At 42.5% G+C, this 114,816-nt stretch overlaps 10 protein-coding genes and 1 long non-coding RNA gene across 18 annotated transcripts in view; 6 read left to right on the top strand and 5 right to left on the bottom strand.

The window, feature by feature from the left end:
- The first annotated feature begins 2,351 nt into the window (after positions 1–2,351).
- Positions 2,352–26,531, top strand: LOC117964913 (sulfotransferase 2B1-like). 3 transcript variants are annotated; one of them, XM_059010792.1, is made up of 6 exons: positions 2,352–2,536; positions 23,700–23,908; positions 24,484–24,610; positions 24,889–24,983; positions 25,573–25,753; positions 26,225–26,531. In XM_059010792.1, exons 2-6 carry the CDS (start codon positions 23,711–23,713, stop codon positions 26,338–26,340), a joined length of 717 nt encoding a protein of 238 aa, XP_058866775.1. In that variant the 5' UTR covers positions 2,352–2,536; positions 23,700–23,710; the 3' UTR covers positions 26,341–26,531. The 3 variants fall into 3 exon arrangements, with proteins under 3 accessions (XP_058866775.1, XP_058866773.1, XP_058866774.1); XM_059010790.1 differs by lacking the exon at positions 2,352–2,536 and adding an exon at positions 20,931–22,662; XM_059010791.1 differs by lacking the exon at positions 2,352–2,536 and adding an exon at positions 23,049–23,202.
- On the bottom strand, positions 10,293–15,203 carry LOC131709068 (calcium-binding protein P-like). The gene is made up of 2 exons (XM_059010793.1): positions 14,730–15,203; positions 10,293–10,749 (listed from the first exon to the last, which is right to left on the bottom strand). Exons 1-2 carry the CDS (start codon positions 15,084–15,086, stop codon positions 10,600–10,602), a joined length of 507 nt encoding a protein of 168 aa, XP_058866776.1. The 5' UTR covers positions 15,087–15,203; the 3' UTR covers positions 10,293–10,599.
- Positions 26,532–28,765: 2,234 nt separating the features above from the next.
- Positions 28,766–32,584, bottom strand: LOC131709016 (cornifelin homolog A-like). The gene is made up of 4 exons (XM_059010613.1): positions 32,569–32,584; positions 31,679–31,813; positions 30,774–30,910; positions 28,766–29,573 (listed from the first exon to the last, which is right to left on the bottom strand). The coding sequence occupies exons 1-4, from the start codon at positions 32,582–32,584 to the stop codon at positions 29,478–29,480; spliced, it is 384 nt and encodes a 127-aa protein (XP_058866596.1). The 3' UTR covers positions 28,766–29,477.
- Positions 32,585–43,560: 10,976 nt separating this feature from the next.
- Positions 43,561–56,334, top strand: LOC117433898 (neural cell adhesion molecule 1-like). Of its 3 annotated transcripts, none has more exons than XM_059011012.1 (16): positions 43,561–43,754; positions 45,782–45,859; positions 46,582–46,797; positions 46,890–47,001; positions 47,610–47,773; positions 48,095–48,219; positions 49,072–49,216; positions 49,651–49,818; positions 50,123–50,242; positions 50,932–51,056; positions 51,903–52,047; positions 52,494–52,661; positions 52,966–53,085; positions 54,271–54,484; positions 54,905–55,012; positions 55,966–56,334. In XM_059011012.1, exons 1-16 carry the CDS (start codon positions 43,703–43,705, stop codon positions 55,979–55,981), a joined length of 2,076 nt encoding a protein of 691 aa, XP_058866995.1. In that variant the 5' UTR covers positions 43,561–43,702; the 3' UTR covers positions 55,982–56,334. The 3 variants fall into 3 exon arrangements, with proteins under 3 accessions (XP_058866995.1, XP_058866996.1, XP_058866997.1); XM_059011013.1 differs by having other exon boundaries at positions 54,905–55,016; XM_059011014.1 differs by lacking the exon at positions 54,905–55,012 and having other exon boundaries at positions 43,565–43,754.
- A 2,429-nt stretch (positions 56,335–58,763) lies between these two features.
- On the top strand, positions 58,764–71,180 carry LOC131709076 (HAUS augmin-like complex subunit 5). 3 transcript variants are annotated; one of them, XM_059010875.1, is made up of 21 exons: positions 59,166–59,286; positions 59,665–59,680; positions 59,943–60,041; positions 61,102–61,164; positions 61,885–61,917; positions 62,337–62,361; positions 62,774–62,906; positions 63,209–63,368; positions 63,718–63,793; positions 63,973–64,061; positions 64,587–64,641; positions 65,467–65,594; positions 65,761–65,839; positions 66,072–66,217; positions 66,864–67,026; positions 67,417–67,497; positions 67,932–68,077; positions 68,795–68,909; positions 69,253–69,391; positions 69,777–69,909; positions 70,320–71,180. In XM_059010875.1, the coding sequence occupies exons 3-21, from the start codon at positions 59,944–59,946 to the stop codon at positions 70,444–70,446; spliced, it is 1,989 nt and encodes a 662-aa protein (XP_058866858.1). In that variant the 5' UTR covers positions 59,166–59,286; positions 59,665–59,680; position 59,943; the 3' UTR covers positions 70,447–71,180. The 3 variants fall into 3 exon arrangements, with proteins under 3 accessions (XP_058866859.1, XP_058866857.1, XP_058866858.1); XM_059010876.1 differs by lacking the exons at positions 59,166–59,286; positions 59,665–59,680 and adding an exon at positions 58,764–58,885; XM_059010874.1 differs by lacking the exon at positions 59,665–59,680 and having other exon boundaries at positions 59,160–59,286.
- Positions 71,181–73,282: 2,102 nt separating this feature from the next.
- Positions 73,283–79,704, top strand: LOC131709159 (phospholipase A2 inhibitor and Ly6/PLAUR domain-containing protein-like). Its single transcript, XM_059011269.1, has 5 exons — positions 73,283–73,511; positions 74,631–74,750; positions 75,866–76,015; positions 76,658–76,771; positions 77,387–79,704. The coding sequence occupies exons 1-5, from the start codon at positions 73,463–73,465 to the stop codon at positions 77,587–77,589; spliced, it is 636 nt and encodes a 211-aa protein (XP_058867252.1). The 5' UTR covers positions 73,283–73,462; the 3' UTR covers positions 77,590–79,704.
- Positions 78,519–80,705, bottom strand: LOC131709160 (uncharacterized). Its single transcript, XR_009311411.1, has 5 exons — positions 80,441–80,705; positions 79,574–79,644; positions 79,406–79,450; positions 79,093–79,135; positions 78,519–78,600 (listed from the first exon to the last, which is right to left on the bottom strand). It is a non-coding gene; the product is annotated as an uncharacterized LOC131709160 (long non-coding RNA).
- Positions 80,706–82,340: 1,635 nt separating this feature from the next.
- Positions 82,341–89,655, top strand: LOC117433904 (carcinoembryonic antigen-related cell adhesion molecule 2-like). The gene is made up of 5 exons (XM_034909696.2): positions 82,341–82,525; positions 82,784–83,116; positions 84,416–84,697; positions 85,321–85,572; positions 86,298–89,655. The coding sequence occupies exons 1-5, from the start codon at positions 82,480–82,482 to the stop codon at positions 86,399–86,401; spliced, it is 1,017 nt and encodes a 338-aa protein (XP_034765587.2). The 5' UTR covers positions 82,341–82,479; the 3' UTR covers positions 86,402–89,655.
- Positions 89,656–90,772: 1,117 nt separating this feature from the next.
- Positions 90,773–96,227, bottom strand: LOC117964875 (carcinoembryonic antigen-related cell adhesion molecule 5-like). The gene is made up of 10 exons (XM_059010868.1): positions 95,505–96,227; positions 94,560–94,886; positions 92,992–93,273; positions 92,625–92,876; positions 92,201–92,306; positions 91,947–91,987; positions 91,720–91,802; positions 91,382–91,414; positions 91,238–91,281; positions 90,773–91,101 (listed from the first exon to the last, which is right to left on the bottom strand). Exons 1-10 carry the CDS (start codon positions 95,557–95,559, stop codon positions 91,095–91,097), a joined length of 1,230 nt encoding a protein of 409 aa, XP_058866851.1. The 5' UTR covers positions 95,560–96,227; the 3' UTR covers positions 90,773–91,094.
- Positions 96,228–97,235: 1,008 nt separating this feature from the next.
- On the bottom strand, positions 97,236–101,425 carry LOC131709074 (uncharacterized). Its single transcript, XM_059010869.1, has 9 exons — positions 101,043–101,425; positions 100,390–100,719; positions 99,604–99,933; positions 98,815–98,920; positions 98,561–98,601; positions 98,334–98,416; positions 97,916–97,948; positions 97,772–97,815; positions 97,236–97,635 (listed from the first exon to the last, which is right to left on the bottom strand). The coding sequence occupies exons 1-9, from the start codon at positions 101,095–101,097 to the stop codon at positions 97,629–97,631; spliced, it is 1,029 nt and encodes a 342-aa protein (XP_058866852.1). The 5' UTR covers positions 101,098–101,425; the 3' UTR covers positions 97,236–97,628.
- Positions 101,426–113,913: 12,488 nt separating this feature from the next.
- LOC131709103 (carcinoembryonic antigen-related cell adhesion molecule 5-like) overlaps positions 113,914–114,816 on the top strand; it is an 11,213-nt gene continuing 10,310 nt past the window's right edge. Inside the window, exon 1 of one of the 2 annotated variants that reach the window (XM_059011003.1) lies at positions 113,914–114,366. In XM_059011003.1, the coding sequence (XP_058866986.1) occupies positions 114,024–114,366 (343 nt within the window). In that variant the 5' untranslated portion in view covers positions 113,914–114,023. The remainder of the gene's footprint in view (positions 114,367–114,816) is intronic. The other variant, XM_059011002.1, reaches the window with a different exon arrangement.

The raw sequence follows: 114,816 nt of genomic DNA, 5'->3' as shown, positions 1-114,816 counted from the left end.
CCGTCCCCGACGTCAAGGCGTGCCGCCCAAACCCCCCCCCCCCCAAATTGCATGACTGCTTTGCTTGGAAAAGGATTTTCATGTAAGAAATACGCTTTTAAAAACTCAGAACGTGAGCGAATACATCATTCAGCCTCATTTCTGTTCCCTACCTGTTAAAAGGTAACGGTACCATTTTGTTTTGACGTTTGTCTTCAATTTCAACAGCGTCTTGAACTACACTGTGCCACTTTATAGATTATGGGATGCCATACCTCACTATTCTTTACAGTGCTTGCCTATGCTATACCAGACCTATCTGTACTTTACAATGCTTCCCTATGCTTTACCAGACCTCTCTGTGCTTTACAATGCTTCCCTATGCTTTACCAGACCTATCTGTGCTTTACAATGCTTCCCTATGCTTTACCACACCTCTCTGTGCTTTACAATGCTTCCCTGTGCTTTCCCAGACCTCTCTGTGCTTTACAATGCTTCCCTATGCTTTACCAGACCTCTCTGTGCTTTACAATGCTTCCCTATGCTTTACCAGACCTCTCTGTGCTTTACAATGCTTCCCTATGCTTTACCAGACCTCTCTATGCTTTACAATGCTTCCCTATGCTTTACCAGACCTCTCTGTGCTTTACAATGCTTTACCATGCTTTCACTGTGTTTGATTACACTTTGCTGTGGGGATCTTTTATAAGGGATGGGAATGCGTATCAGGTCATATGTCCTGGGATTAGTTTGCGAGGTTCTATGAACTGCCAGCGCTTGAATGAATGAAACAATGTCGTTGCAGGAAATGTCTGCACGAAGTAGATTTGAAAGTACAGGAACAGTGGTGGCTTATAGAATTCATTAAATGAAACTGTGCTTGGCTGCCTGTAGCTTTCGTTTCTCTGTTAAAGCCTTCCTCCCTACACATCCCAACAAGAAAAAACAACAGCGGCAGGTCAGAGTGTTCTCCTTCCGTGTGGGAGTCAGCTGGAAACCGCTCATTATCTGGGAGCTGCAGGAGAAACCTAACACACGGGCTGCATGTTTTTCCCCGACATCTAGAAAAAGATTGTGATGAAACTTGGTATTGATATTGGTAACGCCTTCCATTATGAGTCTCGGTTTACTGCGTAGTTACTTTGTAAATGCACGCGTGCTGACACGTGATTACAATGTTATTCTGCATCGTTACAATGTACTTCATGGATAAGGCTTTTTGCACGATATATTTAAGCGCACAGTTGCATCAGGCAGGGTTAAGTCGTGCACAAATCCAGTCGTGTAGCGGACCCTGGTATTGATGCGATACGGCCATCAGAAATGCCTTTGTATCCGCGAGCTTGTGTTGGCTTAATTTGAATAAAACAACACCTATTAAAATCGGCGTCACGGAGCTAAACCACAACATTTGATAATTTGAACAAATCCACAATAGAACTCTCTGTGAATCCTGGAACAAAGTTTATTTTTATTTTTTGCCCAGTACCACTAAACCAAAATGCGTGCGCTGCTGTGTTTACTGTGGATAAACAATTCTCTCTCACGCTAAGATGACGCAACTACGTCACAGAGTAGAAAGTGTTGTTTTTTTTGGCCCTTGGACTCACAATGCTTAAAAAAATAAAATAAAATCAAACGATGTAGTCCTCAACCTGAAGGTATCGGAACACCACTAAAATAAAGATGTTCTTAAACAAGAATCATTCTACGAAATCATGTTTCATTTGTATACTGAACTTCTAGTAACACATACAGCAGGTCATGCATTTACGTGTGTGTGTGTGTGTGTCAGTGTGTGTGTGTGTGTGTGTGTCAGTGTGTGTCAGTGTGTGTCTGTGTGTGTGTCAGGGTGTGTGTGTGTCAGGGTGTGTGTGTGCCATTGTGTGTGTCAGGGTGTGTCAGTGTGTGTCAGGGTGTGTGTGTGCCATTGTGTGTCTGTGTGTGTGTCAGGGTGTGTGTGTGTCAGTGTGTGTCAGGGTGTGTGTGTGCCATTGTGTGTCAGTGTGTGTCTGTGTGTGTGTCAGGGTGTGTGTGTCAGTGTGTGTCAGGGTGTGTGTGTGCCATTGTGTGTCAGGGTGTGTGTGTCAGTGTGTGTCAGGGTGTGTGTGTGCCATTGTGTGTGTGTGTGTGTGTCAGTGTGTGTGTGTCTGTCTGTCTCTGTCTCTGTGTGTGTCTGTGTCTGTCTCTGTCTCTGTGTGTGTCTATCTCTGTCTGTGTGTGTCTGTCTCTTTTTCTCTGTCTGTGTGTGTCTGTCTCTGTCTGTGTGTGTGTGTCTGTCTCTGTCTCTGTGTGTGTGTGTCTGTCTCTGTCTGTGTGTCTGTCTCTGTGTCTCTGTGTCTCTGTCTGTGTGTGTCTGTCTCTGTGTCTGTGTGTGTGTCTGTGTGTGTCTCACAGAGAATTCAGTCAGAGAGACCTGGGAGCGCGCTGTCGAGTCTAAGAAGAGGGACGTGCTTTTGAGATCGTACGCGGAGCGCTGTGTTCGGGACAGGCAGCGAACGAGTGAGGATATCCACAGGATCCGCGGGCACCGCCAGACACTGGAGCAGCTGACCAGGTGCAGGAGGGAGGGAGGGGCGGGCTGACACGGAGGGAGGGAGGGGCTGATACTGCACTGGGCTGATTCACCATTCAGAGTGAAACGAGTGAAGAAACAGCTGCTTGGGTTTGTGATGATCGCTGCTTTTCTTAAAGACTCTGCAGAGAGCAGCGACCCACACAAACTGCGTTACCACACCTCCCTGTGCTTTACAATGCTTCCATATGCTTCACCAGACCTCTCTGTGCTTTACAATGCTTCCCTATGCTTTACCAGACCTCTCTGTGCTTTACAATGCTTCCATATGCTTCACCAGACCTCTCTGTGCTTTACAATGCTTCCCTATGCTTCACCATACCTCCCTGTGCTTTACAATGCTTTCCTATGCTTTACCAGACCTCTCTGTGCTTTACAATGCTTCCCTATGCTTTACCATACCTCTCTGTGCTTTACAATGCTTCCCTATGCTTTACCAGACCTCTCTGTGCTTTATAATGCTTCCCTATGCTTCACCAGACCTCCCTGTGCTTTACAATGCTTCCCTGTGCTTCACCATGCTTTCACTGTGCTTGATTGCACGTTGCTGTGCTTGTACTATGGGTTATAAGGTTTGTGCCCAAACCCTAAACTGAACAAACCCTTCACAGGATATTTTAGCTCAAGAATGTTGCAATGCGTCATCCTGAGCAGCAGTATACTTCCTGTGCAAACTGTTCCACGTGGTTTTAATTTCACATCCCCTTCAGATAACCCGGGACATTTCCAGCGTCAGCAAACACAACACGACGTGCAATCATCCACCCTGTCCCATTCGTGGCTGGTGCCACGTGATCACTAGAAATTGGGTCGTTGGCTACGGATGGCTTTACAATTCTCGATCCCTGTGGGGAAAATCGCTCCCTGGCTCCCTCCATCCCAGTGTGTCCCGATTGGAGGAAACCAGGGCATTTGATTGGCTTTTCAAATAATCAATTTAAGGTGACGCAGAATGCTTGCAAAAGGCAGGAGGTTATAAAGGCGCTGTAGCCAGCCTCGCGGTTAGTTCAACATCAAAGACATGGAGAAAGTCTTCTAGTCGAAACTTGGATTGTGTTTCTTATAGCACTTCTTAATTGAGCTTGCTTGAGTGTGGATTGGGGGTAGTATTTTTCATAATAAAACCTCAGTAGAGTTTTCAGATGTTCTGAGGGGGGGGGGGGGGGGGGGGGGGGGGGGATAGTGTGTTTATTTGTCCTCTGAATAAAGTTTTTATTCAGAACGGCAGGAGGAAACCGGGGGAAAAACAGACCAAACGAAATTGGTTTTTGCAATGCCAACTGTTCCAGATGTCTCACGAGTGGACCCCCCCTCACTGTGACGTCATTGCAACGTGATCTGAACCCGAGATGACTGAGCTCCAAACCGTTCTGCTGTACAGAGTGTTCAAACTGTACTTTTGAGGTCTATGTAATAATACATGCATTCAGTATATGTAGGACTCGATCGCTTATTACCGTCTCCAGAATGTCACCTGTTACTTCTATAGAATTAATATATTACTGATTACTTTTATATTACTTTTTTAATAGGCCACGCATGCAGTTCATTTAAAAAGAAAGATAACAGGAACACAGAGCCACGCGTGGTACACCGCATGAGACTTTTCAGAAGCTGTTTAAGACGCCTGATTCAAGCACAAAGCGGTCGAACATTTTCACACATCATGAGTGTCTATTGTTTCTCTATCACTGATCACTGAGATCCTCACCCCCAGAGGGTTCCATGCAGGTGGGTATATAAAGGAGATCATTGACCCGTCTTGATGTGTTCACGCTGCTGTCTGCACAGCTGAGCTTGTGGTAGCGGAACATGAGCAAGCCTGTCAATCACTGTGAAATATAAAGCTGGGTTCAACACAAAGTCACTTTTTCGGGAACAGCGGCTTAAAACCTGGTTCCAGGAGACCTAGTTTGAGACAACTTTGCTGTATCAAACCCCAACTGCCAAAGTGGCAGCGTGTTCTCACCCTCACGTGAACGCTCTTCCTTTTCAACCCCAAGGCTATTCCTCGGAGCAGCTCCTGTCTCTTGAACAATTGATTAATAATCAAAAAAAAAAGTCTTAGAATTTAGCCTGAGGCTGACAGACACCTTTATAGTGTAACTGGACCCTGACTTTTGAAAACTGATATCTTCACAAATCAGTCATCTGATGTGCGTGGGTGTAAGTCAGACCTCAAAGAACAAAGCGCATTCTTGTCATCATGTCCAGTAAAGAGATATTCATTATCAAGCAGCCATGGGAGATACACATTCTTTCTTCATTCTTTCTGTGATCTATTTTGAAATGAGAAAAACATGTTTACATTGCAAAGCGAAAAAACTAAAACACACTGCAAGCGTTCAAGACACCTTGAGAAACAGAAACTCGAATACCTCTTTCAACAAAATAAGTACTAGGGGTTAATTAAAGACTGGAGGAAAGGCTTTGAGAATAAAACCCCTTTTTTACTTCAGAATCGTGTTCTATAGTCAAGGCACGGGATGACAACGCTGTACTTCATATAGATGTGCTGGGTTCAACAGATTAACAGTCATTGATTTATTTCACACGATTGAGACCCAGAAGCTATTAGGCAAACCTTTCATAAGAACATAAGAAAGTTTACAAACGAGAGGAGGCCATTCGGCCCATCTTGCTCGTTTGGTTGTTAGTAGCTTATTGATCCCAGGATCTCATCAAGCAGCTTCTTGAAGGATCCCAGGGTGTCAGCTTCAACAACATTACTGGGGAGTTGGTTCCAGACCCTCACGATTCTCTGTGTAAAAAGTGCCTCCTATTTTCTGTTCTGAATGCCCCTTTATCTAATCTCCATTTGTGACCCCTGGTCCTTGTTTCTTTTTTCAGGTTGAAAAAGTCCCTTGGGTCGACATTGTCAATACCTTTTAGGATTTTGAATGCTTGAATCAGATCACCGCGTAGTCTTCTTTGTTCAAGACTGAATAGATTCAATTCTTTTAGCCTGTCTGCATACGACATGCCTTTTAAACCCGGGATAATTTTTGTAACAAGGTGACCAGAACTGAACACAATATTCTAGATGAGGTCTTACTAATGCATTGTAAAGTTTTTACATTACTTCCCTTGATTCAGCTAATAGCGTTTAACTGGGCTGTGTTAAAGAGCCATTTTGGTACTGTTACGAAATCATCTTAAAATGTCTCATTTTCTGTTTCGGTCATTACATCCTGGTGAATTGGTTCACCTATAAAAGTTTCAGCGTCTGCAGTGGCTTTGATGAGTTCTACAACGTTTCCAAGCATGGATGATACACCAGACTGTAACCATTAACCAGCTCCCCCCTCCCTTCTCTCCCCCCCTCTGTCTCCCCCCTCTCTCTCCCCCTCCCCTTCTCCCCCCCCCTCTGTCTCCCCCCTCTCTCTCCCCCCTCCCCTTCTCTCCCCCCTCCCCTTCTCTCCCCCTCTCTCTCCCCCCTCCCCTTCTCTCCCCCCTCTATCTCCCCCCTCTCCTTCTCTCCCCCCTCTCCCTCCCCCCCCCGCTCTGCATTGAGATTTATAGCCAAACCGTGTCTTTTTATCACCAGAATAAAATATAACAAACGAACACAGGAAATTCGTTTTGCAATCTCAAAGTTTCCCAAGTCACGTGGGAACCCCCCTCCTCTCTGTCCTCTCACTGTGACGTCATTGCAACGAGATCTGAACCGAAATTACTCATCTCCAAACAGTGCGACTGTACACAGTGTTCAAAACTGTGCTTTTCAGATCTATGTAATAATGTCATCCTGTTACATATTACTTCTTACACAATGAATATATCACTTATTACGTTTAGATTGTTTTTTCTTTATCAATATAACAGACAGCTGTAGAGATAACACGTTTCAATCAATCAGATGTTATAAAACTTCCCCAGATCATACAAAATCTCTCTCTCTCTCTCAATCTCTCTCTCTCTCTCTCTCTCTCTCTCTCTCTCTCTGAACATTGCTTCTGTAGTTTTGATTTGTTGTGCGTGTGAAGTCAAACTACGGAAACTGAAAGTCTGACGGTCTAATTTAATTGATTGGACTTTAACAGGTCACACAACATGCAATTCATTTCTATTATTATTATTATTATTATTATTATTATTATTATTTGTTTATTTAGCAGACGCCTTTATCCAAGGCGACTTACAGAGACTAGGGTGCGTGAACTATGCATCAGCTGCAGAGTCACTTACAACTACCTCTCACCCGAAAGACGGAGCACAAGGAGGTTAAGTGACTTGCTCAGGGTCACACAATGAGTCAGTAGCTGAGGTGGGATTTGAACCGGGAACCTCCTGGTTACAAGCCCTTTTCTTTAACCACGGGACCACACAGCTTCCTATTTTAAACACTAAGAGAAAAGGAACACGGAGCCACACGTGGTAAACCGCAGGAGACTTTTCTAGCAGTTGTTAAAGAGTCCTGATTGAAGTACAAAGCGGTCTAACGAGCTCCAAACCGTTCTGCTGTACACGGTGTTCAAAACTGCACTTTTGAGATCTATGTAATAATACATGCATTCAGTATATGTAGGACTCGATCGCTTATTACCGGCTCTAGAATGTCACCTGCTACTTCTATAGAATTAATATATTACTGATTACTTTTATATTACTTTTTAAATAGGCCACGCATGCAGTTCATTTAAAAAGAAAGATAACAGGAACACAGAGCCACGCGTGGTAAACCGCATGAGACTTTTCAGAAGCTGTTTAAGACGCCTGATTCAAGCACAAAGCGCCTACTGTTTCTAGATCACTGATTACTGACGGACAATGGAAATTCTCACATACCAGAGGTTTTCATACAACTGGGATATACATGAAAAATCTCGAGGTGTTGAAATACATTTGAACACGACTATGTGGTCCAGTGGTTAAAGAAAAGGGCTTGCAACCAGGAGGTTCCCGGTTCAAATCCCACCTCAGCCACTGACTGATTGTGTGACCCTGAGCAAGTCACTTAACCTCCTTGTGCTCCGTCTTCCGGGTGAGGCGTAGTTGTAAGTGACTCTGCAGCTGATGCATAGTTCACACACCCTAGTCTCTGTAAGTCGCCTTGGATAAAGGCGTCTGCTAAATAAACTAATAATAATAATATATTGAAATGTCTGTGGAGGGGGTTTGTGTATGACGCAACGTCACCTCACAAGGAAGTGAACCGGGCTGGGGTTACGTACTGCAGGTGCTGAAACTGTAAAGCGTATAATTATTAATGGGGTTTGACGTCTATATTTAGACTGCGATCCATTCACACAGTCCACTTCCCTTCGGTGTCAAGTGGTTCTTAACGCAACACATTCTCTAAACAGTAGATCAACAACAAAAAATGGCCTTATGTGAACATTTCTACTTTTCAATAAAGATATTCAGTTTTTGAGTTCAATAAAAACAAACACATTTGCTTTATGTGGAAACTGATCTTATTAAATAAAACATTCAATTCTTGAGTTAAAGGAAGTGTGATGTTGTTTATGTAATTGTTCTTCACAGAATGTTACATCTGACCCCCCCCCCCCCGTTACAACTAGATAGAGATATATATGTGGCAGCAGTGTGGAGTAGTGGTTAGGGCTCTGGACTCTTGACCAGAGGGTCGTGGGTTCAATCCCCAGGTGGGGGACACTGCTGCTGTACCCTTGAGCAAGGTACTTTACCTAGATTGCTCCAGTAAAAACCCAGCAGTATAAATGGGTAATTGTATGTAAAAAAAATAATGTGATATCTTGTAACAATTGTAAGTCGCCCTGGATAAGGACGTCTGCTAAGAAATAAATAATAATAATATAGAAAATACTGCAGTATTTACTGTAGTGTGTTCCAGTATGCGTCATAATATCATGCAGCAGTGTTATATTACACTAGTTATTTCAGTCTGTACTACAGTACTGTAATAATGATTTCCATAACATGACAGTAGATGTTCAAACTTCATGCTGATTTGAACTCGGCTCTCGCCAAGATAAGCACCAACTAAGACGTAGCTTTACAGTAAACTAATGTGATCCATCTGTGTCTCCATCCATTTGCGTTTCCTTCCACTTGATCTAGTGACTGTACTGTAGTATATACTGTACCATATAGAAAAGGTTAAGGGATTGACACACTAAGTACATTGTACCTGTGCAGGCTAACATTGCTGTGTAAGCAGGCATGCATTTACTACGTGACTACTCTCTAAACACACGGTCATTAGAGGCGCTTCATGAGAAGTGTTAACCGTCATTCTTATGAGAGTCCAGAAAGATGCCATTGAAAGTGTTTTGCAAACAAAATCTCAATTATGTTTTTATTTTTATTTTATTTATTTATTTGAAAATGAATCCACAGATTACAATTGTATCATTACGGGTATATACACATTTTCCATTCTGGCAAGAACAGATTTCTCTCAAAGCTGCAGGCACACGATATAGGGGTTAATATATTTAAAAACATGTAGTAAATGACGTAGAGCACAGAAGAAAGTTGGATCGTCAAGCTTGCCCTTTAAGGCACAGATATTAGGCTGGAATCTCAAAACTAAATTGTTATTAGCAATAATAATAATAATAATAATAATAATAATAATAATAATAATAATAATAATAAAAAATCAGGACGGCAAAAAACACACCCAGTTAACAAACACGAAATCAAAAAGTGAGACTTTGTTTTCAGTCGTGTGTGATTTGAAACAAAGACAGGGAGTAGAAGGAGTGACTTTGGACACCCCTGGTCTAAGCACCCCCATTTCTTAGAGATGGTTGGCAGGTTTGTTAGTATTGCATTTGTATCATTAAGGCATTAGACAAAGCATTAGGCTACGTTGTTTTCCTACATTTATTAAAAAATGATATTTTTCTCATAGTAATATTTGTATGAATAAGAGACATGCGTGGCTCCCAATAATGTTACTACAGCTACAAACTAATTCCAGTAAATCTTACCTATTAGCTCATATGCATCTGCGGTATTTAGATCCGCAAATTATATAGGCATTTTAAAACTGCATTTTGTATGAAATGACTTTTCATGGCTTTTCAAAGCTATTGGCTAATTTACAGATTGCTCCTTGCATGTATTTTCATGTGACGCTGAGTGACCACAGTAAATCTTGCGCGGTCATTTGGAAGTTCCCCCATGGTTTCCCCTGATTATGCATTTAGCATAGTTTTCCAAGCTTTTTTTTTAAAATAAGATTTACCATACCTCTCTATGCTTTACAATGCTTCCCTATTCTTTACCATACCTCTCTATGCTTTACAATGCTTCCCTATGCTTTACCAGACCTCTCTGTGATTTACAATGCTTCCCTATTCTTTACCAGACCTCTCTGTGCTTTACAATGCTTCCCTATGCTTTACCAGTCCTCTCTGTGCTTTACAATGCTTCCCTATGCTTTACCATACCTCTCAGTGCTTTACAATGCTTCCCTATGCTTTACCATACCTCTCTATGCTTTACAATGCTTCCCTATGCTTTACCAGACCTCTCTGTGCTTTACAATGCTTCCCTATGCTTTACCAGCCCTCTCTGTGCTTTACAATGCTTTATTGCACGTTGCTATGCTTTTATTTTGGCAAACTTCTATAGGTGTTTATAAGTTCCCAGCATTCCACTTCAGGAACGCGGAGACACTGGATGGAACATTGAGCCAAAGCATGGGGGCTTCTGGGAGTTTGAGTTCCTTAAAGAGAATTCCGAGCCACAAGTTTGGAATGCAGGGACAGCAACGCAGCAATGAAACAGAATATCCAAGGAGCAATCTGAATATTTGGTTTATTAAAAGAATAAAACATACCAAACAATAATAAAAAAGAAAAATCAAATACCGTAGCGTCCTTTACAATGGAAAATGCAAGCGATGCTTATTAGCTACTGTATTATTTACTGTATTTTATTAGCTGTGTGCAGTTTTAAATGTTCCTACATATGTGTAACACCAAAGCGGCATGGATGCAAGTTACATTATAACGATATTTATAATTACAAGAAGGATCATGACAGAAATGATCCATTCATTTGGCAAGTGCACGGATTTTTTCTGCAAAAGCGATTATCCCGCAGTTTCAGTGATGTGACGCGGCGAATGCCACGTAAGCGATCCACAGGATAAGGATAGCAATGCCGATGCCCAAGCCGGTGTGGTTCAGGTTCCGGGCCAGTCTGGAATTCTTCTTGGCCAGTTCTTCATTTCCCATGTTATTGGCATCTCGAGTCTAAAAAGAAAAGAAAAAAAAAAACACCTCCAATTCATTCATTTACACGGGAGCCGCATTTTTCCTCACTCGGACCCTTTGCACACTCAATACCCTGCTAACCCGGTCTCCTCTTTAAAAAATGTGCTGGATATCTGAAGACGACTTGCTCACTAAGTATCTTGGCATGCCTGAATAGATAACTGCCTCTTTTTTTAGAAACATGCTCTGGACTGTAATGAGCAATCCGTCTCGCGAGTTCAGTGCTTCCCCTCAATACGCTGAAGGAGGGGGCGGCGCATTTGTTTGCTGTGTGGCCAAAGGTTTTGCATCACCTACAATCTTAGGATTGAGAAGTAATGCAAATAAAAAAATAAACATAATGTAGATCTTTTTATTTCACATCAAGTCAATCAAAGAAACTGCAAAATGATATCGCAAAAGTCTACCGGAAGCCTACAGTATTTCATGTTAGATTTTGTAATGTCAAATTTTTCAATTGCTGTCAGTTTTTTCCATTAAGTAGTTGCGTGATGAGAAATGTAAAAAAAAAAACTTCAACCTATCGTATTAAATTATGCTTCAATCCTTCGCACAGCGCAATACATACATAATGAGGCTTGGCGGTCCAGCGGTTAAAGAAAGGGGCTTGATACCAGGAGGTTCAAATCCCGGACAGGTTAATATATTTACAGCGAGGGAGTAACGCGCAGAGGACATTTAAAAGGGCAGGGGCTCGTTGAGGGGAAAAAAGGCGCTTTTCAAGCATCGCGTGACTGAGAAAAAGGGGCACTTTTGGGGCATAAGGGCAGAAAGTCAGCCCACCAGCCCCCCTCCCCCGTGCATGTCAGTGCTATGGGAATAGACCGGAAGCAGCTGCAGCAGGGAGAGAGTTCATGGAGAGGTAGGTAGGGAGGGGGGAGGGGGGAGGGGGGCGGCTGTGGAATCTTGGCACAAACAACAGCTCTGAGCAGAAGCTCTGCAAAACTACACGAAGCACCCACTCAGTTTGAGAACCACTTCAATTAAGGCATTGTGGTGCATTACATTGGATTAGGCTGGCACGAAGTCACTTGGGATGCATCCAAACGGGCTGCAGTCTGAATTCAAATTTAAAAAAAGACAAACTACGCTTTGTGTCTCTCTAATAAGTACGTCGTTTCTCTCCACCCTCCCCAGATTTGAAAAAAATAAATAAACAGAATTTGAGGAACAAGAAGAACTCCGAATATCCTTATTAACCCTTTCGGTCCAGGCTTCAAGTCTTTTTTTTAAATGTCTCCGAATGCATTTCAGCTTGATATCAGAGGAGGGTATGAAACAAGAAGGAAAGGAGCATTTCTGAAAGTGATACAAGCCGTGGGAAAGAATAATCTTGATCCGGAAATCATTTTAAATATGCTGGGTTTTTTTACATTCATACTAGTTAGTTTTAGGGAAAATCTGTTGATGTGAATACTTTCCATGAACCGTATATCCTCAGATTAACTATTAAATAAACAAGGAGACAGAATATCGGTCTCATACAAGCAGTTTTGAACAGAAATCCATTCCTCAGACACGCACTGTATTTTCACTTGTTTTCAAACATTCTCCGTTTGCAAGCCCTGATTTCTGATAGTCTTGCATGGAGAGTGATAGATAATTCTCCCCCAACCTCCTTTGGGGGCGCCTGTCCTGTCACGAACCAATCAGCTGCTTTTCCCCTAGATTGACATGCTTGTCAGCCATTCAGATCCTGCAGATCCTTGAATGTGGCTCTCTGAAAACCAGGAGCATGTTTTGTGATAAACTGGTCTTAAACGCTGTGGATGCAGTGCTACTGCACTGCGCCTCGCGTGAGTCATTCAGAGACCGTGGCTGCAATCCAAAATGAGGTCTTCTGACATGTTTCCCTGCACCGCTCAACCCAGTGTGGCTGCCAGTCCGGGCTGCTACTGATTATTATGATCATTATCATTATAATTTGTTTATTTAGCAGACGCCTTTATCCAAGGCGACTTACAGAGACTAGGGTGTGTGAACTATGCATCAGCTGCAGAGTCACTTACAATAATGTCTCACCCGAAAGGCGGAGCACAAGGAGTAAAGTGACTTGCTCAGGGTCACACAATGAGTCAGTGGATGAGGTGGGATTTGAACCTCTCTGTGCTTTACAATGCTTCCCTATGCTTTACCAGACCTCTCTGTGCTTTACAATGCTTCCCTATGCTTTACCACACCTCTCTGTGCTTTACAATGCTTCCCTATGCTTTACCACACCTCTCTGTGCTTTACAATGCTTCCCTATGCTTTACCAGACCTCTCTGTGCTTTACAATGCTTGCCTATGCTTTACCAGACTTCTAGACAGTAGTGCTAATTAATTAGTTGGGACCTTCCACAAGCCATATTTCTCCAAACTCTAATATTGGAATCCACAACATTGTCTTTCTTGTATGAACGACACTGTTTCACATGGCAAAAGGATATACAGCATATGGACTGTCTCAAGAAGACAGCAGCGCTCAGCAAATCTACATGTGCACCGTAGAAGAGAAATCTCTCGCTGTCACGATTTTACAATTACACATAGTGGTTTATCACTGTATTAAAGCGATTTCTAGACTCTGAGGGGAAGGTGAAAAGATCTTGACAGGGTTAAGATTAATGCTCGACTCACAGAGTTACTGTAAGAATGTGTATTTAAAGGAAAACATTCTCATTTGTAAAGTGTGAATGAAAGTCTCCTACAGGATTATTTAGCGGTTCAGTAATGTTATGTGTGTGTGTGTGTGTGTGTATATATATATATTATGTACACACACACGTGTGTGTATATATACACACACACACACACATGGATGAAGGCTATATTTGCATCCTGAGCCATTCGAAAAAAACGTGATAATTCCTCTCGAGGAAACTATGCTTGAAGTTTGACCCATTCGACTCCTCGAGACCCTCGCTTTCAATTCAAACACAAGATGTCTCGTTTTCAATCACTCGACAACACCCACAGTACAGAAATGTTCATTAATGACCAACCAAATAAGAATACGTTTAAAAAATGACGTCAGGCTGGTACATTCGTATTTCACAGAAACTGGAGAGGAACGGGAAATTAAAACAAAAGGCATAAAGGCAATCATCCAAACAAAGCAGAAGCGACGGATAACGACACAGAACATCTGTACAACACTGACACTATGTTTAAAAAAAAACAAACAAAAAAACTATCGCTGAACATCATCTACTTTATTAGCATCGCAAGGGTATCCGTGTATTACACATCAATATTTATTTTATATAGTGCCTCTCATAATGGACGGCCATCACAAAGCGCTTGTCAAGATAGTGAGAAACAATGCATTTAAATACAGTGAAATACAGGGCAGAGATAGTACATGACATACAAACAGTAAAAAGACTTGGAATTGATGACGTCACAGAGCCCCTAAACGGAATTATTTACCTGTAACTAGCCCTAACTGAAGCCCCTCTACATTATACGCGTTGTGTTTCGTGTTTTTAATAAGATTTTTAATTGTAATTTTTTTTTTTTAATTCAGGATAGAATTGCGCCATCCTGAGCGTGCGACCCACCCAGTCTGCAAACAGCAAACAGCAACCAATGGACTTCGGTTCGTCTCTTACTCAAAATGGTTGACGACTATTACTAAACAGAAAATATTTTCTTTTATATTCTGTGGCGTTTTGGATAAGCACCTGTGTGAAAGGTTTGTGAACGTGGGCGGTACACGAATGAGTTTGTCTCTCTCTCTCTCTCTCACACACACACACACATTATATATATATATATAGTGTGTGTTAACGGGAAACAAAACTATTACGATGTTTATTCATCATTTTATAACTTTAAAAATGTGTTTTAATAACGCAGTATTTTACTTTTCATTGTAAAATACCAGTACAAATTCTACTGCCACTAAGTAAACAATATGCTATGTAACTTGGGCATCGTTTAGAATCAGATTTAGAAAAAAAAAAAAGTCTACTTACCGAAATTGAGTAAATAAGAGCGGCGATCCCCAATGGAAGACAACAGCACAGCATGGTGAAAATGGAGTACCCCAAATAGTCAGGCATGGGGTGAACCAGAGGGGCCCTTTGCACGTAAATTGCGGGCTGCATAGTGACCGCCGGCCCCTGCCCCATGGGGTACTGGCCCTGGGGGGACGGGTAGGGCTGTGCTGGAGGGTAGGGTCCCTGTCCGGGGGGATATGCGACGTACTGCTGAGGCCCGGGGTAGCTCGTCTGATACCCAGCCATCCCGGGATCTTGGTAAGCGGGAGGGGAATCGGCAAAGTCGCTTTTTTCGGGGTACTGCCCGGGGTAGCCTGGATTTTGCTTACTCATCTCTGAAAACGCGTTCCTCGGCGATAGCTCGCTGGAGTCTTGTCAGTGTGGGGTTGCGTGCGCTCCCTGTGTAAGTGCCTCTGTGTCTGTATGTCTGCTTTTCTCTCTCTCTCGTTCTCAATTTCACAATGCGTGCCAAGAGGGGCCAGGCTTGGGGTGGAGGCAGGACAGCCTGGCTGTAGAGGGTGGGCGTTGGTTTACAGCTTCAGTTTGCTCATTTGTTTATTGGCCGTTGCACTTTCAGTGCTGCAGGGCTGCGTTTGTTTTGACAGAGAAGAGAGCGCTGTACTGCAGTATACTCTATACCGATCTCACGATAGAGGACTGGAGTTTAACACCGCTGTCTAGGTGCTGTGACTGAGTTAGGGTCAAAGTTAACGTGTGCCTCTCCGCGAAAAACCATGGACATGTGTTTTCACATTAAGTACATTATTATTATTTATTTCTTAGACACCCTTATCCAGGGCGACTTCCAATTGTTAGAAGATATCACATTATTTTGCATTATAAAAATATCACATTATTTTTTTTACATACAATTACCCATTTATACAGTTGTTTTTTTTACTGGAGTAATCTAGGTAAAGTACCTTGCTCAAGGGTACAGCAGCAGTGTTCCCTACTGGGGATTGAACCCACGACCCTCCGGTCAAGAGTCCAGAGCCCTAACCACTACTCCACACTGCTGCCCCCTGTAACTATGCATACATACATTGTAATTACACGTATTTACTAAGTAACTAGTATGCAAATACACAGTAATTAGAGACACCGTGGAAAATTTTACCCATGAACAAACTGGACTGGAACCTGGAAAATATCTCCAATTCATTGTGCTCAGCTTTAATCTCAGAGACCTCTGGCTGGCTGCTGTCACATTGCATCTCACAGAGCTCCTGTTTAATGGGGAGGGAAGCCAGCCCAGAGAACTCCACTCTAATGGGGACAAGTTCAAGTTCAGGGAACTCCTCTTTAATCTGGACAGATTCCATCTTCACACTGTCCATGGCAGCACACGGGATTCTGTTTAGTAGCTGCTGGGGGGGGGGGATCTATATATTTACAGTACTAATAATTCCATTCAAGTGACCGACAGAATATTGACGGTTGAAAGCTAGCGAGTTGAAGATTATTTATTTATTTATTTATTTATTTATTTATTTATTTATTTATTTATTTATTTATTTATAAACTGCGTGCTCTCACTGGGAAAAGGCTTTCGAATGAATGCTGTTATCCTCTAACTCCACCAGCAGGCGGCAGCGTTGGCCCATTCTCGCATGTGTTTTCCAACGCAATCTTGGGACTTCACCAACATCATTAGACACCGAGTCAACTTGACTGTCTTTCACAAGCAGCTGTTCATTATGAGCAGGGTGAATTCGTCCCATGATAAAAAAAACAAAAAACAAAACAGCCCCCGTTTTGTGACTGAATGGATGGATGGACTGATGAATGCCTGCATGTTTAGACGCACGCTGAAAGGTCACAAGTACATTATACGAAGGTGCAGAGGTCGTGCAGAAGCCAATATTAAACCAGTAATAAAAACACCTTATTGAAATCATAAACATTCTTTTAAAATAATAATAATAATAATCGTGTGGTTTTTAAAACTATTTCTAAGCTTCAGAGGTTTTGAAAATCTGGTAGTCACCCACCCCAATTAGTCAACACCTTTCATTCTCGTTTCAATGCAGTTTGTGTTTGTGAGCGATCTGTCTGCACCCCAGCCCTGTCTCCCTCAGCACAGCTCTGCACTACAGAAACATACGGGCCTCTCTTCTTCCATTATTGCCGATGCGTGTCAGGAGCACACTGTGGTTCTGTCGCCGAGTTACTGGGCGACAGCTCGCCACTTGGTCGCTGTCTCTTTCACGGCCGGCTTTTAGCTATCACGTTTACAGTGGGTGCGTTAACCCTTTGCAGTCCTATGTCGGACCAGCTCCGACATTACAATTTTCCCTTTCCGGTCTGATGTCAAAAGATGTCAAGCACAGGTTTCTTCCTCGTCATTCCAGTGACGTCAAATTGTTCAATGCGCATGCTCTGATGATAAAAAAACAAGTTGGCAGACGTGGAGCACATACGAAACAATATAAGAAAGTTTTGAATACAGCCGTCAGAAAGACTGCTGTGGGGCTTCTAGGTATGAGTATATCTTCGGTCCTTCCAGTGTTAAAATCTTAATAAATGTAAATAAAGGTTTTCATGCATGGTATACATGTATAATATCAACAACTAACAACAGAATGATGATGTCGCTGCACTTGATTTGTTTGCGTTTAAGTTCAAAGTTTCTACCCATTCATTTCAGTTAAGTAACCAAGCGGCTCGGAGCGGGTTTCATTCTCGCTGTGCTGCGCTCTGAGCCGCTCAGGAGGAGCGGAACAGGACTTGCCGTTAAGCGCGTTCTTTCACGGAGCTGCTCACTTCCCTAACGCGCCCAGAATGAGACTACACCACGTTTCAAATCTTAACCATGCTCGCCAATCATTAGTTCCAAACATTACATTCATTCTACATGTGTGGCTGCAATACAGAGCTAATCAATGGATCGGCTTTTTCCCCCTCAGACGCTAGACCGGTGATCTCTTGTCTGCGTCGCCTCTGTGCGCGGTGTGTATGCGCTAGTAGACTCAGAGACTGCGTGCCTGCAGTTCGTTTCTGTTATCTTACTAATTTATAATAGAAACGCATTTTTCGGATGTTACTCCACTCAAGCGTAACCGTCAAGGACCGGCTGTCCTTTACAAAGTATTTGTTTTGATTCATATTTCACCCCAAAACCCGTTTGTAAAACGCATTTCTTTCCAGTCTAACCCGGTTCTAGCTGCAGTCTGCCACCCCGGATACGCATTTCGAAAATCTGTCTCCAGGTATGTAAGGGAATTTAAGTAATGCCAAAGCGTTTCAATGCCAAGTTCTTTTTTACAATGCTTCCCTATGCTTTACCACACCTCTCTGTGCTTTACAATGCTTCCCTATGCTTTACCAGACCTCTCTGTGCTTTACAATGCTTCCCTATGCTTTACCATAATAATAATAATAATCGTGTGGTTTTTAAAACTATTTCTAAGCTTCAGAGATTTTGAAAATCTGGTAGTCACCCACCAATTAGTCAACACCTTTCATTCTCGTTTCAGTGCAGTTTGTGTTTGTGAGCGATCTGTCTACACCCCAGCCCTGTCTCCCTCAGCACAGCTCTGCACTACAGAAACATACGGGCCTATCTTCCATTATTGCCGATGCGTGTCAGGAGCACACTGTGGTTCTGTCGCAGAGTTACCGGGCGACAGCTCGCCACTTGGTCGCTGTCTCTTTCACGGCTGGCTTTAAGCTATCACGTTTACAGTGGGTGCGTTAACCCTTTGAGGTCCTATGTCGGACCAGCTCCGACATTACAATTTTCCCTTTCCGGTCTGATGTCAAAAGATGTCAAGCACAGGTTTCTTCCTCGTCATTCCAGTGACGTCAAATTGTTCTGATGATCAAAAACAAGTTGGCAGACGTGGAGCACATACGAAACAATATAAGAAAGTTTTGAATACAGCCGTCAGAAAGACTGCTGTGGGGCTTCTAGGTATGAGTATATCTTCGGTCCTTCTAGTGTTAAAATCTTAATAAATGTAAATAAAGGTTTTCATGCATGGTATACATGTATAATATCAACAACTAACAACAGAATGATGATGTCGCTGCACTTGGGCAGCAGTGTGGAGTAGTGGTTAGGGCTCTGGACTCTTGACCGGAGGGTCGTGGGTTCAATCCCAGGTGGGGGACACTGCTGCTGTACCCTTGAGCAAGGTACTTTACCTAGATTGCTCCAGTAAAAACCCAACTGTATAAATGGGCAATTGTATGTAAAAATAATGTGATATCTTGTAACAATTGTAAGTCGCCCTGGATAAGGGCGTCAGCTAAGAAATAAATAATAATAATAATAACTTGATTTCTTTACGTTTAAGTTCAACCTTTCTACCCATTCATTTCAGTTAAGTAACCGAGCGGCTCGGAGCGGGTTTCATTCTCGCTGTGCTGCGCTCTGAGCAGGACTTGCCGTTAAGCGCGTTCTTTCACGGAGCTGCTCACTTCCCTAACGCGCTCAGAATGAGACTACACCACGTTTCAAATCTTAACCATGCTCGCCAATCATTAGTTCCAAACATTACATTCATTCTACATGTGTGGCTGCAATACAGAGCTAATCAATGGATCGGCTTTTTTCCCCCTCAGACGCTAGACCGGTGATCTCTTGTCTGCGTCGCCTCTGTGCACGGTGTGTATGCGCTAGTAGACTCAGAGACTGCGTGCCTGCAGTTCGTTTCTGTTATCTTACTAATTTATAATAGAAACGCATTTTTCGGATGTTACTCCACTCAAGCGTAACCGTCAAGGACCGGCTGTCCTTTACAAAGTATTTGTTTTGATTCATATTTCACCCCAAAACCCGTTTGTAAAACGCATTTCTTTCCAATCTAACCCGGTTCTAGCTGCAGTCTGCCACCCCGGATACGCATTTCGAAAATCTGTCTCCAGGTATGTAAGGGAATTTAAGTAATGCCAAAGCGTTTCAATGCCAAGTTCTTTTTTTACAATGCTTCCCTATGCTTTACCACACCTCTCTGTGCTTTACAATGCTTACCTATGCTTTACCAGACCTCTCTGTGCTTTACAATGCTTACCTATGCTTTACCATACCTCTCTGTGCTGTACAATACTTCCCTATGCTTTACCAGACCTCTCTGTGCTTTACAATGCTTCCCTATGCTTTACCAGACCTCTCTGTGCTTTACAATGCTTCCCTATGCTTGACCAGACCTCTCTGTGCTTTACAATGCTTCCCTATGCTTTACCAGACCTCTCTGTGCTTTACAATGCTTCCCTATGCTTTACCAGACCTCTCTGTGCTTTACAATGCTTCCCTATGCTTTACCAGACCTATCTGTGCTTTACAATGCTCCCCTATGCTTTACCAGACCTCTATGTGCTTTACAATGCTTCCCTATGCTTGACCAGACCTCTCTGTGCTTTACAATGCTTCCCTATGCTTGACCAGACCTCTCTGTGCTTTACAATGCTTCCCTATGCTTGACCAGACCTCTCTGTGCTTTACAATGCTTCTCTGTGCTTCACCATCTATTCAGGGATGGATGAATTGGGTTTTCCATTGCGGTTACTGAAAAGTGGTTGCACAGTCCGGCCTGGTTGGGATGGCAACGAACCTGCCTGCCTCTATTGAACAGACATGACGTGTAATCACGTGGCCAGGATGAAGGGTTGCAGTGTCAGCCCGTTGAATAGAGAGCTGCCAGTAGCTGGGTCACAAAGACCTTTGAATTTTTTTGTTTCCAATGTTTTTTTTTTTGTTTTTTTGTTACGACTTGTTAATTTATTACAAGTAGCCGATGTTGTACAGATCTGTTGAACTCGTCACAACACGCAAAGGGCTTTGCAAATGGTCATTTTTCGAGATTTTCGTTATGACTTTGGCAACGAAAAATATTCTTGAAGGGCTGGTTTTCTGAGCGTCACTCGCTTGGTTGGTGTTTTTGTGATCTCTCGTGTGTACCACAAATATCATTATTGGTCCCATACCGGACAGTTAAAATCAGCCCAACGTTTTTTAGGCTTGTGAGATTATGTTGCTGTCCAAGAAGCTTGAAATTGTGTCAATATTTTATTTATTTATTTATTTATTTATTTATTTATTTATATTTACCGGGAGTCACCGTAGAAGCCACAGGATCCCTTGGGTCCTAAACACTGCTGGGTACAGTCGGGGATCTCAGTAACCACACCATACATGACTTTTGCAGAAATTAAAGGTTTGTTGACATAAGGGGGGTTAACAGTAAGACTAGACTACAGAAAATCTGTCCTGGGAGCTGTCTGGGAGAATTGTCTGGAGCCAAGTCCTGCTGGATCCTTCTGATGAGATTCTGGGATCAATAAGCTACTAAAAACCAAACGAGCAAGATGGACCGAATGGCCTCCTCTCGTTTGTAAACTTTCTTATGTTTCTAGTGACCAAAAAACTGGAGAGTCCCGGAAAATAAGGGGCAGTGGACAGGTGTGCAAGGGTTACCATCTATTCATGTTGCTGAGGCTGAATCATTTGGATCCTTTGAAACCCGACTTGATAAGGTTTTTAGATCAACCAGCTACTGGAAACCGGACGAGCGCTGATGGGTTGAAAGCAGGGACGCGTGCCGCTTTGCATACAGGGGTTACAGTTACATAGCGTGCAAGGAAATGCTGTATTGCCATCGCCGTTAGCTTACACACATTGTGAAAGAAGCAACGGGGGCCCCCTTTCCCCCTGCATTTGGGACAGGAAAGCAGGGCAGTTTTGAGAAACTTATTCCGCCCGTTAGGATTGCAGCACAGGAAAGCAAGCGGCAATGCGCTCTTCAGACAAGTGCTGTGCATGAGAGTACGAAAATGCAACAACAGATTGCGCTCGCAGCCAAAAGACTGGAAGCATCGTAAAGCACAGAGAGTTCTGGCAAAGCATAGGGAAGCATTGTAAAGCACAGAGAGGTCTGGCAAAGCATAGGGAAGCATTGTAAAGCACATAGAGGTCTGGTAAAGCATAGGGAAGCATTGTAAAGCACAGAGAGGTCTGGTAAAGCATAGGGAAGCATTGTAAAGCACAGAGAGGTCTGGTAAAGCATAGGGAAGCATTGTAAAGCACAGAGAGGTCTGGTAAAGCATAGGGAACCATTGTAAAGCACAGAGAGTTCTGGTGAAGCATAGGGAAGCATTGTAAAGCACAGAGAGGTCTGGTAAAGCATAGGGAAGCATTGTAAAGCACAGAGAGGTCTGGTAAAGCATAGGGAAGCATCGTAAAGCACAGAGAGGTCTGGTAAAGCATAGGGAAGCATTGTAAAGCACAGAGAGGTCTGGTAAAGCATAGGGAAGCATTGAAAAGCACAGAGAGGTCTGGTAAAGCATAGGGAAGCATTGTAAAGCACAGAGAGGTCTTGTAAAGCATAGGGAAGCATTGAAAAGCACAGAGAGGTCTGGTAAAGCATAGGGAAGCATTGTAAAGCACAGAGAGGTCTGGTAAAGCATAGGGAAGCATTGTAAAGCACAGAGAGGTCTGGTAAAGCATAGGGAAGCATTGTAAAGCACAGAGAGGTCTCGTAAAGCATAGGGAAGCATTGTAAAGCACAGAGAAGTCTGGTAAAGCTTAGGGAAGCATTGTAAAGCACAGAGAGGTGTGGTAAAGCTTAGGGAAGAATTGTAAAGCACAGAGAGGTGTGGTAAAGCTCAGGCAGAATCTCATTGGCTGTATAGGGAATAGTGTGCGGAGATGCACAGATAACGCTGGAATGACTTGATTAAATAAAGTGCCGTTTCGCCGAGCAATTGGATCCATTTTTAAATACGGAGCAGGCTGCGCTAATTCAGCTTCCAGAGTAGCAATCCGACATGGACAACGAGGAGAAGAATTTGATCTACAAAGGGATCCCGCTCACGAAGGCGGTACACTCATCAGAAAGCCTGAAATACGCCGAGGACTTTCAGGTCAGGGACGATGATGTCTTCGTTGTAACCTACCCCAAATCGGGTGAGTTTAGCATTACTGTAAGGATTTATACCACTGTATTTAAAAAAAATATTATTATTATTATTATTATTATTATTATTATTGTTATTGTTATTGTTATTATTATTATTATTATTATTATTATTATTATTATTATTATTATTATTATTATTATTATTAAAGCACGGTATTCCTAATGCTTCAAAGTGCTTTACAATGCTTCCCTATGCTTTACCAGACCTCTCTGTGCTTTACAATGCTTCCCTATGCTTTACCAGACCTCTCTGTGCTTTACAATGCTTCCCTATGCTTTACCAGACCTCTCTGTGCTTTACAATGCTTCCCTATGCTTTACCAGACTTCTCTGTGCTTTACAATGCTTCCCAATGCGTTACCACACCTCTGTGTATTAAATTGATTTTATTTTAAAGCACATTCTTAGCTAATCATTTTTTTTCCATGTCTCCAAGTCCATGAAATAAAATATTTATCGGTCTCCCATGCAATTACTGGCAGCGATCACGTTACACGGACCCCAACCTGGCATTCACACTGACTTAGGTGGGTTTGTTCCACGTGAATCTCGGGTGACTCGCTGCTTTAAATAAAGGTGGATTACAAATGGAACTTCTTGAGTTTCAATGTAGTTCTATTGGAACAAAGGGGCAGGTGGATGAAAATAATACTTCGAACAAATCAAACTACAGCGTTCTGGAGAAAAGCATTGAACCGGCGCAGAACAGGATGCCAAGTACAATATGTATTGAGCTAGCTCTAAGAAAAGAAAATGACACGTTGCTAGATGTGGAATTTGTATAAACCTGGCGTTTCTAAGTTACGAGTCTTTGTATTTATTTGTATCTTGAATAACACGGACCAGATAATCCAACAACTGGTTTCAAATGAAACCTTTGTTTGAGGATAGGTAGGCGAGTTTCGATTTGATGACCTTCCTGTAAAAATTCAGATTTGTCCGAACGGGATTTTTCCCCACGCCTCGGTTATTGTGGGGTCGGTTTGCCGGCCGATCCCGTCTCGACCTCTCCTTCTGTTTTCAGGTACGACGTGGATGCAGGAGATCGTTCCCGTGATTCTGAGCGGCGGGGACCTGTCCCCGATACAGACCATCCCGAACTGGGACCGGATGCCCTGGCTCGAGGAGAAGCGAGCCCTGCACTTGCTAGATGCCCGTCCCTCCCCAAGAGGCATCGTCACCCACTTACCGTATCAGCTCATGCCCTCCTCTTTCAGCCAATCAAAGGCCAAGGTATGTCACCCGGGCTCCTGCTGTAAGATGGAAATCCTACAATAATAATAATAATAATAATAATAATAATAATAATAATAATAATAATAATAATAATAATAATAATAACTAATTCATAATTATTATTTAGCAGACCTTTTTATCCAAAGCGACTTAGACTAGGGAGCGAACTATGCACCATGAACAGCTGCTGAGTCGCTTCCAATAGGACCTTGTTTGTTTTACGTATAAGTATTTATTATTATTATTTTATTATTTATTTTTAGACTCCCTTATCCAGGACGACTTGCAATTGTTACAAGATATCACATTATTTTTTACATACAATTCCCCATTTTTACAGTTGGGTTTTTACTGGAGCAATCTAGGTAAAGTACCTTGCTCAAGGGTACAGCAGCAGTGTCGTCTGAGTTTCAGAAGACGAGGTTTCAGGCCACTGCGCGGCACACCAGGCAGGGAGACTTTGGGGGGGTTGATACAGGAACCTCGAACTGTTCCTAAGAAAGCGGCTTCGTGTTCCCTCTGCTTTACTGCTGTTGCTCACCCTGGTTTTGATGCTGTGGTCGTTCTTCCAGGTTATCTATGTCACTCGGAACCCTAAGGATGTCCTGGTGTCGTCTTTCCACTTCCACGGCATGGCTACCTTCCTGGAGGATCCCGGCACCTTTGAGGAATTCGTGGAAAAGTTCCTGGCTGGCAAACGTAAGCTCTGATGTAGGAGATGTGCTGACAGTCTTGCTAGGAAAGAATGCAGTAAACATTCACCCGCATTGAACAGGATATTGCGGGGCAGCATTACAGGGACCACAGTGACACCTAGTGGTCACACGCTGTAGTGTTCATTACGTTTAATTTTTTTTCCCACAGCGTTCGCTGAGAGGACGTGGTCGCGAAAGGCGCCACAATGCGATTGTTGTATTTTTGGCTGTTTTTTTTTTTAATGATCATTCAACAGTTTTCAATGTGTTTTGTGTTGCCAGTGCTTTTCGGGAAGTGGTTTGATCATGTGAAAGGCTGGAGGAGCTCGGAGCTGAAGGAGCGCATCCTCTATGTTACGTATGAGGAGATGCTGGAGGTACAGAAGCACATTTCTCTCTGCCTCCTTCAGTTTACTATTCTCAATGTTTTACCTGCTATTTACGCGCCAGAAGTAGCGTGTAAACTAAGTGAGAATAGAGCCAGCACAAATGCAAAGAGATCCAAGTTGACCATACTCTGTGAAATAACAATAAAATAATCGCAAACAACTGTTCTACCTCGAACTAATAATATACTCTGTGTGTGTGTGTGTCTCAGGACGTTTCGGACAAAAAGCCTTCAGCTATCTAACCCCCAGTTCAGTAAATTTGTGATTGTTCAATCATTCTGTGGCTAAAATTATTTCTTAATCATTTAAACCTTTAGTATACACAAAATGTGATTTAATAATAAATCTTATATTCAGAACGTTTCGGACTGCAAGCCCTCGTTCAGCTGGATGTCAAAAGCAGCGCTGTGAACACCCTGCTATTAAACACGTCTGAATCCATTCTGCCTTGCTCAGAGCTGAGTTTACTGTTTGAGACCCCATAATAAAACGTGCGGTTAATAGAGGGTGTCGTATCTTACAGGATCGGATATGACCGGTCCTGCCGTGTATTAATCGTGCCTTTTTGAATTTCTAGGATTTAAGGGGCGCCGTGGTAAAGTTGAGCCGTTTTCTGGGGAGGCCTCTGAGCGAGGAGGCTGTTGACAGGATTGTCGAGAAAGGGGGATTCGAAAGCATGAAAAACAACGCCATGTCCAACTACTCCCTGGTACCCGGGGAGGTCTTCAACAAGGACAAGTCCGAGTTTTTAAGAAAAGGTGGGTCTTGCGGTCACGATTTGTACTCGGGTCCTTTTTTTTTTTGAAGCGACATTAACAGGCAGGGGTTCAAGACTTTTTTTCAGTCATCCGGACTGAGGATTTTGGCTCTTTTACGATATTTGACTTTTGCGATATTTCTTTTACAAGGCAAAAGTGCTCCTGCTTTCCACCGTGTCTATTGTCCGACATTTCCCGGGACGTTTGAGACTCGGCTGCAGAATAGGGCCTAACTGTACTGTGCTGTTTAACTGTACATACTGTTGGCTTTGTAACAACCCCAAGAACCCAACAGCAGCTTTTGCGTTACTTCATTGATCCATCCGGTCTGGGGAACACGGCTCTGTCAGTCTCTAATCCTCTCCCATCCTAATGCAAGAGTCCGATTGCTTTTGAATTAAAGAACACAAACAGAAACGTTTATTTTATTTCCTTTTTACATTTCTTTCTTTTTCTTTCTTTTTAAATCAGGTGTTTCTGGGGACTGGAGAAACCACTTCAGTGCGGCCAACGAAGAGCGTTTTAACTCTGTTTACCGGGAAGAGATGAAGGATACTAACTTGAAATTCTCCTGGGATGAGAATTAAATTGAACCCTCTTGTTCAACTTAAAAAAAAGTCTATATATATATGTATATATATATTTGGACATTTCTGTTAAATCACATCGCAGAGACCTACCTGCAATTAACCAAACACCCTCTAGATGGCACTCCACCTCCATAGCATTAACTGGCTGTATCCTCTTACGTCCTAATAAATTTACCTTGCTAAATTTGCACAGTATTTATTTTTTTGCAGTTTTCCCACCATGCTTTCCAATGGTTATACTGTGAATTTGCCATCCATTTTTTTGTATTAAGCTTTACCAGACCTCTCTGTGCTTTACAATGCTTCCCTATGCTTTACCAGACCTCTGTGCTTTACAATGCTTCCCTATGCTTTACCAGACCTCTGTGCTTTACAATGCTTCCCTGTGCTTTACCAGCCCTCTCTGTGTTTTACAATGCTTGCCTATGCTTTACCACACCTCTCTGTGCTTTACAATGCTTCCCTATGCTTTACCAAACCTCTGTGCTTTACAATGCTTCCCTGTGCTTTACCAGCCCTCTCTGTGCTTTACAATGCTTCCCTATGCTTTACCAGACCTCTCTGTGCTTTACAATGCTTGCCTATGCTTTACCAGACCTCTCTGTGCTTTACAATGCTTCCCTATGCTTTACCACACCTCTCTGTGCTTTACAATGCTTCCCTATGCTTTACCAGCCCTCTCTGTGCTTTACAATGCTTCCCTATGCTTTGCCAGACCTCTCTGTGCTTTACAATGCTTCCCTATGCTTTACCAGACCTCTCTGTGTTTTACAATGCTTCCCTATGCTTTACCACACCTCTCTGTGCTTTACAATGCTTCCCTATGCTTTACCAGACCTCTCTGTGCTTTACAATGCTTCCCTGTGCTTTACCAGCCCTCTCTGTGCTTTACAATGCTTCCCTATGCTTTACCAGACCTCTCTGTGCTTTGCAATGCTTCCCTATGCTTTACCGTGTTTCTACTATGGTAAACCTGTGTAAGGATGCCTTCTAAACTTTGTCTAGTACATGTAACTTTTATTTACAACCACTTGAACAAGTGGTCTTACGCTCTTAACACCTTGTAAAAAAAGAAAAAAAAAAGATTTATTTCAATTGAATGGGATTAAGGCTTGAATAGACAGACAGCTATCGCAACGAGTCACGAAATCCAGTGACGCACTTGTGAACCAGCAGCGACAATGAGTTCGTAATTACAAATCACATGTCGGAAATAGTATCTGCCAAAATTTGAATATTGCACGTTTTAATCTGTGTGCAGATGTCACCCCCCGCCTCCCCCCCACAAAACACCACACCTACAGCTGTGGCCAAACGTTTTGCATCACCTAGAATTTTAGGATTGGGGGAAATATATATAAATATAAAGGTAGACCTTGTATTTCACATCCTGTAATCAAAGAAACTACAAAATGAAACCGAAAAAAAAGTGTACCGGAAGTCATAATAGTGGTACAGTAGTATTTCATGTTAGATTTCGAAATGTCACGTGTTTTTTTTTTAAATGTATGGGGGGGAAACGACAAAGCAAACGGTACGCAAGTTACGTTAACGTAACGTTATTCAGCAGGTTTCAATCGACTTCATGAAGCAGCATTAGTTCATTCTATAGGGTGAGGCTTCAAAACGTTTGGCCGCAGCTCTGTATATCTGTATATCCGGTAGCGCTTGCTTAGTACTGAGTCCCGTCCTGCTGGATCAAAGTCATGTTGTTAGAATGATCAAATATATTCCACATTCGGATGTGAATTTCACAAGGGGAAAAGGCTGTCCTTCTTAATAATAATAATAATAAAAAAAAAAAAATAAAAAAAAAAATAATAATAATAATAATAATAATAATAATAATAATAATAATAATAATAATAAAAACATATAACCTTCTACATGCAGTTTCTGTCCATGCAGAAGTACAGGACCAAGACAATATGAATTCAGTATTATTTAATTAATACTATTATTTGTTGAAGATTTAATACAACCATGAATAGCGGGGACAGACTTTGTCTGCATTAATCACACAAAAGCCAGGACTAGTATTTTATTTATTAAATTTTTCTGTGTTAAACTTTCAACAGTTTATTGAACTTTCATCACCCTACAACAAACACTTGCAGATGAAGTAAAAAAAAACAAAAAAAACACTTGAACAGAATTAACAGATTGCTCACCAGAACTAGAACATTGCATATTTTTATATGGTTAAAATACAAGTAATTTAGTTATATATATATATATATGCAAAGCAATTACAACCACTGTGAAAAAAAAAAAAAAAAACATACTTGGGTAGTTTTGAGTCTTAGTGTATTACAGTGTTCTGTAGGGGGCACAATATTCACTGAAACAAATTCAAAAGATTCAAATAGGGGAGATCCTGCTGTTTTGACAATTGTAAACCACGGGGGGGGGGGGGGGGGGGGGATACTAATTATTATTATTATTATTATTATTATTTGCATGTATTTTTTGTGCTACTTGCTGTCCTAACACTGGAAGGATGTTATGGCTAGAGAATTGATTGTGTAAAGGATATCCAGCTACTGAATAGCTGGGACAGTGAGCCAGGGTCCAGGGTTTTAAACTTGCATCCAAATGCATGCTGGTACTTGTAGTCCCTGCCTAGCTCACAGAAAGGAATGTAAAAGGCATGTGAATACATCGGCATGTATATGAACCCAGAACCATACGGTCTCTGTCATTCGCTGAGGAGCAGGGACAACCACTGTACAGCTCTGACTCAAAGTGCTGCACACCTTATAGAAGGAACTCACCTGGCTTCATCAAGTCGAATGAAACCTGCTGGAATAACGTCACGTTAACAGATTGAACTGCACACCGCCGCTAAAAATACTACTGTACTACTATTATGGCTTCCGGTTAGACTTTTAGCAATATCATTTTGTAGATCTAAATTATGTTCATATATATATATTTTTGGGGGGGTTTCAATCTTAAAATTGTAGGTGATGCTAAACTTTTAGCCATAGCTGTACGCTGCTTTACTGGACTACAGTTACACCGCACGATACTTTGTACAGGAGCTGCAGTTGGGAGATTAACTCAGCCGTTACCAGTGATTGCTGGCTTGCATCAGGAGACGGAGACGAAGACAGACAAAGTGGAACTCTTCCTCACGCCATTCCTCTGGACTTCATCTCCCTGGCAAGCTGGCACAAAGCACACGGAGTACAGCAAGTAAACGCCACCCAGTCATTGCACACTGTGCCCTGAAACACACACGAGAGAGAGAGAGAGAGAGAGAGAGAGAGAGAGAGAGAGAGAGAGAGAGAGAGAGAGAGAGAGAGAGAGAGAGAGAGAGAGAGAGAGAGAGAGAGAGAGAGAGAGAGAGAGAGAGAGAGAGAGAGAGAGAGAGAGAGAGAGAGAGAGAGAGAGAGAGAGAGAGAGAGATAGATTATAAAGTATAACACAGCCAGGAAACTTCTCATAGTACAATTACACTACTGGTATAGCGACCCTTATAAAAGTATACCACGGTATGTTTCTGCAGTTTCTTCAATTGAAGTGAATTTGTTGCCGTTGTGAGAAGCTCCATTTTAACAGATGAAGCGCTGGAATGGACTATAAAGGAATGGAGTTGAGATTTTAAACAGGGATTGTCCCCCGACCCTGCTCAGCAGAGTATTCAGATACGGGTAGAAATGTTTTGAGAAACGCGGACGAGAACCCTTTACTGGAACCCCCTCAGCAGCCAGAGAAACAGGAGAGAGGGAAATGAGAAACCTTCTTTCTCAGTGTGTCGAGTTTTATCAAGTCAAGTTTCAAGTGCGGACGGCCGTGTCTGACAGGTGCCTCTATATTCTGATCTTGTGTTGAAGAATGTCCTGACCAAGTTTCATTGTAATGACACAACCTAAGAGCTGACACTGTTTGTTTAGATTAGCTGCGATGTACAAACACTCAATTTCCACTGACAGCTACGGCCAGAAGTTTTGCAGCATCCCCCTATAGAATGAACTCATTTTACTTCACCAAGTCGAATGAAACCCGCTGGAATAATGACACGTTAACATATTGAACTGCATGGCGTTTGCTTTGTAGTTTTCCTTATCATTAAACGGATAAAAATGGAAAAATGTGGCATTTCGAAATCTAACATCAAATACTACTGGACTACTATTATGGCTTCTGACAGACTTTATTTGCGATCCCATTTTGTAGTTACATGATGTTAAATAAAACATATACATTTGTTAACATAGTTTTTATTTATTTTTTTTTTTTTTTTAAATGTCTCAAACCTAAAATTTTAGGGGATGCAAAACTTTTGGCCATAGCTGTAACTTATGCCAGATATATGAGAAAAATGTGAAGCGAGACATATGGACGCAATTTAAAATGTGCCAGTTTTTTGAAAAATGTAACATGAAAATGCTGCTGCAGGGGGGCAGGGCTGCTGTGTGTCTCACTGCTATGTGGTGCCTCTCTCTCATCCCAGTGCGTATTGCCATCAGGGTCCCGCTTAGACAGGGCAGCAGCAAGCACTCCCCAAACCCCTCAGCTACGTTGCATGCCAGGATACAGGGGCAGAAGGTGCCACACAGACCTGCAAACAGCAACACAAACAGGGGGGTCGGTGAGCCAGAACTGAGCTCCGCTACAATTTTCCATGGGCAGCTCACACAACAGTAGTAGTATTATTATTATTTAGACATTTAATAGATGCTTTTATCCAAAGCGACTTACAGACTTGGGGGTGAACTTTGCATCAAGATCTGCTGCTGCTGCTGCTGCAGAGTCCCTTACAATAGGACCGTGTATGTCTGATGTCTCTTCCTTCAATGCGCTTTACTTGCTCTTATCTGCCCCCTATTTTACTGCATCTAATCCTGTACTTTAGAGTACTGTAATCTGTCAAGTGTCATTTAATCTGTAGTATTTTGTATTTAATTATATCCTGATGTAACTATCACTGACACTGTTATCTGCTCCGTTATTGAATCGTATTTTGTCATACTTGTACTTGCTAGAACCAAAGTCATTGTATTTATCTTGCTCTTAATTGTATTATTACTTGTACTGTGATTTCTTGAAATGTATTTTTGTTTACGACTGTAAGTCGCCCTGGATAAGGGCGTCTGCTAATAAATAAATAAATAAATAAATAAATAAATAAATAAATAAATAATAATAATAAGTGACTTGCTCAGGGTCACACGCAGTGAGTCAGTGGCTGAGCTGGGACTGAACCAGGAAGTTTACTGTACTTGAATGCTGTAAATGCACAGAGGCATTAACACTAGGGAAGTGACTGGAGTAAATGTACAGGCATTAACACTAGCATTATACTAATTAGCAATCTTGACATACTTACAGATTTTGATGTCCTTCATGCAGTCGTACAGCCCTGACGACCACAAGACTTTATCTGAGGCAGCACTGACCGTGTTTACCGTGACCTGGGGCTGGGCTCGGACTACCGCCTCCTCGTTCACAGCCGCGGCTACAGCTTAAAAACACAGATAACACACCAATACAGTTTTTTGAATATTTTTTTGGAATATACTGCTTTTGTTTTTATATTAAAAAACAAACAAACCTTGTGACTGCCTGGCGCGCATGCGCTTCACCTTCCCTTTCAAATTCACAGCCTCGTTTAACTACACGTTCAAACCATGACATGTATTTGCTACCCTTAATAATTTCTCTTCATCTCGAATAGTTTTAATTTAGTATACTAGTAACCTATATTATCCGGGAACCGCATTAATATGGATCGCTTATTCTTTACATAATTAACGCCAGGAGGGCTGTCTATCTCCGTCAAGCCTGTTTTGATGGAACATTTCAAAAACAATGGAGGGACCAAACATTTGAAAAAGTATTATGGCATGTTTGGGGGAAACACATATTTCAAGCAGCACCCTATCATAAACGGGTCAGTATTTAAATTTAAATTAGTAAGCCTACAGTCATATTGGTTAATAATTAAATGTTTACTATAAATTCTTTTAAAAAATATTTAAATATTTATTACTTTTGACAGCAACAGTTTAGACTAGACCCCTAAGTAGATACTGTAAAGTTAAACACTACACCAAAGTAATATTTTCACCAAGATAAGCTGGGTCTAAATCGCTGACTCGCAGGTTTAATAACATATTTATATTTAATGTATTTATTATATATACCGGTAATTAATGCGTTCGTATTTTACACTTGTCAACCCGCGAATATTTGAATGCATTTTCGTTTATTTTTTACCTGCTTTTTTCGACATTGTGATTTTTCCCGCCTCTTGTAACGGTCTTCGCGCGTGAGTCAGAGCGAGCAGCGGCTGGAGCGAGTCCGCGCCTCAGACTGTGACGTCACAGGACAATGGTCAGACGCCGTCCGCTGTTTTTATTTATTGCGGTAACGGCCGGGGCTCGGTCACCACTAATCAGTCAGCCGTGACAGGAATCTGGCAGTTTTGTTATGTCTCGCTTTAAGGAGTCAAGTCAAAAATAAATCCGAGTTAATTAGGGGAGCGTTTGTGTGGCTCGGGGTCGTGTTGTTTAGGTTTAGCTAGGTCTGAGAAACCATTGTTTTTACGACAAATTGTATTCAAAACACGAGCGGGTCCATTTTGTGTCTCAGTAATCGTGTTTGGCTGAACGGCTTTTTAAAAACACGACCAGTAAAAAACAAAAAACAAAAAAAAACTAAAGTACAGATTTCCTATGCTGTGTCAATTATTTAAATCGTATGTCGTATATTATTATTATTATTATTATTATTATTATTATTATTATTATTATTATTATTATTATTATTCATTAGTCAGACGCTTTTATCCAGAGACTAGGGGGTGAACTCTGCTTCATCAATAACTGCTGCAGAGTCACTTCCAGTAGGAGCTCGTTTGTTTTATGTCTCATGAGCACAAGGAGGTGAAGTGACTTGCTCAGGGTCACACACAGTGGCTGAGGTGGGATTGGACTGGGAACCTCCTGGTATCAAATCTCTTTGTTTGACCACTGGACCACCATTAAAAAAAAAAAATAATTCAATGATGTGGTTTTTGTTTTGTTTGTTTTAATTGTTATTATTTGCATCGTTATTGTTGTTATTGTGTTATTATTGATATTTGTGTTATTGTTAACATACTTTTTGTCATCAATTGTATTTATTTTTGAACTATTGTAACAGAAGTAAATTAAAACATAACCACCGACCTACATCAATCCAGCCCATTCTGACAGGATCTTAAAAACGTGAATGGGAATCAATTGCTGCTGAAGCGTGTGACAGATTTTTAAAAAGCGAGTAACTAATATTTATCAAATAACTTGAAAGGGCACCGCTGGCGTCACGTGCACCCACTTGCTACGTGACCGGGCTGGAATTTTTCACTGGCTGTGAGTCTTTGTGTACCAGTGATAAAACTAATTGACTTCCTGCAAATTTCCTGCAATTAGTGTTCAATTGTGGAGCAAAATGCCCCCTCTCAGCCCCCCTCCCCTCCCTTCTATAGGGGGATGCTGCAAAACTTTTGCTGTAGCTGTACACACTTTTACCTTTTTTATGCCCCCCCGGCCTCACACAAGCTCTACTGTAAAACAAATACCGTATTTTTACGGTATAGTGACATGTCTTTTTATAGTACGCAAAAAAAAATGGTTTAATATTAGTGTAAAATACTTGATGTAAAAACAAATGATGTACCTTTTAATAATACGGAAATATACACTAAAATTAATCTACAAATACAGTTTTATTAAGCCAATATTAAGGTAAATTTACTGTAAAAATATGTGCTGTTTTTTTTACAGTGTATGAAAGCCCACCCACCTCCCCACTGACACGGTGTTGCTTCTAAACTGGGGGCCCTGGGGGGGGGGGGTCATTTATCAATTAAATTCAATTAGCAACGCCAGGCCCAAAATAGAGCTGGGGTGATTACCTCCAAAATGCTGTTGTTAACCTCCTCGCCTCTGGAATCTGTTTCTTTAGTGTAACATGCTTCAGGGCAGGAATCTCCAGCATGGAGACCCCCCCGATCCTGCAGCTCTGGTCCTGGAGAGCCCCGATCCTGCAGCTCTGGTCCTGGAGAGCCCCGATCCTGCAGCTCTGGTCCTGCAGAGCCCCGATCCTGGAGACCCCCAATCCTGGAGCCCCGATCCTGGAGACCCCTGATCCTGCAGCTCTGGTCCCGGAGAGCCCCGATCCTGGAGCTCTGGTCCCGGAGAGCCCCGATCCTGCAGCTCTGGTCCTGGAGAGCCCCGATCCTGGAGACCCCCGATCCTGCAGCTCTGGTCCCGGAGAGCCCCGATCCTGGAGACCCCTGATCCTGCAGCTCTGGTCCCGGAGAGCCCCGATCCTGGAGCTCTGGTCCTGGAGAGCCCCGATCCTGGAGACCCCTGATCCTGCAGCTCTGGTCCTGGAGAGCCCCGATCCTGGAGCTCTGGTCCTGCAGCTCTGGTCCCGGAGAGACCCGATCCTGCAGCTCTGGTCCTGGAGAGCCCCGATCCTGGAGACCCCTGATCCTGCAGCTCTGGTCCTGGAGAGCCCCGATCCTGGAGACCCCTGATCCTGCAGCTCTGGTTCTGGAGAGCCCCGATCCTGGAGCTCTGGTCCTGGAGAGCCCTGATCCTGGAGACCCCCGATCCTGCAGCTCTGGTTCTGGAGAGCCCCGATCCTGGAGCTCTGGTCCTGGAGAGCCCCGATCCTGGAGACCCCTGATCCTGCAGCTCTGGTCCTGGAGAGCCCCGATCCTGGAGACCCCTGATCCTGCAGCTCTGGTCCTGGAGAGCCCCGATCCTGGAGACCCCTGATCCTGCAGCTCTGGTCCTGGAGAGCCCCGATCCTGGAGCTCTGGTCCTGGAGAGCCCCGATCCTGGAGACCCCCGATCCTGCAGCTCTGGTCCTGGAGAGCCCCGATCCTGGAGACCCCTGATCCTGCAGCTCTGGTTCTGGAGAGCCCCGATCCTGGAGACCCCTGATCCTGCAGCTCTGGTTCTGGAGAGCCCCGATCCTGGAGACCCCTGATCCTGCAGCTCTGGTTCTGGAGAGCCCCGATCCTGGAGACCCCTGATCCTGCAGCTCTGGTCCTGGAGAGCCCCGATCCTGCAGGTTTTACAGGAGTCTCCACATCATCAATGGTAAGATCTGGAATGCCTCGGAATCTGGACCGATTAAGCCAATACTTGGTGCAATTAAGTAACTGAGAGCTCAGCTGATACGAAAACCAGAAGACCCAGTAGCTCTCCAGGACCAGGGTTGAGTAGCCCTGCTTTAGGGTAACCTGCCTGGAAAACTGGGAAATTTAGAAATAGTTTTTTACCAATTTTTTTTTTCACCCCTTTACATTTTGTGTTTGTTGTAATAAAGACTGAAAAATAACCAGGACATATATATATATATATATATATATATATATATATATATATATATATATATATATATATATATATATATAACCCCTTAAAATGAACAATCTGGATTGTAACACAGTACATGTTCCCTCTAGCCGGCGTTGATGAAACGGTTAAAGTGATAACGAATGCTAGTGGGACAGGGTGGGTTGAGGACACAGTGATCTGAGATTAGCAGTCCCAGGCTGTCTCGCTGGGTGTCCCAGCATGTCCTGTATTTATATTGCAGTTCCCTCTCCGGTACAGAGGGTCAGTCTGTAACCCGCTGTGTCTCTCTGTTCCTCTGGGAGCGGAGCGCCTCGGGTTCGCCTCGGGATCGCCTCGGGATCGCCTCACACACACACACACACACTGCTGTGCGATAAATAAAAGACAGCTTCGAAACAATTGAAGCAGCAGAGAATGGAATAAATAGGCTGTGTAACCTGAACGCTAATCAATACAATCCCATAAGAAAAAGGACCTAGTTTTATTTCGTCACTGAAAAATATGTATGCGACACCCGTTGCACACTTAACAGGTGTTGATCGCTTGAAATCACGCCACTCTAAATGGTGAGTGATTTAGTGACAGTATTTTGTGCGCTCCTCACAAATAAACACAGAAGCGACGATCCAACACGCATGCAAGTTTACCATGAGTTTAATATGCTTTACCACACCTCTCTGTGCTTTACAATGCTTCCCTATGCTTTACCAGACCTCTCTGTGCTTTACAATGCTTCCCTATGCTTTACCACACCTCTCTGTGCTTTACAATGCTTCCCTATGCTTTACCACACCTCTCTGTGCTTTACAATGCTTCCCTATGCTTTACCAGACCTCTCTGTGCTTTACAATGCTTCCCTATGCTTTACCAGACCTCTCTGTGCTTTACAATGCTTCCCTATGCTTTACCAGACCTCTCTGTGCTTTACAATGCTTCCCTATGCTTTACCAGACTTCTCTGTGCTTTACAATGCTTCCCTATGCTTTACCACACCTCTCTGTGCTTTACAATGCTTCCCTATGCTTTACCAGACCTCTCTGTGCTTTACAATGCTTCCCTATGCTTTACCAGACTTCTCTGTGCTTTACAATGCTTCCCTATGCTTTACCATCCCTCTCTGTGCTTTACAATGCTTCCCTATGCTTTACCAGACCTCTCTGTGCTTTACAATGCTTCCCTGTGCTTTACCAGACCTCTCTGTGCTTTACAATGCTTCCCTATGCTTTGCCAGACCTCTCTGTGCTTTACAATGCTTCCCTATGCTTTACCAGACCTTTCTGTGCTTTACAATGCTTCCCTATGCTTTACCAGACCTCTCTGTGCTTTACAATGCTTGCCTATGCTTGACCATGCTTTCACTGTGCTTTATTACACTTTTACTATGGTAAACGTTTATAGGATAGCTATTTATTTCAATGCTGAACCAATCTCTCAGTTTCAATTTCTGTATCAAATATCTGCCTGTCCGCAAAAATGAAGGGGAAAAAAATACACTATCAACAGTAGGCTTACGGTAAGGTCAGCTTACATGCAACCTCTGTGGTGTTTTTTTATAGCAGGATATTATTTCTTTTGAGATTTCCTGTCCAAATTCATCATAATGTTCTCCTGCCAAGGTTAAGCATCTTCAGATTCCAAGCGACGCACTGCAGACAACACAAAACTAGACTAGTCTCTCTGCCTCAAGCCTGCCCTGGACTGGAGGGAGCACCCTTTCTCTTAGGGGGGTGAAGGAGCAGTTCAAGCTCCATGCCCCAAGCCTTCTCTGGACTGGAGGGAGCACCTAATCCAATCCCTTTGCACCTCGACCACCCACCTCTGCCTTCCCTCGTCCCAAAGCGACTCTAATTGAGAGAGCTGCTCTCTGTGTGCAGATAGCCTTGTCCTGGGCTGATAGGGACCACGTTCCCCTTCACTCTGCACGTCCGTGCAGCCCTAATCTGCTTGATGATCTCCGGAGACCCATTTTCCTTCATTTGGGGAGCGTGCGCTGCAGAGGCAAACGCATTGGTTTCTTTTAATCTTTACAAGTCCTAAAGTGCTTCCTGGACTCCGTGATGCCCAGCAGTTGCCTTTGATCAGATTTTTTTTTTCGGAACTCATGAAACATGACGTCATGCTAAAGAGCTGGCATTTTGCACACGTGCGTACTCACAGTTCCATATTACCCTTTTTTTAGCTCCTGCTTTTCATACAGTGAGCATTTTCTCCACTGTGCTGGAATGAGAAAGGCAAACTTGCAGTATTATGAAGTCTCCTGCAAAGGATAGGGTACACATAGGGTTCCATATATTTGGAGAAGCACCTAACCATTTGTCATGGCACCCTGTACACTTGTTTCCTTTTAAACTAACACAGTTAATATTTGGAAATGCATCATTGTCCTGAATGACCCTGCTCTGAACGTCATGTAGACGGATGGCATTGTTTGCAGTGATCAGGTCCACAATTGCAGTCTCCTGCTGTTCTGTGAAGACTGCAGAGGTGCAGAGGTGTTCACTTTGAAAAGGTCACTTCCCTAGTCTCATTCCTGAAGATACGAATGACTGAAGCAACCGTTGATCTGATGAGATTGGGTTGCACCCGCTGCCCCGCGTCTCCCATGGTCAGTCCATGGTTGATTACGTGAGCAATGATGGTTGCTCGTATCTCATTTAATAGATTATGTCCTCCTCCTCCCCCTTCTTCTTTTTCTCCTCCTTGTCCTTGTCCTTGTCCTCGTCCTCGTCCTCGTCCTCGTTCTTGTCCTTGTCCTTGTCCTTGTCCTTGTCCTTGTCCTTGTCCTCGTCCTCGTTCTTGTCCTTGTCCTTGTCCTCGTCCTCGTCCTCGTCCTCGTCCTCGTCCTCGTCCTTGTCCTTGTCTCTCGTATCTGCTCCATTTCTCTCCCACAACGGAGAGTTCACCTGTGGCCCCTTTTATTCATGATTAAGGTCTGATATATGATTGAAAAATTGAGCAATATACATTTGCACATGTGAAGTATAAATGAATGCAATTGGAATGGACTGCTTTCAGTTACAGACATATGGATTCAATGAGAACTCAAGAAACTCTCACATGAATTTTGTGTTAAGCATTTTGCAAAAGCGTGTTTTAGTTTTGCAATCTTTGTGGAAACAAGTATAAAAACACTAATGGTTTTGCAAAGGAGGCGGTTGTTTCGGTTGGGCCGTTATTGGTTTTGGTGTCTTTGACCACAGTTTCATTCTCAATGATTTAGCAATCGAGAAAAACTATAAAAAAAGGAAAAATATAAAACAGAAAAACAGCCACGAGGTGCTTCATAATCAGAACGAACTCTACAAGGGAAAAAGCACTCGGAAGTAAACATTTCATCTGAAGTTTGCTTCGTATTCTGAGGAAACAAGTAGAGCAAAAACAGCTTTCATTTTTTGTCCCGGTCAGAAACAGTAAATCGTCCCTGGTTTGCGATGGTATCAACTTTTTTTTTAAAAAGTACAAAACTGCATCACTGTGCTCAGCAATATAACAGCAGAGTGATTGTTTAGGTTGTGTTAGCATCGTTCAAAAATAAAAACAATGATGAAACTAATAGCTGATCTATATTTAAATCAGGATGGGGGTGAAGGGTGGCAGAACAATAGTACAATAATACCGGTAAAAAATTCAAGTTACTTCCACTTCTGGTGTGATGCAAAACTTTTCACCATAGCTGTATATTAGGGCAGCAGTGTGGAGTAGCGGTTAGGGCTCTGGACTCTTGACCGGAGGGTCGTGGGTTCAATCCCAGGTGGGGGACACTGCTGCTGTACCCTTGAGCAAGGTACTTTACCTAGATTGCTCCAGTAAAAACCCCAACTGTATAAATGGGGAATTGTATGTAAAAAATAATGTGATATCTTGTAACAATTGTAACCCTGGATAAGGGCGTCTACTAATAAATAATAATATAAATAAGAACAATGTCAAAGCTAAATAACAAAGCCGGGCAGGGAGAAGTGTTTGTGACGTCACGTTTCAGATACTTTTTTTAGCATCAGCGACGGTCCTTGGAGAGAAGGGATAAGGTCCTTGTGACTCCAGACAATAGCCTGGCACCTCCAACATGCTGCGCAGCCAGAGTCTAAAAGAACAGCAAACAAATAAGCTGAAACCAAACAATAGAGAGCAGGGGAGCCAGGAGCACTGACCTCACCCCCCCAGCATCGCCTCACATCTTCACAACTATCAGATAAGCACCAGACACCCTGGAGAAAAGCCTCCCACAGGAAACAAGCAAGAGACATTCAACTTGTGTTTATGTCGAAGACACCAGAAATACAGCTCTAGCCAAAGGTTTTTGCATCCCCCTATAGAATTAACTCCTTTTGCTTCATAAAGTGGAATGAAACCCGCTGGAATAACGTTACGTTAACATATTGAATTCCACACCGGCGCTTTGTAGTTTTCACATATACTTCACAATTTTCTTTTTTTATTTAAATGTGACATTTCGAAATCAAACATGAAATACTACTGTACTACTATTATGGCTTCCAGTTTTGAGGTCACCTCATTTTTAATTTTTTACTCTCACAGATACAGTAGACCTCTTAAAACATAATTATTAGTTATTGTATTTATAGATATTTTTACAAATGGAAGCATCATAGGCTTTTTACGTTTTCTATTGGCCAAAAACGTTTCTTATATATAATGTTAGTTCCAGGGCACTTTTGTAGATTCTTGGCGATTCAAACAAATGTCAGGATTTCACACACATTCAATACAAACAAATCTCAATGAAATACCTAGAACTGTGTGGAATTGCAAGTTCCCTTTAAAATAAATGTCCTCTTTTAAAATAAATACCACACAGCTATTGCACATTTCAAATTAAGCAGTGGGCATGCAACCTGCTGCGGTTCCCGATGATCTGCTGACAGGAAGTCACATGACAGAGTGAATATGCTCCATAAAGCTTAATAAATAAATAAAAATGAAAAATAGTCATTTTGAACGGACCTTGAGGTACTGCGAGTTATTTTGCATAAATACAAAGAATAAAAATATGTTGATTAAACACTCTTTGATAAGTCCAACTATAAAATTACCTTGACAATTTTTTTGTCAGTTTTTCGTAATAGGCCTACACGATATGTTAATGTAACTTAGTTTTTCCAGCAGGTTTCATTCGACTTTATGAAGCAAAATTAGTTAATTTCTATAGGGTGTGCAAAACTTTTGCGCCATATAACTGTTCGTGACTGGGGGATCGTCTCCAAACTGGATGCCGCTGTCTGCTGGCGTCCAAGTTGAGGGTGGGTGGGGGGGTGGATATATTTAGACCCTGGGGGGGGGGATATTTAGACCCTGGGGAGGAAGGGAAGGTCCCACCAAGCCGAATACAGCACAATATGAGGGTCTACAGGAGGGCTGATAGTGACAGAAATAGCATTGGCTATTTTTATGTGTGCTTCCCTTCCACCACCGAACACGCACAAGACATCTCAGCCAGCAACTTACAAACACAGGCCATCACCCAAATACATCCCATAATAGAACAACCTGCTGTTTACAGGACGTGGCTTCCAGCACAGGCTTTTCCAGGAAGGTTTGAATGGAATTGAAAAAGGTGTACAAGCGAATTGCAGTGAATTAACCCATTAAGCATTGTCCTCTTCTGAGGACAGGCTACTTTCTAATTTTTTTGGAGACAAAAAAAAACAAAAAAAACACGTAAAAATTCTATTTGTTATTTAGTCCTCAACTTTTTTTTTGTGGGGAGAGTAATTTGAGCACATGTAACACTTAAAATTCTTAACAGGATTTGTATATATATATAAAAATTCCCTCCTCCCTTTTTTAGCTCAAGATTAAACAAATGGTCCTTGTCACTTATGATGAACCCCATAGATTTTGAAATATCACATTATTTTAATGTCAGTTTTTCATGCAGTATATGGGAAAACTACAAAGCGATGGTATGTAATTCAGTAAACCGTAACATGATTCCGCAGGTTTCACTCGACTTTCTGAAGCAACATTTGATGCAATTCTAAACAGTGATAGCATCATTTCTGGCCAAAGCCTTATGCAAACACTTCACACCTTTCTCTATATATCTGCAGAACCGTTTATCCAAATGCAAAGAAACTTGCTTTTAACAGGATTAAGTTATGAAGAACATCATAGTCAGGGCAGCAGTGTGGAGTAGTGGTTAGGGCTCTGGACTCTTGACCGGAGGGTTGTGGGTTCAATCCCTAGTGAAGAACACTGCTGTTGTACCCTTGAGCAAGGTACTTTACCTAGATTGCTCCAGTAAAAACCCAACTATATAAATGGGTAATTGTATGTAAAAATAATGTGATATCTGTATAATGTGAAATAATGTATAATGTGATATGTTGTAACAATTGTAAGTCGCCCTGGATAAGGGCGTCTGCGAAGAAATAAATAATAATAATAATATATAGGAGGGTGTCTGTCCGTCACACAATTAAGACAGTGTACTTAAATTATTGCGAGGACTAAACAATGCATTCCTGACGCCAATGGCAGTCTGTGTGTTTTTTTTATTTTTGGGATGTCGACTGTGGATCGTGACTAGCACGCACGTTCATCGGGGGCAGTCTGTCTCTCCCGCTAGCCGTCCAAGGAGGTGTTCTGGCTGGGTCGGATAGGATGGCTCCCGCGCTCTTCCTCTGCGCATCCTTCACCCGCGATAGCATCACTGCTTGCGCTCACTATCAAAGGATCCCGGCAGCCAGCACTGGGACGCTCCACACGAGCTTGATTTCCCGTCTGGACCGCTGCCACGGCTTAGAGGAATGGACAGGATAGCGGATCTGAAATACTGTGACATAAGCGCTAAAACACACTGTAGACGTTTGCTGTGACTGGAGACTCCTACTCGCAATGCTTCTAAGCAGTATTCAATAAATCAACCGATTCATGATTTCAGACACTGATATTGATGCGATCCAGCCCTCTGAAATGTCTTTATAATATATAGCACTAGACCCTGATATTGATGCGATCCAGCCCTCTGAAATGTCTTTATAATATATAGCGCTAGACCCTGATATTGATGTGATCCAGCCCTCTGAAATGTCTTTATAATATATAGCACTAGACCCTGATATTGATGCGATCCAGCCCTCTGAAATGTCTTTATAATATACAGCACTAGACCCTGATATTGATGCGATCCAGCCCTCTGAAATGTCTTTATAATATACAGCACTAGACCCTGATATTGATGCGATCCAGCCCTCTGAAATGTCTTTATAATATATAGCACTAGACCCTGATATTGATGAGATACAGCCCTCTGAAATGTCTTTATAATATACAGCACTAGACCCTGATATTGATGAGACGACAGCCCTCTGAAATGTCTTTATAATATACAGCACTAGACCCTGATATTGATGCGATCCAGCCCTCTGAAATGTCTTTATAATATATAGCACTAGACCCTGATATTGATGAGATCCAGCCACGTGATGCAAAAACATTATCAACATAATTGTAATGACTGCAAACATTATACAAATACATTGGACGCTTCTTATTTCAGGTTTATTTTTAAAATGTAATAGTTTGCATGCTTTGTTAATTTTCAGCTTGCATTTAGAGAAGTCAATGAACCGTTCACGCACATCCTCCAAAGCTGTCCACAGCTGTGCTTCTCGTGATGGTGGGCGGGGGACGCGGGACCGTGGGACGGGGGGATAGCATTGGCGCCTGAGAGGGTAGGGTCTGATGTCTTGTTCCTTTGTGTGTGTGTGTGCGCGCAATGGTCCCGAATTGAAAGCGCTTACCGGTGGTGGACGTGCTGAGATTTGGGGTGTGATAAGGAAGGGGTGCCGCGAGTATGACGTGCGTGTTTCAGAGTTCTCTGCTGGCTATAAAACGTGGTGGCACAGCCCGTCTAGGTGACAGGTCGGGTTATTTAACAGCAGAATAGCCGCTCAGTAAGCCAGTTTGAGCATCATTAGAATTTTACAGCTTTTGCAACTTTATTTTGGAGAAGGAGCTTCATATTCGTCATGACATCCGTGAGCATGTTTATTTGGGCAATGTGGCTGGTTGCTGCAGCTGGTGAGTCATATTATTATTATTATTATTATTATTATTATTATTATTATTATTATTATTATTATTATTATTATTATTATTTAAACGGGTTTTAAATTGTAAAACAAGATTTCGTTTCCTCAAAATCCACTGTCACTAAAGTTAACACAAAGTTACACGTTAGGCTAAATTCTCAAAGCTATTTACTTCATTTCGTCGTGAGCACATTTTTATTTTCAGCAAGGACAAACGGACCCAATAAAGAGACCAAACCTGAAATAAACAGGCAAGACTTTTAATTCAGGGGCTTGAATGAAGGATTACGTTGTTTACTGTTCGTTTTAGACGTTTAGTTAGTGTTTTCCATTCTGAGAGAGAGAGAGCGAAAAAAAATCTGATGACGATTTAATTAAGTACCTTTGAGAATCTACCTCGTTGTTTTTAAACGTTTTTGCTTCAGTGAAAAATGACTCTTTTATGCATTTAATTTTAATTGAAAAAAAATGAACCTACCGAGCATAGTTTGAATAAAATAAAATAAAAAGTTTTTAAATATGATCAGTATCAATTTAGAAAATCTAAGTTCACCTGGTGAAAAAAATACTAGAACTTGCTCGGAGTTTACTGCACTCTACAACTTTAGTGATAGAATTTGATCCAGGGATTTCTGCACTCTAGAACATTAGTGCTGGAATTTGATCTGGGGATTTCTGCACTCTAGAACTCTAGTTCTGGAATTTGATCTGGGGATTTCTGCACTCTAGAACTTTAGTTCAGGAATTTGATCTGGGGATTTCTGCACTCTAGAACTTTAGTTCAGGAATTTGATCTGGGGATTTCTGCACTCTAGAACTTTAGTGCTGGAATTTGATCTGGGGATTTCTGCACTCTAGAACTTTAGTGCTGGAATTTGATCTGGGGATTTCTGCACTCTAGAACTTTAGTTCTGGAATTTGATCTGGGGATTTCTGCACTCTAGAACTTTAGTGCTGGAATTTGATCTGAGGATTTCTGCACTCTAGAACTTTAGTTCTGGAATTTGATCTGGGGATTTCTGCACTCTAGAACTTTAGTTCTGGAATTTGATCTGGGGATTTCTGCACTCTAGAACTTTAGTTCTGGAATTTGATCTGGGGATTTCTGCACTCTAGATCTTTAGCACAGAGAGGTATGCTAAAGCATAGGGAAGCACTGTAAAGCACAGAGTGGTCTGGTAAAGCATAGTAAAGCACAGAGAGGTCTGGTGTGTTTATAATTCTACTCTTTTTCCTCCTGAATGTTTCTTATTGTTCTTTTAACTGGAACCAAAATAAACAGGCATTTTGATCTGCGTGTAATCAGGGAAGTCCAGACTGTTGCTCTTCCATGAAATGTTTATTGCAGCTCACATTAGCGTCCAGAACTGAAAGCAATACAGGAAGAAATTGAGCCTTCCCCAGGAAGCAGGTGCTAGAAAAGGATCGCTCACCAAGGCGTGCTCCAGACCCGCGTTCTGTCCCCCTGCCAGAATAAACAGCAAATTACACACCACTTTCATTTCTCGTTTATGCCGTACTGTAAATGCTATTGTCTTGGTAACTGTGGATTCCAAATGTGGGACTCTACATCGATCTCTAGTGCGTCGTGTCTTTCTTTGTGCTACATTTGAATTTATAATTAGTATTGGCAAAAGTTAAAAATAAGGTAATCAGTAGTATATTACTTCTATAAAAAAAGTAATCAGTAATCTCTAACAGATTACTAAAAGTAATCAGTAATCTCTAACAGATTACTTAAAGTAATCAGTAATCTCTAACAGATTACTTTTTGAATTACTTTAACATCCCTCGAAATATTTGTTCCAAATCCTCTCTTTGTTGCTTTTTGTAGCCCAAACCACAAACACTTTTTTTTTTTTATTGATTACGAACATCCAATCCTGAATTCTGAGGTTAAGAGAAATAAAATCATTTGAGGATCATTTCCTGAGCGCTGAATTCACCGGCTTCAAGATAAGATTCGGAGGTGAAACTGCAGATGGCAAGACTCTTTTTTGTATCCCTTGCTTGTAGATGCAAAGAAGGAGGTAGAGATTATTCCAGCATCGGGAGACACCCAGCTTCACAGCATCAAGCTGTTTCTGTGCAAAGGTCGGTAACAGATTTTTAATCCATTGTTTGGTTACACTTCCCATTGTGTCTCTAGTTACTGTGCATTTACAGAGTAGTTACTAAGTGAATTCAGGTGGACTTTACAATGTTATTATGCATAGTTACAATGTACTTACTGTGTAAATCTTTTTTTGCACACTAGAACCCTAGCTCTATTATTATTATTATTATTTATTTCTTAGCAGACACCCTTATCCAGGGCGACTTACAATCGTAAGCAAAAACATTTCAAGCGTTACAATACAAGTAATACAATAAGAGCAAGAAATACAATAACTTATGTTCAAGCAAAGTACAAGTGTGACATACCACAATTCAATAATACAGCAGGTAATAGTGATAGTTACATCAGGATATGATTAAATACAAAGTACTACAGGTTAAACACTTGGCAGATTACAGTATTCTGAAGTACAGGATTAAATGCAGTAAAATAGGGGGCTGATAAGAGCAAAATAAAGCACATTTACATGAAGGGTGATAGTGTCCCAGGATACAAACGGAGGAGTTCTACAGGTGCTGTTTGAAGAGGTGAGTCTTAAGGAGGCGAATGTGGTCAGGGACTGGGCAGTCCTGACATCTGCTCTAGCCTAGACCCTAACCCTAACCCGGTCTCTAACACTGCTTTTTGTGTGACCTGCTAATGGTTTTGATCGGGTCTCGGGTTTCTTTGAATTGACTTTCTTTGTGTTGCTTCGCAGTGAAGGGGGGTGAAGCTGACATGAAATGGCTTGACCCGAACGGAACGGAAATCGAGGATGGAGAAGACCAACGATTCACAGTGGAAAAGATCGATGAGACAACTAGTACACTGCTGATCAATAGAGCAGAAAAGAACGACAACGGAATCTATACGTGTGTGTCCACCTTTGAGGACGGGACAGCAGAAAGAGTCACTGTCAATATAAAGGTTGTCCGTAAGTAAAAAACATCATTATTGCTGGCTTTCAAGTACAAGGGGTTACCTGTCGATTCGATTGGTTGATTTTTTTTCCCCTCTCGATTCCAGCTCCTCCCACTGCTAGGATTTCAGAAGATAGCGTCAACGCGACAGCTGGCTCCACCTCCAGCATCACCTGTGTGGTGGAGGGGGATCCGCAACCTCACATCAACTGGACCAGGTAACTAAAGCCATCCTCTGTACTACATGGCGTTACCCCTTCAGAGTATGTGACTGGAGTTCTTCTTTAGAATACCATGAGCCTTTTCTACAATCAGGGATCAGTCTTGTATAAGTAGCTGGTGAAAACTACAAAGCGACGGTGTGTAGTTCAATATGTTAACGTAACGTTATTCCAGCAGGTTTCAATCGACTTTATGAAGCAACATTAGTTCATTCTATAGGGTGGTGATGCAAAGAGTTGAATATATTTATAATATGCATTTCTTAGCATTTATGAGCCACGTGGGGACCATGGGTCCACCCAGGGGACTTTTTCGACCTGAAAAAAGAAACAAGGACCAGGGGTCACAAATGGAGATTAGATAAAGGGGCATTCAGAACAGAAAATAGGATGTACGTTTTTGCACAAAGAATTGTGAGGGTCTGGAACCAACTCCCCAGTAATGTTGTTGAAGCTGACACCCTGGGATCCTTCAAGAAGCTGCTTGATGAGATTTTGGGATCAATAAGCTACTAACAACGAAAACGAGCAAGATGGGCTGAATGGCCTCCTCTCGTTTGGGTTGGGGTATCACCTGCATCTTCTGTTTGTCTGTTTTCTCTCAGGAACGGAAGACCTATTAAAGCGAAACCCGGGCGGTTTGGGTTTAACTCGGACCAGAGCGTTCTGACAATCTACGCAGTGGAGAAGACGGACGAGGGGCAATACACCTGCATAGCCACCAACAAAATCAACAGCTCCAGTGCCAACGTGACCCTGCACGTGTCAGGTACAGTGCTTACTAGGACTGTGCGGATAGTCTGAGAATCCTAGCAACTCTCTTGACTATGTTTAGACCCTTTTCATGCATGTGATATTGAAAAGAGCTACACAAGTGCAACTTGAAAATAGTTGGAACCAAAGGCTGGCCAACTTGGATTTGACAAAAATAGGACAGCTCAATATTAGAGCTTCAGAACGCACCCACAATGTAAGGGAAAAGGAAAAATTAACAATCTCTCCAGCTGATCACTCTTAACCCATCTAGTGCCCAGAGTGCGCGGCGGTGTGCGTTTTTTTAGTTCTGTACAATATCTTTTTTTCGTTCCAGTGAAACCGGAAGTACAGCTTGAAAGGTCCAAAGAGGCGCGACCCCAGGAAAGTACTTCAATCACATGTAATGCCACAGGAGACCCCCTTCCCACAATGCACTGGGTCCGGAAGGGCAACAAACTGGTGAGGACCCTTCTGGAAAATCCCTCTGAAAAGGTCAATGTTTTGCTCCCTTCTGATGATGATGTAGCAGACTTGCTAAAGTTTCAAAGAGTAGAAGTTTATTAAAGACAGGACTTAAGGCTTTGAAAATGAGGCCCAATAAGGAGTGATGTCGGTGATGTTTTTGTGTGACAGCTTCTAAGGATTTTACTGAAAACAAAATTATTATTATTATTATTATTATTATTTATTTCTTAGCAGACGCCCTTATCCAGGGCGACTTACAGTCGTAAACAAAAATACATTTCAAGAATCACAGTACAAGTAATAATGCAATTAAGAGCAAGATAAATACAATGACTTTGGTTCTAGCAAGTACAAGTGTGACCAAATTCGATTCGATAACAGAGCAGATAGTTACATCAGGATATAATTAAATACAAAATACTACAGATTAAATAACACATAACAGATTACAGTACTCTAAAGTACAGGATTAAATGCAGTAAAATAGGGAGCAGATAAGAGCAAGTAAAGTGCATTGAAGGAAGAGTGATAAAGTGTCCAGAGGGAAGAGGAGTTCTACAGGTGCTGTCTGAAGAGTCTTGAGGAGGTGCCGGAAGGTGGTCAGGGACTGGGCAGTCCTGACATCTGTTTGTCCTGACAGAATGCTTTGTGTATGAAATTAGAAGTAGTTCATCCATGAATTGGTTGTTCTGATTATCGTGGCAGAGGAGCGGGAGGAAGTGTGATAGCGCAGAGGGTTTGAGTACACCGCTGCTCATGAAAAGTGTTGGACGATGGCACTGACGACAGTAGGGCTGTTTAGCGTGTGTCCTTCAGGTTTAGTACCTCTGTTCCTGTTGCCTCCAGGTCCCTGATAGCCGCACCGAAATCTCCCAGCAGCCCCTCTCGTCCACTCTCACCCTGCAGAAGGTGGAGCCCTCGGACGGGGGCATCTACACCTGCGTGGCCACTAGCCCGGTCGGGGAGGACAGACAAGACGTCCTTGTACAGAGTAAGGCTGTGTCTTAATTAAATCATCCCTCCCTACACCCCCTAAACCATCGTTTTTAATTGGTATTTTAACCTGGCCCAGTCGGTTGAGATCATGGTAGACTTCTTCATACTGATTTCTCTCTCTCTCTCTCTCACTCTCTCTCTCTCACTCTCTCTCTCTCTATCTCTGTCTCTGTCTCTCTCTCCGTCTCTCTCTCTGTCTCTCTCTCTGTCTCTGTCTCTGTCTCTCTCTCCCTCTCCCTCTCCGTCTCGCTCTCTCTCTCTCTCTCTCTCTCTCTCTCTATCTCTGTCTCTGTCTCTCTCTCTGTCTCTCTCTCTGTCTCTCTCTCTGTCTCTCTCTCCCTCTCCCTCTCTGTCTCTCTCTCTCTCTCTCTCTCTCTCTCTCTCTCTCTCTCTCTCTCTCTCTCTCTCTCTCTCTCTCTCTCCCCACAGCGATCCCCTTCACCCCAGACAACGTGAGAGCTAATCCAGGAGCCGCCTCTGTGGATATTATAATGGAGATGCCCAAACCGATCGAAGGAGCCGAGATCCTCCGATACAAACTGCAATGGAGAGAGGAGGGCAGAAGCCAGTGGAGCACAACGACTGTGGAAGCCAACAGTAAGAGAGACGGTCCTGTACTGTAGAGTCAAAATGTATTGGGAAATCATAGGAAAGAAAATGCATTGGAAATGTTAAACCTGTTTTCTGGAGGGGGTGACTCGGGCATAAGTAGGCTTGAGCAAGTCGCTTAACCTTCCTGTGCTCCGTCCTTCGGATGAGACCTAAAACGAATGAGATGTTTGAAACTAATAAGTAGAGCTGCTAACTTTAGAATGATTGAAGCGCTGAGGCAGGTGCAGGAATGTCTGGGGACGAAGGAAATGTGGAAAAGTTCCTGCGTGACGCTTTTACTTCCTCGCAGATTCCCTAACCATCGCTGGCCTCCTCTCCGACACATCATATGAGGTGCGAGTCGCTGCCATTAACAAGATAGGAGAAGGAGGCTTCTCTGCGCAGAACAAGGTCCGCACCCTGGCAAGCAGTACGTATCACCAGCCAGCCCCTATCCCAACGGGGCTGCAAGGAAATGCATTATTTCTGTATTAGTCTGTGTGAAGGAGCACCCACACACACACACTGCACTCACACACAGCAAGGATTTAAGCAGAATTAAACGAGTTATTATTATTAATTTCTTAGCAGGCGCCCTTATCCAGGGCGACTTACAATTGTTACAAGATATCACATTATTTTTACAATTACCCATTTATACAGTTGGGTTTTTTACTGGAGCAATCTAGGTAAAGTACCTTGCTCAAGGGTACAGCAGCAGTGTCCCCCACCTGGGATTGAACCCACGACCCTCCGGTCAAGAGTCCAGAGCCCTAACCACTACTCCACACTGCTGAGTTATGGAGTCCAATAATTAAAAATTAAAATTTCTGTTATAACAAAATATAAACCACCCGCCATAGCATTGTCAATAGGGTGTAGTGCCGCTGTGATCCACCAGGACAGCCCTGTTTCAAGGAGTTCACATCCTTTCACCGCTGTGGGCCTGGAGAGAGTCCAGCACTGAGCAACGAGACTAATCCCACAGAGAAGACAGATAGGCACTAGATAGGTCTGGGGACATACCCTGGGCAGTGAAGGGTTAAACCCATCTAGTGCCCAGAGTGCGCGGCGGTGTGCGTTTTTATAGTTCTGTACAATATCTTTTTTTTGTTCCAGTGAAACCGGAAGTACAGCTTGAAAGGTCCAAAGAGGCGCGACCCCAGGAAAGTACTTCAATCACATGTAATGCCACAGGAGACCCCCTTCCCACAATGCACTGGGTCCGGAAGGGCAACAAACTGGTGAGGACCCTTCTGGAAAATCCCTCTGAAAAGGTCAATGTTTCGCTCCCATCTGAAGACGATGTAGCAGACTTGCTAAAGTTTCAAAGAGTAGAAGTTTATTAAAGACAGGACTTAAGGCTTTGAAAATGAGGCCCAATAAGGAGTGATGTCGGTGATGTTTTTGTGTGACAGCTTCTAAGGATTTTACTGAAAACAAAATTATTATTATTATTATTATTTATTTCTTAGCAGACGCCCTTATCCAGGACGATTTACAGTCGTAAACAAAAATACATTTCAAGAATCACAGTACAAGTAATAATGCAATTAAGAGCAAGATAAATACAATGACTTTGGTTCTAGCAAGTACAAGTGTGACCAAATTCGATTCGATAACAGAGCAGATAGTTACATCAGGATATAATTAAATACAAAATACTACAGATTAAATAACACATGACAGATTACAGTACTCTAAAGTACAGGATTAAATGCAGTAAAATAGGGAGCAGATAAGAGCAAGTAAAGTGCATTGAAGGAAGAGTGATAAAGTGTCCAGATGGAAGAGGAGTTCTACAGGTGCTGTCTGAAGAGTCTTGAGGAGGTGCCGGAAGGTGGTCAGGGACTGGGCAGTCCTGACATCTGTTTGTCCTGACAGAATGCTTTGTGTATGAAATTAGAAGTAGTTCATCCATGAATTGGTTGTTCTGATTATCGTGGCAGAGGAGCGGGAGGAAGTGTGATAGCGCAGAGGGTTTGAGTACACCGCTGCTCATGAAAAGTGTTGGACGATGGCACTGACGACAGTAGGGCTGTTTAGCGTGTGTCCTTCAGGTTTAGTACCTCTGTTCCTGTTGCCTCCAGGTCCCTGATAGCCGCACCGAAATCTCCCAGCAGCCCCTCTCGTCCACTCTCACCCTGCAGAAGGTGGAGCCCTCGGACGGGGGCATCTACACCTGCGTGGCCACTAGCCCGGTCGGGGAGGACAGACAAGACGTCATTGTACAGAGTAAGGCTGTGTCTTAATTAAATCATCCCTCCCTACACCCCCTAAACCATCGTTTTTAATTGGTATTTTAACCTGGCCCAGTCGGTTGAGATCATGGTAGACTTCTTCATACTGATTTCTCTCTCTCTCTCTCTCTCACTCTCTCTCTCTCTCTCTCACTCTCTCTCTCTCTCTCTCTCTATCTCTGTCTCTGTCTCTCTCTCTCTGTCTCTCTCTCTGTCTCTGTCTCTGTCTCTGTCTCTGTCTCTGTCTCTCTCTCCCTCTCCCTCTCTGTCTCTCTCTCTCTCTCACTCTCTCTCTCTCTCTCTCTATCTCTGTCTCTGTCTCTCTCTCTCTGTCTCTCTCTCTGTCTCTCTCTCTCTCTCTCTCTCTCTCTCTCTCTCTCTCTCTCTCTCTGTCTCTCTCTCTCTCTCTCTCTCTCTCTCTCTCTCACTCCCTCCCCACAGCGATCCCCTTCACCCCAGACAACGTGAGAGCTAATCCAGGAGCCGCCTCTGTGGATATTATAATGGAGATGCCCAAACCGATCGAAGGAGCCGAGATCCTCCGATACAAACTGCAATGGAGAGAGGAGGGCAGAAGCCAGTGGAGCACAACGACTGTGGAAGCCAACAGTAAGAGAGACGGTCCTGTACTGTAGAGTCAAAATGTATTGGGAAATCATAGGAAAGAAAATGCATTGGAAATGTTAAACCTGTTTTCTGGAGGAGGTGACTCGGGCATAAGTAGGCTAGAGCAAGTCGCTTAACCTTCCTGTGCTCCGTCCTTCGGATGAGACCTAAAACGAATGAGATGTTTGAAACTAATAAGTAGAGCTGCTAACTTTAGAATGATTGAAGCGCTGAGGCAGGTGCAGGAATGTCTGGGGACGAAGGAAATGTGGAAAAGTTCCTGCGTGACGCTTTTACTTCCTCGCAGATTCCCTAACCATCGCTGGCCTCCTCTCCGACACATCATATGAGGTGCGAGTCGCTGCCATTAACAAGATAGGAGAAGGAGGCTTCTCTGCGCAGAACAAGGTCCGCACCCTGGCAAGCAGTACGTATCACCAGCCAGCCCCTATCCCAACGGGGCTGCAAGCAAATGCATTATTTCTGTATTTGTCTGTCCGAAGGAGCACCCACACACACACACTGCACTCACACACAGCAAGGATTTAAGCAGAATTAAACGAGTTATTATTATTTATTTCTTAGCAGACGCCCTTATCCAGGACGACTTACAATTGTTACAAGATATCACATTATTTTTACAATTACCCATTTATACAGTTGGGTTTTTTACTGGGGCAATCTAGGTAAAGTACCTTGCTCAAGGGTACAGCAGCAGTGTCCCCCAGTTTGGATTGAACCCACGACCCTCCGGTCAAGAGTCCAGAGCCCTAACCACTACTCCACACTGCTGAGTTATGGATTCCAATAATTAAAAATCCCTCTTTTACAGCTTCGACACAATAAAGATGCCACTAGTTATTAACAGAAATGTCATTTGCAGCTGAATGCTGATACGGACTGTGGGATTAAATTTCAGGACATGTTTTATATTTTCAATCATGTTGCGTTTTGCATATTTGCCTCATTTTAATATTAATATGTTTTTTTTTTTTTTTTACTTTGGGGTTTCCCATGGTTCAATCATCATCATCCTCATCCAATCCGATCCCTCATTGCAATCACGTGATCCTCCATATGACATCATCCCTTGATGACCTCATTTCCACTGCGCTGGCTACATCACTTCCACTGTGTCATCTTTATCCAGAAGGTAACTTCAGAGGGGGAGGATGGTGGGGTCTCAAATCAAGGTCTGCTAACAGAATCTGTTATAACAAAATATAAACCACCCGCCATAGCATTGTCAATAGGGTGTAGTGCCGCTGTGATCCACCAGGACAGCCCTGTTTCAATGACTTCACTTCCGCTCACCTCTGTGGGCCTGGAGAGAGTCCAGCACTGAGCAACGAGACTAATCCCACAGAGAAGACAGATAGGCACTAGATAGGTCTGGGGACATACCCTGGGCAGTGAAGGGTTAAAACCATTGGGGGATTTAGGCAGGAACAAGAAAAGAGGTCTTGATAGCGTGAGGTCTTAAGTGGTCTTAAGTGGGCAGCATTTTCTAGGACAGTGGCTTGTTCGTTCCAAATGGGCTGCCTGTTCTTAGCTGAGCTGCTGCAGCGGCTGCATTGCATCCCCTCACCTTGCCTGCGTTTTGCTTCTGCAGTCGCGCTGTCCGTGTCTGAGAAGCCGGGCGTCGGCACTGGCGGAATTGTGGGCATCGTCATGGTGATCTTCCTGGTGCTGCTCGTCGCCGTGGATACCACCTGCTACTTCACCAATCACTGCGGCCTGATGATGTGCATCGCGGTCAACCTGCTGGGCAAGAGGCCACCGGGGGCCAAGGGACTGGACGAGGAGGAGAGGAACGTGTCCACAGTGTGAGTGACCAGCCTGGGGCTCCCCGGGTCTCCCTTGGACTCCCTGGGGCTCCAGACCTTGCTTAGCTAAATTTCCTTTTCCACTGCTGGCTTGGGTTCCAATCCAGGCTATATATACTTAGAAAGCTGTATTGAGTTACAGAGTTTATCTACACACACAGCAGTGTGAAAAATGTATTAGAACACCTCATTGTGTCTTATTATTAAGCACCGAGGTGCTTTACAACGGGAGTCTTATTTCCATCCCTGCAGGCATTGGCCATAGCTTACAGCGGGTTTGCTTTACCACACCTCTCGTGGGGGGGGAGGGGAGGGCTTTCCAGGGCTTGCCTGCGCTTCACCGTGCTTTATCACACCTCCCTTTGCTTTCGCCCTGGGAAACGGACGAGCTCCTCATGCCGTTGCTTTTCTGTCAAACAGCGACGTGGGACTGAAAGGGTTAAGTGCGTCGCAGGGGGGCGCCCCGAATCAACCGAACGGGGTTCTGAGCGAGGTGACGTGTGACAAAGCGCCCCTCACCGGATTTGAGTAGGTCAAGCAAGGGTGGACACGCTGGACACGGGCTCTCCAATGTTCCACAAAAAATACACCGTGAATCGAAATGAGACGGGGATTCACCCACGAGGGGCGTGCCTCAGACAGACCATGCTGCGTTACGTTATCGGGTTCAATAAAGTTTCAAAGGAATGAAATATAACTTGTTTTTATTTAGTTCAGAAACGTGTTACACGTCAGCCACGTGTTTACGTCACCTACTTGTTCCCAGGGACTATCTAACAATTACCACTTCGTTTTATATTAAGGCAACAAGGGCTCATCTATAAATGATCACATGTCATTACAGACCAGGGTTCAATTCCGATAGTAATTATGCGATTATGATTGCAATTATGACGCAATTTTAATTGTAATTGTATTTGGTGTGGAATCTTGTCCTCCAGGCGTAATAATAATAATAATAATAATAATAATAATAATAATAATAATAATAATAATAATAATAATTGACAAAGCTTCATATTTCATTGTAATTATGTAAAACCACAGTATATAATTGATGGAGTTCAGTATATCTGTGTATTTTCAAACACTTGAGCTCGTTTGTTTTAATTTTTTATTAAAATAGTATGTTTGTTGTATGTGTATGTGTGCCTGTGATTTGTTATTTAAAATTAGGACCAGATAACAAGAACCTGTAGGGTCAGAGTGACATTATTAAATGATCGGGTTTTTGGTGTTTGAAACTGTTCATAGCAATTATAAGGGCACTGTTGTAAGGCGATTATTTTTGTATTATTATTTACGTTACGACGGATCTTACTGTGAATAATTGTAGCTCACAAAACACCGCCAGAATCCCCTTTTGATTCGGGTCTGACATTTCGCTTCACGGGTCATTTTTTGCTTCCCTTGATTAAAATTTGGAGGATTTTAATTTCTTTAAGCAAGCGATTGAATTTATAATTTGGTTTTGTTTTCAGGAAATGTTCGCAGTAAGAGGACCCTACACTTGAGTCTGCTAGACCAGGACACAGAGCGCCGATGGGAGTCACAGTTTTTGGGACCGAAGTTTTTCAAGACAGTTTTAATTACACAGCGAATCTCACAAGCCCGCACTGAATATCACTGTTGAAAACACACACACGAATCCATTATAACAGCTCGCTTAACAACAGCATTGTTCTCAGAGGAAGAAAGAAAGCGCTCACGGCACAGTTATAAAACCCAGGATTTCGATCAGCCTTTCTTTCAATTCCAGATCTGGTATTGAATTTTAGAATGCGTTAGAAAATCGATTCTATGTCAGGTATAAGAGATCAGCCTTCGTTAAGTATTTGTAAAAACAAAAACGCAGTGCGTCTTGGTATCTTGATGCCATACTGTACATAGAACAAATGGTATAATCTGATAATTAAAACACATCTTGTTTTTTGGTGATTTATAATGAATGAATTATAATGTGTACAGCTCTTGGCAAAAGTTTTGCATTACACTTAAAGAAATCTCTTGCCAGAAGTCAGTAATAGTGAACAACTTCCATGTGTTTCTGTTATTGATATTGGTGTGTGTGTGTGTGTGTGTGCGAGTGTGCGTGCTTGAGTGTGTGCGTGCGTGCGTGTGTGTGCGTGCTTGAGTGTGTGCGTGCGTGTGTGTGTGTGCGTGCGTGCGTGTGCGTGCGTGTGTGGTGAACTTCAATTCTGTATATAGATCGTAACCATATTTACTCTGTAAAAAAATCTACTAATCTCCTTTGAAAAATTGAAATAAAGAATAATTCTATGAATAGTTGCTGTTGTTGTGTTCTGTGTGGATAAAGATCACATTAAACCCATATAGAGGATGTTCTTAAGCAGCAGTCTTTCTCTTCAACACTTTGCATAACACACGAGAGAGAGAGAGAGAGAGAGAGAGAGAGAGAGAGAGAGAGAGAGAGAGAGAGAGAGAGAGAGAGAGAGAGAGAGAGAGAGAGAGAGAGAGAGAGAGAGAGAGAGATTCTAATATTGCTCGTTATTTATTCTTATATCTTTCCACAATATGTATTTCTAAAGAACAACATACAACATTTAAATTATTATTTGTAATATTTTTAAAAATGATTTATTTGCCAGACGTCTTTATCCAAGGCGACTTGCAGGTGTTACAGGGCAGTACAGGGTTACAGTGCAAGTGTAATATTAAATACAGTTTACATCACAAAGCGCTTAATCAATTCAGTGAAAAACAATGCATAATACATTATATACATATAGAGAATTCTAAAGCTTGGGACAGCAGTGTGGAGTAGTGGTTAGGGCTCTGGACTCTTGACCGGAGGGTTGTGGGTTCAATCCCCAGTGGGGGACACTGCTGCTGTACCCTTGAGCAAGGTACTTTACCTAGATTGCTCCAGTAAAAACCCAACTGTATAAATGGGTAATTGTATGTAAAATAATGTGATATCTGTATAATGTGAAATAATGTATAATGTGATATCTTGTAACAATTGTAAGTCGCCCTGGATAAGGGCGTCTGCTAAGAAATAAATAATAATAATAATAATAATAATAATAAAGCATTGTGGATGCGCATGTCATATAGAATCGTGAGAAGATACAGGGGCAGATCAGACGCGGCAGAGACACGACCGTGTGCGCATGTCATATACAATCATGAGAAGATACAGGGGCAGATCAGACGCGGCAGAGACACGACCGTGTGCGCATGTCATATACAATCGTGAGAAGATACAGGGGCAGATCAGACGCGGCAGAGACACGACCGTGTGTGCATGTCATATACAATCGTGAGAAGATACAGGGGCAGATCAGACGCGGCAGAGACACGACCGTGTGCGCATGTCATATACAATCGTGAGAAGATACAGGGGCAGATCAGACGCGGCAGAGACACGACCGTGTGCGCATGTCATATAGAATCATTAGAATAAGATGCAGTGAGAAATCAAAGACACGGCAGCTAACAGCAGATATCATGCTTAAAGCGCACGGAAAGCAAGAGAGAACAGGCGGGTCTTGAGATCTGAAATAATACTAATAATGCAGTTTACACACACACAGAGCTATTTGCTTCCAAGATCTGAAGCGCACGTTTTTATTATTTTGTTTATTTAGCAGACGCCTTTATCCAAGGCGACTTACAGAGACTAGGGTGTGTGAACTATGCATCAGCTGCAGAGTCACTTACAACTACGTCTCACCCGAAAGACAGAGCACAAGGAGGTTAAGTGACTTGCTCAGGGTCACACAGTGAGTCAGTGGCTGAGGTAGGATTTGAACCGGGGATCTCCTAGTTACAAGCCCTTTTCCTTAACCACTGGACCACACAGCCTCCTATTTTAAGATTGGTCAAAATATACTCAGAAATAAATCCTATCCCGGTAGGTTTTTCTTTTTAAAAACTATTGAATACAATAATAACAATAATAATAATAATAATAATAATAATAATAATAATAATAACTAGAGGATGCTTGCCATTTCCCTGTAAGCTGTACATCACCCCTTAGCCTAGATAAATAATTCTTAGTATGAGTTTATACATATATGCTAACTCTCATGGTGTTTTGGGTGGTCGTGTGTCCCACAGTGTAGTGAGGTTACACCTGCCCCGCACAATGATAGGGGGAGCAGCAGAAATTCTACAAAGCTAATACATATTCGGATAATGACAGTCAGGTAATCACGTGACCCACAGCGCAGAACCCGCATGAACCCGTTCTGTGAATAAAGCTGCGCCTTCCTCTGACTGCCACCTAGCGGTGAGAACCGTGGCACAGCAGGGTCTGTCATATCCGAACGGAGTGCTGAGCCAGGTCTACAATTAATAGTTGTTTATTAATGATGTATTATATATAATATCAGTGTAAACGTGCTCTCGGCGATTGTATACGTTTATCTCAAGGTTTGTATTTGTCTGGAGTCATTTTCTACACTTTTGTGTACACGGAGGGTGAGATATTTTGAGATGCATCTTTTAAGACAATGAAAAGCGAAAAAAAAGACAACTTCAAGATACATAAAACAATTCTGCTGCAATAGTAAAATGACTGTACTAAATGCTCTCTGGTTTTAACGTTAAAAAGGTATTTTATACAGCTCTAAAACAGCTCACGTAGTCTCGGATTCTTACTGAGTATCCGCCCAAGGCATTTTTTTTTTAAAGAACTACATTACCCATCAGCCTTGCGCTGTCTGCGGATGATGACGCAGGGGGGAACAACACACGGCGGGAAGCGGACAAGTTTTTCCAAGAATCAAAACAGAATTTATTCAGCTGAGTTCCAGGAGTGCCGCAACAAGAAAGTAAGAAGCTTAAATCTATATCATGTTTTTTTTAAAAGGCTAAAATTGTACAGTAGTACCGTAATGCGTATGTTCTTTTTTTAAAAATTGTACTTGAATTATCGTTATTCTTATTAATGTTTAAAATAACACTGATGTGTTTTCACATAGCGAAAAATTACCAGTACTCTCGCTAACAGTCCAATGGTATTTAACATCAGGGCTGAAGGAAGATCATTATTTATATTTTTCTGACGTCCGGAGAAAAGGAAACAGATTGTTATATTAAAGACAAGTTTTTGTAGATAAGGCAACAGCGAGAGTGCCCGTTACAATCCTACTTGTGGTAACATCTGACATAAATAATAATATTATTATTCCTTTATATATTCCTTACAGGTCTAGGAACAGTCAGGTTAGTACTAGCGTCTGTGCTGTAACGGCACGGAGTTGGGTGTTTGATTTGAGAGGTAGTTTTTTTATATATATGATTGATCTAACCCAGTCCTGGTCTGTTCCAGACCCCGATCTAAATTCTTTATCTGCACCAGTTTACCCTCCATCCAGACTCTGACGTCGTTCCCGATCTCGCTGCGCCTGTTACCCCCCCAGGACCGGGACTGATCGGACAGCCCTGCTCTAAACGCACGGCGTGTAACTGTGGGTTCGTTTTGCAGGATGGACGGGAGGAGTCTGTACCAAGATCTGAAGAGCTGGGCCTCCGAGGAGTTCCAGCTGCCTGAACGCAAACTGCCGTGTGACAGCTTCTTCAGAAAGTCAGTGTGCTTTCCTTGGGAGGGAGGGTGGGAGGGAGCAGTTAAGTCTCCATGCCCCAAGCCTGCCCTGGACTGGAGGGAGCACCCTTTCTCTTAGGGGGGTGAGGGAGGGAGGGAGTGAGGGAGCACCCTTTCTCTTAGGGGGTGAGGGAGGGAGGGAGGGAGCAGTTCTGTCTCCATGCCCCAAGCCTGCCCTGGACTGGAGGGAGCACCCTTTCTCTTAGGGGGGTGAGGGAGGGAGGGAGGGAGGGAGCACCCTTTCTCTTAGGGGGTGAGGGAGGGAGGGAGGGAGCAGTTCTGTCTCCATGCCCCAAGCCTGCCCTGGACTGGAGGGAGCACCCTTTCTCTTAGGGGGGGTGAGGGAGGGAGCAGTTCATTCTCCATGCCTCCAGCCTGCCCTGGACTGGAGGGAGCCCCCTTTCTCTTAGGGGGGTGAGGGAGGGAGCAGTTCAGTCTCCATGCCTCCAGCCTGCCCTGGACTGGAGAGAGCACCCTTTCTCTTAGGGGGGGTGAGGGAGGGAGGGAGCAGTTCAGTCTCCATGCCTCCAGCCTGCCCTGGACTGGAGGGAGCCCCCTTTCTCTTAGGGGGGTGAGGGAGGGAGGGAGCAGTTCATTCTCCATGCCTCCAGCCTGCCCTGGACTGGAGGGAGCCCCCTTTCTCTTAGGGGGGTGAGGGAGGGAGCAGTTCAGTCTCCATGCCTCCAGCCTGCCCTGGACTGGAGAGAGCACCCTTTCTCTTAGGGGGGGTGAGGGAGGGAGGGAGCAGTTCAGTCTCCGTGCCTCAAGCCTGCCCTGGACTGGAGGGAGCACCCTTTCTCTTAGGGGGGTGAGGGAGGGAGGGAGCAGTTCAGTCTCCGTGCCTCTAGCCTGCCCTGGACTGGAGGGAGCACCCTTTCTCTTAGGGGGGTGAGGGAGGGAGGGAGCAGTTCAGTCTCCGTGCCTCAAGCCTGCTCTGGACTGGAGGGAGCACCCTTTCTCTTCAGAAGCAGAGTTGTAATAGCTGCGGTACTAGCCAGTGTTTTATATGTAACCACAGTGTGTGTCTGTCGCCTCTCCTCAGGCTGTGTCTCGGGCAAGGTACAGACATCTGGAAGTACGTCACTCAGCACGTTCACCATCAGAGGTGAGAGCTGCTGTTCTCTCAACCAGTGTGGTTTATTAGCAAAGTCATCTTTCAAAATGTGCAACAGCAACTCAAATGAAGATGTGCCTCCCATTTAATTTCTTAGCAGTTTAATATACCGCTCTGTGTGTTCTCTGTCTCTCTGGCTGTTTTTACTTCGATCAGCTTCCTGCAAACTGATTTCTCCCAGTGCTTCTTGTCTCTTGGCTTCTGTAGAGTGAGCGATTTGAAAAATGACCGCCAGGTGTCCCTTTCTCAAACTGTGAATTTGTACAAAGATATATATATATATTTTTTTTCTAGTTAACAGTTTCAAAGCAGGGATGGAAATAAGAATCCTATTGCTTTGCTGTTTCACCCATTCCAGTGTTTCTCCCACAAGCTTGATCAGCCCCAGTGTGTGTAGGTGACAGCCTCAGGTGAGTCTTATTAAACTCCTTGGAAAACCAGGAGTGGAGCTAACTGCTACTCAATGGGAGTCCTATTTGCATCCCTGCAAAGGAGGCAGGCATTAGAGTTGCTTATCGGTTTTTGGATTCAGCTCCCGTAGTTGAAAAATAACGTTGTTTAGCAAGCTTGGTAAATCGAGACCCAGTCATAGTAAATCACACAGGCACGCTAAACAGTATTGATATTAAACACTTCAGAAATGATATGTTCTGTCTGGAGATGGTGTGAAGTAACCCTTTGAAGATAGAATCTTTTTTTTCTGTATTGCAGAAATGTGAAGATCATGAGAGGGAATCTTCAATGGTATCCTTTTAAATCAATGAATTAGCCATTCAGCAGAGGCTTTTATCCAAAGCGACTCGCAGAGACTAGGGGGGTGAACTCTGCATCATCAACAACTGCTGCTGCTGCTGCTGCTGCAGAGTCACTTCCAATAGGAGCTCGTTTACGTTTCATCCTGAAGGACGGAGCACAAGGAGGTGAAGTGACTTGCTCAGGGTCACACGCAGGGAGTCAGTGGCTGAGCCAGGATTTGAACCCGGGATTCGTTCTCTAACCACTGGACCCCCAAGCCTCTAACACGCCTGGTCGATCCCTGTTTGAACCAGCGTTTCCGCTGCCAGTCTGAAACCAACACGACTGTCCCAGCACTTTTGCTGGTGGTTTTGTCTGATGTCTCCATTGCCCGGTTAGCTCATAGTTTCCTTGACAGTGTGCCCCAGGTACAAAGTGATGCAGGAGTTTGAGGTAAGTTTGGGTGATTTCTCTCTTATAAAAACCCTCTGTGTTATAGAAGAGATTGTATGAAGACTAAGCTGAATGCTTACCCCATGTATTGTTTTTTTTGACAGTGTGCTTCCCAGTTCGCTTCTTGTGTTTAAAGGTAGTTGGAACACACATGGTATCCTCAACTAGAACTGAAGAGCAGTGAAGTTCTTCAGGGAATGGAAATAAGACTCCTATCGCACAGCAGTGTCACCCAGTCCAGGTTTTACTACCAGCTTGATCAGCCCCAAGTGTGTCTAGCTAACAAGCTCAGGTGTGTCTTAATAAACAGTCAAACTAGGAAGGGATCACAGCGCTATGCAATGGGAGTCTTCTTTTCATCGCTGGTGTGTGTGTGTTTTTTCTGGCTGTGTGATCGATGGTATTTCTGCAGGTGAGGAGGGGAGAGGCTCAGAGCGAGGCTGAGAGGAGGAAGGCGATTCAGAGAGAGGTGCTGGAGCTGAGGTCAGAGCTGGAGCAGCTGGACTCCCAGATTGAGATGGCACAGTGCGAGTTCACTATCAACGGTGAGGGAGGGAGGGAGGGAGGGAGGAGGAAACTGCGGTGCAGGGTCCCAGAGAGACTTACCGGGGAAAAAGAATAGCAAAAAAAAACCCAGAGGTTAAGGACAAGGATCTATTTGTGCTCATTTTAAGGTCTTTTTTCATCATTGTTTTAATGTCTGTGTGTGTCTGTGTCTCTGTGTCTGTGTGTGTGTGTCTGTCTCTCTGTCTGTGTGTGTGTGTCTGTCTGTGTGTGTCTGTCTCTGTGTCTCTGTCTGTGTGTGTCTGTCTCTGTGTCTCTGTGTCTGTCTGTGTGTGTCTCACAGAGAATTCAGTCAGAGAGACCTGGGAGCGCGCTGTCGAGTCTAAGAAGAGGGACGTGCTTTTGAGATCGTACGCGGAGCGCTGTGTTCGGGACAGGCAGCGAACGAGTGAGGATATCCACAGGATCCGCGGGCACCGCCAGACACTGGAGCAGCTGACCAGGTGCAGGAGGGAGGGGAGGGAGAGGAGGGGAGGGGAGGAGAGGAGAGGAGAGGAGTGGGGAGGGAGGGGAGGGAGGGGAGGGAGGGGAGGGGCTGACACTGCACTGGGCTGATTCACCATTCAGAGTGAAACGTGTGAAGAAACAGCTGCTTGGGTTTGTGATGATCGCTGCTTTTCTTAAAAACTCAAAGCGACCCACACAAACCCAAGCAGCTGTTTCTGAATTCACTCTGAATGGTGAATCAGCCCCGATCCACGCCTGTGGAGAGATGGATCTGGACAGTCGAATCATCGTTTCATGCAGCATTAGACTGTGGGCTTGAATTCTGAATTATGATGTCACCCCCAGGAAAGCTGAAGTGGAGGTTGGGTTTGGAGGGACCCCAGCTAGCGGTGGATCAGCTGGCCCTGAACCCCAGATTCTGGTGAGGCGAGATCTCAAGTAGCTCAGGAATTTCTCAATTAAAAATCCCTGAATCTAGGATTTCCATGAATCACTGGTTCTAAAACTTACTGTGTGTGTGTCTCTCTCTCTGCGTGCGTGTGTGTGTGTCTCTCTCACTCTGTGTGCATGTGTCTCTCACTGCGCGTGTGTGTGTTTCAGCGTGAGGTGAAGCAGGTCTGTCAGGAGAGGTTTCAGTTCTTCCAGTCTCTTCTGGACAGTGAGCTGGGGACAGCGACATCGGAGGCGCGGTGAGTCACGGCTGGAGTCTGGCTTCTGTTTTATAAAAACAAAAAAGTCATCCTTGCCTTATCCTTAAAAATGATTATCTGTGAGCATGATATACAATAAGCAGTCATATGTAAAGCTAAAAAGAATACCCACATTGTTTCATTGATGAGTCTCTCTCTCTCTCTCCTCTCTCTCTGTGTCTCTCTTCCCTCTCCTCTCTCTCTCTGTGTCTCTCCTCTCTCCTCTCTCTCTCTCTCCTCTCTCTCTCTCTCTCCTCCTCCCTCTCTCTCTCTCTCTCTCCTCTCTCTCTCCTCCTCCCTCTCTCCCCCTCTCTCCTCTCTCTCTCTCCTCCTCCCTCTCTCTCCTCTCCCTCCTCCTCTCTCTCTCTCTCTCTCTCCTCTCTCTCTCCTCTCTCTCTCCTCCTCCCTCTCTCTCCTCTCCCTCTCCTCTCTCTCTCTCTCTTTCTCTCTCTCTCTCTTCTCATTTCATGTTTAAGGTGATGATAACTGGAGTTTTGACCTGTCTTCCTTTCTCCTGATCCTCAGTTTGTGTCGGGAGGAGCGGGGCGCTGCCTTTCAGCACTGGCTCAGTTCAGTGGAGGTGGGTACCTGCTGTGCGGGGGCGAGTTGTCGGACTCTCCTGAGATAAGCCGGGTCTTGTGGAAGTAATCTAAAGAAAGTGGATTATAAGTCAAAATGATGATGCAAACTTATGACAAACGGCTGCAGTCAGAACGCTGGTGGTTTTAATTATCTGAAGCCACTGCTATTAAAATGTTTTGTTCCTCTCTCTTCCTGTAAACAACTGATTTGTCCATTAAGAGAAGCTGGGAGGGGGGTTAAGTGCCATATAATGAAACTGGGCACCAGATAATGCCTTTAATTCAGACCCCCCCCCTCTATTGTGGGAAAGAGCAGCTGGATGGCTTTGTTTTAAAAAGCCAAAAAGAAATCTGAGCGGGGCGGTGTGAGAGAACTACTACAGGGATGGGAATCAGACTCCTGTTGCACAGCAGTGTGATCCATTCCAGGTTTTACTACCAGCTTGATCAGCCCCCAGTGTGTCTAGGTCACAAGCTCAGGTGTGTCTGATTATTAAACTCCTAGTGAAACCAGGACTGGATCACACTGCTGTGCAACAGGAGTCTTATTCCCATCCCTGTTACTAAACAGGGAGAAAGCTGGGAGTTAAAACTCGATGCAAGACAACTGGGATTCATCGGGTTCATTTTTAGGCGATAATTAGCTATTGAAAAATTCCTTTATTCCGTTTTTAACCTGGCACACTAAACCTGATTTTGACCAAACTTTTGAAGGATCATTCATCAAAACATTTATTTATTTATTTATTTATTTATTTATTTATTTTTTTATTTTATTTTATTTTATTTTATTTTATTTTGTTGTACCCGGTTTGTTTTCCCAGGATTTGATTCGATCCCATCCTCCCAATCACATGCTGGGAGCGCTGGAGGACCTGGCCTCCCAGAGGCAGGCAGTGCTGCGGGAGAAGACAGACGGGATCAACGTGTCCCGGGATGTGCTGGCACTCCGGTGAGATACTGACCAGTCCCGGAGGGGCGAGGGGGCGAGGGGTGGGGGGGTGACGATTCCCAGAGAGCTGCTTCAGTCTCGTACATTGTGTTTAGTGATGGGAGTCTTGTTTTCCGTCCCTGCTTATTCACACACGCACGCACGCACGCTGCTTTCTCTGTTTCAGGTTTCGTTATGAGAGCCAGCATCTGCAGGATGTGTCCGAGGAACAGGAGCTGCTCCCTTCAGTGAAGTGGCTTCTGCAGGTAAAGGAAAGGATACGATGAGTTTACTATGAGTTTTATAAGGCTCCCATTGCATAGCAGCATTGTCAGTTCCTGGGTTTATTCTGAGTTTTTAATAAGCTAAACTGCAGGAGTGATTTCCTGTGTGGCTCACCCTCTGTCTCCCTCACTCTCTTTGCCTCTCTCTCTCCCCCCTCAACCTCTCTCTCTCCCCCTCTCTCTCCCCTCTCTCCCTCCCCCTCTCTCTCTGCAGGAAGGCTGGAGTGGGGTGGAGGAGAGGGGCGTGTCTCTGGTTGCTCTCCTCTCTCAGGAGAGGGAGCTCTCTGCTCTGCTGGACACCAAGAGGAAAGAGTCGGCTCTTGTGCTGGCAGGAGACTCCCAGGTGGCCTGCCTTGCTCGGTAAGAGACAGAAACCGCGCCGGGGGCGCAGCGGTGCCTCCCTCCTGCGTCCGTGCAGCGGTGCCTCCCTCCTGCCTCCGTGCAGCGATGCCTCCCTCCTGCCTCCGTGCAGCGATGCCTCCCTCCTGCCTCCGTGCAGCGATGCCTCCCTCCTGCGTCCGTGCAGCGCGAAACCAGAAGCACACCCGGAACTGGTTGCAGTCTGTTCTTGAAGTGCCTTTTAAATAGTTATCCATACATACTCCTCATACATTTCAATTATCAATCTCGTTGTCAGCTAATAGCTATGCCTCTGTTTTCCCCTGTAATAGAATTAACTAGCCAGTGCCTTGTTCATTTATCAGCGCCTCGCTGCCCCCATCATTACAGCTGCCACAGCTAGAGAGCAGAAGTTTGGCATCGCCCTGTAGAATGAACACAGTTTGCTTTGTAAAGTCGAATGAAACCTGCTGATTTGTGATTTGCATGATGTCATAAATGACAATTTTAAATTCTAGGGTGATGCAAAGCTTTTCATCCATGGCTGTACGTTGCCTCTGGGACTGCAAGTCCCAGATTAGCGCTAATCAGGTTCTGCGAAACCAGACTCCTGTGATCTAATAGAGGCTTGTGTTTCCTGACCCCCCCCCCCCCCCCTGTCCCGCAGGGCTGTGTTTGATCTGGAGCTGCAGCTCTCCATGGTGAAGGCACGGAGGGACTGTCTGCAGAAGCAATGCCAGGACTGGGCAGAGACAGCCAGGGGCAAACAGGGGGCCATCCTGGCACTGCAGCACAAGTGGCAAAGCATCATGGACTTCAGGCAGCTGGTGGTAAGAGAAGGATAGGGTGGCATGGCGGTCCAGTGGTTAGAGCAAAGGGGCATGTTACCAGGAAGGTTCCCAGTTCAATCCCAGCTCAGCCACTGACTCCCTGTGTGTGACCCTGAGCAAGTCACTTCACCTCCTTGTACTCCGTCCTTCAGGATAAAAAACAAACTAGGTCCTATTGGCTAACTAATAGCCTATTTGTTTTTCTGTGGGTCTCTCGCTGTAGCGCGGCCCTCGATATATAGCAGATTCATATTGGACCCTGACACCTGCGATATATCGAGTGGATGGTTTATCACAGAAACTGTAAAATCTCACCGGCACGAGGCTCTGAGAGGGTTGGACTCTGTTGACAGTTTCTCTCCTGTCCTGGGGTATTTTTTTTTTTTGTAGGATAAGAAGCAGGAGCAGATTCGGGGCCTCATCAAAGGAAACTCCACAGCCAAAGCTGAGCTGATGAAAGTCAAAGCAGAGGTAACCTCCTCAATCCACAGCTCTAACAGGAGTCTGATTTCTCTTTGAGACCAGAGATGCTGTCAACTGGGACTCTAATGTTTTTTTTTATCTGTCTGTCTCTGTCTCTGTGTGTGTGTGTGTCTCTGTCTCTGTGTGTTTGTCTCTGTATCTGTCTCTGTGTGTTTGTCTCTGTATCTGTCTCTGTGTGTGTCTCTATCCATGTGTGCGTCGATGTGTCTGTCTATGTGTGTGTGCGCGTGTTTGTCTCTGTCTGTATCTGTCTCTGTGTTTGTCTATATCCGTGTGTGTGTGTGTGTGTCTGTCTGTCTGTATCTGTTTCTGTGTCTGTCTGTCTGTATCAATGTCTGTGTGTGTCATGTGTGTTTGTCTCTGTTTGTATCTGTCTCTGTGTGTGTGTCTCTGTGTGTCTGTTTGTGCGCTTGCCCCCTCAGATCGAGCTCTTCGTACAGGACAGGCTGCAGCGTCACCAGAGGGATGTGGAGTTGGGGGCGCAGGAGATGCACAGCGCTGTCAGCACAGAGCTGCGGCAGTTTGGGGGCCTCTCCCTGGCCGCACTGTCCCGGAGGAACGTGGACGGGTGAGTCCTTCCCAAACCAGCTCATTTATCAACAGGACCCTGATCAGAGGGCACTGCTGTCTGGCATTGGCCCGCGTCGCAGCGGTCAGGGCTACTGGATCTCCAGAATAAATACAAATCACAATCCGATTCAGGATATGACACTGAATCCATGAGGGAGGAAATAAGGGAGGTGAAACCGGCTGGTTTGGTCACTGCCGTCCACGTAGCCACAACGCGACTCTCCCCCTTTATCTTTCAACACTCGGGCAGCGTTTCAAAATCCGTCCGACTCCTCAGAGCGCTATCCACCAATCAGATTGGTTGCAGGGAGCGATCACATGGTGAACGAGCGAGCGCAGCGCAGCGCATTCAGATCAAAAAAACAAAACAAAACAACAACTGAACTGGTAAACAAGTCTTTAAATAAAAGATTTGAAACGGTTGCAAATATAGGAATCTTTAATCAGTTTGTAGTATTATTATTATTTATTATTATTATTATTATTATTATTATTATTATTATTATTATTATTATTATTATTATTAATGCACTCTTAGTACAGTAAAATACAGACCTACCCACATTGTTTCATTGATGAGCCTCTCTCTCCCTCTCTCTGCATCCCTCTCTCACTCTCTCTTCCTTTCTCTCCCTCCCCTCCCTCTCTCCTCTCCTCCCTCCCCTCCCTCCCTCTCTCCCTCCCTCTCTCCCTCTCTCTCATCCCTCCCTCTCAGTGTACTGCGAGTTCCAGCTCACAAGCTCTCTATTCACCGTCTGGACTCCTCGGCTCCGTTTGAGTCACGAATCTTCGACAGCACCTGCCAGAGCCTGGCCTTCCCCCGCTACAGGGTGAGAGTCCGTCCTGAATCAGGACCCTCCCATTGCAGAGCAGGGCGATCCGTTCCAGGTTTTACTAGGAGTTTAATAAGACACGTCCCAGCTGTTACCTGTACACCGGAGACTCATAGGAAAACCTGGAATGGGAGTCCTCTTTCCAAACCCTGGATTCTGAAACATGATTACCTGGTTTAGGTAAATGATTGAAGATGCTTGTGTGTTTGTCACTCTACACTCCCTCGGTGAGGTTTTCATACCCTCTCCTCTCTCTCCCTCTCTCTCCCTCCCCCTCTACCCCTCTACCCCCTCTCTCTCCCCCTCTGTCTCTCTCTCTCTCTCCCTCCTTCTCTCCCAGGCTCCGGAGCAGCTCAGCTTCCACACAATGGCTCTCAAGCTGGATCTGAGACGCCTGCAGCACCTCCTGGAACTCAAGCAGAGCTGCTTACACAGCGTTCACCAGCAGGAGGAGCTGCTGCCCGCCGCTGATCTGCAGGGTAAAGTCTTACACACCTGCGCACGCACGCACGCACACACACACACGTAGTCTCTCTCGCGCACACACGCACACGCACACGCACACGCACACGCACACACACACGCACACAGCACGCACGCACGCACACACACACACCTAGTCTGTCTCTCTCTCACACACACACACACTCCTACTCTCTGTCTGTCTCTCACACACACACACACACACACACACACACACACACACACACACACACACACACACACATGGCCTTATGGAGATTTGCTAATTGATTCAGTTTTAGCTACATCTCAAGAAACTATTGTGATGAATTTTGACATGAGTGTTAACTGGAGGGATTCTGCGTCTCTCTCTCTCTCCCTCTCTCCTCCCCTCCCCTCCAGCTCTGTTGCAGTGTGTGAGGTCGGAGGACAGGGAGTTGGTCACTAACCTCCTGCCCACTGTCCAGCATCTCTCCCAGCAGAGCAGCCAGTGTCTGGAGTACGGCTCTGAGGTCAAGGCGGCCGTGACGCAGTGGTGAGTGAAATGTCTTTAGAATATATGGCAGACCCTGATATTGATGTGATACAGCCCTCTATAATTTATTGTTATGTTTGTTGTTTCATTCATTTCCCAGGCATGGGGGTTGCATAGAGCATTCTTGTAACAGTTTCTATGCAATGGTGGTATATATTTCCCTGCAGATGATGACAATGTGAATTCAGTTGATTTAACCCCCTTCTCCTCTCTCTCCTCTCTCTCTCTCTCTCTCTCTCTCTCTCTCTCTCTCTCTCTCTGTATCCCTCTGTCTCTCGCTCTCTTTCGTTCTCTCTCGCGCTCTCTCTCTCTCTCTCTGTATCCCTCTGTCTCTCGCTCTCTTTCGTTCTCTCTCTCTCTCTCGCGCTCTCTCTCGCGCTCTCTCTCTCTCTCTCTCTCTCTGTACTCAGGTGGGAGCAGCCGGCTCAGCTCTGCCTCCCTGAGGAGAGGAGACACGGCCTGACCCTGCAGCAGTGGATCGAGAGGTGGAGCATGGCAGCCAAGGCACTACAGCAGAGACAAGGGGGCTGGCAGTGAGGCCGGGGGGGAGGGGGTCCAGTGGTTCAAGAAAAGGGGCTTGATACCTGGAGCTTCAAATCCCGCCTCAACCACTGTGTGCGACCCTGAGCAAGTCGCTTCACCTCCGTGTGCTCCGTCCTTCGGATGAGACCTAAAACAAACGAGGTCCTATTGGAAGTGACTCTGCAGCAGCAGTTGATGATGATGCAGAGTTCACCCCCCTAGTCTCTGGAAGTCTCTTTGGATAAAAGCGTCTGATAATTGACTCATTATTAATAAAAATAACACTGCACACACACAGCCAGCACCCATCTTTAGAAAGACTAGACGTCCCGTTCAGGGGGGTATTAAAGAAATGTATAATATTATTAGAATCAAAGCAAGGGGAGGCGTGACTGAGAATGTGGTCCCGCGTGATTTCCAGATTCTCGTTCAGATTTGCCTTGCAGATCATTCTCTGTTTCAGGAGGTGATGATTCGAAATGATTTACCAAGTGGACTTCAGAACTTCCCTTGTTGAAATGACTGTGGGTCAGGAATTTGAGTGCCAGCAAATCAGGGCCCTGCTAAATCTGATTTGAAAAAGTCACGTTTCTCACAGCATTAGAAAAAAAGTCTGTAGGTTTAATAATAAGATCTAAGATTTTTTTTTTGTTTTATGTATATGCTGGGGTCCGATTTACTCAAACTCCTATCCCCTGATCATTTATATTGTATCCCCTTCAGTCACTGTGTTTTTTTTTTGTTTTTTTTTTCAAAGTTAAGGGCAAGGCAACTCCGTAAACTCCATAGAGTTCACACAAACTCTTTAAAAAATTCTAAAAATAAAAACATTGTGACATGGTGGTGTATTTGGGGTAGTTTTGAATCTCAGGACTAGGTGTGGGGTCGGGTGAAAGTTTCAAACTATCGAGTTGAAATAAGTAGCTTTTTAAAAAAAAATAACAGTGCAGTTTAATGTATTTAGATGTAGAATTTACTTTGATCTGCTAAATGATTGTTTTTTTTTGTATTGTGGTTTGTCATGAATAAAACACATTCACTCATTTATTCTGTACTGAAGTCGTATAAGAAACATTTCTGAACACCTTTATCTGCCTGTCTATCTATCTATTAATTAATTTTATAATTATTTATTTCTTAGCAGACGCCCTTATCCAGGGCGACTTAAAATTGTTACAAGATATCACATTATTTTTACATACAATTACCCATTTATACAGTTGGGTTTTTACTGGAGCAATCTAGGTAAAATACCTTGCTCAAGGGTACAGCTGCAGTGTCCCCCCCACCTGGGATTGAACCCACGACCCTCTGGTCAAGAGTCCAGAGCCCTAACCGCTATTCCACACTGCTGCCCTATCTATATCTGTCTGTCTATCTATCGCTCTGTCTATCTATTAATCTGTCTGTCTCGATCGATCGATAGATTAAATCGGCCTTTATATTTCTTACAGTTTCACTTCTTGTACTCTGCATCAGAGGGTCAATTAAAAATGATTTAGAAAATAAAGAAAGCCCCATTAGGAGCCTTCTGCTTTTATATTTTGTTCAATTTAAAAAAAAAAAAACTCATCTGGTCCGTTTTCCAGCATTTTATAGTTTGCTTTACCATCATACAACAGCACTGCCCGATGCCCACAATTATGCGGTTTGTGCCCATTTATTAAAAATGCATATTCAGATATTTTAAAACTTAGTTTCGCTCTGGGAAACTAATGGAGAAGGAAGCCAGTCTTTTTTAATCATGAACTTCAAGTATATGGTGTACGATATTGAGAAGAGAAGAATTCGTTGTGCTGGCATGGTTAGTTTAAACTACATTGTAGAATAACCAGGTCGTGTTACACGGAAGTCTATTACGAAAGACTTCGGATACAGCAGGCAGGAAACGCTTTCTTACACAGAATTATAACTGCGTGGAATAGCCTATCAAGGGACGTAGGATCTAAAACACTGGAAACATTAAATAAAAGACTAGATTCTGTGCTAAGAAGAGTCTTGATGAGCCGAATGGCACTTTCTCTTTCCCAAACGTTTATTATAAACTGTAGCGCGGTTCTCAGGACTAATTTACGCGGTGTAGTTTATAACCTATCAATTTTGTTTTTCGATGCAGATTTTGACGTTCACAGTATCTTTTTTAAAACGCTTAAAATTAAAGCACACGATGAACACGCATCCTTGTGTAGGCGGAAGGTTGCATGTGTCTCTTGCTGGGCTGGTATGTTTTTTGATGTACCGTTTCGTTGTGTCGATGCCGGACGGCGCGGGCGGAACGCCAGACCGCGAGTGAAAGCAGACTGGAGCTGTTATTTTGTAACATGCATATTTTATGAGTGAGAATTAAATTATTAACGAGCTCGCTTGAAAGATACAAAACAGAGTGTGAGCTCACTATTAAACTGAGGCAACGCGAAGAAACTTTTTTTTTTTTTTTTCGGGAACAGCGGCTTGAAACCTGGTCCCAGGAGACCGGGAGAGCTGAGGCAAGGGTGCTGGATCAAACCCCGGGTCTCCCCTGGTGGTGCACCGAGCTCCGAAAGCTCGTCCTTGCTTCCTGCTTTAGCCTCTGTTTGAATGCTTTTGGGTTATATACAGCACTTGCATATCTGAGTAAAGCGTAGATTATACAGAATATATATATATATATATATATATATATATATATATATATATATATATATATATATATATATATATAATATAATATAATATAATATAATAATATAATAATAATAATGTCTCATGCGCTGCCTGTTTATATCTGGTCTTAGATTTTAGTAAATAACTTTATAAAGGAGGAAACATGGACAGAACTCACACGCTTTTATATAAGCCGATAACCCTTCCCCAGTCCCCGCTCTGACGCGTTTTTAGCCGTGCTGCTGTCGGTTAATTTAACGGCAGGGAAGCCCAATAGAATATGGAGGCGGGTGACGTCCTGCCCTGCCCAAAGCAAATTCGCAGCCCCCACCCGAGACCTGCTGAATAAATACGCCCAGCAGCGGGATTTTAAAACCATGAACCCCCAATGGAACCGATCCCGGCGTTTACCATCCTCTGCGCGCTGTTGCATACAGGTAAGGCGCCGAGATCGATATATTAACAACGCGTCAATGGCTTGGATGAAATCACCATCCTTTAGGAGCTCAAATGAAGTAAACGCTTGTAGGCATTGACTAAGGAGATGGATACCATACATGTGCGCGTTAATCGAAAAATAAAATATAATAATAATAATAATAATAATAATAATAATAATAATAATAATAATAATAATAATACGCGTAAAGTGTTGTAAGAGGCGCATTTAAGTTACTTAGAGGTGAATGGGTCTGGCAGTGCTTTGGACGCTGTCCTTGGTGCTGAAAAAGACCCGCACTGTAAAGTCATGGCGTGCATGAGCTGTATGTGAGTTAGTGTCTCTATAAACTTTTTTTTGTTTAGATATGCTTTAGAATTGTATTATTCGTTTATCACGGGGGGGGGGGGGGGGGGGGGGAGCTATCTTGGTCGGCTTAATCAATACTTGTTTTGTTATTTGTGGATTTGTAAGAAAGGGTGGGGCTCGGTGGAGACTTGCGGGAGTCAGAGATATAAGGCGTGGTACACTTCAGATTGAGAGGGGAGTATCGCGACTTCTTTTTTTAAAAAGATCATTTCAGAATGTCAGAATGCGTTTGAATATAGGACCTCAGGGACCCGCGAATGCAAGGAGAAGTTTTAACGCTCGTGTAGCTTCATGGATCCGACTCTCTGGAACTCTCTCCCCGCTTCAGTGCGTGACGCTCCCACTGTCGCTCGCTTCAAGTCAGCTCTCAAGACCCGCCTGTTCTCTCTCGCTTTCCATGCTCGTTAAGCCTGATATCTGCTATTAGCTGCTGTGTTGTTGCTACTGTATCATGTATTATGCATTTTCACTGTATTTAATATTATGCATTGTTTTTTCCTGTATAGCATGTATTATGCATTTCTCTGTATTTAAAATATTATGGATTTTCTTGTTGTTACTGCATCTTGTAAAGCGCTTTGTGATGGTGCTCCACTATGAAAGGCGCTATATAAAATCAAAATTGATTGATTGATTGATTGATTGATTGATCTATATAAATCGCGATGGGGGAGTTTTGTTTTGTATTTTTTTTTAATCGACGTGCTCCTGTGTGTGTTTCTAACCGATGTTTTCGCTGTTGCTTCAGTTTCTTCTCTCAAATGCCTGACGTGTACTGCGGAGGACTGGGCCTCCTGCCTGGGGACTGAAACAACCTGCGATGCCTCGGTGAGCTCCTGCGTTTCTGCCATCAGTACAGTGCTCACAGGTATGGCACCGCGCCCGCTAACTAAACTGCTCTCCCTATTCAGCGAAGATAAAGTTCTGGTTAATGAAATCAATGCCTAACCAGCCCGCTGTCTCTTAATTAGTGTGTGAAGTAAACGCATAACTGCAACGTTATTATACATAATTACAATGTACTTAATGTGTAAATCCTTGTGCACGATATAACCCTAACCCCAATCCTAACCCTAACCCTAATCCTAACCCTAACCCTAACCCTAACCCCAATCCTAACCCTAACCCTAACCCCAATCCTAACCCTAACCCCAATCCTAACCCCAATCCTAACCCAAACCCCAATCCTAACCCTAACCCTAACCCCAATCCTAACCCTAACCCCAATCCTAACCCCAATCCTAACCCCAATCTTAACCCTAACCCCAATCCTAACTCCAATCCTAACCCTAACCCCAATTCTAACCCTAACCCCAATCCTAACCCTAACCCCAATCCTAACCCCAATCCTAACCCTAACCCCAATCCTAACCCTAACTCCAATCCTAACCGTTTTCTGATACAATTGTGTACTTACAGCTAATGGCTAAAAGTTTTACATCACCTAGAATTTTAGGATTGAAAATATAATTAAAAAAAGAAACTATATGAATAATTGAGATATTTTATTTACATCATGTAATCAAAGAAACTACAAAACGATATCGCACATAAAGTCTGCCGGAAGCCATAATAGTAGTACAGCGGTATTTCATGCTAGATTTCTCCATTTTCTGACAGTGTTCCGTTAAGTATATATAGGAAAACTACAAAGCGGCGGTGTGTAATTCAGTGTGTCAACATAACGCTATTCAGCGGGTTTCATTCGACTTGATGAAGCAAAATTAAGTTAATTCTAGAAGGTGATGATGCAAAGCTTTGGCCGCTGCTGTACATATATTGTGCAAAAAAGAAAGCAAATATAATTATCTATACCCAAGCGATGTCTAACAGTTCTCAGAGATGAAGCTAAGGCGCCCCATTCACACACAGCCCATTGCTGGGGTTCTTTCTGATGTAAATGGAACATGACTTTTCTAATGGTGCGCTTGACCGCGTTTTTCCTTCTTTCACTGTTCTGAACAAACCTTGCTTGCTTTTAAGGTGGCGGGGAACGTGTGACCAAAGTCTTCCGGTCTTGTTACCCCACTGCCCTCTGTGACAAGCCTGTCTCCTTCAACGTCACCACGTCAAGCGGGCACGTCAGTTTAAAATGCTGCCACACGGATAGCTGCAACACTGAACACGTGACGGGTGAATATAGAACCTGGGGGCGGGGGGTGCTTATCCGAGCTGACTCGAAGCTTAGACTTAACATTACATTTAAGCTTGTGGCAATATCAGATCACAGGGATATGGGGTGGGGTGGGGTGGGTCTCTCTGTCCGTACAGCCGTCTTTCTACACCTATGCCACGGCACCTGGTCTGATTGAGATCAGTCGATTCAATGGGACGTTATCAAGCAAAAATCAGCGCATAGGAATGGGCCAGTAGGTACCGACTAGCGTCCCAACAGGTAGACTAGGTTCGGATCAAGCGCTTTAATGGACGTCGGATGTAGTAGCCGCTAGAGGGCGCTAAAAAGCAGTGTTGAAATAATAGTAAAAAAATATTTTAATGGTAACACAGTTAGGTTTAGGGGTGGAGATTAGATTTGTGGTAGACATTAGGTTTAGGGGTAGGGGGTAGATTTAGGGGTTAGTAGGCTAGTAGGTATACCTACTGGCCCATTGCTGTGGGATTTGTTTGATAACGTCCCATTCAATCGACTGATCTCAATCAGATCGGCTGGCCACGGGCTTATCCGGCTGTCATGAAGCTCGGGTTTGACATTATTTAGCGGGGGAGAATCTCGGGATCTACCCATCAGCTCATGTCTCCGTCTCCCATTTACAGCATCTGAAGACAGGCCGCTGGCTAAACTGGAGTGCTATGGCAGCTTTGGAGTGAAACCAAAATGCAGATCGAAAGTAAAATGCTCCGCCAGTGAAGACCACTGTCTCAAAATAGGTGGGTGAAAATTGGCAGGGCCGGGCCTCTCTACCGGAGCGTATCGGGACATGGGGGTGTCGGAGGCAGGCTGTCTGGGTGTCAGTGTATCACGCTGCAATGATTTCGCTGTCTGACCACTTCGTTGGGACTTACGTCCTTGGGTTTACGCCCTGAATTGCAGGTGCAAATTAAGCTACGCAATGGAAAACTGTTCTCTTGCTAAGGAGAGTCCAGGTTACCCAGATTAAAGGAAACTACATTTTACCCAGGACAGGGGAAACGTATCGCAGATTTAAAAAAGGTGGCTGTGTGGTCCAGTGGTTAAAGAAAAGGGTTTGTAACCAGGAGGTCCCCGGTTCAAATCCCACCTCAGCCACTGACTCATTGTGTGACCCTGACAAAGTCACTTAACCTCCTTGTGCTCCGTCTTTCGGGTGAGACGTAGTTGTAAGTGACTCTGCAGCTGATGCATAGTTCACACACCCTAGTCTCTGTAAGTCGCCTTGGATAAAGGCGTCTGCTAAATAAACAAATAATAATAATAAAAAATAAAAAGTCCAGTTTTTCTGAGGCTTGGGGGGATGTAGTGTACAGTATGTTACTGACTTGCTTGCTACTTTGGTTTAATTGCAGGAACCGAAGGGCGGAGAGAGGATGGCGTTAAGGGATGCGTTTCGAAAAGCCTCTGTGACGTGGACTCCCCAGCGTCGCGGTTCATCCAGGACTCCCTCACTGGGAGAAGATTCTGCTGCAAAACCAAAGATTGCAACAGCGCCCGGCCTCTGGATCCGAGCTCCCTGCTCATACTGATTCCCCTCTCAGCGTTCTTCTTCTGAACCGAAGCATGCCCTGCCGCCCCTGCTCGAAATGGCTTCATCGAAACAATTCATTAAACCTCCATCCAGACCCTGCAGTCTCACTGTACCTGTTAAACAAACCTGGAGTGGACTGATGGCCCTCCAGGATCGTGAATGACTGATTAGACACCCCTGTTCTAAATAATACAACGCAGTCTTTTATTATGGTCTGAAACAGCATTGCAATGGTTCTGTACTGAGTTCTGTATTGAGAATTCATAGACTTCAATATAAATAAGTGAGTGTAGTTACGAAGGCATCAAAAGCCTACCATTGTAATAAATAAATAAATAAATAAATAAATAAATAAATAAAATCCCTAAATATTACTAGTTACGTCATATGCCCTGCAGGTTAGATCAGCCAGTGTGTTCTAGTAGTAATCGCCAGCGCCCTCTAGTGCACAGCGAGTGTACTGCAGCATGAAAGACCTTAACGTTATATTTTTTATAAGAACCGCACAGAATTGTTACAAACGGTATTACTACAGTAGAAGATAATGAGAGTGAAGCTACTGCAATGCTTGTGTTGCATAGATCTAATTTAATCAATTAAAACCCGCATCAACACCGTGAAGTCGTTCATGACCTCATTTTACCTGTTAAACAAACATGACGTGGACCGGGCCTCCAGGGCCGGGATTGGACAAGAAGCCGGGTTTATTAATTAGCATCGGTGCTTGGCTGCACTAAAACACACGCACGCACGCACGCACGCACGCACGCACGCACACACACACACACACACACCCTGAGATAAGAACAGAAACCCTTTCACAATTAACAATCAAAGACATACATTATATAATATTTACATGGTTATAAAATAAAAAAGGAAAGAAGTAATAATCTTCTATACATTGGGCAATATATCTATAAATATGATTTTTGATTCTCTGAGAGTGATCAGTCTCTACAGGTATTACAGTATGCTTGGCTTGTCGATCTCAATCACATGCAGCTCTCGGCTTGTTTTGGTATTCTAGCCATTCTGCAGAAGACAAAAAAGCAGAGGGTTAAGCTTAGCGAGACTGCCAGTGCATTGCAGTTAGATCTTGTGTTTTATACATACTGTATAGATTGTTCCAGCTAACCAGCCTTCCCCAGGGTCATGTAGAGCCCCCTGCTGAAATCCATTAAACCAAATCCTTCAGACTGTTAAGAGAGATGATTTTCCAAGCATTTCGGGTGCAAATCATCTGCCGTAGACTTCAGGGATGGAACTGAGACCCCCATTTCATAGCAGTGTGATCCATTCCTGGTTTTCAGTTTAATAATAAGACACAGCTGAGCTTGCTACCTGCACACTGTGTCTGATCAAGCTCATAGTAAAATTCTGGAACGGGTGACACTGCTGTGCAATAGGAGCCTTATTTCCATCTGTGTAGTTAATGTGAAGAGATAATTCTTTTTTTTTTTTGTATGAGAGCTGTCGGGCGGTGGGGTTCATGTGAGAAGGGGCATTATCACAGTTCTTCCCTACCGGTTCAGGAGGTGTAGAGAGACTCATCCGAGAACTCCAAATCCTGTTCAGAGAAACAGAACAAAGTTATTGATTGAGAAAGAGAATATACAACAGGGATGGGAATAAGACTCCCGCTGCACAGCAGTGTGATCTGCTCCTGGTTTCACTAGGAGTTTAATAATAAGACACACCTGAGCTTGTTAGCTAGACACACTGGGGGCTGATCAAGCTGGTAGTAAAACCTGGACTGGATCACACTGCTGTGCAATAGGAGTCTGATTTCCATCCCTGTATAATATTAGATAAAGCTGTAGAAAAAAAAAACACGTACTGTGAAGACTTCTGGTTTGGCATTTCTTTGTTTTCTGATTTTACCCTAAAAAAAAAAAAAAATTCTGTGTCGTATTTACTTTGCACGTTGTTAGCAATTGATGTTATGTGATATTTAAAGCAGTCTCGTTTATGTTATTTAACTGCTGGCTGGTCAACAGCGACTTACTGTTTTCTGTGCAACTGTGGGTGGGATGTTTTCATATAGTGACAGGCCATCATCAGCTGCAGCATGTGAACCTGTGATACAATGAAAATTCAGTGTTACAGTATATATAAAAAGAATTCAAATCAATTATTCACATTTGTGTGTACCTACATTACCTTTATCTTATATATATATATATATATATATATATATATATATATATATATATATATATATATATATATATATATATATATATATATATATATTACCAGCTTGATTAGCCCGCACTGTGTCTAGGCAACAAGCTCAGGCGTGTCTTATTATTAAACTCCTAGTGAAACCAGGACTGGATCACACTGCTGTGCAAGGAGAGTCTTATTCCCATCCCTGCTATGCTTCATGTATACATGGCTTTGGTTATGACAGATGTCAAATGTTTTATTTATTAATTTTAAGGTTTTTACAAGTACAGAAAATCTAACACAAAACATATATATATATATATATATATATATATATATATATATATATATATATATAAACAACTAAATGAAAGGGTAAAAGGCAGAGAGATAAGAGATAGCGCAAGAGAGACGGTAATAGGGAGAGAGATAGGCTTGTCGCGCTTATAACACCGAGAAGCAGGTCGGCGTTTTGAATGAATCTTAGTATTTCAGGCTTGGGAAGGTTAGGGTCCCGTATCAAGACTTCGCTTTGGTAAACGTTTACCAGACTCGGTTCCTACCAAAAAGCAAAACGAAGCAGAAGCGTTTACCCGTTACTCTCGTTTAGATTCGTTTCAAGTTTCAAATTAGTTACGCTGGCAATTATTTAACATTTAGGATAACACTGTCTTGTAGATAATTGAAAATCTGGTTTCCTTACCATGAATAAACACAAAGCGAGCGAAACTCCAAACTGCTGCGTGAGTCGCCTTCATTTCAGCGAGGACCCAACACGGCTTCCTCGTTCTTTCATTATGATTATTATCCAGGTAATAAAAAAATAACCTTTACCCCCGAGTCCCTGCCCTGTGCTATCCGCATGACATCGACACGTACCCAGAAAAACGTACCGCTCCAAGAAAATCGAGTTCGAATGCTGTTCGGACAGTCCCGAGACAGTCTCTGTTTCATTCATTTATTTCTTAGCAGACGCCCATATCCGGGGCGACTTACAATTGTTACAAGATATCACATTATTTTTACATATAATTCCCCATTTGTACAGTTGGGTTTTTACTGGAGCAATCTAGGTAAAGTACCTTGCTCAAGGGTACAACAGCAGTGTCCCCCACCTGGGATTGAACCCACGACCCTCCGGTCAAGAGTCCAGAGCCCTAACCACTACTCCACACTGCTAACTCATCTGTATGCAATGGCAGTTTGGAGACATGCAACTAAATACAATATTGTTTTACGTAAAAACTTGTCCCGGGTCCGAACATTTCTGTGGGCGGCACTGAGTAGGATCTCTCTCTCTCTCTCTCTCTCTCTCTCTCTCTCTCTCTCTCTCTCTCTCTCTCTCTCTCTCTCTCTCTCTCTCTCTCTCTCTCTCTCTCTCTCTTCAGGCAAAATAATGTTCAAGTTCCATTAATCATGGCAATTTCTTATTCTGTATTTTTCTGCGGTGTAAGTTCCCATCGTGCTGGAAGCTCTCGTTATGAATTTACAGCAGAGGCGGCGGTGTGTGATACTGACCGGTTTACTCTGACTCGGAAGCTGGGAGGGAAACATTCCTTGCTAATGGGAGAGACGGGTGCCTGGTAAATATTTGCTTCATGTATGCGTTGAGTGCATGCCATGTCATATACGGAAAGAAGAATTACATTTATAGGATAGGTAGACCACATATAATTTCACAACACCATATATATATATATATATATATATATATATATATATATATATATATATATATATATATATATATATACACACACACACACACAGTATTTTGCACGTTTTACCATGGCAAACTTGAAATGGGTTCTTCTGACTGGGACAATGAATGGAAACATTTCTAAAGAAACTAAAAGAAAGTATTATACACAGGCCAGCAGTGTGGAGTAGTGTTTAGGGCTCTGGACTCTTGACCGGAGGGTCGTGGGTTCAGTCCCCGGTGGGGGACACAGCTGTTGTATCCTTGAGCAAGGTACTTTACCTAGATTGTTCTAGTAAAATCCCAATTGTATAAATGGGTAATTGTATGTAAAAAATAATGTGATATCTTGTAACAATTGTAAGTCGCCCTGGATAAGGGCGTCTGCTAAGAAATAAATAATAATAATATTATCCTAGCCTTTACTATACTATTATTACTACTACTTCAGAGTACTGTAACCTGCCAAGTGTTATTTAATCTGTAGTATTTTGTATTTAATTATATCCTGATGTAACTATCACTGACACTGTTATCTGCTACGTTATTGAATCGTATTTTGTCACACTTGTACTTGCTAGAACCAAAGTCATTGTATTTATCTTGCTCTTAATTGTATTATTACTTGTACTGTGATTTCTTGAAATGTATTTTTGTTTACGACTGTAAGAAATACATAATAATAATAATAATAATAATAATAATAATAATAATAATAATAATAATAATAATAATAATAATAATATGTTTATTCTATCGTTTATGGGAAATCAGCATTCAAAGTAAAATTTCCAGGACAGAGCACTCACATGTTTTAACTCAAAGTCTTTCGATTTTGCAGTAAGATGAATGCAGCTGCGCGTGTTGGTGCAGCAGTGCGCGCTTTGCTGTGTTTGCACCGCGCGCATGACGTGTAGCAACCCGTCTCTCCAATAAATAAGAGGCTCGCTCGGGTAAAAGGAAAACATCTTTGCTATTTTTGGCGATTCTCACCCAGGCTCTTTGGAACAGCGCACAGCAAGCGCCGACAGGAAGACTTCGGTATGGAAACGCACATCATCTTCTGGATTGTCGCATCGCTCTGTGCAGGTAAATATACATGCATTAGGAAGAAAAGAAAAATAGACAGAAAAAATATGCATTTTTAAGTCGGTAATGACTTTTTTTTAAAGAAAAAAAGTAACTTTTTTATTTAAATTGTGCATGGCTAGCAAATAATTCGTTTAAATAAGTTCTTATAAGAAAATTGTTAGCATTATCATGCTATTTATTAGTAGCAATAATAATAATAATAATAATAATAATAATAATAATGTTTGTAATCATTTTTATTGCATTTTGTTTTAGGGTGTTTGGCTGTTCTGGAACTAAACCCCGTCACAGACCCCGTGATCGGGCTGGTTGGGGGCAGCGTGCTCCTCGAGATTAAACCCCCGGGACCTCTCGGTGGGATGATCTGGATGTTCGGTCCCGAAGACATGCCTGTGGTGTCGTGGGCCGGATCAGAACCAGAGATAGACCTCGATTACAAGAACAGGGTTACTCTGAACACGAAAACCGGCTCGCTGCAGCTCAAACCCGTCTCCCTCAACGACTCCGGAGTGTATACGTTTGAGGGAACAGTGTTTGTGTCGGCAGAGGTGCAGCCATTCAAGGGGAGTGTCACCGTGAACGTGCACAGTAAGTCAATCGGGAAGAAATATTCGAATGTGCCCCTCCACTATTAACTGGTGTGTGTGCGTGTGCGTGTGCGTGTGTGTGTGCGTGTGCGTGTGTGCGTGTCCGTGTGTGTGTGTGTGTGCGTGTGCGTGTGCGTGTGTCCGTGTGTGTGTGCGTGTGCCTGTGCGTGTGCCTGTGCGTGTGTCTGTGTGTCTGTGTGTCTGTGTCTAAACCCATTCCAGGTTTTAATACGTGCTTGATCAGACCCTTAAACTCGGAGTGAAACCAGGACTGGATCAAACTGCTATGCAATGGGAGTCTTATTCCCATCCCTGAAGTCACTGCACTATTAAAGTCGAAACATGATTCAGGGGAAACTGCAGCTGTCAGCCAAAATCCATTTCAGGGTCCCGTTAGCCAACATCCAGCCCCAGGAAGCGCAGAAGAACGATTTTACTAGACCGGTGAGGAGCAGTGCTCCACCGTAGGGTCAGTAATGTTATTTCAGTTGATTAGTTACATGTTGCTGTGGTTTTACTGTGGGGCACTTTTCAATCCTTTACCCCATCTCCTGAATACCAAAGTGAGATAAAGGCTGAGAGCAGGTTAAAGCATATGTAAGCACTGTAAATATTATTATTAATAATAATAATAATAATAATAATAATAATAATAATAATAATAATAATAATAATAATAATAATAATAATAATAATAATGACAAACCAGGGTGAACTATAGTATATGCATGGCATAACCGTACTGGAAAAACCTGCCAAAAGATATTGAGCACAAATAAGGGCTCAGCCACTAGCTCCCCTCCTTTCTGTGTTTGTGGTTTGATCAGCTGCCTCCCTCATGGCACATCTGGAACGGTGTTCCCATCCTCCCCCCTCGGAGACCTGTGTCTGAGCCTCACCTTTCCCACGAAGTGGGATCCTGAGGCTGAACCATGCTTCCTGAAACCTGCCCCCCCACCCCCCATCCCCCTACACCTGGTGAATCAGAATTCTTCAAATGCTGATTTTGCACTGTAGTGTTCGTATTCACACGCTTCAAACCGCTCTGCAGATTTCTATCCAAAGTGACTTACAGAGACTAGGGGGGGTGAACTATGCATCAACAACAACTGCTGCTGAGTCACTTCCAATAGGACCTCATTTATTTTACATCTCATCGGATGGATGTTTATTTAGAGAAGGAATCTCTTAAGACAAAGTTTGCGATCACCTCCCTGGGGCCCCAAATGCAGTATTTCTACAGAAAAGGGATGTGTCACTTTACCAGCAGAATGCCTAATTCTGTGCCTTGTATTCACAGCTCTAATAGGAACAGTGATTGTGAACCCCAACCCTGAACAGCCAATAGAAAACCAGGCTCTAAACCTGACCTGCGAGGTGCTTGGATCAAAGACTGTTTCCTCAAGGCTCTGGCTGAAGGACGGTCAGCCCTTGTCCGCTAGTGACAGAATAACATTGTCTGTGGACAGCAGTGTAGTCTCCTTCAACCCAGTGCTGCAGTCTGATAATGGAGAATATCAGTGTAAAGCTAAAAACCCTGTAATTGAAGTAGCGAGCCCTGGATACATATTGGAGGTCAATTGTAAGTATCCAAAGACCCTCTTGTCTTCGTGCTGCTTGATCTCTTTCTTACTGCTGCCCTGTTTATAGATTATTTATTTATTTATTTATTTATTTATTTATTTATTTATTTATTTATTATCAGATTGTTTGGCAGACACCTTTATCCAAGGCGACTTACAGGTGTTACAGGGCAGTACAAGGCTACAGTCCAAAGACAATATTTAAATACGATGTAGTTTACAATAAGTGCTACTAGAATACAATATGAGATAAGAAATAACAATTTAGGATTAAGACAATTTGTATCTACAAAGATGGATTAGTAGTGCAAGGACAGAGCATCGGGTGAGCATCCAGTAACGTGGTGATCTGTTCAGGCAAGTCCAGGGCAGAGCACAGATCCTCTCGCGTGTCTTGCATTGCACATGGACCTGATCAGACCTCCATTCAAGAATGCAGAGTATCAGAGATAGGCTTACCTGTAAAATCCTTTGTAACTAGACTGGCATAACGAAATCGTTTCAAATGTTGATCATCATCCAGGGCTACATTCTCCTCTTTGGAGAAGCCAGTTTTTTCTGTTTATTATTATTATTGCTGTTTTTTGTATATCTTTTAAATTGTACTCTGTGTGTATTGCAGATGGACCAGAGCAGGCATCTATTACAGGACCAGACTCAGCAGCTGAAGGCTCATCTGTAACATTCACATGTTTGGCTCAGTCTCTCCCCCCTTGTAATTACACCTGGTATTTCAATGGAGCAGAGACTGCCCAGGGCTCGCAATACGAGATAGATTTTGTAAGCAATGCTGATAGGGGAAGTTACACCTGTGTAGCCTGGAACACAGTGACTGGAAGAATCACTTCTGCAGTAAAGGAATTTAATGTGACTGGTGAGTTTATTGGGTTTGTAAGGGAAACACTTCTACCTGGTTACCATTCCATTAATTTCAAGAAATGTTAAGTGCATTTGCAGTCCTGAAGAGTGTTTTCGGTCAAATCAAATGCATATATAGCCGACTGGGTACACATCAACATCTGTGTTCAAAAAAGTACTACCTACTAAATCACGACCCAATTATCTTTCATTAGAAAAAGACTCACTGTACTTGGTGCATTTGTAGAAGTATCTTGTCACTTCCCAGCTGACGAATTGCTAAGATTGGAGAGGTATGGGAAAGCTGAGCTCCCAGTACTTGATGTTGCGCTAATGTGTTGATTATCCCTCGCACTGTATTTAAATTAGGGGTGTGCATAAACTCGTTAATCGTACTCTGAATTGCCTTTAAGAACTGTTTATCGGCATCCGATAAATCCATTCGTTAATGTGTTGATTTCAAAACAGGAAAAGCCGTCCTTCCCTCACTTTTAGAATTAAGTACAATCAATGTCGATTAGTCAGTGTATGTCCTCGACACGCCAGTACAGCAGTACAGATATCAGCGCCCTGGATGAGAGGAAACCATTCTTCCAATCGGCTTGGAAAACACTCAATGTGGAAGTTAATTGCCCTTAATTAACGTTAATGGTTGGATTTCTTCAGTACTGTCAATTCCGAGTACGAGCAGCGAGTTTTTGCACACCCCTCACTCAAATGTTTTTTTCTGTTTTCTTTCAGAATCGGGTTCTGGTTCTGGATCAGGATGTTTGAAAGCAGAGATTGCGCAGATTGCTATCGGCGCGCTTTCAGGGATCGCTTTGCTGCTCTGTCTTTCTGCATGAAAACACGTGGTTTTTAAAATCTCTACTTACTGTTTCACTAACTCAATAGCTTTTTTTTACTCTTTCTTAAAATGTTACTCTTTTACACGATCGTAGATTTCTTAACCGTTTACATCCAGCCGATGATATTAGTAAAAGTTTTGATTTTTCATTTTTTATCTTGATCAATTTATAATACCCATCACCCACACGGGGAAACACATGCAGCTTCTCTCCGAAGTGATGTTTATGTTCTTCCTTCAGAGTGATTGGGTTTCAAACAATCATGGAAATGCAATCCAGCCATTAAAAATAATTACATAAAGTTACAGCCAGGATGACTTCATTGCAATAAAACTAGCTAGGCAGCTTAACTAGTAATATTTAGACAAATGGTTATTATAATGGTACTTTTGGTGATTACTGGCATTTTTATTTTAAAATAAAATCTAATATTTCTATACTTACTCACTATTATTATTTATCCGACGTTTTTATCCAAAACGCACAGAGGCTAAGGAGTGTACACTAACAACTGCTGCTGCTGCAGAGTCACTTCCAATAGGACCTCGTTTGTTTTACGTCTCATTCGAAGGACGGAGTACAAGGAGGTTCAGTGACTTGCTCAGGGTCGCACACAGTGAGTCAGTGCCTGGGAAGGGATTTGAACCTCCTGGTATCAAGTCCTTTTCTTTAACCACTGGACCCCCAAGCCTCCTACTCACACGATGTGAGAATGAACGCGCCGCCCGTTCTCATGTCATGTCCTGTCATGTCACACTAGAGCAGAGAAAAAGAACAACAACATTATTCAACGATGTGTCATGTCCTTGTAGATACAGGCCCGGGACCCAGCCCCCAGTTCCGAGAGATAGCAAACATGCCCCAACAACAGAGGTAGCTTTAGGCTTCGCGCTGCTTCTCAGCCACCCCCCCCCCCCCCCCATCCCCCCATCTCAAACTACAGCATAGCTGTCGTTGTTCCACAGCAAGTTTTCACATGCAGAACTGTGGAATGCTAAGGGGGGATCACGGGTGCCACACGGACCCGTGCTTCAGTTCCTGCCCCAAAATAACACCTCGACCTGGACTCGCTGCCGCACCTCTTGGGGTCAATTTAACTAACCGGGACGCCGACGTGTATACGCATATTGTAACCCTTTGCTGGCCAGGGTCCAATATATTTCACATTGAGAAAATAGTTATTTTTTCTTAATAAATACTTATTAATAAGAGCTTTTAATTTACAGATATGGGAACATACCCTGGGCAGTAAAGCGTTAACCGTGGCGCTGCTATCCTCGTTACAACATTTTAAAAGTACCAAAACTATGATAACTGTGTGCGATTATTTAATTCTGACACATACTGCTATTCATTTTAAACTGTATAACTGCAGAACTGCGGTAAGAGGAAAGCTTCTAATTTTTATTTATTTTTTTAACACAGACAGTGCGTTTCTATTCTGGTCTATTGCGTATAGCACCTAATGCAACACGCTGAACTGCCACGTTGACTTTCTTTTAAAACAGCATATTGTAGGATTACAATTTTAAAATAATTACACAGGGGATTGTTCTGCGTATCTTTAGGACAGCGAGAAGATGACAAGATGAAAATCGCTGTATCTAGATGGCACCAGTGAGTCTGAGTCACATTTGTGGGTTAACCTTTTTTTTTTTGGGATAAGTTACAAGTCCTTGCAACTGTTTCCCAGAGTTATTGGGCGTGGCGTGCTTTATAAATCACAGAATGAATACAGTGCATCTTTTATGTTGGGATCTGCCAGGATATTGTGGCAGAGAAACCGTGGAGCCGCGTTTTAAATGGTATTTGTCATACCTAATTGCGTTCCTGTACAATTATTTGCTGTGCTTTTACCACGGTATTGGAGAGCTTCACTTTTTAACGCCCATGATTGAGACGTTTCTGTTTATTGCCCTGCTACATCAATAGAAGTCCGATACTGTAGATGGTTTCTGGCTTTTAAGTCTGTAAATGTTTTCCCCCTTCATGAAAGTTTAGATCCGCCCCCCTGGTCTAATGCTTTTGAAATGGAAACCTACACTCTAATGCATGGGCGGATCCCGGGGTGGGGAGGGGGGGTCCTGGCCCCCCCTTCATGAAAGTCCGTATCCGCCCCCCTGGTCTAATGGTTTTGAAGTGGAAACCTACAGTCTAGTAATGGATGTTTTATGGGACGTTTCTGTGCGTGGCTCTTTTGAAACGACGCTGGAAAGCGACTTTACTGATGTCGTTATATAGCGTTTTGTCTGTTTGAACTGCAATCAGTCCCTCATGCTTGCTTTCTTCTTAGTGACGATGTGGTTTATTCTTCTTCTTCTTATTATTATTTATTTCTTAGCAGACGCCCTTATCCAGGGCGACTTACAATCGTAAGCAAAAACATTTCAAGCGTTACAATACAAGTAATACAATAAGAGCAAGAAATTCAATAACTTTTGTTCAAGTAAAGTATAAGTTTGACAAACCACAATTCAATAATACAGCAGATAATAGTGATCGTTACATCAGGATATGATTAAATACAAAGTACTACAGGTTAAAAACTTGGCAGATTACAGTATTCTGAAGTACAGGATTAAATGCAGTAAAATAGGGGCTGATAAGAGCAAAATAGAGCACATTTACATGAAGGGTGATAGTGTCCCAGGATACAAACAGAGGAGTTCTACAGGTGCTGTTTGAAGAGGTGAGTCTTAAGGAGGCGCCGGAATGTGGTCAGGGACTGGGCAGTCCTGACATCTGTAGGAAGGTCATTCCACCACTGCGGAGCAAGGGTGGAGAAGGAGCGGGCTTTGGAGGCAGGGGAGCGTAGCGGTGGTAGAGCTAGTCTTCTAGTGCAGGCGGAGCGGAGAGGTCGAGTGGGGGTGTAGGGAGAGATGAGGGTCTGGAGGTAGCTGGGTGCAGACTGGTCAAGGCATCTGTAGGCTAGTACAAGAGTCTTGAACTGGATGCGAGCGGTGATCGGGAGCCAGTGGAGCGAGCGGAGTAGTGGAGTAGCGTGGGCGAAGCGAGGCAGAGAGAACACCAGGCGGGCAGCAGAGTTCTGGATGAGCTGGAGCGGACGGGTGGCGGACGCAGGGAGGCCAGCCAGGAGGGAGTTGCAGTAGTCTAGGCGGGAGAGTACCAGGGCCTGGACCAGGAGCTGGGTAGCATAGTTGGTAAGGAAGGGTCGGATTCTTTGGATTATTCTGTTTCTGATGTATCTGTTAAGAATGTCTTATTGTAATAAACTGTAATAATTAAAAACATTTTTGTTTTTCAAACGCAGTTTTATCACAGGAACAGGCATAGCTGCATAAACTAAACTTTAAAAGTTTTTTTAAGTTTAAATATTGTCTTGTCTTGCCTTTATTGCACAGTTTACACAACACTTTCACAATCACTTCCCGTGTTACGAAACTGAAACGGCCGCATGTTGTAATTACAAATTGCACCCCCTTCTCCTGTTACACATTTTTTTTAACAGTTTGTTGAATTAGACTCTTTATTTGACTAAAATAAGTGTACAGACATAAGAAAGTTTACAAACGAGAGGAGGCCCCATTCAGCCCATCTTGCTCGTTTGGTTGTTAGTAGCTTATTGATCCCAGAATCTCATCAAGCAGCTTCTTGAAGGATCCCAGGGTGTCAGCTTCAACAACATTACTGGGGAGATGGTTCCACACTCTCACAATTCTTTGTGTAAAAAAGTGCCTCCTATTTTCTGTTCCGAATGCCCCTTTATCAAATCTCTATTTGTGACCCCTGGTCCTTGTTTCTTTTTTCAGGTCGAAAAAGTCCCCTGGGTCGACTTTGTCAATACCTTTTAGAATTCTGAATGCTTGAATCAGATCACTGCGTAGTCTTCTTTGTTCAAGACTGAATAGATTCAATTTTTTAAGCCTGTCTGCATGCCTTTTAAACCAGGAATAATTCTGGTCGCTGTTTTTGCACTCTTTCTAGAGCAGCAATATCCTTTTTACTGTATCATGATCACATTGCAAGGGTTTCACTGCACTGTGTAAATGGACTGACACGAGTTAACGTTGCTTCATTAAAACAGACACCGTTTGTATGGTGCAAGTGTGTGGTTTAGGCTTCGAGTATTTCCAGTGTATAGAAGTATATATTCTACCCCCCTTATTATCTCAGCTGTGGCTGTTCAGCATTTCAATGTGAATGAAGAGAGACCCTCGTTTCTGGAGCACATGAATATAATATACGGCATTGCTTATTACAATGTTATTGCACTTTACAGAAGCAGAATTTACAATTCATTACAGTTTTTTTTCTTAAACATACTTCTTAGTAAGAGCTTTTAAACAGCAAATCAGTGTCAGTGTGTGTGTGTGTGTGTGTGTGTGTGTATGCAGTGTGTGTGTCTGTGTGAATGCAGTGTGTGTGTCTGTGTGAATGCAGTGTGTGTGTGTGTGTGTGTGTGAATGCAGTGTGTGTGTGTGTGTCAGTGTGTGTGAGTGTGCGTGAATGCAGTGTGTGTGTGTGTGTCAGTGTGTGTGTGTGTGCGTGAGTGCAGTGTGTGTGTGTGTCAGTGTGTGTGTTTGTGTGTGCGTGTGTGTGTGTGTTTATAAAAATACAACAGAAACAGTCATTAGGTGCAGGAAGCAGAAGTAGTAGAAATATTTAAATAAAAACTTTCAGAAATACTCTTGAGCTCACAGGCTGTACGGCTGTTGTGATGTTTCCTGAATCAAGGTCTGCTGGAGAGAAAGTACAATGGCTTACACTTTATCCCATTAGTACACTAGTTATATATCTTATATCTTATGATTGAGTTCCTAACTTGTCAGAGCTGATACAAGGTGTTTATTCAGGTGTATGGAATCCCCCTACCTGTTCAAGGTGCTGTATGTGGACTGATCAGGAAACTGTAAGCCCTGTACAGGGAGAGAGGAGCGCAGTTATTGGTTGAGGAGATTCATCAATAGGTCTGAATTATACCAGCAGTGTGATTGTATTACAGTAAAGGCTCCTTACTGTGTATGTGCTGTCCGGGTTTTCTGCTTCGCCCTGAACAAAGAAGAATCCAGGATTTCAGTTACTTTCAAAGCAGGTTCTCTTATGAAGATGATGCATCCCTTGTGTTTTCTGTATATTATTTCCCTGTTATCAGCAATACCCGCCTTTGCAGAAGCATTCAATAAATCCCCAGGGAAGTGCAGAGTGCATTTCAAATGATAAAGGTCGCTCTGTTGCTGCTGTAATGAGCTGTTAATGAATACCGATCAACACACACACACACACACACACACACACACAGCTTGATAAGCACGCGTGCACACAGGTTCATATACAGTATCCCCCTCGTTACTCACTGCTCTCCGGATAGCAGTGGTGTTCTCATACGTTGCTGATGCTCTCGGCCCCTCAAAGTTTTCATAAGTGGCAGCACCTGGACCTGTAATACGAGATGCAGAGAAATCAACAGTATAGAATTAGGACATTAAAGTGATATATAAACGAGGGTAATAGATTCTGCAGTGTAGAGAGAGGAAGGCTCCCACATTGGGGTGGGTCTCTTACAGGAATCAGGCATACTCACTGCTTTGAGCTGGACCAGGTCTGAGATCATGTGGATTGTTCCTGAATAAAATGGGAAACATAAATGAGACATTTTCATTCTTTTTTCACAGTCAGATGATATTTACATTTAGGATGCATGCTGAGGAAGATACTCACAATAGATCTTTCAATGAAACTGGACAGGAAACAGAATAGCTAACAATAGTCTGGGTGCTGAACAATACATCACACAATGTGCCTCTATGTGGACAGTAATCCACGCAGTGCACTCACCTGCATAGCTTTACACTGAAATACACCCCAAGAGCAACGCCAGTGACCCCTGCAAGTGTGCCGATGACAATTCCAGCGATCTCTCCTGAAGTCAAGGACCCCAAACCTGGACAGAGGAGTAAACTGTTAGTGTGTAGAGAATATCAGCAAACAAACGCCTCACAGCTAAGTGTTGGGGAGTGTTCACTATTTCATGACTTTCACAATTCCCTGGACACTCTGCAGTGCACTGAACGAGTTCAGAAAGATCTAGAATAGTATAGAACAATGGTGCTGTTATGACATCAACATTCTAGAAAAAGAACATTCCGTTCGGCGTTCCAGAAGTCATTGTAAACAAAGCCAATATGACCTTCACTCTTTACAAGGAAATTAAAATCTTATAAAGGAAGCACACAAATGAAAATCATATCTTATAACTCACCAGTCACGATAAGTTTCTTAACAGCAGAACTGTTTCTTCCAGTCACTGAGTTCCAGGCTACACAGGTGTAACTTCCACTATCAGCATTGCTTACAGAAGCTATCTTGTATTGCGAGCCCTGGGCAGTCTCTGTACCATTGAAATACCAGGTGTAAATACAAGGGGGCAGAGACTGAGCCGAACATGTGAATGTTACAGATGAATTGAGAATTGCCTGGTCTGGTCCTGTAATAGATACCTGCTCTGGTCCATCTGCAATACACACAAGATAACTATGAAGAGCCTTAAACACTCACACCCAAGTGGAGCAGGCAGAATGAGTCTGAATTCAGCATGCACAGAGAAAAGAGGATCTTTGGATACTTACAATTGACCTCCAATCTGTATGCAGCGCTCGTCACTTCATTTACAGGGTTAGTAGCTTTACACTGATATTTTCCATTATCAGACTGCAGCACTGGATTGAAGGAGACTGTCCTGCTGTCCACAGACAATGTTATTCTGTCACTAGTGGACAAGGGCTGACCGTCCTTCAGCCAGAGCCTTGAGGAAACAGTCTGTGATCCAAGCACCTCGCAGGTCAGGTTTAGAGCCTGGTTTGCTATTGGCTGTGCAAGGCTGGGTTTCACATTTACATTAGTTATTGGCTCTGTGAACAGAAGGGACAGAATTAGACACTCTTTAGAAAACAGAAGTGGCATCAGATAGCTCACTTAGTTGATTTATAACTGGGTCATTATTTTGCAACACAGTACTGTCGGTGTCAGTCTGTCTATTACAGTAGTGTTTTACAGACACTGCAAGATAGATGCTAGTGAACAGAGCACTAGAGAACACACAATAAGAACGACAATATTAGAACAATAGACAGAGCTATGCATCCACTGATCAGTCAGAAAATCACTGGCCATCTGTTTGCAGCACTGAAGGAGACACTGCTCCATGCCATCACTTGTATAGATCCGAGATGCCAGGTCACTACAAATACAGCTACAGGTGGATTAATCTTCAGCTGCACATCTTGTCCAACACCCACAGTGAGGTTTGTACTGCGTTCTGATGCCAAAGTTGCAAAAATATAAATCTTATTAACACAAAATTAAACTTACATTACAGTGGTAAAGGATATAGAATATACACTTTGTATATGAACTTGTGTGAAATAATGTTACTTCATTGCATACTGTTGGAAACGCATGGCGCTTGGTTTCCAGTGCTACCAGGAATCCTTCCAGCAAACCAAACACCACAGGAGTAATAACAAAATAACTGAAACAATCTAAATGAATGATAATAAATGAGATAATATATTGTTAGAAGTAGAATTTGAAAAAAGCAATACCCCCTTTTATATCCCATAAGACTACACTGATAAACACACAATATCATAGTTGAGTGAGAATGGGACCCATTGTATGACAGTGCAAGGCACTAACGCTGATAAAGGTGTTACACCTTCATTATGGGGCACTACGTGGGCACAGATGGGCACATCCCGACTTTGACCTGTGAAATGATCCTGGCAGTATAAACATGGTAAAACAACACAGGTCTGAATGCCAGATAGAAGACAGTTAAAAGAGCAATAATGAGTACAAATCTGAATCTCAATATTACAGAACTCATACCAGTGAGGGCCCATGCAGTCAATTTACTTCTGACTGTAATAATAATGCCCATTGTTTCTCGTATATTAGAATCACATATTAATTTATGATGTACTCATCCTAAACATTCAAAGCAATGGTGCCATTATAATGTGGATTTCCTGCTGCTGTGTTTGTACCAGAATAGAATTACAGTAGCTTTCTCACCTCACTATGGCATTTAGTGAAATGTCAGATTATGTCCCATTAGTTGATTGCTTGCACTACTAACGAGAACACAATGCTCTATTAAAAAGAAATGTAACAGGAACAATAATAATGTACTCACGATAAACAGTCAAGGAAATGTTTCCATTATATTGTACCGGATGTCCTGTTGCAGTGCTTACAGCCTGATACAAATAATCTCCAGAGTCACTTCGGCTTACATTTTTAAGCGTCAGTGTACCTGTGTTTTTATTCAGCTCGACTCTACCCTGATACGGAGGGTTTACAGTCTCAGAGACACTGTTCCATGTCACAATCAATAGGCCTGTAGATCCGAAATACCAGGTCACTGCAAATACAGCTACAGGTGGATTAATCTTCAGCTGCACATCCTCTCCAACACCCACAGCGAGGTTTGTACTGCGTTCTGATGCCAAAGTTTCACATCCTAAAAAAAATAAAAAATACAAAGAATGATTCAATTTTCTTTCGAAGACAACATTTTAAAATAAAAGCACACCTATAGAAACGCCTTGGTCTGCTAAACAAACAGCACTTGTGTTTTTAAGGATGTTTGATTTCTTTGTATTTGATTACAAATCATCATGCTGGAATGTGGTACCATTATTGGATTTAGTTTTCTATCTGGTTATCAGTCGGCAATTCATGGGGCAAAAATGCTGTCAGCATTTTGAGACTGCTTCTCTAGAAACATCAGAAAATAGAAAACATGTCTTTATAGGATGACCTGCTAGAATTAGATTTGTTTGCGCTTTCCATAATAATAATAATAATAATAATAATAATAATAATAATAATAATAATAATAATAATAGTTGTTGTTGTATTAATAAACTGTTAAAAATTGATACATTAACAAAACTGACATTATGAATTGTTAAATTCTGAACACCTTTAGTGGTCGGTAATTAAGAAAAAACAGAAATGAGCCCGAACTGAAATAAGTCCATTTTAGCCCTTATTATAGCCATCAACCATGCAGCGTTGAAAGTAATGTAGTGTCCCATTATACAGCTTGAAAGTATAAAATAAGAGACGCTGTTACCTTTTAGAAACAGCAGGAACCCCAGCGTCAGAAGTGCTGCTTGCGAGTTCTCCATTGCCGTGTGAAAGAGACTTCCTCGTTCGTATCATTTCAGATAAGAGGCTCTCTATCAATGAACCTGATCATTTGACCCATCTGCTTTTGTTTTTACACAAAACATGTTCATGAATGGTTTCATACACACTTATATAAACTATACCACACTATTCTTTTATTTTATTCTTTTATTTTTTTATTTTATAAAACACATGGATGAAAGCAATATTTGCATCCTGAGCCATTCTAAAAAAAGGGCATAATCCCACAGTAGTGACGTCAAAAAGTGATATTTCCTCTCGAGGAAACTATGCTTGAAGTTTGACCCATTCGACTCCTCGAGACCATCACTTTCAATTCAAACACAAGATGTCTCGTTTTCAATCACTCGACAAACACCCACAGTACAGAAATGTTCATTAATGATCAACACAATAAGAATACATTAAAAACAAAAGATGTAAAGTTGGTACATTCGTATTTCACAGAAACTGGAGAAACGGATAACGACACAGAACGTCTGTACAGCACTGAAACACTACGTTTAAAAAAACCCCAACTGTACTGCTGAACCTCGTCTTCTTTAATATTAACATCACAAGGGTATCCGCGGATTATAAAAAATAATAGATGGGCCTCTTCAGTGAGTTACAGAAAAACACCTTCGGTCTCGTAATTTATGACGTCACAGAAACCCTAGATGAAATTATTTTCCTGTAACTCACTGAACTCTCTCTCTCTCTCTCTCTCTCTGCAGGGAATACAATGGTTTTTAAAATTATATTTCAAACCCTTTAAAATCCTTTAACAAAACCTTGGTTATTTACACCTTGACACCTTGAAACATTAAATACATGTAATATTAACCCTAACTTTGTGCAAACACAATTCTGAATTGTGCTCCTCTTTGCAATATAGTAGGTATGTATGTGGGCGTGTGCCTAGCCCGCACCACCAATGAAAAAGTTATTTTGAGTTTAACTGAGGTTCAAATCAGCATGAAGTTTTAACATCTACTCTCATGTGATGGAAATCAATAACTGGGGAGTTGGTTCCAGACCCTCACATAAAAGTGCTTCCTATTTTCTGTTCTGAATGCCCCTTTATCTAATCTCCATTTGTGACCCCTGGTCCTTATTTCTGGGTCGACATTGTCAATACCTTTTAGAATTCTGAATGCTTGAATCAGATCGCCACATAGTCTTCTTTGTTCAAGACTGAAGAGATTCATTTTTTTAAGCCTGTCTGCATATGACATGCCTTTTAAACCAGGAATAATTCTGGTTGCTCTGTTTTTGCACTCTTTCTAGAGCAGCAATATCCTGCAATAACTGTATCATGATCACATTGCAAGGGTTTCACTGCACTGTCTAAATGGACTGACACGAGTTAACGTTGCTTCATTAAAACAGACACCGTTTATATGGTGCAAGTGTGTGGTTTAGGCTTCGAGTATTTCCAGTGTATAGAAGTATATATTCTCTCCGCCACTAGGTGTCGCTATATCCCACAATATGAAAGGCATCATGGTGACGTCAGGATGCTGTTGGTTATGCAGATCCAATCTCTTCCAATCACAGGCGATGATAACCTTGGAGGATGAGAACTGGTGGAACCCCCCTTATTATCTCAGCTGTGGCTGTTCAGCATTTCAATGAGAATGAAGAGTGACCCTCGTTTCTGGAGCACATGAATATAATACACAGCATTGCTTGTTACAATGTTATTGCACTTTAAGACAACTTTTACAGAAGCAGAATTTTTAAAATTCATTACAGTTATTTTTCTTAATAAATACTTATTAATAAGAGCTTTTAAACAGCAAATCAGTGTCAGTGTGTCAGTGTGTGTGTGTGTGTGTGTGTGTGTGTGTGTGAGAGTGTGTGTGTGTGTGTGTGTCTGTGTGTGTGTGTGTGTGTGTCAGTGTGTGTGTGTGTGTGTGTGTGTGTGTGTGTGTGTGTGTTTATAAAAAAACAACAGAAACAGTCATTAGGTGCAGGAAGCAGAAGTACTAGAAATATTTAAATAAAAACTTTCAGAAATACTCTTGAGGTCACAGGCTGTACGGCTGTTGTGATGTTTCCTGAATCAAGGTCTGTTGGAGAGAAAGTACAATGGCTTACAATTCATCCCATTAGTACACTAGTTATATTTCTTATATCTTATGATTGAGTTCCTAACTTGTCAGAGCTGATACAAGGTGTTTATTCAGGTGTATGGAATCCCCCTACCTGTTCAAGCTGCTGTATGTGGACTGATCAGGAAACTGTAAGCCCTGTACAGGGAGAGAGGAGCGCAGTTATTGGTTGAGGAGATTCATCAGTAGGTCTGAATTATACCAGCAGTGTGATTGTATTACAGTAAAGGCTCCTTACTGTGTATGTGCTGTCCGGGTTTTTTGCTTCGCCCTGAACAAAGAAGAATCCAGGATTTCAGTTACTTTCAAAGCAGGTTCTCTTATGAAGATGATGCATCCCTTGTGTTTTCTGTATATTATTTCCCTGTTATCAGCAATACCCGCCTTTGCAGAAGCATTCAATAAATCCCCAGGGAAGTGCAGAGTGCATTTCAAATGATAAAAGTCGCTCTGTTGCTGCTGTAATGAGCTGTTAATGAATACCGATCAACACACACACGCAGAGACACACACACGCACACACACACACACAGAGAGACACACACACACACACACACACACACAGAGACACACACACACACACACAGAGACACACACACAGCTTCATAAGCACGCGTGCACACAGGTTCATATACAGTATCCCCCTGGTTACTCACTGCTCTCCGGATAGCAGTGGTGTTCTCATACGTTGCTGATGCACTCGGCCCCTTGAAGTTTTCATAAGTGACAGCACCTGGACCTGTAATACGAGATGCAGAGAAATCAACAGTATAGAATTAGGACATTAAAGTGATATATAAACGAGGGTAATAGATTCTGCAGTGTAGAGAGAGGAAGGCTCCCACATCGAGGTGGGTCTCTTACAGGAATCAGGCATACTCACTGCTTTGAGCTGGACCAGGTCTGAGATCATGTGGATTGTTCCTGAATAAAATGGGAAACATAAATGAGACATTTTAATTCTTTTTTCACAGTCAGATGATATTTATATTTAGGATGCATGCTGAGGAAGATACTCACAATAGATCTTTCAATGAAACTGGACAGGAAACAGAATAGCTAACAATAGTCTGGGTGCTGAGCAACACGTCACACAATGTGCCTCTATGTGGACAGTAATCCACGCAGTGCACTCACCTGCATAGCTTTACACTGAAATACACCCCGAGAGCAACGCCAGTGACCCCTGCAAGTGTGCCGATGACAATTCCAGCGATCTCTCCTGAAGACAAGGACCCCAAACCTGGACAGAGGAGTAGACTGTTAGTGTGTAGAGAATATCAGCAAACAAACGCCTCACAGCTAAGTGTTGGGGAGTGTTCACTATTTCACAGCTTTCACAATTCCCTGGACACTCTGCAGTGCACTGAACGAGTTCAGAAAGATCTAGAACAGTATAGAACAATGGTGCTCTTATGACATTCTAGAAAAATAACGTTCCATTCAGTGTTTTTAGAGCGACGTCACAGAGCCGTCAAGGACTGGAAACGCTTCACTAACCTGAATGAGGAAGCTCAAGAGAATTAGAAGTTTCCTCACTTTGATAAGGATCTGGGCATTTCAAACAGTTATTCTTCAAAGTAGTGGCTGTTGCTAACCACTTATTTCACAAAGGTGAAGCTTGTTTTTTGTGTTTATTTAAGCAACCCTGTAATGGTAGTTTCTATGAGCACCTACTTCTGTTAGTATGTCATAATTAGGCTGACCACTTCATATTTTCAGCGTTGTGGAAAATGCAGTACATTCTGTGGTAAATGTGCAGTAAATATTTAAGGTTTTATAAAGGAACACAGGCAACAGATGCCATCCCCCAGTTGTTCTCATCTGTCCCAATAATATTTTAAGCCAGATTTATAAATATGATTTATAAATAAAGTAAGTATCTCTATATTTCTATTTTAAGACCAATTAGAATAAATAACTTACCATAAACTCTCAAGGTAACATTTCCATTGAATGTGTCTAAAATTCCTGATACCAAGATATTGCCCTGAAATGCATACACTCCAGCGTCGCTGAGGTTCACAGATCTGAGCTCCACTGATCCTGTAGTTGTGTTCAGGGTGACTCTGTTCTCATATCCAGCGCCTGTGACTGGGACTAATCCAGCCCATGACACCACGGGGATCCCTGCAGCGCTGAAAGTCCATACCACTGCACCTAGAACTCCAGGGGGTTTAATCTCCAGCTGTACATTGTCTCCAACCTTGCTGATCACAGGGTCTGTGACAGGCGTTACTACCAGAGCTGAAGATCCTAAAAACAAAAATAATAATAATACAATCAAAAAATCTATATATTTCAAAATCCTCACATGTTGTCAAACAGTACAATTGTGCTTGACTGAACAGTTTTACCTTAGAATTCTAAGTATGACACTGAAATGCTTTAAAATATATATGTAAAACCCACAGTATTGTATTTCTATATTAGGAATATATATATATATATATAACCAAAATGTAGTCATGTTTGAAAATTCATCCTAGAGTGACCACAGGCTCCCATGTGGGACAACAATGCAGTACATTCTGTGGTAAATGTGCAGTAAATATTTAAGGTTTTATAAAGGAACACAGGCAACAGATGCCAACCCCCAGTTGTTCTCATCTGTCCCAATAATATTTTAAGCCAGATTTATAAATATGATTTATAAATAAAGTATGTATCTCTATATTTCTATTTTAAGACCAATTAGAATAAATAACTTACCATCAACTTTCAAGGTAACATTTCCATTGAATGTGTCTAAAGTTCCTGATACAAAGATAGTGCCCTGAAATGCATACACTCCAGCGTCGCTGAGGTTCACAGATCTGAGCTCCACTGATCCTGTAGTTGTGTACATGGTGACTCTGTTCTCATATCCAGCGCCTGTGACTGGGACTAATCCAGCCCATGAAACCACAGTGATCCCTGCAGGGCTGAAAGTCCATGTCACTTCAATTAGAGGTCCAGGGGGTTTAATCTCCAGCTGTACATTGTCTCCAACCTTGCTGATCACAGGGTCTGTGACAGGCGTTACTACCAGAGCTGAAGATCCTAAAAACAAAAACATTTTAAATATTTTGTCAAACTGTAAAAAATATCTGTTATTACTCTCCTTAACATTATTAGCAGTAGTAGCAGAGGTAGATGTAATATCACTACAGCTAGTACATACTCAGAAGAACTGTTAAACTAATGAATGGTGAACACTACATTAATCAACACAACTGGATATCTGCACATGCTTACATATGTAACACCTTAAAAATATGGTATACAGATATTCATTTTAGCTGAAGGCATTAACTAAATGTGTAAGTGTCCCATTACAGCACTCTCACACGCAGCTAGAAAGTTTAAAGATGCAACATGTTTACCTTTTAGAAACAGCAGGAACCCCAGCGTCAGAAGTGCTGCTTGCGAGTTCTCCATTGCCGTGTGAAAGAGACTTCCTCGTTCGTATCATTTCAGATAAGAGGCTCTCTATCAATGAAGCGGCTTCTTCACTTCTCATAAACAGATTTACTGGAATTTAACATGATCTTTTCAGATCATATATTTTGTATAGAGCATGCGCAGCGATATGTTTCTTGTGAATGTGATAATTATTTCATCTTCAGTGAAAATCGTGATTTGGAACCAGTAATATAGGATTGCTGTAGCTACACGTGTACAATACGGGTATGTAATTGTCAATTGCACTTTTTTTGCAAGGCTGAAATATTAAACCAATCAATATACAGTATTTATATCGGAAGCAACCACGGAACTACTGTAAGACATACACGTGTTCTGCAGTTGCACTGTCACGTTGTATTCACTAGGTGTCACTATATACCACGTATTCTCTGAGTGCCGAGACTTCGTTTAGATGTTTGGGTCTTGCTGGCTTTCTTTGTGATGTGATGGATTTGCTGTATTTGTTTTCATTGTAAAGAATGCCTTATTTTAATAAACTGGAAAAATTAAAATGAATGTTCTTTTATTCAAATGCATTTTTACAACAGAAACAGTCACTGTGTAAATGGATTGACAAGAGTTAAAGTGAAAATGATGTTTAGAAAACAAGATTATTGTTATTATTATGTATTTCTTAGCAGACGCCCTTATCCAGGGCGACTTACAATCATAAACAAATACATTTCAAGAATCAGTGCAAGTAATAATACAATTAAGAGCAAGATAAATACAATGACTTTGGTTCTAACAAGTACAAGTGTGACCAAATACGATTTGATAACGGAGCAGATAACAGTGTCAGTGATAGTTACATCAGGATATAATTAAATACAAAATACTACAGATTAAATGACACGTGACAGAGTACAGTACTCTAAAGTACATTTTTTTCTTCATAAATACTTACTTATAAGAGCTGTTAATTTAAACAGAAAATAGCCAAACCTGCTTCATATCACTCATGTAAATGTCAATCTCTTTTATCAATCATTATATTGTGTGTGTGTGTCTGTGTCAGTGTGTGTAGGTGTGTCAGTGTGTGTGTGTCAGTGTGTGTGTCAGTGTGTGTGAGTGTCTGTGTCAGTGTGTGTAGGTGTGTCAGTGTGTGTCTGTGTCAGTGTGTGTCGGTCAGTGTGTGTGTCAGTGTGTCAGTGTGTGTGTGTGTGTGTGAGTACAGTGTGCGTGTCAGTGCGTGTATGTGTGTCAGTGTGTGTGCGTGTGTGTGTGTGTGTGTGTTTAGGTGCAGGAAGCAGAAGTAGTAGAAATATTTAAATAAAAACTTTCAGAAATACTCTTGAGGTCACAGTCTGAGGCTGTTGTGATGTTTCCTGAATCAAGGTCTGTTGGAGAGAAAGTACAATGGCTTACACTTCATCCCATTAGTACACTAGTTATATATCTTATATCTTATGATTGAGTTCCTAACTTGTCAGAGCTGATACAAGGTGTTTATTCAGGTGTATGGAATCCCCCTACCTGTTCAAGCTGCTGTATGTGGACTGATCAGGAAACTGTAAGCCCTGTACAGGGAGAGAGGAGCGCATTTATTGGTTGAGGAGATTCATCAGTAGGTCTGAATTATACCAGCAGTGTGATTGTATTACAGTAAAGGCTCCTTACTGTGTATGTGCTGTCCGGGTTTTTTGCTTCGCCCTGAACAAAGAAGAATCCAGGATTTCAGTTACTTTCAAAGCAGGTTCTCTTATGAAGATGATGCATCCCTTGTGTTTTCTGTATATTATTTCCCTGTTATCAGCAATACCCGCCTTTGCAGAAGCATTCAATAAATCCCCAGGGAAGTACACTTCAAATGATAAAGGTCGCACACACACACGCACAGAGACACACACACGCACACACACACACACACGCACGCACGCACAGACACACACACACACGCACGCACGCACAGAGACACACACACACAGCTTCATAAGCACGCGTGCACACAGGTTCATATACAGTATCCCCCTGGTTACTCACTGCTCTCCGAATAGAAGTTGGGTTCTCATACGTTGCTGATGCTCTCTGCTCATTGAAGTTTTCATAAATGACAGAACCTGGACCTGTAATACGAGATGCAGAGAAATCAACAATATAGAATTAGGACATTAAAGTGATACATAAACGAGGGTAATAGATTCTGCAGTGCAGAGAGAGGAAGGCTCCCACATTGGGGTGGGTCTCTTACAGGAATCAGGCATACTCACTGCTTTGAGCTGGACCAGGTCTGAGATCATGTGGATTGTTCCTGAATAAAATGGGAAACATAAATGAGACATTTTCATTCTTTTTTCACAGTCAGATGATATTTACATTTAGGATGCATGCTGAGGAAGATACTCACAATAGATCTTTCAATGAAACTGGACTGGAAACAGAATAGCTAACAATAGTCTGGGTGCTGAGCAACACGTCACACAATGTGCCTCTATGTGGACAGTAATCCACGCAGTGCACTCACCTGCATAGCTTTACACTGAAATACACCCCAAGAGCAACGCCAGTGACCCCTGCAAGTGTGCCCATGACAATTCCAGCGATCTCTCCTGAAGACAAGGACCCCAAACCTGGACAGAGGAGTAAACTGTTAGTGTGTAGAGAATATCAGCAAACAAACGCCTCACAGCTAAGTGTTGGGGAGTATTCACTATTTCACGACTTTCACAATTCCCTGCACACTCTGCAGTGCACTGAACGAGTTCAGAAAGATCTAGAATAGTATAGAACAATGGTGCTGTTATGACATCATCATTCTAGACTGTTAGTGTGTAGAGAATATCAGCAAACAAACTTACAGAAGCTATCTTGTATTGCGAGCTCTGAACAGCATCTGCTCAGGTGTAATGACAAGGGGCATAGACTGAGCCGAACATGTGAATGTTACGGATGAATTGAGAACTGCATAGTCTGGTCCTGTAATAGATGCCTGCTCTGGTCCATCTGCAATACACACGATATACCTGTGAAAAGCCTTAAACACTCACACCCCAGTGGAGCAGGCAGAATGAGTCTGAATTCAGCATGCACAGAGAAAAGAGAATCTTTGGCTACTTACAATAGACCTCCAATTTGTATCCAGGGCTCGTCACTTCACTTAAAGGGTTACTAGCTTTACACTGATATTCTCCATTATCAGGCTGCAGCACTGGGTTGAAGGAGACTGTGCTGTTGTCCACAGACAATGTTATTCTGTCACTAGTGGACAAGGGCTGACCGTCCTTCAGCCAGAGCCTTGAGGAAACAGTCTGTGATCCAAGCACCTCGCAGGTCAGGTTTAGAGCCTGGTTTGCTATTGGCTGTGCAAGGCTGGGTTTCACATTTACATTAGTTATTGGCTCTGTGAATAGAAGGGACAGAATTTCTTACTTCTTCTGATGGGAAATTGAAAACAAGAAAGTAAATGTTGCAGAAGTTAGGAAAGGGTCCACTGTGGTGTAGTTATGAAAAGGATGAAATGAATAATTTATAATCTCTACATTTGCATTATAGTTTTAAAAGAATGTATGGTCCATTGAAAATAACTTTTCGTTGTCAGTTTCCAGCCTAGGTACGCCAGTAAAAAAGTCAGCGCCCCGACGAGAGGAAAATATTCTTCCAAGCGGCTTTTAAAACACTCCGTGTGGAAGTTAATTGCCATGGATTGGTGCTCAATTGTAAACGTGAGGGAGGACAGCTTTTTCTGGTTTTTAAATCAACACATTAATGAATGGATTTATTGAATACCTGCTGATAAATACTTCTGAAAAGCAATTCTGTGTATCAGTAACGAGTTTCTGCAGATCCCTACAGTTGGTACCAAAATGCTAATTAGTAACCACTTCCGGGGTAGAAACGCTATATATAGAACTTAGCTGATATCAGAAAGGTAAGCATGTAAACATTATATTAAAAAGGATTTCTGAGATACAAAGAATTTACACAGCAATAAACACATACAGTGTACACAACTGTCCAGAATAATGATTTTCTGTGCATATGTGTATCAAAGCCCTGATGAAAAAAATGATAATCCTAAAATTGTAAGTCAGAACCTTTATAGATACATTCATAGGCAGCAATTCAGTGTTGGGTTTAAACTATCAAAGCCTTATTTCTACTCCACAAAAGGATGTTCAACAATGAACAAGAGGCTACCAATCTACACAGGAAAACAGTTACAAAAGAAAGAATTGTTAAAAATGATGTGACAACAGGTTAGTTATAAAAAGGCTTGTTTAGAAATCTTTTGTCAGATGAGAGGGATGAGGATTGCACACTCTGAAAAACGTAATTATGCGCATCAAGTGCCTTTTTTGTATTGCATGCTGATTTTGATGTTTGATAAAGTATTGGTATTAAACTGTATTGAACAAATCATTGTGGGTTAATCCACACAATAAGAATCACACCAGTGAGACAGGCAATCAACACTGTGAGGAGGCACAGCATGTTGGTGTGCCGCCCACACCCACACATTGTAAAAAAGGGCGTATATTTATTCTTAATTGACTTACCATAGACTTCCAAGGTAACACTCCCAGTGAGTTGTTCTAGAGTTCCTGATACAACAGTATTGCCCCCAAATGTATACACTCCAGCATCGCTGAGGTTTACAGATCTGAGCTCCAGTGACCCTGTAGTTGTGTTCAGGGTGACTCTGTTCTCATATCCAGCGCCTATGACTGGTTTGATTCCAGCCCATGACACCACAGTGATCCCTGTACGGCTGAAAGTCCATATCATTGCAGCTAGAACTCCAGGGAGGTTCGTCTCCAGCTGTATATTGCCTCCAACCTCACTGATCACAGGATCTGTGACAGGTTTTAATACCAGAGCTGGACAACCTAAAAGCAATAAAATAATAATAATGATCTGTATATTTAGAAATCCTCAAACGTTGTCAAACTGTACAATTGTGCTAGTGCGCTTGACTGGATTTATTAACTGGATTTTTTACCTTAGAATTCTGAGTATGACACTGAAATGCTTAAAAAAAACCCAAAAAACAAAATACATACTCAAATGAACTGTTAAACTAATGAATCAACACTACCTTAATCAACACAACTGGATATCTGCACATGCTTACATATGTAACACCTTAAAAATATGGTATACAGATATTCATTTTAACTGAAGGCATTAACTAAATGTGTAAGTGTCCCATTACAGCACTCTCACACGCAGCTAGAAAGTTTAAAAAATACAACATGTTTACCTTTTAGAAACAGCAGGAACCCCAGCGTCAGAAGTGCTGCTGGCGAGTTCTCCATTGCCGTGTGAAAGAGACTTCCTCGTTCGTATCATTTCAGATAAGAGGCTCTCTATCAACGAACCGGCTTCTTCACTTCTCATAAACAGATTTACTGGAATCTAACATTATCTTTTCATATCATATATTTTGTATAGAACATGTCAGCTATACGTTTTATGCGAATGTGATAATCATTTCATCTGCAGTGAAAAACATGATTTGGAACCGGCAATATACAATTGCTGAAATATTAAATCAATCCATGTACAGTATTAATACTGAAAGACATATAGTATGATTAACCCTGTTTTAAAGTTGCACTGTCATGCTGTATTTTTTTCTAACACTAGGTGTCACTATATTCCACATATTGAGAGTCCAGGACATGCAGTTGAAAGGGACTCCATCAAATGTCTAGAGTCATTCACTTACTGTATAAATGTCTTATTTTCAATTAAAAAGACATACCTTTTTATTCATGTAGAACTAAAGTAACGTCAGAGCATGTTACTTGCTGTGTAGTGTATATCACACTATTGTAATATCAAAAAATGATATCATTAAATACTGTTGATGCCCATGGGAAATAAGGCATCTTGAAACTAGGCAAACGAGCAAATACACTTTCTCATTTCTCAAACTGATTATAACAAATCAAAAACTGTAGTCTGTAACTTTAAAAGTAATTACCTATAGTATAGATTAATAAGTATAATAATTACAATGTTTTCTTGGATTGCAATGTGTATGTGCCAAGCACCCTCCCCCAGTGAATCAGCTGATGTCTTCCTGGAGAAGGAGAGTGTTGGTGATTGCTACTCTCAAACAGCACAGCAGGGCTGGTAGACAGAGATCTCAGAATGGGAGCACACTTTATAAACTGGGTTATCATATCACTATGGGCAGGTAAAAAAATATATAAATATAATTCAGAATTCTAAGGTAAAACTGAATTGTTAATAAATCCAGTCAAGCGCACTAGCACAATTGTACTGTTTGACAACGTGTGAGGATTTCTAAATATACAGATCATTATTGTTATTTTATTGCTTTTAGGTTGTTCAGCTCTGGAATTAAAACCTGTCACAGACACTGTGATCAGCGAGGTTGGAGGCAATGTAATGCTGGAGATTAAACCCCCTGGAGTTCTAGCTGCAATGATATGGACTTTCAGCCGTACAGGGATCAATGTGGTGTCATGGGCTGGAATCAAACCAGTCATAGGCGCTGGATATGAGAACAGAGTCACCCTGAACACAACTACAGGGTCACTGGAGCTCAGATCTGTAAACCTCAGCGATGCTGGAGTGTATACATTTGGGGGCAATACCGTTGTATCAGGAACTCTAGAACAACTCACTGGGAGTGTTACCTTGGAAGTCTATGGTAAGTGATTTATCCTAATGTGTCTTAAAGTAGAGAGAGACCTGTTTTTGAATGTATCGCAATTTCGTGGAATGTAGAGGCTGTTTGTCTGTCCATCAGACTGACTGTTTTTCATATATTTAATAAAATCCCATGTCAAATTCTGATGAGTCTTGCTAAAGATATATTATTCTGTATTCTGGAGGTTTGGTGGTCATTGGTTGAATAAAGGGGCTTGTTACAAGGAGGTTGCCGGTTCAATCCCTGACTCCCTGTGTGTGACCCTTAGCAAATCACTTCGCCTCCTTGTGTTCCTAAAAATGAGGTCCTATTGTATGTGACTGCAGCAGTTGTGATGCATAGTTCACCATCTGGAAGTTGGTTACTTATTCCCGGTTCCTTATTCGTGGTGTAGTTGACAAAGCAGCGCATCCTTTTTCTGTGTGTTTTAACTCACTTACACAACTTACCACTTAAAAGATAATCACTCCCTCTTTCCAGAAAAAAAAATCAGAATTAACAGTTGTAAAGCTCTGTGGGATGAAAATAATGTACAAAACACAGTTGCCTTGATTATCAGTGGCTTCGTCGTGTGTGACATGTTCAGTGTGTCACGGTTAGGCACGGCTCCACCATTCTGGATTTTTTCATTTAAAAAAATGTAATATTTCATTAACCAGCCGATGTTCTCTGCACTAAAGGCTTCCCTTATGAAACAGTAGTACACTTTTTAGTATACTTTAAGTATAGACATAAGGATATAAAAGTATACTTCTTTTCATATACTTTAAGTATACTTTGTTAAACTATTTTGGTCCTAAATTGGCCCACTTTAGTATACTGTAAGTATACTCATATGTTTTACAAGTATATTTTAAGTCTACAAAAAGAGTAGCTTAAAGTACACTATTAGTATACTTAAAATATATGTTAAATATACTTAAGTATAAAATAATACCACTTCAAGTAAACTAAAAGTAAACTACACATATACTTCTAGTATACTTAAAGTGTACTTGAAATATACTGATGTACTAAATAGTAAAACTTCAAGTAAACTAAACTAATTTATAAAGGTACTGTTAGTAGACTAAAGTTCCCTTTAGAAATGTATTAAATAAATCAAGTATACTACAAGTGAGTTTGTTTTACTTTAACAAGATTAAGTAAAATGTAACATTAGTGAAATTGAAACACTTTGCTACAAATATAACTATAAAATGAGCCATAAGTAAGGATAATGCAACACAAAATGTCTTAAGTAGACTGATTACTTTTATTTAAAAAATGCATACAAGAAAGAACATTCCCGAATTCAAAGGTGTTGACATTACGTGTTTCTCCACCTTCTGTGCTCGTTTTAAACAATCCTGTGATTGTGAGCTGCTTGTCTGGTAATCGTTTAGCCTGAACATCAAGTTTGATTTTCTTGTTTTTGTACTGCGCTGTCTAGATGCTTGTCAATAGTACCTTTTCTTACATGAGCCAAAGACACATTCAAGTTGAGCAAAACAGAATCCCACCATCTGCATGCAACACCCCCTTTTCGTAGCTCTGAACGCGATCCTCTGTTGAAATAAATGTAGCTTTTTTTTGTCAGCTGTCTGCATTTTTAAAGTTAATCATATACTGCAAACTAAATACATCAACAATATCTAAACAACAATTTTGACTCGCATGTTATGTCATTGTACAGTATGAGGAATTCACCAATCATGAAGCCGGTATTTGTTTGACCCTATTGCTGTAGTAACCAAGTATGAAATGAACAGGGGAGGTGAAGAGTAATGAAAAATACTGGAATGAAAATAAAATGCACATTTTTCACGGCAGGCAGTCAAATACACGATTTCTGTGAAATCCGTGATATCGTGAATTTTCCAGGGCCCTACATATAAGGCTAGTATGATCTCTGTGCTCAATCTGTTTCTGGTTATTACCTCCTCCTCACACAGCCCTAGTAACGTCTGCATGGTCTGAAATACTCTCTCCCTGACGACTCTTCTCGCTCTCCTGTGCAGCTCTTCTGCTGGTTTTGCGACACCGCCTGGTTTCGATAAGGGGTACTTTTAACACACGCTGAGGCACCTAGTAAAGTTAGCGCCCTTAAATGAATATGGTTTGCATATCAAACACCTCCCTTGCGGTATTATGTGAAGTAATTTGCATACATTTCCAACCATTAACATTCATTATATTTAAATGACACGAACGCGGTACTTTTTCCACGCGCTAGGTTGCCTGCCACTGATTAGTGAATACAGCAGGTGTACAAAGCACGCAGTAAAAGGGCGTATTGTGTGCAAAACACGTAATAAGCCCCCAACATTTTAATAAGCACGCCGTACTCCACTCCACAATACAAAACAAAAATTAATTCCATCTCATGTTTTGGAGCGCTACCTAACCTCAGCAGGAACACTAACTTTCAGTCAGACCCTAATCTGGTTTACTGACTTGAAAAATATTATTCACAAATCACAGATGTAATATAATTTGTTTTAACGTATGCCTACATCGCATTCAGGTCTATGCACAGGTCCTTACCTTCCCACAGACAGTTGTTGTCTTTGAAACCTGTCCTTTGATACCTGCCTGGCTTGTTAAATTACGAACAGGTGTATTAACTGTTTAACTGATTGCCAGTCAATCAGTGAGTGGTCTTGCATAGCTGTGGCATTCTGGGAGATGTCGTTTTTCATTCCTCGTTTAAACAACAACAACACATTTTATTTTCAGGAACAAAAGAAATTTTGTCATCACTTTGTAAACCTGGATCTATTACAGGGAAGACAGATGATTTAAACTCAGCTTTTGTATTTCTTTCCTGGCTTTACTAACTGTTCAGATGTGTTTACTGACAGTCCAGTTACGTACTTCTCGGAAACCGATCCCGATGATGTTTAGATCTTCATGTTTTAATAACTTCACTCTCTGTTCCTAGTTCACATTCCTTTCCACATCTACACAGTCCTCGCTACTATCTCCACTTACAACAGACACTTGTCTGTGCAAGTGCGATTTTAAACTCGAGGAACTCATACCAACATTCCCACAATGTGAGACAAACATTTGTTTGAAATAAGCGTAATAAAGGAGCGAAAACCAAATCCAATCACCAAATTAACCATCAATTGAATCTCGTTACCAATTAAGAAGAAATGTTTTAAGTGCCATGAACAACTCAGTGTTGAATCAGTAAGAAAATAAACTACAGTTTCTCGTGCCTAATGGCACTCAAAACGGTGAATTATTGTTGCCAACTCATTTTTCACCGATTCAACACTTCTCGAAATATATATTCAACAGATAAGTGCAAGGACGTTTACTATTCATTAGAACTTTCTATATATTACACTGCAGTACTTTTATCTTGTCAGAAAAGCTCAAAATCATTATCAACCTAGTCCTAGAAGGAATGCCAGGACCCTAGAGTCATTTTACTATTAACCACCCGGGATTAACTATCTAATAGAAACAGAAAATAAGCATTTGAAAAGTCGCACTGAACTTTAACCATCACCTGGTTAGGAATATGAGAGACGGGTGTGATGGGCTGACTGGTCTTTGTTATAAAACCTGTCCTTATCCCCGTCCTCCTGCTGTTCTTCATGTGGGTTAGGCTGAGCCTCGGGACTCAGATTCTCTCTGTGAATTCTGGCAGTGTGTGCAGTATGGGGCTGACTGGTCTTTGTTATAAAACCTGTCCTTATCCCCGTCCTCCTGCTGTTCTTCATGTGGGTTAGGCTGAGCCTCGGGACTCAGATTCTCTCTGTGAATTCTGGCAGTGTGTGCAGTATGGGGCTGACTGGTCTTTGTTATAAAACCTGTCCTTATCCCCGTTCTCCTGCTGTTCTTCATGTGGGTTAGGCTGAGCCTCGGGACTCAGATTCTCTCTGTGAATTCTGGCAGTGTGTGCAGTATGGGGCTGACTGGTCTTTGTTATAAAACCTGTCCTTATCCCCGTCCTCCTGCTGTTCTTCATGTGGGTTAGGCTGAGCCTCGGGACTCAGATTCTCTCTGTGAATTCTGGCAGTGTGTACAGTATGGGGCTGACTCAACTTTGTTATAAAACCTGTCCTTATCCCCGTCCTCCTGCTGTTCTTCATGTGGGTTAGGCTGAGCCTCGGGACTCAGATTCTCTCTGTGAATTCTGGCAGTGTGTGCAGTATGGGGCTGACTGGTCTTTGTTATAAAACCTGTCCTTATCCCCGTCCTCCTGCTGTTCTTCATGTGGGTTAGGCTGAGCCTCGGGACTCAGATTCTCTCTGTGAATTCTGGCAGTGTGTGCAGTATGGGGCTGACTGGTCTTTGTTATAAAACCTGTCCTTATCCCCGTCCTCCTGCTGTTCTTCAAGTGGGTTAGGCTGAGCCTCGGGACTCAGATTCTCTCTGTGAATTCTGGCAGTGTGTGCAGTATGGGGCTGACTGGTCTTTGTTATAAAACCTGTCCTTATGCCCGTCCTCCTGCTGTTCTTCATGTGGGTTAGGCTGAGCCTCGGGGCTCAGATTCTCTCTGTGAATTCTGGCAGTGTGTGCAGTATGGGGCTGACTGGTCTTTGTTATAAAACCTGTCCTTATCCCCGTCCTCCTGCTGTTCTTCATGTGGGTTAGGCTGAGCCTCGGGACTCAGATTCTCTCTGTGAATTCTGGCAGTGTGTACAGTATGGGGCTGACTCAACTTTGTTATAAAACCTGTCCTTATCCCCGTCCTCCTGCTGTTCTTCATGTGGGTTAGGCTGAGCCTCGGGACTCAGATTCTCTCTGTGAATTCTGGCAGTGTGTGCAGTATGGGGCTGACTGGTCTTTGTTATAAAACCTGTCCTTATCCCCGTTCTCCTGCTGTTCTTCATGTGGGTTAGGCTGAGCCTCGGGACTCAGATTCTCTCTGTGAATTCTGGCAGTGTGTGCAGTATGGGCTTGTCTGGGATGAGTTACATGTCTTGGTATGAGCTAAGGTCAGTACAATCAGAGCTGGGTCAAGTTAATGTTCCCATTAAGAACATAACCAATGGGCATACAATAATTGATGGAAATTTGATGATGCATTGAAAATGCAAATCAAGGTGGGTCTTAATGGATAATTGCAGTTTCTTTATTTGAGTATATCCTTGGGATGTTGTCATAAAAGCTGTGTGTTGTTCTGTTACAGGAGTTATAAGTAATCTGTAATGTCAAAGTAACCTACAGCTATATATTTGTTTTAAGCTACTGACTGTCTCTGTTGAACCGCACACTGTTTTGTTTTTAGCCGTATTTATATTTTCATTGGCAGACGCGATCTGGATGCAAGCACAGCGCTGACATCTTGTTTCCTAAAATTATATTAAGCGAGGTTTCGAGTAAATATATATAAAAAAAGGGAGTGTATATTTGAGCACTAGTACAACAAGACCATGTACGGAATTAAATTGAATGAACTAAAGAATAGTAATTTTTTGGTAACAATTTTAATTGGTTTAAAAGCAAACAAGATTATCCATCCACTAATGTTCACAGAAAATAAATATAAAAAGAGAATTTCGACAAAAGCTGCCGCGAGGCATTGTGATTGAAAGTGAAAACGACACCCACGTAACCTTTTTTCCCCCAGAAAGCAGAAATGCAGTAACGTTAACGTTTCTCTAGTGAGAATGGGTTGCACCTCCAGGTGTACCACTAATATGTGCAATCTTAAATGGCTGTTGTAAAACTGAGACCTTCTCCATTACGACTGTTTTTGTCATTGGAAATGTGACAGCATCATCTAAATAGTTGGCAAGAGGAGTTCACCACAATCAATACAGAGTGGCTGCTTTCGTTTCCCTTCAGTAACTTTGATAGTTCCCAACAAATACCTCTCAACATAATTTCTCATCTCTCTGTGATTCAGTGGTACAAACAGATTGATACATTATGATTAAAGGAGTATTGTGGATCAGGAATCATATTGTCACAAAGAAGACGTGATGTAGCGGGTGGAAACACATGTCAAAGGAGATGTGGTGGTTTTCATTTTCTACATTGGTTTGGGTTGGGACTTTGTCTTCAGTTTCTGGTGATCTCAATGAAGGTTTGTAAGAATCAGAATATTATTTTTACCCAATTTTGTTTTGGGTTTCGTGATCATTGATATATAATATAAGCAATGTGTATACACGCTCGACACATCACATCTCTACTGTATTATCAGTCATTTGGGACTCTACCATTGCTTTCTACTTGGATAGGTATTATAACTGCATCTCTATGCTTCTATCAATTGCAAGGCACATTCATATCAACTTACTGGTACTCTGTTTTGAATAAAATCCCAGTAATGATCACCTGTGGACACAGCACACTCAGGTTCTATTCCCCAGTGTTTTCTCTCTTCTCTGCAGAACCTGTCTCCCAACCCACAGTCCGCTCCAATGTGACCAATCCAGTGGAGTTCAATGACACTGTCAGTTTGACCTGTACAGCCTCTGGCTCTGCCGTCTCCTACCGATGGTTCAATGGCAGCTCTGTGCTTAGAGACAGTGAGCGGATTCACCTGAGTGATGACAATAAAACACTGACCATAGCCAGGGTGTTGAGATCTGATGATGGGACCCTGTATTGCTATGTGTTTAACCCTGTCAGTAACAGCACCAGCGAGCCGTTTCATCTCATCGTGAGCTGTGAGTGCTGATTGTTGTTTGCATTGATGTAGTCAGACCTTAAATTGGCAGCCTCGGTTTCTAGTCAAGCCAAATGCATTTCTGTGTTAACTCAGAATTGCATTTTACATACTAGTGCTTTGATATTCCTATGAAGTGTTTTCTACAACAGAGCTACTTTAAAATGCCTTACTCAGTAAGGATTGCTGTTATATATGAGGCATGCTAATGAAAAACACCTAGACAAAAGAGGAAGTTGATGGCATCCACCTGTGTGGGAGTGTGTTCACCAGCATACTTAGCTGTTTTTAGTAAGTTGTTTATAATGAGTGAGCTGTTGTGGGATTCAGTAATCAGACAGTGGCTACAACAGTAAACTAAGGGCTGTAGAAAATGCACTTCATTGTTGTCTTCTTTTGGTGCAGCTGAATGTCTCTGACAATTATGAAAATCAAAACAAACACATTTGTT

This window comes from Acipenser ruthenus, chromosome 41, assembly GCF_902713425.1.
Source record: "Acipenser ruthenus chromosome 41, fAciRut3.2 maternal haplotype, whole genome shotgun sequence".
In the NCBI taxonomy this organism is placed as follows: Eukaryota; Metazoa; Chordata; class Actinopteri; order Acipenseriformes; family Acipenseridae; genus Acipenser; species Acipenser ruthenus.
Note: the sequence above shows the minus strand (reverse complement) of the source record. Positions and strands in the feature narration are given on the sequence as shown.

Coding starts and splice junctions, on each gene's coding strand:
- LOC131709068 (XM_059010793.1), bottom strand. CDS start 15,086: ATGAGTAAGCAAAATCCAGGCTACCCCGGGCAGTACCCCGAAAAAAGC. Junction 10,750..14,729: donor CTCTTATTTACTCAATTTCG/GTAAGTAGACTT, acceptor TTTTCTTTTTAG/ACTCGAGATGCCAATAACAT.
- LOC117964913 (XM_059010790.1), top strand. CDS start 22,524: ATGGACAACGAGGAGAAGAATTTGATCTACAAAGGGATCCCGCTCACG. Junction 22,663..23,699: donor TGTAACCTACCCCAAATCGG/GTGAGTTTAGCA, acceptor TTCTGTTTTCAG/GTACGACGTGGATGCAGGAG. Junction 25,754..26,224: donor GTCCGAGTTTTTAAGAAAAG/GTGGGTCTTGCG, acceptor TTTTTAAATCAG/GTGTTTCTGGGGACTGGAGA.
- LOC131709016 (XM_059010613.1), bottom strand. Junction 30,911..31,678: donor CATGAAGGACATCAAAATCT/GTAAGTATGTCA, acceptor TGCTGTTTGCAG/GTCTGTGTGGCACCTTCTGC. Junction 29,574..30,773: donor GAGAGAGGCACCACATAGCA/GTGAGACACACA, acceptor TGTGTGTTTCAG/GGCACAGTGTGCAATGACTG.
- LOC117433898 (XM_059011012.1), top strand. CDS start 43,703: ATGACATCCGTGAGCATGTTTATTTGGGCAATGTGGCTGGTTGCTGCA. Junction 47,774..48,094: donor CGTGACCCTGCACGTGTCAG/GTACAGTGCTTA, acceptor TTTTCGTTCCAG/TGAAACCGGAAGTACAGCTT. Junction 53,086..54,270: donor GGTCCGCACCCTGGCAAGCA/GTACGTATCACC, acceptor TTGCTTCTGCAG/TCGCGCTGTCCGTGTCTGAG.
- LOC131709076 (XM_059010876.1), top strand. CDS start 59,944: ATGGACGGGAGGAGTCTGTACCAAGATCTGAAGAGCTGGGCCTCCGAG. Junction 61,918..62,336: donor ATGAGAGGGAATCTTCAATG/GTATCCTTTTAA, acceptor AGTGTGCCCCAG/GTACAAAGTGATGCAGGAGT. Junction 62,362..62,773: donor AAGTGATGCAGGAGTTTGAG/GTAAGTTTGGGT, acceptor GTATTTCTGCAG/GTGAGGAGGGGAGAGGCTCA.
- LOC131709159 (XM_059011269.1), top strand. CDS start 73,463: ATGGAACCGATCCCGGCGTTTACCATCCTCTGCGCGCTGTTGCATACA. Junction 74,751..75,865: donor CATCAGTACAGTGCTCACAG/GTATGGCACCGC, acceptor CTTGCTTTTAAG/GTGGCGGGGAACGTGTGACC. Junction 76,772..77,386: donor AGACCACTGTCTCAAAATAG/GTGGGTGAAAAT, acceptor GTTTAATTGCAG/GAACCGAAGGGCGGAGAGAG.
- LOC117433904 (XM_034909696.2), top strand. CDS start 82,480: ATGGAAACGCACATCATCTTCTGGATTGTCGCATCGCTCTGTGCAG. Junction 82,526..82,783: donor TGTCGCATCGCTCTGTGCAG/GTAAATATACAT, acceptor ATTTTGTTTTAG/GGTGTTTGGCTGTTCTGGAA. Junction 84,698..85,320: donor ATACATATTGGAGGTCAATT/GTAAGTATCCAA, acceptor TGTGTATTGCAG/ATGGACCAGAGCAGGCATCT.
- LOC117964875 (XM_059010868.1), bottom strand. CDS start 95,559: ATGGAGAACTCGCAAGCAGCACTTCTGACGCTGGGGTTCCTGCTGTTT. Junction 92,307..92,624: donor TAAGAAACTTATCGTGACTG/GTGAGTTATAAG, acceptor TCCTCTGTCCAG/GTTTGGGGTCCTTGACTTCA. Junction 91,803..91,946: donor ACCTGGTCCAGCTCAAAGCA/GTGAGTATGCCT, acceptor CTCGTATTACAG/GTCCAGGTGCTGCCACTTAT.
- LOC131709074 (XM_059010869.1), bottom strand. CDS start 101,097: ATGGAGAACTCGCAAGCAGCACTTCTGACGCTGGGGTTCCTGCTGTTT. Junction 98,921..99,603: donor TGTTACCTTGAGAGTTTATG/GTAAGTTATTTA, acceptor TCCTCTGTCCAG/GTTTGGGGTCCTTGTCTTCA. Junction 97,949..98,333: donor CCACTGCTATCCGGAGAGCA/GTGAGTAACCAG, acceptor TTCTTTGTTCAG/GGCGAAGCAAAAAACCCGGA.